We start from the raw sequence: 144,179 nt of genomic DNA, 5'->3' as shown, positions 1-144,179 counted from the left end.
GTTTGGTAGAATTCCCCAGGGAATCCGTCAGGTCCTGGGCTCTTGTTTTTTTGGGAGGTTTTTGATCACTGCTTCAATCTCGTTACTAGATATCAGTCTATTCAGGTTGTCAGTTTCTTCCTGGTTCAATTTTGGAAGTTTATAGTTTTCCAGGAATGCAACCATTTCTTCTAGGTTGCTTAACTTATTGGCACATAACTGTTGATAATAATTTTTTATAATTTATTTTCAGTGTAACAGTATTCATTGTTTTTGCACCACACCCAGTGCTCCATGCAATACATGCCCTCTCCAATACCCACCACCTGGTTCCCCCAACCTCCCACCCCCTGTCCCTTCAAAACCCTAGGTTGTTTTTCAGAATCCATAGTCTCTCATGGTTCACCTCCCCTTCCAATTTCCCTCAACTCCCTTCTCTCCATCTCCCCTTGTCTTCCATGCTATTTATTATGCTCCACAAATAAGTGAAACCATATGATAATTGACTCTCTCTGCTTGACTTATTTCACTCAGCATAATCTCTTCCAGTCCCCTCCATGTTGATAAAAAAGCTGGGTATTCATCCTTTCTGATGGAGGCATAATACTCCATACATAGTGTATATGGGCCACATCTTCCTTATCCATTCGTCCATTGAAGGGCATCTTGGTTCTTTCCACAGTTTGGCCACTGTGTTCATTGCTGCTATAAACATTGGGGTACAGATGGCCCTTCTTTTCATTACCTCTGTGTCCTTTGGGGTAAATACCCAGTAGTGCAATTGCAGGGTCATAGGGAAGCTCTATTTTTAATTTCTTAAGGAATCTCCACACTGTTTTCCAATGTGGCTGCACCAACTTGCATTCCCACCAACAGTGTAAGAGGGTTCCCCTTTCTCCACATCCTCTCCAACACATGTTGTTTCCTGTCTTGCTAATTTTGGCCATGTGTTGGATAATACTTTCTGATGATTGTTTCTATTTCCTTGGTGTAAGTTGTGATCTCTCCTTTTTCATTCATAATTTTATTAATTTGGGCCTTCTCTCTTTTCTTTTGGATTACTTTGGTCAATGGTTTACTGATCTTATTGATTCTTGAAAAAAACCAGCCTCTAGTTTCATTGATGCTTTCTACTGTTATCTCTAATTCTATCTCATTGATCTCTGCTCTAATCTTGATTATTTCCCTTAATATGTGTGGAGTTGGCTTAATTTATTGTTGATTCTCCAGTTCTTTAAGGTGTAAAGATAGCTGGTGTATTCTGGATTTTTCAATTTTTTTTGAGGGAGGCTTGGATGGTTATGTATTTCACCCTTAGGACCACCTTTGCTGTATCCCATAGATTTTGGACCAAAGTGTCTTCATCCTCATTGGTTTCCATGAATTGTTTAAGTTCTTCTTTGATTTCCTGGTTAATTCAAGCATTCTTAATCAAGATGGCCTTTAGCTTCCGGGTGTTTGAGTACCTTCCAAACTTTTCCTTGTGGTTGAAGTCCAGTTTCAAAGCATTGTGATCTGAGAATAAGCAGGGAATAATCTCAATATTTTGGTATCAGTTGAGCCCTGATTTGTGACCCAGTATGTGGTCTATTCTGGAGAAGGTTCCATGTGCACTCGAGAAGAATGAGAATTCTGTTGTTTCAGGGTGGAATGTTCTGTATATATCTATGAGGTCCATCTGGTCCAATGTGCCATTCAATCCTCTTGTTTCTTTATTGATTTTCTGCTTGGATGATCTGTCTATTACTGAGAGAGGTGTGTTAAGATCTTCTACTATTAATGTATTTATATCAATATGACTCTTTATCTTGATTACAGTTTTCTTATGTATTTGGCTGCTCCCATATTGGTGGCATAAATATTTACAGTTGTTAGATCTTCTTGGTGGATAGTCCCTTTAGTAGTGTCCTTCTGTATCTCTGACTACAGTCTTTAGTTTAAAATCTAACTTATCTGATATGAGCGTTGCTACCCCAGCCTTCTTTTGAGGCCCATTGGCATGAAAGATGCTTCTCCAACCCTTCACTTTCAGTCTGGATGTATCCTTAGGTTTGAAATAGGTCTCTTGTAGACAACATATTGATAGGTCCTATTGTTTTATCCAATCTGATACCCTGTGTTGTTTTACGGGTGCCTTTAGGCCATTCATGTTGAGAATGATTATTGAGAGATATGTTTTTACTGACATCATGTTGCCTGTGAAGTCTTTGTTTCTATAGATTGTCTCCGTATATTTCTGTTCAATGATATTCTTAGGATTTTTCCTCTTTTATAGCACCTCCCCGTTAATATTTCCTGCAGTGTTGGCTTGGTGGTCGCATGCTATTTTAAACCTTGCTGGTCTTGGAAGCTCTTTATCTCTCCATTCATTTTGAATGTCAGTCTTGCTGGATAAAGTATTCTTGTCTGCATGTTCCTCTCATTTAGTGCCCTGAATACATCTTTCCAGCCCTTTCTGGCTTTCCAGGTTTCTGTGGACAGGTCTGACGTTAATCTGATGTGCTTCCCTCTGTATGTAAGGGATTTCTTTGTCCTAGCTGCTTTCAAGAACTCCTGTCTACAATTATGATTCATCATTCTCACTATCAGGTGTCGAGGTGTTTCTAGATTCTATGATCTTGGGGGGAGACCTTTCTGCCTCTAGGACATGAACGCTGGTTCCATTCATGAGATTGGGAAAATTTGCATGGAGAATTTGTTCAACTATATCTTCTAGTCTTCTTTCTTTCTCCTCCCCCTCAGGGATTCCAATAATTCTGACTTTGGAATCTTTCATGGCATCACTTATTTCCCTAATTCTGTTCTCATGGCTTCTAAGCTGTTTGTTCCAGGTTTCCTCCTGATCCTTTTTCTCTATCTGTTTGTCCTCCAGATCACTAATTCTATCTTCTGCCTCAGCTACCCTAGCTTTTAGAGAATTTAGATTAGATTGGAACTCATTGAGAACATTGTGAACATCATCCCTGGTAGCTTTCACTTTTGCCCTAATCAATTTCATTTTGTCATCCATTATCTTTTTCCAACCTAGCTATCGCCTGGATAATTATTAGGTTGAATTCCCTTTCCAACATAGTGTCTATGTCCATATCCAATAGCTCTGATGCAGAAGGCCCAGTCTCTGAATTTTTCTTCTGTTGGGCATTCCTCCTCTTAGTCATTTTGGTGCGAGATGGCTGAGCGGATGTGCAGTTGAATGTATCGACCATGGTGCAGGCAAGGTGCACCCTGGAATTCTTCTGAGCAATCAAGAGTCCCCACCCAAAAGAAAGAAAAAAGAAAAATAAAAGAGAGAGAGAGAGACAGGAAAAAAAAAAGGTAAAATAAAAGAGAAGGCCCAGCCGAAATGGGCCCCAAGGTAAGATATATGAAGTATACAAACAAAAACAGACAAACAAAGACCGACAAAAGTAGATGACAAGAGAAAAAAAAATATATAAGAACAAACAAACAAAAAAGAACCTCATCACAAAGAACCCCAAGTATAAGATTTATATACTACCAGGACAAAAACAAATACACAGAACCACTGACAGAAGAAAAAGATTGGAGAGTGGTTATAAATTCTCAGTGTGGGTGAGGAAGGTTATTTTCATTTTTCCTGGATGTATCTTGATATCTTTGTTAAAGGACTCAACTTTCCCAAGATAAAGGGGGATCAAAAACTGGTTTATTACCCATAGGGTTAGCATTGACTGGGGAAAGGGGATTATCTTGAAGCTTATCTCTATATGAATATTAAGAAATAATAATAAAATAAAAAATTAAAAAATAGAAAAGCAAAAGAAAAACAAAGGTATATATATCAAAAAGTTCAGGTTAAAAGGTTATTATGGAATTTGATGTACCAGACATCTCATTGTGATGGTAAATAGGTTAAAAATTTATACATATAAAAAAATAATAACCAGGATAGTGGGAACGAATTAAAAGTGAAAGTTGTATCTATGAAGTAGTGGTGGTTTTCCTCTTTTTTTTTTTTTTGGTTGGCTTTTTGGGTGAGGGGCCTGCCATGTGGGTTTTCGGACAATGATGTTCCTAGAGTTAAGTCCTCCTGCCTTCATCAAGGGGGTGGGCTCTGAGAAAACCGGTTTTTCAGGCTTTTGTTCTCTGGAGGTTTTTTGTTTGTTTGTTCCTTTGTTTTCTCTCCCCTTGGTGGCTTTTGATGGTTTTTGGAGGTTTAGAGGAAAGCAAATTATAACCAGACCTCCCTCTCAGAGAGAAGCCTCAGTCTGTTCCCCTCTGGTTGCTCTAGAGCACATAAATTCCCCCTCTGCTGCTGGCAGAGCACATTCCTAGTCGTGGTCTCTGGGGTCAAAGGAACTCCCCCTTGTACCCAAAACCATAAGAAATACTAGCCTTGGCTGTCTGGGCGGGTCCAGACCACCAGAGAGGTTCCAAGCAGCGATAGCGCGCTGAGATTTTCATGCTGGCCAGGGCTGGAAGTGCTCAGACTCTCCAGTCTGAGAGAGCACGGACTGGTGCCTGCGCATGTTTCTCTTTCAGGGGAGGGTGTGGGGCACGATTTAGTCTCTGGTCACGCAGTGCACGCGTGGAGAGTGCAAAAGGCTGTGGTTCTGCTGGCTAGCAAGCCTCCAGCGGCCTCACCCTCATGGGCGCTGCCACCCAGAAGTTCTCAGGGACCAAGACCTGGCTCAGCGCCAGTGGTGGCTGTCCTGGGTCGGTGGACTTAAGCCCTGTCCCTAACCGCCCACAATTTCCCCCTAGATCGTTTGCTCTTTTTGAGTGCTTTCAACCAGACTCCATGTTATTGCTGGTCCCCAATCACAGGGCACTCTCGTATTGGGGTATTACTTTCCAATGGGTCGCTTCTGATGGCTCCCTCCCCCTTTTGTTTATCTTCCGATATCAGTCTGATGTTCCCACTCCACTTTACCTGTCCACTGGTATCTTTTGCCCCCGTAGAGATCCAGAAATGTATAATTCTAATTTCAGGCTGATTTCATGGGTGATCAGAGTTCTTTGGTAGGTAATCAGCTCACTTTAGGGGACAGGTTGAAACAGTGCCTCCTCCTACTTCTCTGCCATCTTGTCTCTCCCATAGATGTCTTTCTATTTATGTAGTTGTTTTTTCTATTTTGTCTTGAGTTTTTATTAATCAGTGGAAGAGATAGGTTTCATTGGGTTTACTTTAACTTCTTTAAAACCAGAAGACTTGGGAATTTTTCTTTGAATTTTCATGAATATTAATAGATGCAGGAATCTTGAAGCACAGCTGAGTCTTTGCAGAATGCCTAGTGATCCTTCTGGAACACTAGAGGATGGGAGACTTATGAAGTGCTGCTATGAGACCACCTCCTACTCACCTTATCTCCCTTGGGAGGCTGTCATGAAACAGTTTTTCATTGCTTACTGGAGTCTGATGAGATATGGGCTTTGCTGTTCTGCATTCCCCCTCAGAATAGAGCTGCAGAATGTAGAATCACTTAGCTGCAGTCAAGAATTAGCCCCTCAGCAATGGGGTATCTCACAACTTACCTTGCAGTCATCTGGTTCTTTTTATTTTGATGTCATCTTTTGGTGTGTGGAACAAGTACCACAGGGAGCTGGCACTTATGCCAACACTTCTTTTTGCTCTTTATGTAAGTAATAAATTATCTGAATCTAAAAGTGGCTCATTGTATCTTTATTGACTGAATTGTCAGGCCTTGATCTTTGCCTTGTCTTGTCTTGTTTGTGCTCGACACCAGTTGTTATTACAAATGGGATCAGATGCTTACTAAAACCCATAATTGAAGATTAAAAAAATTTTATTTATTTATTTGACACACAGAGAGAAATAGCGAGGGAGAGAGCACAAGCAGGGGTAGTGGCAGGCAGAAGGAAATGGAGAAGAAGCCTCTCCACTGAGCTAGGAGTCCAACCAATCCCAGGATCCAGGGATCATGACCTGAGCTGAATCAACTGAGCTTAACCAACTGAGCTACCCAGGTGCCCCAAGTTGGACAATTTTTTAAAAAACATTTTTTTTTATTGTGGGAAAATACATATAAAACAAAACTGATCATCTTAACCGTTTTTAGTGTGCAATTCAGTGACATTTATTATGCTTAAAATGTTAGGCTGTTATTACCACTATCCATTTCAAGAACTTTTTCAACATCCAAAACCGAAAATCTGTACCTATTAAGCAATAGCTCCATTCTGCCCTTCTTTTATCCTTTGGTAATCTCTACTCAACTTTCAGTCTCTGAATTTACTTCTTTTAGATGCCTCAATATAAGTGGAGTCATACAATATTTGTACATATATATGGCTTATTTTGGTTAGTATAATGCTTTCAACATTCACTTTCTTTGAACTTTTAATTTTGACATAATTTTGGGGTGCCTGGGTGGCTCAGTCTATTAAGTGTCTGCTTTTGGCTCAGGTCATGATCCCAGGGTCCTGGGATTGAGCCCCACATCAGACTCCTTACTCAGTATTAGGGACCTGCTTCTCCCTCTCCCTCTGCCCACTGCTACCCCTGCTTGTGCTCTCTCTCTTTCTGTCAAATAAATAAATAAAATCTTTAAAAAATAATTTTGACATAATTTTAAGCTTAAAAAAGTCGCAAGAATAGTACAAATAATTCTCACACACCATTTACCCAGATCTTCCAAATATAACATTTTATCACACTGGCTTTTAATTTTCTCACATTCTTTTTCCTCTCTCTCCATATATATGTATATGAGTGTGTATACACACACACACACAAACACACAAATAATTTTTTTTCTGGCCTGTTTGAGAATTAATTGTAGGCATGATACCTCTTTACCCCTAAATACTTCAGTGTGATTTTCTATTTTTTCTTTTAGAAAGGGAGAAGTGGGGGAGGTGCAGAGGGAGAGAAAGAATCTTAAGCAGGCTCCATGCCCAGTGTGGAGCCTGACATGGGGTTTGATCTCACAACCTTGAGATCATGACCTGAGCTGAAATCAAGAGCTGGATGCTTACCCAACTGAGCCACCCAGCTCCCCCTATGGTGTAATTTTCTAAAAGTAAGGACATTATTTTTACAAAACTACCACAAATCAGGGATTAACATTGATGTAATACTACTAATACTACTAATTTATAATTAAATTATAATTTAATTTATAAATATTAAAGTAGTAATACTACTAATTTACAGACATTACTCATATTTTGGCAAGCATCCCAAGTGAAAAGAAAAACCCAGATCATGTGTTGCATTCAGTTGTCACATCTCTTTTTCTTTCATCTTGAGTAGTTGCTTAGTCTTTGTATTGCATGATATTGCTATTTCTGAAGAGTAAAGACCAATTGTTTTGACCTGAGAGAGTTTTAAAAGCTACTCCTGGCCTTCCCTTCACAATTTTCTACTAAATTGGGTAGAGGTGAGACTTGCACACTGGTACATTAAAACTACAACAGATACAACTGAAATTTCCAGTTAGTTATAATATGGAGTCAGGCTGAGAAAGCCTGGGCTTTGGGACTTTAGAATAAGGGCAGAATCCTGCTGGGTGGGGTCAATTAGGTAAGGTAGGACTTTGACTGGGCCTTGAATGGTGGTTAGTTGGGCCAAAGGCACAGACTAAGATATAAATTCAGATGGCAGCTATGCCTCTTACTACCTGTGATTTGGGGCCATTTACTTCACATTTCTTCATCTGTGAAACCTGGTAATAAAACTTACCTTATAGGATTATTGCAAAAACTAAACTAACCAATATATTGAAAAATGAGGTTCGGGGAAGATGAACCATGAGAGATTGGACTCTGAGAAACAAACTGAGGGTTTTGGAGTGGAGACAGGTGGGGAGATGGGTGAGCCTGATGGTGGGTATTAAGGAGGGCACATATTGCATGAAGCACTGGGTGTGGTGCATAAACAATGAATCTTGGAACACTGAAAAAACAAAATAAAATGAAAAAAAATTAAGAGTGATCAAAAAGTGAAAAAAAATGACTAGCCTAGTGCCTAACACATAATTAGTAGCTGCCATAATATTAACATGGTAGGGTTAGTATTTTCTTTCATATTACTATTGGATGGAAGAGCATCTGAGCAGGAGTAAAGCTGTTGAGGAAGGAACAGTGAGTTATATAAGGAACATTTCTCCAGTAAGATGAGGGCTGTATATAGTTGACTCATCCTTGGTTTCCCCCAGCTGAACTATATGCAAAGTGTTGTTCAGGACAGGCTGGTGAGAATCAACAATGGGGTAGTTAAGGGAAGAGTGCTCTACCAGAGGAGTAGGGTCTAAAATCATTGGAAGTGGGCTTCATGAGTAGTAATCAGCTGGTGTTGTGAGGAGTGCTAGGAGGAGCATGGGACCCTTTTTTAGGAGTGAGGGCACAGCAAAATGTACCAGACTCTGAGAATTCTTTTGATGTGTTTCTCTTTTAAATACATACTGGGAGACTATGAGAAAGTTTATTTAAATACAAACCCACAAGATTATATGGTGGCCAAAGAGTTTCTTTTTCAACTCATGACTTTTTTTTTCCCCCAATTTATTTATTTTCAGAAAAACAGTATTCATTTTTTTTTCACCACACCCAGTGCTCCATGCAAGCTGTGCCCTCTATAATACCCACCACCTGGTACCCCAACCTCCCACCCCCCCCCGCCACTTCAAACCCCTCAGACTGTTTTTCAGAGTCCATAGTCTCTCATGGTTCACCTCCCCTTCCAATTCACCCAAATTCCCTACTCCTCTCTAACGCCCCTTGTCCTCCATGACTTTTCACAGGACTATGGGACGTGACTCTTCAGCATCTGGCTTGGCTGCCTCCTCCTGACTGGATCTGGTTTAAGACAGGTCTGTTAGCTGCTCATGGCTCCCCTGCCCCAGGAGGGTGAATAGTGGGTCCCAAGGATATTCACATTTGAATCCCCAGAACCTGTAAATGTTACTTTATATGTAATTTTGCAGATGTAATTAAGGATTGAGTTGGGGAGATTGTCCTGGGTTATCCCAATGAGCCCAGTGTCATCACAGGTATTCTCATAAGAGAGAGACAGAGGGAGACTTTTTTTTTTTTTTTAAGATTTTATTTATTTTTTTTCCAATTTATTTATTTTCAGAAAAACAGTATTCATTATTTTTTCACCACACCCAGTGCTCCATGCAAGCTGTGCCCTCTATAATACCCATCACCTGGTACCCCAACCTCCCACCCCCCCGCCACTTCAAACCCCTCAGATTGTTTTTCAGACTCAGAGGGAGACTTGATACAGAAGACGGCAATGTGGTCACTGCAGCAAGATGGTCAAACTTTTGGCTTTGAAGATGGGAAAAGGCACAATGAACTGCAAGTAGTGAAGTTCTAGAAGCCAGAAAAGGCAAACAAATTCCTCTGGAGAAATTGAAGTCCTGCTGATAGCTCGATTTCATTCCAGTGAAACTGATTTTAGACTTCAGACCTTAGGGTCAAAATTGTAAGAGAATAGATGTGTATGTTTTCATTTTCAAATATAACTAATAAAAGGAAAATTTTTTTTAAAAGATTTATTTATTTATTTATTTGACAGAGAGAGAGATCACAAATAGGCAGAGAGGCAGGCAGAGAGAGAGAGGAGGAAGCAGGCTCCCTGCTGAGCAGGGAGCCCGATGCAGGACTCGATCCCAGGACTCTGAGATCATGACCTGAGCCGAAGGCAGCGGCTTAACCCACTGAGCCACCCAGGCGCCCTAAAAGGAAAATTTTTATTAAAAAGTGCTGAGTAACAAAATCAGGGTACAAAATTTTATGTACGTAATTTGCTCCCCAAATTATAATTATGTATGCCTCTGTGTGTGTGTCTGTGTATGCATACAAGTTTGGGGGAAGTTATACGTGCATACAATAACATAAATAAAACCTGTAAGGAAAAGAGTAGAGTTTAACTTTGGATGTCGGATGATTTAAAAATACTTTTCAATAATCATATTCCATACCCTATGGAAATACTCAGCCACAGTTTGACAGTGGACATAGATGCAGCAGAGATGAGATCCACAGAATGAGAGATTTTTTTTTTTTAAAGAACAAGGGCGTCTTGATATCATTTAGCTTTCTGGATCCAGTCATGCATAAATCTAGCTCCCTTATTGCCCCTCCCATGATTTTGTTCAATATACAAATATGTTGCTTACACTTTGTTTTTTGCCTGTTTTGTTTTGCTTATATAGATTTAAACTGGGTTTTATCTCTTGAATCTAATCTCTGTGTTGTTTTAGGTTACCAGGTTTGTGGTAATTTGTTATAGCAGTTATAGGAAACTAATACATGTGCCCACTGCCATCTTCACGCCTTTTCCTTCTTGGAGCAGCTGGATAGTCAAGATGCCACTTTTGCATTTGTCAATCATAACATTGACTGTGGTTGAGATCTGGCCTATTACTTCTTCTCTAGGGCCACGTGCAATACTGAACCGGTTAATAAATGGAAAAGAATGAACCAAATATTTTGGGTTATATGATGCAAATAATTCAGATGGATTCAATGACTTTTTTTCCTAAATAGCTAATTTAATACTGAATTAAACTATAGTTAAGAATACTCTATTATATACTTGAGAGTTGCTTAGAAAATAGATCTTAAATCTACTTTTGTTCTCAGCATGGTACAAAATGGTAATTATGTGAGGTGATGGAGGTGTTAACTAACTTTATTATGTATGCCTCTGTGTGTGTCTGTATGCATACAAGTTGGGGGAAGTTATACGTGCATACAATAACATAAATAAAAACACATTTATTATGGTTATCATTTTGCAATATATACATGTATCAAACCATCACATTGTACACCTTAAATTTATACAATGTTATATGTCAGTCATATCTCAATAAAACTGGAAAAATACTGAATCAACAAACTTGACTAGTATTATATTAATAAGGACTTTCCCCTTCAAAATGATTGCTTTAAAATGTAATTTATTTGATTCTCATCAGATTAATCAAATTTATACTCACTGATGTTGCTTATTATTTTTTTAAAAGATTTTATTCATTTATTTGACTCAGAGAGAGAGATTACAAGTAGGCAGAGAGGGCAGGCAGAGAAAGAGAGAGAGAGGAGGAAGCAGGCCCCCCGCTGAGCAGGGAGCCGGATGTGGGGCTTGATCCCAGGACCCTGGGATCATGACCTGAGCTGAAGGCAGAGGCTTTAACTCACTGAGCCACCCAGGCACTCCTGATGTTGCTTATTTTTACCCTGAATTCAATGATTGCCCCTGTTCCGCTCCAGTGCTCTGTGAATAGACTCTGAGACCATGTAGCTCCCTGAAATATCTGGGCTCCTCACCTTAGCTGTGAAAGGAAAATTTCCTTTTCAAAAGGTGTGACAGTGCTCATAAGGTGATCAGTGTTTTTTCTTCAGAGACAGGTTTGACCTGTAGAGGGTGGTGCCAGCCTCTTAGGCCAAATTCTTCCTGAATTGAGCAGGTAAAAACATGCTCCTGCCTGACTCAGCTGGAGGAATGGAGGAGTGCTATCCCAAAGCTTGATGTTCCTTTCCAAATAAAGCATCATGGAACTGGGGGTACCCTCATGAATCATCTGAGCACAGTGAGCTCAGGGCAGAAGTGAGACTTTCCAAGATTATATGCCATGATTAAGAGAGAATCCCAGCTCTGCTCTTGACCCAGGCTGTCTCTTATATGGTAAATGCTTATTGAGCACCAGCTGTGTGCTCCAACTTGTCTCTATGCTCCTAGTCACAGCTGTACCTTCTTTCCCTCTAGCCCAGTTAGCTCCCGTCCCCTGGGTCATTATCACTGATCTTTTGTGACACTGCTTATATCACTCTTCTGGGGAGATTTTTCTAACTCCCTGGCTTCCAGGACACAGCCTTCATTCAGTGCCCTATCAGAAAGCTCTAGAGCACTGTGTGGGTGTCTTTGTCATAGCTCTGACTTATCAAACCTGCTGAAGGGTGAAATGGGCGCTAATATCAAGGTGATGGCGTGGGAGCGGAAGCCTTGAGTTCTGGTTCCAGGTAAACCAGGAGACCTCATTGGGCCTCAGTGTCCCAGTGGAGAAAGTTATGTCCTCTCTAGTGAACTTTCCAGGGATCACATTCAAGCTATGTAATTTCCAGGTCTTCAAGGAGCTTAGCAAGTTGTAACCAAGGAAAGCAGATTTATAAATGTAGACCAGTTGGCTTTCTGGGTGCAGTGAGCTGGTTTTCCCAAGACTTTAACTCTGGGCTCCTCAGTGAGGTAACTGAAGATCCATGATGGCTTTGTTACACATGTATAATCAGGGAGCTGTGATAATGGGTATTCAATTCTCTGCTCCAATTACACATTTTTGCAGTGGGGTATGTTGGCATGACTTAGATTATCACATAAATTGTGTACCCTCTGAGAGGGGAGTGTGTGGTTTATTGACCTCTAAAAGAACCAGACTCATTATGTGATAAGGCTCATGTTATGAGCCTTGCTAAAGGTCACAGGGAAGGAGCCAAGTGTTCTGAGCTGAGCAGAACTCCCTGGAATCTCCTCTCCAACCTTCCACCCACAGGCCACCAAGACTTTGGACCCACATCAGAATCTGAGTCTGGTGCAGCTGGAAATGTGGGAAAAGGTGTGGTAGCATGATGTTGGGATCTCCGAGAGGATGAAGGAGGCCAATGAATCAAGGAAGTAGGGAGATGCTGGTGGAGCTGTGTTGCTGAGAATTTGATGGTTTCACAGAGGACCAGTAGGTCAGAGAGGGGAAGAGATTTGTTGGAGTGACATGGTGAGTGAGGAGTGGAGCAGGCACTGGAAGCCAACATTCTGAGTTCTTGCCTGCGGTTGTTTTTTCCCCCCTTTCCCTGGATACCTTCTCTGGGCACATTTTTAATTTCCTACTCCCTGCCCCTTTAATTAGATATAGTTGACAAAAAAATTGTATATATTTAAAGTGTGCATTGCAATGATTTGATATTGTGGGCACATATTTTTAATGTGTGTTTAAGAGCAATGGGTTCAAATTCTAGTTCTGTCTTTTACGAGTTTCTTAATCTTTCCAAATCTCAGTGTTCTTATCTACAAATTGGGGATAATATTGCCTATCACATGGGGTGTTGTAAGAATTAAAGGGGGGTAATGTTTATAAAGCACTTGTTACAGTGGTCAATAAATGATAGCAAGCCATTGCTTAATGATAGTTCTTTTGTTGTTATTCTAACAATGGTCTCCAGAGAATCATCCCCTGGACCTAAAGGAGTGAAGGTTTGGTTCAAGGCCTTGAACTTCATCCTCTCTCTGGCTCTGCTCTCCTGCCCTGTATACTTTATCTCCTTTCTCCTACAGATTAGGACTTGTCCTGGTTGTGACCATCCTCTAACACACACACATGATGCCAGAAATCTGGAGGGCTCCAGGCCTTCTCAGGTCATATAAACATTTTTGAGGTGGTTTCCATAGACGGTTTCTTGTACTTTCTGAGTCCTGCACTCTGGCCTTGAGTGGGGGCTGCAAAGTGATTTTGGTGATATTTGTGCTACCTCTTCCTTCCAACTTTTAGGGTAATTGACTTCCTCATTTACCACGCCTTTTAAAAGAGAGATTTCTTCCAAATGTTGAGGACTCCTTGTTCTCCCAGCCCTTCTATGGGTGTCACAGTCATATCCTTTCCCTTTTTGAAGAGAACTGTGCCTGTTCTTTTTTTTTTCTTTTGGTTTTTATTTTTTATTTTATTTTTCCAATTTATTTATTTTCAGAAAAACAGTATTCATTATTTTTTCACCACACCAGTGCTCCATGCAAGCTGTGCCCTCTATAATACCCACCACCTGGTACCCCAACCTCCCAACCCCCGCCACTTCAAACCCCTCAGATTGTTTTTCAGAGTCCATAGTCTCTCATGGTTCACCTCCCCTTCCAATTTACCCAAAAGCCCATACCCTCCCCAATGTCCATAACCCTACCCCCCTTCTCCCAATCCCCCTCCCCCCAGCAACCCACAGTTTGTTTCGTGAGATTAAGAGTCACTTATGGTTTGTCTCCCTCCCTATCCCATCTGTTCTCAACGGTTCCACACACTCCACCTTCCTTTGAGACTCCCCTGAAGATGGAGAGTTGCTTGCATTTGACTCATGTGGAAACTGAATCTCAGAGAGTTGAAGTCACTAGCCCAAGGTTAAAAAGCAAGTTAGAAGCAGACTCAGGACTTGAATTCAGGAATCTTCATTCTTATTCCAAAGTTCTTGCCTTGTGTTAAAGTTCTGGAAGAATTCCTGCTACTGGATTAAGGGGCATCCAAGGTCTTTAATAACATAGTTTGGAGTCTGTCTCTCAAATCTTTATTCTCATTCTCTTCCTGTTCACCTCTCAGGGGGCTTGCATTTGCACTCTCTTTTTTTAAATTAACATATAACACATTATTTGTTTCAGGGGTACAGGTCTGTGATTCATCAGTCTTGCACAATTCACAGCACTCACCATAGCATGCACTCTCCCCAATCTCCATCACCCAGCCAACCCATCCCTCTGACCCTCTTGCCCTCCAGAAACCCTCAGTTTGTTTCCTGAGATTAAGAGTCTCTTATGGTTTGTCTCCCTCTCTGGTTTAATCTTACTCCATTTTCCCCTCTCTTCCCTATGGTCCTCTGTCTTGTTTCTCAAATTCCTAATATCAGTGAGATCACATGATATTTGTCTTTCTCTGATTGACTTTTTTTGCTAAGCATAATACCCTCTAGTTCCATCTGCATTGTTGTAAATGGCAAGATTTCATTAAAAAATTTTTTTTTCCCAATTTATTTATTTTCAGAAAAACAGTATTCATTATTTTTTCACCACACCCAGTGCTCCATGCAAGATGTGCCCTCTATAATACCCACCACCTGGTACCCCAACCTCCCACCCCCCCGCCACTTCAAATCCCTCAGACTGTTTTTCAGAGTCCATAGTCTCTCATGGTTCACCTCCCCTTCCAATTTACCCAAATTCCCTACTACTCTCTAACGCCCCTTGTCCTCCATGCTATTGGTTATGCTCCATAAATGAGTGAAACCATATGATAATTGACTCTCTCTGCTTGACTTATTTCACTCAGCATAATCTCTTCCAGTCCCGTCCATGTTGCTACAAAAGTTGGATATTCGTCCTTTCTGATGGAGGCATAATACTCCATAGTGTATATGGACCACATCTTCCTTATCCATTCATCCGTTGAAGGGCATCTTGGTTCTTTCCATAGTTTGGCGACTGTGGCCATTGCTGCTATAAACATTGGGGTACAGATGGCCCTTCTTTTCACGACATCTGTATCTTTGGGGTAAATACCCAGGAGTGCAATTGCAGGGTCGTAGGGAAGCTCTATTTTCAATTTCTTGAGGAATCTCCACACTGTTCTCCAAAGAGGCTGCACCAACTTGCATTCCCACCAACAGTGTAAGAGGGTTCCCCTTTCTCCACATCCTCTCCAACACATGTTGTTTCCTGTTTTGTTAATTTTGGCCATTCTAACTGGTGTAAGGTGATATCTCAATGTGGTTTTAATTTGAATCTCCCTGAGGGCTAATGATGATGAGCATTTTTTCATGTGTCTGATAGCCATTTGTATTTCTTGATTGGAGAAGTGTCTGTTCATAACTTCTGCCCATTTTTTGATGTGTTTGTCTGTTTCGTGTGGGTTGAGTTTGAGGAGTTCATTATAGATCCTGGATATCAACCTTTTGTCTGTACTGTCATTTGCAAATATCTTCTCCCATTCCGTGGGTTGCCTCTTTGTTTTTTTGACTGTTTCCTTTGCTGTGCAGAAGCTTTTGATTTTGATGAAGTCCCAGAAGTCTATTTTCGCTTTTGTTTCCTTTGCCTTTGGAGACGTATCTTGAAAGAAGTTGCTGTGGCTGATATCAAAGAGATTACTGCCTATGTTCTCCTCTAAGATTCTGATAGATTCCTGTCTCACGTTGAGGTCTTTTATCCATTTTGAGTTGATCTTTGTGTACGGTGTAAGAGAATGGTCGAGTTTCATTCTTCTACATGTAGCTGTCCAGTTTTCCCAGCACCATTTATTGAAGAGACTGTCTTTTTTCCACTGTCTATTTTTTCCTGTTTTGTCGAAGATTAATTGACCATAGAGTTGAGGGTCCATATCAGGGCTCTCTACTCTGTTCCACTGGTCTATGTGTCTGTTTTTATGCCAGTACCATGCTGTCTTGGTGATCACAGCTTTGTAATAAAGCTTGAAATCAGGTAAGGTGATGCCGCCAGCTTTATTTTTGTTTTTCAACATTTCCTTAGCGATTCGGGGTTTCTTCTGATTCCATACAAATTTTAGGATTATTTGCTCCAGCTCTTTGAAGAATGCCGGTGGAATTTTGATCGGAATGGCATTAAAAGTATAGATTGCTCTAGGCAGTATAGACATTTTAACAATGTTTATTCTTCCGATCCAAGAGCATGGAATGGTTTTCCATCTTTTTGTGTCTTCTTCAATTTCTTTCATGAGTGTTCTATAGTTCCTCAAGTATAAATCCTTTACCTCTTTAGTTAGGTTTATTCCCAGGTATCTTATGGTTCTTGGTGCTATAGTAAATGGAATCGATTCTCTAATTTCCCTTTCTGTATTTTCATTGTTAGTGTATAAGAAAGCCACTGATTTCTGCACATTGACTTTGTATCCTGCCACGCTGCTGAATTGCTGTATGAGTTCTAGTAGTTTGGGGGTGGAGTCTTTTGGGTTTTCCATATAAAGAATCATGTCATCTGCGAAGAGAGAGAGTTTGACTTCTTCATTACCAATTTGGATACCTTTTATTTCTCTCTGTTGTCTGATTGCTGTTGCTAGGACTTCTAATACTATGTTAAACAAGAGTGGTGAAAGTGGGCATCCTTGTCTTGTTCCTGATCTCAACGGGAAGGCTGCAAGCTTTTTCCCATTGAGGATGATATTTGCTGTGGGTCTTTCATAGATAGATTTGATGAGGTTCAGGAATGTTCCCTCTATCCCTATACTTTGAAGCGTTTTAATCAGGAACAGATGTTGGATTTTGTCAAATGCTTTTTCTGCATCAATTGAGAGGACCATGTGGTTCTTCTCCTTTCTCATATTAATTTGTTGTATCATATTGATTGATTTACGAATGTTGAACCATCCTTGTAGCCCAGGGATGAATCCCACCTGATCATGGTGGATAATCTTTTTAATGTGTTGTTGGATCCTGTTGGCTAGGATCTTGTTGAGAATCTTAGCATCCCAGATGGACCTCATAGATATATACAGAACATTCCACCCTAAAACAGCAGAATACTCATTCTTCTCAAGTGCACACGGAACCTTCTCCAGAATAGACCACATACTGGGTCACAAATCAGGACTCCGCCGATACCAAAAGACTGAGATTATTCCCTGCATATTCTCAGATCACAATGCTTTGAAACTGGAGCTCAATCACAAGGAAAAGTTCCGAAGGAACTCAAACACCTGGAAGCTAAAGACCACCTTGCTTAAGAATGCTTGGATCAACCAGGAGATCAAAGAAGAACTGAAACAATTCATGGAAACCAATGAGAATGAAGACACTTCGGTCCAAAACCTATGGGATACAGCAAAGGCGGTCCTAAGGGGAAAATATATAGCCATCCAAGCCTTGCTCAAAAAAATTGAAAAATCCAGAACACACCAGCTGTCTCTACACCTTAAAGAACTGGAGGATCAACAACAAATCAAACCAACTCCACACACAAGAAGGGAAATCATCAAGATTAGAGCTGAGATCAATGAGGGAGAAACCAGAGATACAGTAGAACGTATCAATGAAACTAGAAGCTGGTTTTTTGAAAGAATCAATAAGATCGATAAGCCACTGGCTACACTAATCCAAAAGAAAAGAGAGAAATCCCAAATTCATAAAATTATGAATGAAAAGGGAGAGATCACAACTAACACCAAGGAAGTAGAAACAATCATCAGAAGTTATTACGAACAGTTATATGCCAATAAGCTTAGCAACCTAGATGAAATGGATGCATTCCTGGAAAAATATAAACTACCAAAATTGAACCAGGAAGAAATTGACAACCTGAATAGACCGATATCTAATAACGAGATTGAAGCAGTGATCAAAAATCTCCCAAAAAACAAGAGCCCAGGACCTGACGGATTCCCTGGGGAATTCTACCAAACAAACCTTCAAAGAAGAAATAACACCCATTCTCCTGAAGCTGTTTCAAAAAATTGAAGCAGAAGGAAAACTTCCAGACTCTTTCTATGAAGCCAGCATTACCCTGATCCCCAAACCAGGCAAGGACCATACCAAAAAGGAGAATTTCAGACCAATATCACTGATGAATATGGATGCTAAAAAAATTTTTTTTGTTTGTTTTTAGCGTAACAGTATTCATTGTTTTTGCACCACACCCTGCTCCATGCAATCCATGCCCTCTCTAATACCCACCACCTGGTTCCCCCAACCTCCCACCCTCTGTCCCTTCAAAACCCTCAGATTGTTTTTCAGAGTCCATAGTCTCCCATGGTTCACCTCCCCTTCCAATTTACCCCAACTCCCTCTCCTCTCCATCTCCCCTTGTCCTCCATGTTATTTGTTATGCTCCACAAATAAGTGAAACCATATGATAATTGACTCTCTCTGCTTGACTTATTTCACTCAGCATAATCTCTTCCAGTCCCGTCCATGTTGCTACAAAAGTTGGGTATTCATCCTTTCTGATGGAGGCATAGTACTCCATAGTGTATATGGACCACATCTACCTTATCCATTCGTCCGTTGAAGGGCATCTTGGTTCTTTCCACAGTTTGGTGACCGTGGCCATTGCTGCTATAAACATTGGGGTACAGATGGCCCTTCTTTTCACTACAAGATTTCATTTTTGATGGCTGCATAGTATTCCTGTGTGTGTGTGTGTGTGTGTGTGTGTGTGTATTACATTCATCGGTTGATGGACATCTAGGCTCTTTCCCTAGTTTGGCTGTTGCGGACATTGTGGCTATGAACATTTGGGTGCACATGACCCTTTGGAACACTACATTTGTATCTTTATGGTAAATACCCAGTAGTGCAATTGCTGGTTATAGGGTAGCTCTATTTTCAACTTTTTGAGGATCCTCCATACTATATTCTAGAATGGTTGCACCAGCTTGCATTCTCACCAAAAATGTAGGAGGATTCCCCTTTATTTCTGCATCCTCGCCAACACCTGTCATTTCCTGACTGGTTAATTTTAGCCATTCTGACTGGTGTGAGGTGGTATCTCACTGTGGTTTTGATTTGTATTTCTCTGATTGCATTTGCTCTCTTACCTGGAAGGGCCTTCTCCCAGACATCACATGGCTCAATCCCTCATTCCTTCCATACCATTCATAAGGGGTCCCGCTTGATCACCACCCCGTTTTCTGGCCATCTTCCTCTCTGTATTCTGCTTTATTTTCCTTTCTAGGACCTATCATTGCCTAATATATTATATGCACTATTTGCTTATTTTTTTTCAAAATTTATCTTCTACAACTAGAACATGAATAAAGACCATATCTTCTTCACTGTGGTTCCTCTAATGCATAGAGCAGTGTGTGTGGCACATAGAAATTATTCAATAGCAGTTTATTCAATTATATAAACAGATACAGTAAGTTTCCATCCAAACTGGACTATTCATGTTTCCTGGCTTTTGCCCATGCAGTGCCTTACCTGTCATACCTGATGAGCTTTATACCTAAAATAGCTATTTTTAATTAGATAGGTTTCTTTCTTTCTTTCTTTTTTTTAAAATTGAGGTATAATTGGCATACAACATAATGTTAGTTTCAGGTGTACAATGTTCATGATTTTACATATATGTATATTGCAAAATGATCATCACAATAAGTCTAGTTAACATGTATCACCACATATAGTTACAGCTTTTTTCCCTTGTGATGAGAACTTAAAAAAAATACTCTCATACTCTCTTAGCAACTTTCAAATATATAATACAGCATTATTAACTATAGTCCCAATAATGTTTATTATATCCCCAGGGCTTATTTATTTTAAAACTGAATTTGTACCTTTTGACCACCTTTACCCATTTTGTCCACCCCCAAAGCTCCTGCCTCTGGCAACCACCAGTCTGTTCTCTGTGTCTATAAATTCTTCTTTTTGGATTCCATGTACAAGTGAGATCATATGGTATTTTTCTTTCTCTGTCTGACTTCTAAATGGGTATTTTTATGTTGCCTTCTCTGTAAAGCTTTTTTTGGTTCTCCCAAAATACTAATAAATCTGTGTTAAACTCAGAATAAAAAATCAGTCCCTGGGATCATCTTCTGCCTACACCTGTGTTTATATAGGTGTACACTTAGGTAAACTTTCCTCTATATAAGGCGTTATAAAAATCACAGCCTTGGACTCATGAGCCCAAATGTCAGGTTACTTTTTTATTGATTGCATCAGAACAAATCTTGCCAACAGAATCACCTCTTGTCTTACAGATAGCCCATTTGACATCCAGCAGTATAAGGACTGATTAGATGCGAGTCTTGTCTATATTCATTTTTTTTTCTAATTATGCCTGTAATACATAATTTTATTAGGAAAAAAAAGGCCATATAGACAAGTCAAAAGAAAAAAAAGTTATTCTTAAGCTCATATCCTATAAATTGTCACTGTTAACATTTGGTCCTTTCAGACTTTAAAATATGTATTAAATGCAATACGCCTACATGTTAAACATATTCATATTTATATTATCTACTTATAAATAAGCATCGCATGTGGACAAAATGAGATTGCACTATGAATAACATTTTGTAGATCTAAACATCCCTTTTATGACCACGAATTATTTTAGCATATTGATATATTTATATTTATTTAATAAACACCTTAGTTTTGGATGTTTAGGCCATTTTAAGTTATCATTGTAGATAATACTGAGATGAATGTCTTTCACACTTGTCTGATAACTTTTTTAAGGATGAATTCCTAAGACAAGATCTGTTAATCAAAGGGCTTGATTATTTTTAAGATTTTAAGATATTTTATTTATTTATTACAGAGAAAGCACAAGCAAAGGCAGGGGAGGCAGAAGGACAGAGGCAGAGGGAGAAGCAGGCTCTCCACTGAGCAGGGAGCCCCGACATGGGGAGTGATCCCAGAACCCTGGGGTCATGATCTGAGGGAATGCAGACACTTAACCAACTGGGCCACCCTGGTGCCCCTATTTTTAACATTTTTATATGTGACCCTAAGCTGTTCTGCAGATGACACTTCCCACCATAGAGTGTGAAATTGTGGGTTCTTCCATATTCTTACCCATAGTGGGATTTAGAGTTTTCTTTTTGTAGGAATTTTTCTTTTTTTATTGTGGTAGAGTATACATGATGTAAAATTTACCATTTTAACTATTTTAAGTTCAGTGGCATTAAGTACATTCACACTGTTGAGCAACCATGACTACAAACCATCTTCAGAACTTTTCCATCATCCCAAACTGAAATTTTGTATCCTTGAACCTAGCTCTCTATTTCCCCCTCCTTCTAGCTCCTGGAAACCTCAATTCTACTTTCAATTTCTATGAATTTGCCTATTCTAGGTACCCCATTTAAGTGGAATCATGCAATGTTTTTACTTGGTAGTTTTCCAGACCAGCAAGGAAGGCCCATGTTCCTCTCCCTCCCACTCTTATTGTGGCAAAATAGACATAACTCAAAATTTACAATTGTAACAATTTTCAAGTGCAAAATTCAATGGTTTTAACTACATTCATACTTTCTGCAACCATCACCACTCATCAACATAGGAATTTTGGGGAGACACATTCAGATCATGGCATATGCTTCGACTTCTCTTGAACAAATATTTAAAAGTGTTATAATATTTAAAAATATTATATTTGCTTTTGTTTCCTTTGCCTTTGGAGACATATCTTGAAAGAAGTAAACAATCTGAGGGGTTTGAAGTGGCGGGGGGGGGTGGGAGGTTGGGGTACCAGGTGGTGGGTATTATAGAGGGCACGGCTTGCATGGAGCACTGGGTGTGGTGAAAAAATAATGAATAATGTTTTTCTGAAAAAATAAATTAAAAAAAAAAAGAAGTTGCTGTGGCCGATGTCAAAGAGGTTACTGCCTATGTTCTCCTCTAGGATTCTGATGGATTCCTGCCTCACATTGAAGTCTTTTATCCATTTCGAGTTTATCTTTGTGTACGGTGTAAGTGAAGGTCGAGTTTCATTCTTCCACACATAGCTGTCCAATTTTCCCAGCACCATTTATTGAAGAGACTGTCTTTTTTCCACTGTGTATGTTTTCCTGCTTTGTTGAAGATTATTTGACCATAGAGTTGAGTGTCCATATCTGGGCTCTCTACTCTGTTCCACTGGTCTATGTCTGTTTTTATGCCAGTACCATGCTGTCTTGGTGATCACAGCTTTATAGTAAAGCTTGAAATCAGGCAACGTGATGCCCCCAGTTTTGTGTTTCTTTTTCAACATATCCTTAGCAATTCAGGGTCTCTTCTGATTCCATACAAATTTAGGATTGTTTGCTCCAGTTCATTGAAAAAAAAACTGGAATTTTGATTGGAATGGCATTGAAAACATAGATTGCTCTAGGCAGTATAGATATTTTAACAATATTTATTCTTCCTATCCATGAGCATGGAATGATCTTCCATCTTTTTGTGGCTTCTTCAATTTCCTTCATGAGTGTTCCTCAAGTACAGATCCTTTCCCTCTTTGGTTAGGTTTATTCCCAGGTATCTTATGGTTCTTGGTGCTATAGTAAATGGAATCGATTCTCTAATTTCCCTTTCTGTATTTTCATTGTTAGCGTATAAGAAAGCAACTGATTTCTGTACATTGATTTTGTTTCCTATCACATTACTGAATTTCTATATGAGTTCTAGTAGTTTTGGGGTGGGTCTTTTGGGTTTTCCATATAAAGTGGATAAAGAAGATGTGGTCCATATATACTATGGAGTATTATGCCTCCACCATAAAGGATGACTATCCAACTTTTGTATCAACATGGACGGGACTGGAAGAGATTATGCTGAGTGAAATAAGTTACGCAGAAAAACTCAATTATATGGCTTCACTTATTTGTGGAGCATAAGGAATAACACGGAGGATATGAGGAGATGGAGAGGAGAAGGGAGTTGGGGGGAATTGGTGAGGTAGACTAATCATGAGACTGTGGACTCTGAGGAACTAACTGAGGGTTTTGGAGGGGAGAGTGTGGGAGGTTGGGTGAGCCTAGTGGTGGGTATTGTGGAGGGCATGTATTGCATGGAACACTGGGTGTGGTGCATAAACAATGAATTCTGGAACACTGAAAAGAAGGAGAAGATATTTGCAAATGACAGGACAGACAAAGGTTGATATCCAGGATCTATAATGAACTCCTCAAACTCAACACACACAAAACAGACAATCATATCAAAAAATGGGCAGAAGATATGAACAGACACTTCTCCAATCAAGACATACAAATGGCTATCAGACACATGAAAAAATGTTCATCATCACTAGCCATCAGGGAGATTCAAATTAAAACTACATTGAGATATCACCTTACACAAGTGAGAATGGCCAAAATTAGCAAGACAGGAAACAATATGTGTTGGAGGGGATGTGGAGAAAGGGGAACCCTCTTACACTGTTGGTGGGAATGCAAGTTGGTGCAACCTCTTTGGAGAACAGTGTGGAGATTCCTCAAGAGATTAAAACTAGAACTTCCCTATGACCCTGCAGTTGCACTGGGTATTTACCCCAAAGATACAGATGTCGTGAGAAGAAGGGCCATTTGTACCCCAATGTTTATAGCAGCAATGGCCACGGTCGCCAAACTGTGGAAAGAACCAAGATGCCCTTCAACGGACGAATGGATAAGGAAGATGTAGTCCATATACACTATGGAGTATTATGCCTCCATCAGAAAGGATGAATACCCAACTTTTGTAGCAACATGGACGGGACTGGAAGAAATTATGCTGAGTGAAATAAGTCAAGCAGAGAGAGTCAATTATCATATGGTTTCACTTATTTGTGGAGCATAACAAATAGCATGGAGGACATAGGGAGTTAGAGAGGAGAAGGGAGTTGGGGTAAATTGGAAGAGGAGGTGAACCATGAGAGACTATGGACTCTGAAAAACAGTCTGAGGGTTTTGAAGGGGCGGGGGGTGGGAGGTTGGGGTACAAGGTGGTGGGCATGACAGAGGGCATGGATTGCATGGAGCACTGGGTGTGGTGCAAAAATAATGAATATTGTTATGCTGAAAATAAAAAATAAATTAAAAAAAGAAATTAAAATCTGAAAAACAGTCTGAGGGGTTTGAAGTGGCGGGGGGGTGGGAGGTAGGGGTACCAGGTGGTGGGTATTATAGAGGGCACGGCTTGCATGGAGCACTGGGTGTGGTGAAAAAAATAATGAATAATGTTTTTCTGAAAATAAATAAATTGGAAAAAAAACCAAGCTGTATACTTATTGGGGGAATATTTTTAATGCAAATTATATCTTAAAAAAAAGAAATTAAAAAAATAAAAATTAAAAAAATAAAAGTGTAATTATAAGTCATAGGAAAGGTATAGCTTTAACTTTATAAGAAATTATAAATTTGTTTTGAACAAAGTTTTTGGAGAAGACAGAGCACTAGATTAGGTGTTCAGAAACCATGCTATAGATTCGGACAAGTAGCTCTTCCTCTTTGGGTCTCAATTTCCACTACAGAATGAGAGGGTCAGTTGAATGCTTTTCAACCAAAAGAGTCTATTATTCTTAGAGGTTGTAGAAATGGAGAACCTGACCTATGCCCAATTCAGGCATTACAAAACTGGTTCTTAAGGCTACTCACTAGCAGCATCCTATGGTCAAGAAAGTACAAACAGTCCTCCCATATCAGGGCTATGTGGGTATAATCATGTTGTATTCAAAGAAGCCTTTGACCCAAAGAGCTCACAACTCATTCTCATGGGACTGTGACTTTGGTGAATACTGAAGGAAACCCTCCTAGCCCAGGTGCTTTCCCAAGGAGTGGAAGTGGGAAAAAAGTGGGTAGTGAGTCAAAGTGAGTCAAAATAAGACACTGAAACCAAGACCTGGAATGACTACTGCTGACTGGAAGGCAGAGCAAATGGGCTTTACAGTGACCCTCCATTGGATTAGGCCACTGCCTTCGGCTCGGGTCATGATCTCGGGGTCCTGGGATCGAGTCCCGCGTCGGGCTCTCTGCTCTGCAGGGAGCCTGCTTCCTCCTCTCCCTCTCTCTGCCTGCCTGTCTGTCTGCTTGTAATCTCTGTCAAATAAATAAATAAAATCTTTAAAAAAAATGAAGCCCTATGTTTGGGTCCATGGCAGAAGCCTGTATAACAATCCTGTCTTTTCCACTCTTCCCAAGCATAACCCCTAAACCAAATCCCTCCCCTAATATCAGTGACAGTTTTAGCAAGGACCAATTCCTTGTCCTGCCTTCCTCTCAGAGCTGAATCTGGAAGGTCAACCAACAGGCACTCCTCCAATTACGGAATCAGCCAAAGACAGAGATTTTAGGATTTTGCATTTTGAATCATCACAGAAGTGTAGAAAATCCAAAATCAATGGTTCTTTGTCTCAGATTTATATTCTGCGCTTTGGGGTTGACATTTGTGTATATGCCTATATGGGTATATATGTATTTCTGTAAGTACAGTTTCACTCTTAAACATGTTATATAATAATTTAATCAAAACCAACGACATCTTTGTCATTCAGGGTAGTGAAAATGACACTTTTCTTGATTCCTGGTAGGATTTCCCAAACTTGGAAAAAACCTATTGAGGAGTTTGCCCAAGACTTTTAGAAAATCCAAGAGATCAGGGACACTTGACTGTGGGTTAGGTTTTCCCCTCTTGCTCAGACAGATGATCATTTTTTACCTGGGTCTCTGCTTTATTGCTTTTCTTTAGTATTTTTCATGTCTCAGCAGGAGCAGATGAATCATTGTTTGGAATGGTGTGTGTGTGTGTGTGTGTGTGTGTGTATGAACAGTAATTATTTATAATCACTCATAAATAATTGTATGAGTATAGGATGAAGATAGTATTAAATAGCATTGAGAGATCTTTTCTTTGGCTGGCAATGACTATTAGCAAGTTTTCTATGGGGCGCCTGGGTGGCTCAGTGTGTTAAGCCACTGCCTTCGGCTCAGGTCATGATCTCAGGGTCCTGGGATCAAGTCCTGCATCAGGCTCTCTGCTTAGCAGGAAGCCTGCTTCCCTCTCTCTCTCTGCCTACTTGTGATCTCTCTCTGTCAAATAAATAAACAAAATCTTAAAAAAAAAGTTTTCTATGTGTAGGAAAGGAAAGCTCTTTCTGAGAAGCCAGTTTTGTGGTTATCTCCACACTCGTAAACATTGTGTAATCAAGTCCATTTCCCTTGCTTTATTTAAGCCCAGGGGAGATAATGAAACCAAACAGGAGCCAATAGACCTGGGTTTCAGCCCTGACTCTTCCACCAACGAATTGTTTGACCTTGGCCAGGGTCCATCCATTCTCTGGGTCTCAGTGACTCACTGGTAAGCTGTAAGGTCTTTCCCCATTAGATTGTGTATCTTTGTACCTTTGCATCTTGCTATCTATGGCAACTGGAAGAGTGCCAGACATGTACAGGACACTTAAGATAAATTTGTTGAGTGAGTGCATATATTACTGAGTCAAGTCTGAAGATCTCTGAGGTTCCTAACTGCTTGGATATTCAGTGATCCTAGTGTAGTATTTATTCTCCTTCTCTCTCTTGACTTTCTTCCCTACCTCCTTTCCTCCTGCTATCTATTGATCCAGTAACAATAAATTTCCATGATTCATAAAATACATAAATATATATAGAGAAAGCCTCCAAGTTATCCAACTTTTCTCCCTAAAGTCAATCAATTTTGCCAGTTTCCTGTGTATCCAAGAGATTTTTAATGTTCTTGTAAGCAAATCTGTACCTGTATTCTCCCCACCCTCTATTTTATACTGTTAGCATACTATATATATTGTTCTGCAAACTTTGTTTTTCTTAACCTAAAAAAATCATTTTGAGATCAATCCACATTCATACACAGAGTTTTCTTTTCCTTTTTTTAAAAAAAATGATTGCAATGTATCCACTAAGTGGATAAACCATAATATATTCAACCAGTTGTTTATGGTTGGGTGTTTACATTGCTTCTAATCTTTTTATATTACAAACAGTGATGCAATAAACAACTTTGAACACACATCATTTTATCTTTATGTAAGCCTATCTGTAGTATAAATTCTTTTTTTTTAAAAGATTTTATTTATTTATTTGACAGACAGAGATCACAAGTAGGCAGAGAGGCAGGCAGAGAGAGAGAGAGAAGCAGGCTCCCTGCTGAGCAGATAGCCCGACGTGGGGCTCGATCCCAGGACCCTGGGATCATGACCTGAGCCGAAGGCAGAGGCTTTAACCCACTGAGCCACCCAGGCGCCTCTGTAGTATAAATTCTTACAAGTAAATATCCATATATACAATGGAATATTATGCCTCCATCAGAAAGGATGAATATCCAACTTTTGTATCAACATGGATGGGACTGGAGGAGATTGTGCTGAGTGAAATAAGTCAAGCAGAGACAGTCAATTATCATATGATTTCACTTGCTTGTGGAGCATAAGGAATAACATAGAGGACATTAGGAGAAGGAAAGGAAAAGTGAACTTGGGGAAATCGGAGGGGGAGATGAACTATGAGAGACTGTGGACTCTGAGAAACAAACTGAGGGTTTTGGAGGGGAGGGGGAATGGGGGAGTTAGGTGAGCCTGGTGATGAGTATTAAGGAGGGCACATATTGCATGGGTCACTGGGTGTGGTACATAATAAATCTTGGAACACTGAAAAAATAAATAAAAAATGTTATCTCCTGATTCCTCAAGAAATTAAAACTAGAACTTCCCTATGACCCTGCAATTGCACTCCTGGGCATTTACCCCAAAGATACAGAGGTAGTGAAAAGAAGGGCCATCTGTACCCCAATGTTTATAGCAGCAATGGCCATGGTCGCCAAACTGTGGAAAGAACCAAGATGCCCTTCAACGGACGAATGGATAAGGAAGATGTGGTCCATATACACTATGGAGTATTATGCCTCCATCAGAAAGGATGAATACCCAACTTTTGTATCAACATGGATGGGACTGGAAGAGATTATGCTGAGTGAAATAAGTCAAGCAGAGAGAGTCAATTATCATATGGTTTCACTTATTTGTGGAGCATAACAAATAGCATGGAGGACATGGGGAGTTAGGAGAAGGGAGATGGGGGAAATTGGAAGGGGAGGTGAACCATGAGAGACTATGGACTCTGAAAAACAGTCTGAAGGTTTCGAAGGGGCGGGTGGTGGGAGGTCGGAGTACCAGGTGATGGGTACTATAGAGAGCACGGATTGCATGGAGTACTGGGTATGGTGGAAAAATAATGAATACTGTTATGCTGAAAATAAATAAAAAATAAATTAAAAAAAAAGAAGAAAAAATGTTATCTCCTGAAAAACATTCTTACAAGTAAAATTTTTCGGTCAAAGTTTTTATATATCTATAATTTTAAAAACAGGCTTTATATTTTGATCAGTGTTAGGTTATAGGAAAATTGAGTGAAAAGTATAGAGTTCCCATATTACCACCCCTTACACCATTCTCAGCCTGTGTCACCATCAATATCCTGTATCAGAGTCATACATTTGTTATAATTGATGAATATACATTAACACTTCATTATCACCCAAAGTCTATAGTTTACATTAGAGTTCACTCTTGGTGTTGTACATTCTATGAGTTTTTTTAAAATTATGTTCAGTTAGCCAACATATGGTACATCGCTAGTTTTTGATGTAGTTTTCAGTGATTCATTAGTTGCATATAACATTCAATGCTCTTTAATCTATGAGTTTTGACAAATGTATAATTACATGTATCCACCATTATAATAGCATACAGAGTAATTTTACTGCCCTAAAAATTCTCTGTGTTCCGGTATTCATCTGATTTTCCTCTCTAACTCCTGGCAACCATGGATCTTTTTACTACTTCCATAGTTCTGCCTTTTATGAGATTTTGTATAGTTAGAATTATACGACATATAACTTTTTTCAGATTGGATTTTTTTACTTATTAATATACTTTTAACATTCCTCCATATCTTTTCATGACTTGATAGCTCACTTTTTTTATCATTGAATAATATTCTGTTTTCTGCATGTACCACACTTTACTTATTAATTCACCTACTGAAAGACATCTTGATTGCTTCCAGGTTTTGGCAATTATGAAGAAAGGTGCTATAAACATCTGTGTGAAAGTTTTTGTGCAAACATATTTTCAGTTCCTTTGAGTAAATACCAAAGAGCACAACCACTGGATTGTATGATAGGAATATATTTAGTTTTGTAAAAAACTGCTTTTCTTTTCTTTCTTTTTTTTTTTGATTGATTGGTTGATTTTTATTATGTTCAATTAGCCAACATATAATATATCATTAGTTTTTGATGTAGTGTTCAATGATTCATTAGTTGTGTCACACACAAGCCCTCCTTAATACTCATCACCCTGTTAATCAGTCCCCCTACCCCCTCCCTTCTGTAACTCTCAGTTTGTTTCCCAGTGTCCAGGATCTTTCAAAACGGCTGTACAATTTTTCATATGTACCAGAAATGAATGAGATTTTCTGTTGTTCCACATCCTTGCCAGCATTTGTTATTGTCAGTGTGTTGGGTTTTGGTCATTCCAATAGGTGTGTAGTGGCATCTAGTTGTTTTAATTTGTAATTATCTGATGACATGATGCTAAGCATCTTTTCATATGCTTATTTGCATATCAAGGTATCTGTATATCTTCTTTGATGTGGTGTCTGTTCAGATCTTTTGCCTACTTTTTAGTTGGGTTATTCATTTTCTTATTGTTGAGTTTTAAGAGTTCTTTGATAGTTTGGTTTGCAGTCCTTTATCAGATATGTCCTTTGTAAATATTTTCTCCCAGTCTTCAAGTTCTCTTATCATTCTCTTGATATAATGTTGTTGGATATTCTCAAATTATCTGTTGGAGATGGTACAATTCATCCTGTATGTGTGCAAGTGTATGTTTTCTCTTATAACACAATGTATTATCAATTTGTTTGTGATTTTTTTCAGTCTGATAGGAAAAAATAGTATCTCACTGTAGTTTTGCATTTGTCATTTTGGAAAGAATTTGGTCATCTTTTAGTATGTTTATTTGTCATTTGTGTTCCTTTTTTTTTTTAAGAGAGAGAGTATGTAGTGGGGGGAGGAGGGGCAAAGGGAGAGGGAGAAAGAGGATCTTTTTAAAAAAGATTTTATTTATTTATTTTAGAGGGAGAGAGAGAGAGAGAATCTCAAGCAGACTCCACACTGAGTGTGGAGCCTGATGTGAGGCTCAATCCCATGACCCCAAGATCACGACCTGAGCTCTCAATTCCACAATGCTGAGATCAAGACCTGAGCTGAAATCAAGAGTTGGACACTCAACCAACTGAGTCATTCAGGTGCCCTGAGAAAGAGGATCTTTAAGAAGGCTCCATGCCCAGCACAGAGCCAGATGTGGGGCTTGATACTATGACCCTGAGACATGATCCAAGCAGAAATCAAGAGTTGTCTGCTCAATGGCCATGGTCGCCAAACTATGGAAAGAACCAAGATGCCCTTCAACGGACGAATGGATAAGGAAGATGTGGTCCATATACACTATGGAGTATTATGCCTCCATCAGAAAGGACGAATACCCAACTTTTGTAGCAACAGGGACGGGACTGGAAGAGAATATGCTGAGTGAAATAAGTCAAGCAGAGAGAGTCAATTATCATATGGTTTCACTTATTTGTGGAGCATAACAAATAGCATGGAGGACATGGGAAGTTAGAGAGGAGAAGGGAGTTGGGGTAAATTGGAAGGGGAGGTGAATTATGAGAGACTATGGACTCTGAAAAACAATCTGAGGGGTTTGAAGGGATGGGGGGTGGGAGGTTGTGGTACCAGGTGGTGGGTATTATAGAGGGCACGGCTTGCATGGAGCACTGGGTGTGGTGCAAAAATAATGAATACTGTTATGCTGAAAATAAATAAAAAATAAATTAAAAAATATGTATATCCATACAATGGAATTATTTAGCCTTAAAAAGGAAGGAAATTCTAACACATGCTACAACATGAATGAACTCTGAGGACATTATGCTAAGTGAAATAAGCTAGTCACAAAAGGATGAATACTATATGATTCTACTTTTTAAAACATTTTTTAAATTTTTTTGAAGATTTTATTTATTTATTTGACAGAGAGAGATCACAAGTAGACAGAGAGGCAGGCAGAGAGAGAGAGGGAAGCAGATGCGGGACTCGATCCCAGGACCCTGAGATCATGACCTGAGCTGAAGGCAGTGGCTTAACCCACTGAACCACCCAGGCGCCCTCTTTATCTTTTTATTTTTTTTTTAATTTTTTTCTCTTTTTCTTTTTAAATATGATTCCACTTCTGTGAGATATCTGGAGTAGTCATATAGACAGAAAATATAATGGTGGTTGCCAGAGGCTGGGGAGTTATTGTTTAACGGGTATAGAATTTCAGTTTTGCAAGGTAAAAGGAGTTCTGTGGATGGATGGTGGTGATGGCTGCACAACAATGTGAATGTATTTAATGTCAGTAAACCACACATTTAAAAGTGGTTAAGATGGTAAATTTTATATTATGTATGTTTTACCACAATTAAAAAACACACACAGTTAGATTCATTTAGCCAACAGATACTTATTGAGCTTTATATGTTCCAGGCCATGTGTAATAGGCACCAGAGATAGAACCTTGAACAAGACAAAGTCCTCTCAGGTGAAAATAGGCAGTAAGCAAGTAGCAAAGAAATCAGCAAGATACTTAAATTTTGTTATGAGTACTATGAAAGTCACTGAATTGGAATAGGGATGAGGCTGTTTTAGTTAGGGTGGTCAGGGAAGGTGCTGGTTCTTAATTTTTTTGGAGTCACTGATCTGAGAATCTGACAAAAAAAGGAAAACATAAGAAAACACAAATCTGACCATAATTGTACATGCAATTTTAGAATCCATGGAAGTTCAAAATCCATCTCTGATGGGCTTATGAGGTCAGAAACCCCTGCTTTACTGGCTTCCCAGTATTCTATGGGAGAATTCTAGGATGCTTAATATGCCACAAAAAAATCTCCTGAGGTCTAATTTCTGCCCACATCTCTGGCCTTATCTCCTGCTATTCTACCCAGTCATGCAGACCACAACTACTTACCATTCTCTGAATGTGCATACTGTGTGTTCTCACATCTCAAAACCTCAAATTAGCTGTGTTACCTCAGGAACTCCTCCTACTTAGCCCTAAAGATTCAATGCAAACATACCCTCTTAATGATTATTTCTCTTACCCCTCTCTCCATATCCCTTAGCAAGATAAAGTAAAGCATGTTCTGTCTCACCTTCCCTTACTGATAGAGCATCTATCACATTACAGTTGTTCATGTTCTTTGTTTTAATTCACATATGCACCCAACTAATATCTATTGAGCATCCACTATATGCCAACCCCAGTACTAGCACAGTGATGGCTAAGAGACCCTGGCACTTCCCTCATGATGCTAATAGTCTTGTGGGATTCATAGACAGTAAATACAGCTATGCAACTAAATGTGAATTATAAACTGAGACAGGAAGGATGAGAATAAGTCTTGGAAACTGAGTTCTCTGAGACTTTCAGGCTAAGGGAGGGATGCAGGTCAAGAAGCTTCTTGGAAAAAATTTAAGTTAACATGAAAGAATTATGACAGTTAGCCAGGTGAAGAGCAGGGAAGAAAGTGTCCTTGCATAGGGAACAGCATGTGCATATCAGATGTAAACTTTCTTTGATGAACTGGGAGGGCCCCAAGGCAGAGATTGTTTCTTTTTTTTTTCTTTTGGCTAGTGTGTATTTTCTTCTTTTATCTCCCCTTACTTTCTTGAGGTGTAATTGGTAAAACTGTATGCATTTAAGATGTACAATGTGATGTTTTATATATATATATATATATATATATATATATATATATATATAAAATGTATGTATGTACTAAGTGTGTATATATACTATATATACACATATTAAAATGTCTACTACAATTAAGTTAATTAATACATTCACCACCTCACATTATTTTTTATTTTTTATTTTATTTTTTAAATTAATTAATTTATTTTCAGCATAACAGTATTCATTATTTTTTCACCACACCCAGTGCTCCAAAATGATTTTATTTATTTATTTGAGAGAGAGAGAGAGAGAGAGAGCATGAGAGGAGAGGGGTCAGTGGGAGAAGCAGACTCCCTGCTTAGCAGGGAGTCTGATGTGGGACTTGATCCCAGGACTCCAGGATCAGGACCCGAGCCGAAGGCAGTCGCCCAACCAACTGAGCCACCCAGGCGCCCACCTCACATTTTTAATATCCAAAAAATGTAAGGGACTCTGAGAGGTCAACAAGTACATGAAGCGTGCTTGACATCACTAATCATTGGGGAAATCAAAACCACAATTAAATATTATCTCATGCTTTTTAAAATGGCTATTATCACAAAAACAAGAGATAATTGTTGGTGAGGATGTGGAGAAAAGTGAAGCTTGAGCACTACTGTAATGTAAATTGGTGTAGCCTCTATGGAAAACATTGAGTTTCCTCAAAAAATAAAGAATAGAATCCACATATGAGTAAAATAATATGGTATTTGTCTTTTTCAGTTTGACTTATTTCATTTAACATAATAATCTCTAGGTCCATCCATGTTGTTGCAAAGGCAAGATTGCATCCTTTTTTATTGTCTGTGTAATATTCCAGGGCGTGTGTGTGTGTGTGTGTGTGTGTGTGTGTGTGTGATGCACATCACATCCTTATCTGTTTGTCTATTGATGGATACCTGGGTCACATCCATATCTAAAATACAAAATAAGCGAGAATCAGACCTATAGATACAGAGAACAGACTGATGGTTGCCAGGGGGAAGGAGGGTCAAGGAATGAGCAAAATGGGTGAAGGGGAGTGGGAAGTACAGGTTTCAAGTTTTGGAATGAATAAGTCACAGGAATGAAAGTCATAGCATAGGGTGTATAGTCAGTGATACTGTCAAAGTATTGTACGGTGACAAATGGTAGCTACAATTGTAGCTAACATATAGAGAAACTGAATCACTATGTTAGAGGGAGAGAGAAGAGAGAATCCCAAGCAGATTTCACGCTGAGCATGGAGCCTGACTTGGGGCTTAGTCCCAGGACTCTGGGATCACAACCTGAGCCAAAGCTGAGAGTTGGATCCTTAACTGACTACACTACTCAGGCACCCCCACCCAAATAAAAATATTTTTAAAAAGATAAATATAATAAAAATAGAACTGCTATATGATCCAGCAGTTCCACTTCTGGGTATATATACCAAGAAAGTGAAATCAGTATCTTGAAGAGATAGCTGCACCTTTATATTCGTTGCTGAGACTGTCTTATTCAAGGTTGTAACCCCAATATCAGTTGTAGAATGGATACTGAAGGAATGCATGAATGAAGTTTCTTAATGTAGAATTATGAGGGCAAGCCATTAGATGGGAGAGGATATTCTTTTGATGGCAAGATAAATTCACCTTTTCATTCTCCTCAAATGACTAGTTGAATAAATGAATGAAACTCATGAAATTTTAGGACCAGTTAATAAGTTGGGAAGAAATTATCTGGGAGGGAATTGACTTTTTATTGTCTCCAGGCATAATGCCTTGTGCATGATTATGGGTTTTTATTTTTTATTTTTTTAATTGAGATGAAATTCACATAATATAAAATTACTCATTTGAAAGTGAATAATTATTCACTGTGGCATCAAGTGCATGCAACTGTTGCTTCTGCCTACTGTCATCATCCCAAAAGGAAACCCCATGCCCATTAAGCACATGCATAGATTTTAAGCTCCTGAAAGACAGGGGCTACATTGATTTTGCTTCCTTTGTACCTCTGATGTCTAGACAGATGTGCAACTAGTATTTGTTGAATGAATGAATGATTTGCCTTTCCCACTGTTACCTTTGTGAATTTTCCAATGCCCAAGAATTTTTGAGCCTGGTTTTCATGTTCCTGGAATCCTAGCCTCAGTGTGGATTGATGGATGGGTGGCAGTTAGCTGTGTGGGGATAAGGTTCACAGGTGAGAACACTGATGAGTTCCTCAGTCAGTACCTGCAGGCCTCTGGCTACCTGGGAGTTGCTGCTTCATTGTCTCATCTCTTAGAGGGAATTAGATAGAACACAGGGGGTGATGGTCATAATGAGGTGTGGCTGTCAGAAAGCTCTCAGAAAGCCTTCTCTGGGACTTGAGTGACAGTTAACTTTGCTACGTCACCTGCTCTCATTCTGGGCTGTGGATTTTCAAATACACCAGGGTGTTTGGCAGAAGATAGTGCCTGCAATACTGCTGGCTTTTGCCTGCATCTGTTATAACTAGTGACTCAGTGAAATGTCTCACACCTACAGGGAGTTGGGGCCAAATGCCAACCCTGGGATGAGGCAGGGGAAGAATAGAGGGATGCTACCTGGGGAGTAGGCTTGGAATCAGGGCTAAGGTTTCACTTTCTCTTCTTCTCCCCTTCTTTACCTACCTTCTTGTCCAGTAGTTAAAATATAAGCTTTGATATTACACTACAGGGGGTAAGCCCCAGCTTGGCCAAGTTACTTAACCACTTTTGAGTTTCAGTGCTTTATCCATAGAATGGGATAACAATAGGGTCATTGTAAAGTTTAAAGTTGTACCACTTGTCCCAACATAGAGTATAGGTTTTCATTTTTATTTAGATCTGTCTTCTCTCTTTGAGGGCAGGGCCCCAGCTCAAATTCCCATGACTCTGAGTCTAGATAAGTGATGAAGTCGGAGATTAAAGTTAACATTTGATTGAGCACCAAATATGTGCTTGGTAGTGTGCTGAAATATTTTCCATACAAGGCACAATTCCAGCCAGGTAGCCATCCCACACTGCTTTAGAGCTTTAGGATGAGGTGGGATTGACATGCTTCTGACATGCAACTATCCAGGGCTTACTATCCCCAGTTTATAAATGAAAGACGGAGGTACAGGGAAATTCAGGGCCCTGACAGGAGTCATAGAATTGGTACTAGGATCTTTCTTAAGAGACCAGTTGGTCAAATTCTTCCAATTTGATAGTTAAGAAAACAGTTTTAGAGGGTGAAGTGACTGTCTAAGGCCACTTGGCAGAGTAACCAGTGTCTGAACCCAGGTCTTCTGATTCTGGGCTATGTGCTATTCCCGCTGCCCTGGGCTAAGGACCAGGGCTGATTCAGTACCCTGTGAAAAGCTCTGGGGAAGGTAGGCTAAGACCTCTTGCAGCATCTAATCCTGCAACTTCTTCCTGAAGCTTTTCTGGGATTTAGAATATAGAGGAAAGGGCTACAGCCCACCACCAACCAACCTGGTTTTTGGTCCCAGCCCAAAGCTGACATGCATGGTGGGAACTCAGCAAACCTCTATTAGTTCAAATTGAATCCCCACGGTAGAGGTGATTCCCAACAAACGTTGGGGGCTTCCCAACATGACCCAGCATGGCAGAGGCCTCGCTAGGGCTCAGCTGATTGGATGGAGACCACCAGGGGTCAACTCCTTATTGATTTCAGCTCTAGAGGGAGGGCCAGGAGCATTTTGTCCTTCTCTTTACTCCCTTCATGCCCAGATACCAGGTTAGGGGGCTGGGGAGGAAGGGCAGGCAGCCTGGGGCCACCTCACTGATTCCCTCTCCTGGCCCTTCTCACTTATCCTCACTTCCTCTTTGCCTGACAGCTTTTTGGCTTTTACACTTCTGGACCTTGACTTATCCCCTCCAGCAGTGCCCTCCTCCTCACTCCACTCTTCCGAAAGCATCTCCAATTCTACTGCCTCCATCAAATCCTTCTACATTCATACTCTTTCACCATCACTGATTGCAGTAACTGAATAATGGCCATCCAAATATACCAGGTCCTAAATGTTGGAACCTGTAAATGCTACCTTATTTAGAAGAAGGTCTTTGCACATATGATTAACTTAAGGATCTTGAGATGAAGATAGATGATCCTGAATTATTGGTGGACTCTGAACACCATCACAAATGTCCTTAGTGACCAAGGGAGATTTGACAGATGAGGAAGAGAAGACAATGTGAAGATAGAGTAGATTGTATGATTCTTCTTGTATAAAGGTACCTAGAATAGTCAGATTCATAGAGACAGAAAGATGAACGGTGGTTTCCAGGGGAAGGCAAGAAGTTAGTGTTTAACTGATGTTTTTGTTTGGGATAATGAAAAAGTCGTGGGATATGGGTAGTAGTGATGGTAGCACAACATTGTGAATATATTAATGTCATTGAATTGTGCACTTACAAAGGGTTAAGATGGGCAATCTTATGCTATGTGTATTTTACACACACACACACACACACACACGAGACAGAAATTGAAGAGATGTGACCACAAGCCAAGGAACGCTGGTAGCTACTAGAAGAAGCAAGGAAGTATCTTCCCCTAAAACCTGAACAATACAGCCCTGTTGACACCTTGGTTTCACTGGTATAATCAGTTTTGGACTTCTGACTTCCAGAACCCCAAGAGGATACATTTCTATTGTTTTGAGCTGCCACATTTGTGATAAATTTTTAACAGCAGCCACAGGAAGATAAATCACTGATCAAACAGTCTGTCTGCTTCCCACAACTGAGCTTGCAACAAGGAAAAGGAAAAAGAGAAAATCATAGCAGCCCTCTCAGTCCCTCATTTTTGCCTTTTTTGTTGTCAATGAGGCCTCTTTGCACCTTCCTCTCATTTGGACCTCATACGTACAGAAAATAGTCTTTGTCTATGACATTTTACAGATGTTCAAATGGAAGATCATAGGTGTCAAATGAGCTATCCATGGTCTGCTGCTGGTTGATGACTGAGCTAAGATTCAAACCAGCCATGTGGTTTCCCCTCTTCAGATAACTTCCCAAACTCATAGCCTCTGTACATAGACTGTTCATTTCACAGTGTGGCAAGAGTTCAGAGGCTGGCCATCACACCATGGGATTTCTTGCCATGGAGAACAGTTGGTCAGTGAGAGGTGGGCACTGAACATTTGAGGCCTGCTGGGGAAGAGCTCCTGGGCTGATAAAAGTAGGTAGGGACCCCTGTGGGACCTGGACAGATGAGTAGTGTGGAAGTGAGGCCAAGAAGAGGAAAGAGAATTTCCACTCAGTGATGAGTCACTATGCTCCAAATCTGGGTTCCTCCCTTGCCATCTGTAGATGTTACCTTAGTGACCTCAGAGTCATTTGAATCATCTTCTTTCAACAGTCACGTTTAATTTTTAATCTGTGAGCACCTGGTTTTTCAAGCTTAGGACTCCAATCTGACTCAAATTTGTGAACCTGTGTGGACTCAGATGAGGTCAGCATCTTGTTTTTAAGTCTATCTTTCCTCATCACCTTCATCTTTCCCACAGCCTGTCTGTTTGGCCAGCTTTTTTCTTTCTCTTCAATGAACATGGGAGTGCTGATATCTCTTTGAGATACTGATTTCATTTCCTTTGGATATATACCCAGAAGTGGGATTCCTGGATCACATGGTAATTCTATTTTTAATTTTTTTGCAGAATCTCTGTGCTGTTTTCTTTCTTTTTTCTTTTTTTTCTTTGTGCTCTTTTCTTGAGTTAAATTGTCCTTTTAGAGGAGATCAGTGAGGAACAGAAATTGCAGAGGGACCTCCGACATTCTGGAGATCTCTTGCCCCGTCCTCCCCACCCACCAAATGGGGAGGTTACTTGCTGGTTACATGCTTATTTATTTATTTATTTATTTGGAGGGAGAGGGAGGGACAGAGGGAGTGGGAGACAGGGAATCTTACGCAAGCTCCACGGCCAGTGTGAAGCCTGACATGGGGCTCAATCACATAGCGCAGAGATCATAACCTGAGCCAAAATCAAGATTGGTGTGCTTAACCAACTGAGCCACTCAGGTGCCCCTATTTATTTTTTATTTTTACCCCCAGCTTGTCCTCTCCTGGTATCCCTCCTTCCCACCTTACCTGGCTCACTCCTCTTGCATGACCAGAAACTTCCAGGCCTTCTCCCAACTCCACCTCATTCCCAGGTCAAAATCCTTGCTACACATTTGGAACACATGTCTCTTTCAAAGCACATACCACAATACTAAGTTTATAGGTATTTGTCTCATTTTTGATGATGGTCTATCTCCCCCACTAGACTAGAAGACTTGTGAGGGTGAAAAACATATGAATTTTGTGCACAGTTGTATCCCCAGCATTGGCACACATGACCTGGTAACATAGAAGGTATTTTTCTGTTGCAAGGATGAATGAATGAAGGAATGAAGTGAATTACGTTTTCTGGTCTCTTCCAAGGTGCCCTTTCTTTCCTTCTTTGGCTGTGTTTTCCTGTCTGAAAAAGATTAGGTGATAGCTCTCTCTCTCCTTTGAAGTCTTTTAGTGCTTCAGGTCCTTCCTCCTGCTCCCTTTTCAGATTTGCTCATTGCCAGACTTCATTTTTGGAAGTTAGCACAGGCTGGCTGCCTGCAGCTGGGCATTCAGGGCTGGACTTTTGCTGTGGATGAGCTCACTTCCTGACCAGACTAGATGTTCCCTGAGGGCAAGGGCTTTGCTTGGTCAGAGCCAGGTGAAAATGCTCTGCCAACTTTGGGAACAGATGCACATGGATGAAAGACAAGTTTCTCTAAGCTGCGGCTGATGGCTAAGCTCAGAGTTTTGGAAGGCATCCATGTTGAAGAGTCTCTGCTTCCAGGTTCTCCAGAAGAGGAATTCCTTATCCTGTGGCCAAGCATTATGATGGGCCCTGGGCAATGGGTGGGGGGAAATGGGGAAGACCTACATGGATGCTGCATAAATAATGATTCTCTGACTGCAACCTCAATAGGAAGAACAAGTGCTGATGGGGGACAAGGGGAGTGGACCTCAGATTCAGTGAGGTATAAAGGAATGAGTTGCTGGTGTTTGGGCATTGGATGGTTGTCTAGAGGTGGGAAGGGAGGGCTTGAGGCAGAACAGAGTCCTAGCAGGGCTTATGTGGTCACATATCACACCAGCATGGTTCCCCTCTCCAAAGTGACTGCTCTATGACCTCCAGCGCCAGCTCCTGAGAGCATCTCCAACCCTTCTCTGAACTAGGCCTGCCATGGCCTAGACCATCGCTGTCCAGCTGTCCATGTCCTAGACCAGTGCTGTCACTGGCTTACTTACCTTGGGTGAGTCATGCCTCCTCTCTCAGCCATCTCTGTGTTGAGCCCTGACTTTCAGCTTAGACATGTGTCTCCAGATGGGCAGGTTGAGTTCCCCAAAAGGGTCAGCGTTTGATGAGCTCCATGGAAAGGATTCTCTAGCATCTTCCCTCAAACCTGGCTTATAAGGGTCCCAAATCACATTGCTGGGGGAGGGGGAGGCAAAGGGCAAGGAAATAGCTCCCAGCAGGATCCTCTTTCTTTATCCTTACCAGGGGTGGAGGCGGGGTGGATAACATTGCCTCTGGGGGCTGCAGGGGAGTCAGAAAGGTGGGTAGGGAGGTGGCTGTCCCTGTGGTCAAGAGACTGCAATTGTTCTGAATTTCTTTCCAGCAATATTTGACAACTGATCTTCCCCAGAATTTTCTCCATAGAGACCAATAACTTGGCTGATTCCTAGGAAGAGTCCTGCACCTATTTTACACATGAAGAAGCCTGTCCACAGAGGGCTTGGTGCTGATCCAGTGGCAGGTGACCTGAAGCCGTTAAGCCCCTGGCCTCAGGCAGCCTGGTTCTTCAATGAAGCCGCACCCTCTCTGCACCCCGCAGAGCAGGCGAAGCTGCCGAAGCTGCCGGGCCAGGTGCCCACTGCCGGAGCACAGCGGGCCTTTGTGTTAGGCGGGCACCGCCCCCTGGCCGGCCCCTCCCCACTCACCGAACAGCCTTTACCTGCCCGCCTGCCACCTTTCTGCCAACAGCTCCGTCTGCTCCTCCTTCAGCGTGGTTTGCGTCCAAGGCTGCTTCCCGACGGCGCGGTGCAGGAGATCCGGGGCAGGGACGTGACTTCGAGGGTGCCTTCTCCCCGCCTAGTAGAGGCTGATCATTAACCCAGAGGCAGTATAAAGAGCAAGGGGCCTGGGTTGGAGGAACGCATCGCTGCCGCCGCCGCCGCCATGGACAGTATCACCTGGAGCTCCATGACCAACGCCACTGCCGCACCCGTCGCGCCCCACGAGCGCATCCGCAATGCGGCCGACATCTCTGTCATCGTCATCTACTTTGTGGTGGTGATGGCTGTCGGGCTGTGGGTATGTGAGGGCCCTGAGACATGGGCTAAGGGGACAAGGGCCACCAGGAGGGACAAGGGACATCAGGAGGGACAAGGGGGGCGCACAGAGGAGCGATGGCACCGGTGAGCTGTGAGGAGGGGATGATGGGCGTAAGGGTCTGTGGAGCGGGTTGAAAATAACTTGGAAGCGTTTGAGAGGGGTTTAAGGGGGCACAGTGTGAGGTGAGGGGGCAAGCAAGGATGAGCAGAAAGAAGAGGGTTGCCCATGGGAGCTGGCGAGGAAGATCCAAGGAGGATACCCCTGGTCTGTGAGCAGAGGAGGTGGGGAGGAATTGGAGAGGCTGGGGGCCAGTGTGAGGGACAGCTTGAGGTGCAGGGAAGATATTTTGTCTTGGGAGATAAACCCCAAGCAGTCTAGGACTATTCTGCCTCTTCTTAGTCATACAGTTTTGATTGGAAAATAAACAATTCAGAGCAGGAAGGACACAAACCTCTGCCAACTGCAGAGGCTGCGGGGCAGCCCCTAATGGGGGCTGCTGTAGGGATCCTCCTGGGAAAGGCTGACCTGCCGGTGGAGGAGCTGGAATGAGTGAGAGTTGGCAAAGTTGGGTGGAGGAGGAATAGGAGGAAGACCGAAAGGTGGCCTGGTGCTGGGGAGAGGGAAGTGTCTGTGGCTCCCCTTGGGGACTGGGGACACACCAAACCAGAGAAACTTGTTCTTAGCAGCCTTGGAAATTGGAACTTAGAAATTTCACTATGACAGACTCTGGCACACCCAGCAACTAGAAGATGAGGTGTTTTAAATGTGCACATATTCCAGGGGCGCTTGGGTGGCTCAGGCAGTTGAGCCACCGTCTCTTGGTTTTGGCTAAGGTCATGTTTCATGGGTCATGGGATTGAGCCCTTCTTTGGACTCCAGGCTCCGGGCTCTACAATCCAGGAGTCTGCCCGAGAATTCACTCCATCTGCCCCTCCTCCCACTCCTGCATGCACTTGAGCTCTCTCTTAAATAAATTTTTAAAAAAGATTTTATTTGTCAGAGAGAGAGAGAGAGAGAGAGAGAGAGAGAGGAAACTAATGGGGGGGAGGGGCAGACAGAGGGAGAAGCAGGCTCCCCACTGAGGAGGCAGCGAGATGTGGGACTTGATCCCAGGATCCCAGGATCATGACCTGAGCCAAAGACAGACTCTTAACCGACTGAGCCACCCAGGCATCCTTGAATAAATAAATCATAAAAAAATATAAATGAGCACATATTGAGCACATATTCCAGACACTCTGAATGGCTTTGGTTGGGGTGTTGGGTCAGGAGGCTGCGAGGGCAGCAGGTAGTTGAACTCTGGATTTAGAGGGGAGGAGGGTGGACATTAGCCCTTCCATGGCCACAGAGTTTTGTTTCTTTTTCTTTTTTTTTTTTTTTTAGGGATAAAAGGAAGTTGGGTTTTTTTTTTTTTTTGGTTTGTTTGTTTTTTAAGTAATTATAAAAACCAGATGTGAGTAAAAACCTCTCCTAGTGTTCCAAGGGGTCAGTGTGACTGACTGTTCCCCAATAGTCTCACCTTCCCAGAAGTGTCCAAATAGGAACCAGGATTCTCAAGTTTTTTTTTTTTTAATTTTATTTTTTCAGTGTTTCAAGATTCATTGTTTATGCACCACACCCAGTGCTCCATACAATACATACCCTCCTTAATACCCACCACCACGCTCACCTATCTCAAGTTTACTACTGGCTTTGACATGGTTCTAGCTCTACGACCCTGGGAAACCCACCTCAACCTCAGTTTACTCTGGTGTAAATAGTTACAAGTTTACCTATTCTTATGATTCCCCAAGGTTGTTTTAAAGCTCTGCAGAGATGAACCTGAAAATTCTGTATGGAGAAGTCTTTTAAATACTATTAACCAGGGCACCTTGGTGGCTCAGTTGGTTGAGCAGCTGCCTTCAGCTTGGGTCAAGGTCCCAGGGTTCTGGGATAGAGTCCCACATGGGGAATCCTTGCTCAGTGGGGAGTCTGCTTCTCCCTCTTCCTCTGCCCCATTTTTGCTTGTGCTCTCTCTCTCTCTCTCTCTCAAATAAAATCTTAAAAGAATACTATTAATCATTTGACTTCCATGATATGAAGCAAGCCCTGAATTGTTTTTGTCCTTTTAAGTAAAATGGGCAAAAACGATCAACTGGGTAGTGCATCTTTACAGGAAGCCTCAAGAAAAGGAGGGCAGTAATGCTAATCCCCATTTAGAAGAAGGAAACTGAAGGCCTATGTGGTTGTGGTTTGTCCAAGTTTGCAGTACATGGAATTGTTCCTGGAACTCAGGTCTTTTGACTCTTGGTTTTCCACAGTACCAGGGGCTTTGCCACCTTGCCTGCCTTCCTCCTCACCCCTCCCCACCTTATAAGTGCTGTAGTGAAGATGCAAATCCATCATTTGCTAGCCCATACTGCCTGTTTCCCAGACAATCACTGATAATCTCTCTTTCCCTAACCAATCTTATTTTAGCCTCTGCCAATCCTGTTGATTATGGTGTTTGCACTTTTCAAATATCTGTGAATCAGTATCACTTGTTCTGTTAAATGCTACTTAATGAGTCTGCTGATATTTGTCTACATTTAGTCTTCCCCATTTGTCAGTGTTTCTGGGCCCCGATCATTTAACGTGCTGGATTTCTTCCAGTTTACAGTCCTCTTTTTTTCTACTGGATTATCAAAAGTGCCTTGGTTTAGGCACCTTGATTCCTGCATGATCTCTGGGCTGCCCAGATAGAGCAATCCTGGTCTGTTGTGCTTCTTCATCTTAGAAAAGACACTCACAGCTCAAGTCCCTGTCACCATCCTCATCTCTTCCAACATTATTTTGTTCTGTTTTACCCTCTTCCAGGGCTGCCTCATCCAACTATACAATACGGTATTATAAACTATGGTCACCATGATGTAAGTTAGATCTCCAGAATTTATTCATATTATAATTTTACCTTTCACCTTTTAAAAATTTTTTGTTTATTTATTTTTAGAGAGAAAGCGAGAGCACAAGCCTGAGTGCACGGAGTGGGGAGGGGCAGAAGGAGAGGGAGAGAGAGAATCTTGAGCAGACTCCCCACTGAGTGTGGAGCCTGACTTGGGGCTCCATCTCACCACCCTGAGATTATGACCTGAGCCAAAACCAAGAGTTGGCGGCTTAACTGACAGAGTCACTCAGGTACACTTACCTTTTACCTCTTGATCAAAATCTCTCTGTTTCCTCCACCGCCAGCCCCTGATGATGAATATGTATTTCAAAATATCACATTGTATGTGATAAATAAAAACAAATAATTTTTATTTGTCAATATGTATTAATAAAGCTGGAAAAATTGTAATATGGTAACACAGAGTAAAAAAAAAAAATGTAGGGTCTGTGAATGAGGTATGGAGGAAGTTCTCTAGATGTTTACAGAAGAGAGATTTTTTTTGTTTGGGAAGGGGAGGAGGCCATAGTAGAGGAGGAAATTTCTGTGAAGGAGTGTCCGGTAAAGTTTTATGGGGGAAGGTCACATTTGAGGGACCTTGCAGGATGGCTATGCAGGGTCTGGGCTTGTGGAGAGGAGGGGATGAACATTCTAGAGAAGAGAAGTCTTGGTTTAGAAACACCTCTCCTTGTCTTTTATCCATCCCCAACATCTTTCCTGAATTATCCAGTTCCCCACTCTAGTCTCTACTCTCACATTCTTCCTCTAAGTTCTTTATTTCTGAGACCAGATTGGAAATGTTGTGCCTGGGCCCCAAATCCACTTTTTGTGTCCCTTTGATACCACGTGGGGGCATATCCATATGCTTTGACTTCAGAGTGACTTTCAGAATGGCCTTTCCCTGGCAAACTTCCATAGCCTGAGTCCTTGGGACATGTTTGTTGAGCCCCTAGCTACCTTCTTTGCTCCTTGGGTCTGTTAGCCCTTTTGTTATTAGAGAAACCTCTACGGAAACCCTAAGAGTATGTCCTCTGGGAGGGAGGACCCTGCCAGGAATCCAGAAATATCTGAGCATGATCTCGCTGGCACTGCCTGGCACACAGGGGTGCTTACCAATCTATGTTGGTTGTTGGGAGTATGAATGACCCTGCTTCTAAAGGACTGAGTCCAGTCCATCTTTGGAGTCTGAGCACTCAGCAACATGCAATCTGTAGTAGACATGTTTGCTGAATAGATGGTGAGTTTCCAGTGTTAATTCCTTTGGACCAGTGATGCTCTTCGGCCTCAGGAGTCATGTGTGAAAATGCAAACACCTTTAAAAAGGCTAAGTTATTATCAGCCATTAACATTTTCAGGAAGATTAGCAGCTAAGGGAATGCCACAGACATAGATAGTGGGAGGGCTGTACTGGCTAATGGAATTCAAGTAAATAAATTAAAACAAAAAGAAAGAGGGAGGAGGAAGGAGCCCATGGACAGAGACACTGTCCCAGTTTTGAGCTGGAAGACTGGGGCTGGGCCTGAGCTGCACCAGAAATAAGCTGACGGTTGAGAAGGAACATCCCAAGGGTGCTGGTGGTCATTTATTGAAGATGCATGTCATTCTTCTCCTCATAAACCTTCAGTGGCTTCCACACTGCCTATGGAATAAAGGCTATATTTTTTAGCCTGGCATTTGAGGGTCTGTGATCTGCTTTCACTTCTCACCCTTCTCCTCATTCATATGCCTCAGCCAGGTTCACCAGGTAATACTGTTTACTCTTCCCTTCCTTCCCACACTGCTGCTGTTGTATCTCTGGGTTATTGCTCATGCTGTTCCCACCATCTAAAATGTTCTTTCCTGGGGCGCCTGGGTGGCTCAGTGAGTTAAGACGCTGCCTTCAGCTCAGGTCATGATCTCAGGGTCCTGGGATCGAGCCCCGTGTCGGGCTCTCTGCTCAGCAGCAAGCCTGCTTCCTCCTCTTTCTGCCTGCCTCTCTGCCTGCTTGTGATCTCTCTCTGTCAAATAAATAAATAAAATCTTTAAAAAAATGTTCTCTCCTTCTTTTCTCTAATAAATCCCATTCTATCTTCAAGGCTTGTTGAAGTGCTGTTCCTTCTGTGAAGGTTTCCTGACACCCCAATCAGAAGGAATCCCCTCCTTCTTCTGCATTTATAATAATCATCATTCTACAGTACTCACAGTATGTTGTAAAGTAATGTTTCCAGCAAGCTCCTACTGACATCATGGAGAGGAAAGTTTTGAATTGAGTTTGAATGTTCCATCTTTAGTGTATTTAGTACGAGCACCAAGCATTCCTATAGCATTTTTCTTTTTCTTTTTGTTTTGATAACTATATAGATATATAGTTCACATACTGTATAGTGCTTTAAAAAGAATGATATTTCATTAGGCACCTTGAGTATGCTTGTAAAAAATGCACAAAAAGTTCCATTTCCCTTTTTTTAACAAATAGGTCCGGGTTGGGTGATTTGCTTGGAGCTGTACTGTGAACTCATTTCAGAGCTAGCACAAGGGCAAGCTGTTTAAACCTTTTGAGCTCCAGTCTTCTTGTCTGTCAAATCTAGATCCCTGCTTCCTTCTTCTAAGTATAGAAGGGCTCCAAGGGAGTAAGGAATGTGGAAGTATTTCAGCACATGAAGTGGATAAAAGAGAGTGCAAGTATATGTGGATGGAGAGGTGGGTCATTTTGGCAGGCAAAGTCACTCTGTTCTAGTTTACTATTAAATTTTTGACCTTTCCTCCTCAGGCTATGTTTTCCACTAATCGTGGGACTGTTGGAGGCTTCTTCCTGGCAGGACGAAGTATGGTGTGGTGGCCGGTAAGTTTTCTCTGAAAAACCACTTGCTTAACTACAATATTCTTCATAGGATGCCCTTTTCTTCTTGGTTTTGGGAGGCACTGATTCTTCCTTCCTGCCTTAAGTCTCTGAAAATGGATCTTCTGATCACCAGGTCTCCTGGGTACCCTTAATCTCTTATGGTAAGGGTAAATAAATAATGCTTGGACTCTTTCACGGTTTACATAGAGGAAGAGACTGCACAAGGTGGACAGTGTGGAGAAGCAAAAAGAGCACACAGACTGAGATGATCTTGGGTACATTTGAGCTTCTATTTTTGTATGTATAAAAACATGATGGTAATAGTTGCCTTCTAGGAGTGTTATGAGAAATGGATAATTTTTGTGGGGTGAAAACTCAATAAATAGCTCTTTCACTACAGTAACATTTTTGTTACTTTATGTCTCATGATAGAGACACTTTATTTGTCCCAAGTTGGGAGCCTAATGCAATGCCTGATACACAAGGGAACCTCAAGAAGCACTCATAGAACAGATGGAGGAGGAGACCCCTACTGTTCTTACAGTTTTCTTCATCTCTTTGAGGATTTTGTGTTTTGTATATTTGAGAGGTATTTTTCTTGTACATGGGCAGAACTATCTCAGTCAAAGAACATGTACATGCATGGAAGAGAAACTGGGAAGCCCCTTCCATCCTATCAGCACAGAGCTCTGGCTAGCTTATCAGTTCAGTCCAATGACTAAATCAACTCAGAGTTCTCTCCAAAATGACTGGTTGACCAGATTGGCCAAGTTGTCCAGTTCCTTGGACATAAGATACAAGCAAGACTAGCTGGTGAAAGAGGTGGGTAATGAAGCATAGAAACAATTAGAAGAAAGTGAGTGTGAGTTGGCTGGAGGAAGAGAAGAAATTAAAAATTGTCACAGTCATATGCAGAGCATGAGAAGAGTTGCAAGGAAATCACACCACACCCTGCAGTTGGCCTTTGATCAGCTGTTTTGGGATGGACTTTAATAACTGAAATCTTCACAGTTGCTTGGATTATCCCTGAAGTCATTTCTGTCTTATCCCTAAGGTGGCCAAGAATACTGGGCAGATGCTGATTTATATCATGGGTCCCTCATGGTGCTCTCTCCTGATATATTTTATCTTCTCAAGCTTTGTACTTTGGTGCTTTCCTAAAAGTTGGTGTTGAATAGGCAACTCTGATCACAAAGTTCAAGACAAGTCTAGGGTAGTCCCTCTAGAACTGCGCTGTCCAATATGGTAGCCACTAATCTCATGGGCTCCTTAAGTTGAAATTAAAATTAAATAAAATTAAAAATGTCTTTACTCAATCCTACTCACCATATTCCAAGTGCTTAATAGCTACATGTTTAAACCTGGCGATTCACAGACCTGTACCCCTGGGGCTAATAGTACATTATATGTTAATAAAAAAATAAAAAATTAAAATCTTAAGTTTAATAGAGAAAAAAATAGCTACATGGGGGTAGTGTCTGCCATATTAGACAGTACAGATCTAGAATGTTTCTATCATCATAGAAATTTCTATTGGACAGGGTGTTGTACAGATTTCAGGGCCAAGGCTGGGTGAAATCTTAGTGGACTTGAGATTTGCTGAATTACAGAGTCGGATAGGAAGTTCATTTTTAGTTATTTCGAAAGCAGTGCACCCCCACTCCTTCTAATGCGTCAGTAAACCTGCCAAGTACTCAGCTGCCCTCAGTTTGATCCAGAATTGCTTAATCTCCCCTCCCCACACTGTGACAAGAAACTCTCATATCTCTTTCTATAAAATTTCTAGGGCTGATTTATTGGGGGTAAGACATCAACTTCTAATCTCTGGGTCATGGAGAAGCCAATCAGAGTGTATGTGTGGGGCTAAGAATGGGACAGAACCATCCTTAGGAAGTTTGCATTTTGGGCTTGGTCTGGCAGCACATCACATCTTAACTAGCAATGATGCTTTTCTTCCTGATAGCACCTGGGAGTGCGTCGGGCTCAGATTTGGTTGGTGAGAGGAATTAGTTCTTCCCAAAGCATGTAGGGTCAATGATTCATGTGGGCTTTCCCGTGGGTGTTGCTTTCATTGTTAGATTATGTTTCATTGTTAGAGTATTCTAACTAACAGAGAAACATGGCATCATTATTCTTTTGTACAGAAGTCACTACTTCCTTGATGGGGCTGAAATTCAACTTCTTCTTCCAATAATGGTTTCCATCTAAGTCTGTGAGATTGCATAAGTGGTTTGCAAACTTGTCCATGTATCAGAATTATCTGGGTGTGCTTACCAAAGGTACAGATTTCTAGGCCTTACTCCAGACCTATTTAAAAAAAAAAAAAAAAAAACCAAAACCAAAAACCAACCAAGCAAGCAAAAAAACCTTGGAAGAGAGGCCTAAGAATTTGCATTTTAAAAAAGCTTCCAGATGCTTTTCATTATCAGGCAGGTTTGATAATTACTGGTTTGGGTAGACTCTTATCTATCTGGTCAGATATACTGAAGACATCATCTGCTAGGGATGCTGGAGAGAGGAATTCTTGAATGGAGGATCAATGACGTCTAAGTCCTTCTCAATTTTGAGAATGATTTAATTCTAAAAAATTCTATAGAGAACATGTATGGGCTTTGAAGTCATCATATCTGATCTGCCACATTTATTAATTGTATGCTTTGGCTAAGTCACTGACCTTCCCTGAGCTTCAATTTCTACCTCTAAAAAGTAGGAGAATAGTGCCTACCAAATTTGGAGTGTTTTCGTCAGGATTAAATGATATAATCCATGTACTCCATTCCGCACTTGACAAGTACTCAGTAAATGAGACTATTAAGAAATGGAAGGAAGGTTAGGAGCATTAAGGCAGCCTTCCCGTTGGCATTTGTTTGGGGGCATAGCACTTAGTAATGCCCAATAAATGAAAACTGTCATTTATGTGAAGCTAGTGCTGCTGCTTCACTTAAATTTAGCTTTCAGATTGACTATGTCAATAAATGAGCATGATTTATATTTATATTTATTTATACTACTATAATCATCAATCCCAGCTACACACTGACCACATTTTGACATCTTTGAGATTGGCTTGTGTGTTATAATCCATTAGTGGCATGCCATAGCTTAAGTGGCAATGCTTTTTCTTTCTTGGTGCTACATGGTATGTCTTACAGTAGTTGGTATCTTAGATTCAATTAAGTATGGTTATATTCTAAAATAGTGTGTTTGCAAATATGTTCACTGCAGAAATATCTCAAACGCTGCCCTCTTCCTCTTTCCCAGCTAACTGACTTTTATTTATTTTATATAAGGGGAATCTGCAAAGATTTTGTTTGAGAACAAGGTTCTGCTAATTTATAAAATTTAAAAACTATTAATTTATAAGAAAAATAAGCATGATAATTTTTATTCTAAAATTTTAAATGGTTTTAAATTATATTGTAATACATGCTTGAAAGGAGGAGTTAAAAGAAGATGTGAATCTAAGGACTTTCCCTCTAAAATTGAAAAAGAATTGAAACTATATTAAACCTATACATCTATATTTCTCTTCATGTTAAAATACAAAGTCAATTCAATCCTGTCAGGCTTGGAAGTTAATACTTGTAATATAAATTCCCAAAAGTGCAAGCCCAAGGAGAACATTACAGAGATAACAGGCTTCCAGGAGCTCACATCTCTGTCAGTAACCTACTGGGACACTTTGTCCCCTCCATCTGCCTTTAGCCATGTTGCTTTGTGATGTAGTAGGAGTGAACAACCAGAGAAGTTTTGGGAAAAGAGTTCTTAGGTGATTTGAGGAAGGGAGGACCTGGGATTAATACACCAGAGGCCAGGAGGACTTGGGTACTAACCCACAAAAAAAGTAGGAGGAAATCGTACCTTGCAAAGTCTGAAAAGAGGTTGAAGAAAGAGGTCCACTGGGGACATTCTTAGGCGCTTAGGAGGCTGAAGGAGAAGTTATGACCTGTAACCAGTGAATATTTAGAAGCTCTGGAAAAAGACCCTATTCCTAAAAAGTTAATAAGCCTGAGAGAGAGAAATCATTTGTGTCTTGCCTTAAGAAAAGAAGGGCCATCCATTCCCCAATGCGTCAGCATGGCCACGGTCGCCAAACTGTGGAAAGAACCCAGATGCCCTTCAACAGAGGAATGGATAAGGAAGATGTGGTCCATATACACTATGGAGTACTATGCCTCCATCAGAAAGGATGAATACCCAACTTTTGTAGCAACATGGATGGGCATGGAAGAGATTATGCTGAGTGAAATAAGTCAAGCAGAGAGAGTCAGTTATCATATGGTTTCACTTATTTGTGGAGCATAACAAATAACATGGAGGATATGGGGAGATATGGGGAGATGGAGAGGAGAAAGGAGTTGAGGGAAATTGGAAGGGGGAGGTGAACCATGAGAGACTATGGACTCTGAAAAACAGTCTGAGGGGTTTGAAGTGGCGGGGGGGTGGGAGGTTGGGGTACCAGGTGGTGGGTATTATAGAGGGCACAGCTTGCATGGAGCACTGGGTGTGGTGAAAAAATAATGAATACTGTTTTTCTGAAAATAAATAAATTGGGAAAAAAAAACAATCTGAGGGTTTTGAAGGGGCGGGGGGTGGGAGGTTGGGGGAGACAGGTGGTGGGTATTAAGGAGGGCACGTATTGCATGGAGCACTGGGTGCAGTGCAAAAACATGAATTCTGTTACGCTGAAAAGAAAAAAAAAAGAATAGAAGTGAGGGACAATTGAAGAGGAAGAGCAAGCACTCCAAGGCTGGGTTACAAGAGGAGACAGCTTACACAGTGGGCCAGGCAGGGAGGCCTCCAGAAACCTGAGTCACACTTGAGCAAGCCAAGCCAACTGAGTAATATGAAACCATGAAGCTATACCTTTTGTAACTTTAGGCTGGTTGATGGCTCAGGATTCCCTTCTGTGGTTGGCAGTTTTTAACAAACAGTTGCCTGTATGCTATGTTGTAATGATTATTTGGGGATGTGGGAAATGGGGAAGCAGGAATGTGAGCATTGAAGGGGAAATTCCCTACTCCTTGTCTAGTGGTAGCAGAAATTAATCAGAGAGGCTGGGCCTCAGATACACCACCCAGTGGAGAATTCTTATTTTGGAGGAGGATTTGATTATACTTACCTGAGTCAGCTCCAAAGGAGAAGTGGGTTATAATGGGGTTGAATAAACCCTTTGACAACCTCCTTCAAAGCAGAAATAAGCACTCCAGAAGGAGTGGGAACCTCACAAAGAAACCAAAGGACTTGGCTTGTCCCAGCTTTGTGACATTGGGCCAATCATTAACTTCTCTGAGTCTCAGAGTTTCCTCTGTAATGGGGGACAGCCAGATTGAGGATCTCAAAGTCTCCTCCAGTACTAAAAGTTTACGAGTCCACACCACAGGGAAGGAGCCAAGAATGAGTGTGGGCATGTTAGCCAGTCTATTGCCAAAGAGGATCTAGAAAATTGAATGGCTGTGGATCTCTCAATAGCCACAGTTCCTTTCCTTCTTTTATTATTAGAGAATCATCAGAGAGGAGTATACCACAGTGATGTAGGGCGAGGGTTGAAAAACATTCTCTGTGGGGCGCCTGGGTGGCTCAGTGGGTTAAAGCCTCTGCCTTCAGCTCAGGTCATGATCTCAGGGTCCTGGGATCAAGTCCCGCATCGGGCTCTCTGCTTCCTCCTCTCTCTCTCTCTCTGTCTGCCTCTCTGCCTATTTGTGATTTCTCTCTGTCAAATAAATAAAAATAAAAGAAATCTTAAAAAAAAAGAAAAATAATCTCTGTAATGCGCCAGATAATAAATATTTTGGCTTTGTAGGCTATATGGTCTCTGTCACAACTATTCAACTCTGCTATTGTAGCATGAAATTAGCCATGGACAATACATAAATGGATGGCCATGACTATGTTCTAAAAAAACTTTATTTGCAAAAAGAGGCAGAGGGCCAGGTTTGGTCTATAAGCCCTAATTTGTCGATCCCTTGTTCAGGCCTAGGATCTGGAGTCAGGCTGCTAGAGTTCAAGCCTAGCTTCTGCCCATTAATTGTTGTGTGACCTTGCTTGAGTTACTAAGCATCTCTGTGTCTTACATTTGCTATCTCTACAGTGACAATAATGGTACTTACTTAAGATTGTTGCTGAAAACTTTTTAAGACTATCATCGTATCCCATATCTGAGTGATCCAGCAAGAATGAAGATTAACCCCATGGGTTGCCCAAGTTCATACAAGATAATTACAGAGCTAGGACTCTTTCTCTTTTTCTGGTTATTCAGCTCCTTTCTTCCTATTCTTTGGGTTGGAAATTTGTGAGATCAATAGGTATAGTCTAAAGGTTTATCTGAAAACCAAGAAATTCTTTTCTTTAGGATTGAGTAGAGACCATGATGAAAATTTTCCCTCATGAAAGAAGACAGACCCCCCACCTCCATTTTATTTATTTTATTTTTCAGTATTCCAGGATTCATTGTTTATACACCATACCCAGTGCTCCATGCAATATGTGCCCTCCATAATACCCACCACCAGACTCACCCAACCCCCCATCCCCCTCCCCTCCAAAACCCTCAGTTTGTTTCTCAGAGTCCACAGTCTCTCATGTTTTGTCTCTCCCTCCAATTCCCCCCAACTCACTTGTTGGCTCCATCTCCCAATGTCCTCTGGGTTATACTTTATGCTCCACAAATAAGTGAAACCATATGATAATTGACTCTCTCTGCTTGACTTATTTCACTCAGCATAATCTCCTCCAGTCCCATCCATGTTGAAACAAAAGTTGAGTATTCATCCTTTCTAAGGGAGGCATAATACTCCTTAGTATATATGGACCACATCTTCCTTATCCATTCATCCGTTGAAGGGCATCTTGGTTCTTTCCACAAGTTTGGCAACTGTGGCTATTGCTGCTATGAACATTGGGGTACAGATGGCCCTTCTTTTCATTATATCAGTATCTTTGGGGTAAATACCCAGTAGCACACTTACAAGATCATAGGGAAGCTCTATTTTTAATTTCTTAAGGAATCTTCACACTGTTTTCCAAAGTGGCTGCACCAACTTGCATTCCCACCACCAGTGTAAGAGGGTTCCCCTTTCTCCACATCCTCTCCAACAAATGTTGTTTACTGAGAAGACAGCTTTTTATACTCACTAAACTTTCTTGAGTAAAATGTATCTGATTTGATATTTAAGTCTTTAAATCCTAATGATCAAATATCTATTAAGATGCTACTGGAGTGGGTCTTGAAAGAGTCCAGCAGGCCCAAGACCTAGGTGGTAACTCATGAATGAGAGAAAAAGAGCATGAACTATGTGAATGGACACAGAAGAGGCAGAGAGTTCACCAAGGGAACAAAGTTCAGGAAGATGTGAGACCCAGGACAGACAAGTACTTGACCTTCATAAGATTTAATAGAAGTGACCAGTAAGTCCAGTTGACCCTTTCTTCCTGCTCTGATTATTTTCTACTTGCATGTAGCTCTGTGTGCTTTTGTTTATCCCAGGGCTGAGGCTATGTTTTTCTTAATCTTTTTTTTCTTCTTCTAATACCTAGTCTAGGACTCTGCATCTAGTAAGCATTTGAGAAATATGTGCTGAATTAAAGAAATAGGAGGGAGGTGAAGGACATGTCCTTAGACTCCTTAGACACTCCTTTTTTTGTTTTTTAAAGATTTTATTTATTTATTTATGTGTCAGAGAGAGAGAGAGAGAGAGAGCGTGATAGTGCACAAGCAGGCAGAGTGGCAGGCAGAGGAGAGAGAAGCAGGCTTCCTGCTGGGCAAGGAGCCCGACGCGGAACTCGATCCCAGGACCTGAGCCGAAAGCAGCGGCCCAACCAACTAAGCCACCCAGGCGTCCCGTCCTTAGACACTCTTGCTGTATCCCCTTGTTGATGTCACCTAAGACCTTAACCTGCATTCTGCTCTCTGGCCACTGGCCACAGAGTGTAGGCTGTAAGAATTTAGGAGGTTAAGAGGGCGCTGGGTCCAAGTCAAGCCTTCGTCCAGCAGTGCTCCACATTTCTGTTTCTGTGTACAGAGAAAAATATTTTTTCTTCAGACTTTGTCTTTTTAAGGCTCGTGGTAGTAAAATTGGAAAAGCAAACTGGCCCCATTCAGAGTGCCTGATTTCAGCCCTATTGGACCCCTTGGAAAAGTCTGGCATGACTATGCTTCCTTAATGTCTCAAACATTTGTTTTTTCTCAGGTTGAGTCAAGATTTTGTAAAACTTGACTGTTTATGTAGATATGTATCCCTTTTCTGATGAGGGTTTTTTGCTTAATGTGACAGTTGCTACATTGCTCTTGAATAGCCTGTTCCCTCTCTTCTTCTTCTTTTCATCTTCTACCACCAAGTCATTCTTCTCCTCTTTCTTTTCCTTCCCTCACTTTCTCTCCCTGCCTTTCTTCCTCTCTTTTTGATAGGGCCATTTATTTCCCTGTCGCTCTTCATGGCTTAATCCCCTCTGAGGAGTTTCTCTGATTAATGCACAGCCACTCACCACCCCATGTATTCTTTGTGTTTTTAGGCATCAGTTGATGGCTGTGTAGCCAATTTCCTGTCACCTAGTTGGTGCATAAACTCCTGGTTTCTCATTTCTCTCTGGATACCTTCCTAGCATTTTTTTTTTTTACACATCAGCACTTTCCCAGACAGAGAAAGGAAAAAGTAAATTATAATCAACATTTCTAGTCGTGTTCAAGTCAGAAGAGTGCTAAAACTATCAGCTAAGATGAAGGCTTTGGGTTATTCTTGTTAGATATATATCTGGGCTTTCCCATTCCACCATTGGCATGGCACATTTTAGGTCACCTATGTTTCTCTTTGTTTGGGTAAATTTTATATTAGTGAGGTGATTTAGAGTTTAGACTAAGACCGGGGGCCCTGGAGCCAGGCTGCTTTATTTTGAACCCTAGTTCCCCCATTTCTAGTTTAAATGTCATGAGGGCTGAAACTCATGACCCTAAGATCAAGAGTCATATACTCTACAGACTGAGCCAGACAGGTGCCCCCATCGTCATCATTATTATTTTATCTCATCTCCAGACCTTCCTTCTTAACTCACTGAGCCACCCAGGCGCCCTCCAGACCTTTCTTCTTAAACTTAATTCTTAAACTTCCTTCTTAAAGCAAATTCAATAATTTATCCATTTATGCATTGTTATTATTTCATTCTGTATTTACATGTTGATTACGTACTATGTGTTATGTTCTGTGTTAGGTGCTGGCATATATTTGTGTGTGCGTGACACACATTCTTACAAAATATATCCACAATTACAAATAGTGGTAAGTGTTAAGAAGGAAATGTATTTGAATCAAGGGTGAGAGGGAAGGAAAGTGGTCTTTCTCAACCTACATAAGAGGATCAGGAAAGGCCTTTCCGAGGACAGAGTATTTAGGTTGAGACATGAAGGATCAGGAGGCAGTCATAGAAAGATTGGGGAAAGAATAATCCAAGAAGAAGGAACAGAATGGTCAAAGGCCTGAGATGAAGGATCTTGGGATAGTTGAGGAACTGAAAGGGGGCCAGAGTAGGGGAGATAATGCATATCGATCAGACCCTTTGAGTGAGGGACCCCTAGTGTTGATGATTCCAAAGAATAGCCCATCTGAATTGGTGAGAGGGTTGATCTCTAGCCTCCTTGACCTATGAATGCCACCAGAAGACCTCACCTGCCTTTTGTGCCAATAACCTGTGGGAAAGTACCAGTCTTGGCAGTGGTTTCCTGATTTCCTGCCCTTTTGGTTCTTAGGGCAAGGAGAGAGATTTAAGAAGATAATGAGTGAATGGCCACCATTGTTCATGAAGGACATAAAGTAAACAGAGATTATGATGGCTCTGGAGCAATGTGTGTGTCTAAATATTTACCAGAATCTCAAATAAAACGGTCTGAATATATGAGCCTCACCCTCTTTTCTGTCCCAGTCCAGGAATTGTGATCCTGAAGAGATGGCAAGAGTCAAAGTTTAAATCTTTCCAAACCTCTCCTATGAAAAGATATAATGGAATCAAAATACTAATTCAGATTAAAGACCATTTCCCCAGAGGATGAGGGAAGAATCTGAAATACAAGCATGATGCAGATGTATACATGCTGTTTCTAAATTTACAGTGAGATGGGTAGGGGAGTCTGACCCGACTGTGCCCCTTCAGGCGTGTTCAGAAGCGAATGTCTGGGGAAGAAGGGGAAAGTCAGAGCTGTGGTATGGCCTTTTCTGTCTCTTGGATGTTGGTCAGTTTGGCTATGGAAACTTGGGCAAATCACTATTCTGGTTTTCAGTCTTCTCACCCGTAAAATGAAGATGAGAATCATTCTTATCTCACAGTCTATAGTGAGCATGATGTAAGTTAAAGTGAATGAGGTGCCTGGCTCCACACTTGGCCTAGAGGAGGCACTGCGAAATTTAGTCATTTCTCTCCCTTTCTTATTCTCCCAGGACAGGCGTCTCAAAGTGTGGTGCCCACAACAGCAGCAGCAGCAAGACCTGGGCTCTAGTTAGAAAGGCAAAATTTCCAGCTTTAACCCAGAGCTGCTGTATCAGAAAGTTGAAAGGATGGGATTCAACCGTCTGTGGTTTAACAAAATTTCCAAATGACTGTGCTTAGAGTTGCCAGATTTAACAAATAAAAAAATAGTGGCTCATTAAATCTGAATTTCAGAGAAACAATGAATACTTTTTTAGTGTAATGTGTCTCATGCAATATTTGAACATAATTTTATTAAAACTGATTTTGTTTATCTGAAATTCAGATATAACTGGGTGTTCCGTATTTTTACTTTAGATTCTGATGCATGCTCCAGTTTGAGAACAGTTGAAGGCAATCATCTAGCACAGCCCAAAGAAAGGGTGGAGAGGAAGCTCTGGGATATTTTGTTTCATTCCTTAAAGGGAATAGAAACTGGAGCAAAAAGCCATCTCCAGAGGTCTGGGCATTCTGGGTATTATATGGTCCCTTAACAAAGAAAAACAGTTTCGTGAAATTAAGTGAGTTTATTTTCCATTTGAGCCGTGAAGATCTTGCTCCCTCTAAGAGAAAGTGACCACTCTGTCTCTTCCAGGAAATTTGGGGGCACTCCATAAAAACATGGGCTGTGTAAAAGCTTCATCAGTATTTCTCCAGAATAACATAGCTTTGTGGAACAAAACTTTTTTTTTATAAATTAAATTTCAATTAGCCAACAATAATACATCATTAATTTTGGAAGTAGTGTTTGATTCATTAGTATATTAGTATATTACACTCAGTGCTCATCACATCACATGCCCCCCTTAACTTTCCTTTCTTTTCCTTCCTTCCTTTCTTTCTTCCCCCTTCCTTCCTCCCTCCCTCTCTCTCTCCCCCCTTTTTCTTTCTTCCTCCCTCTCTCCCTTCCTCCATTCCTCTCTCCCCCCTCCCTCCGTCCCTTCTTTCTTCCTCTATCACTTATCTATCATCTATCTTTCTTCTTTCTCCTTCTTTTTTTCTTCCTTTCTTTCTTTCCCTTTCTTTCTTTTCTTCTTCCTTTCTCTTTTTATCTTGCCTGACACTTCCCTCATACAGTGGGAAAACTTTCTTGAAGATGTATCTTATTGGGTGCCTGGGTGGCTCAGTGGGTTAAAGCCTCTGCCTTAGGCTCAGGTCATGATCCCAGGTCCTGGGATTGAGCCCTGCATCAGGCTCCCTGCTCAGCGGGGAGCCTGCTTCCTCCTCTCTCTCTGCCTCCTCTCTGCCTGTTTGTAATCTCTGTCTGTCAAATGAATAAATAAATAAAATCTTAAAAAAAAAAGATGTCTCTTATTTGTCATGTCATTTAAGCCTGACAACCTCCTTGTTGTCAGGATTCTTTTTTTTTTTTTTTTAAAGATTTTATTTATTCATTTGACAGACAAAGATCACAAGTAGGCAGAGAGGCAGGCAGAGAGAAGGGAGGAAGCAGGTTCCCCGCAGAGCAAACGCCCCCGGGCTCAATCCCAGGACTCTGGGATCATGACCTGAGCCAAAGGCAGAGGCTTTAACCCACTGAGCCACCCAGGCGCCCCAAGCTAAGGATTCTTTTTTTTTTTTTTTTCCAATTTATTTATTTTCAGAAAAACAGTATTCATTATTTTTTCACCACACCCAGTGCTCCATGCAAGCTGTGCCCTCTATAATACCCACCACCTGGTACCCCAACCTCCCTCCCCCCTGCCACTTCAAACCCCTCAGATTGTTTGAAAAACCAAGCTAAGGATTCTTATCCTTAGTTTATTGTGGAAGAAACTGAGGTTCAAGGCAAGGAAGTGACTGGCTCATGGTCATAAAATTTGTTTTGACAGAACCAAGATTAGAACCAGTTTGGAAGTCTCCCAGTGTTCTTGGATGGAAGGAAAGAAAGTGGGGTCCCTACCACTTATTTATATTTTCAGGCATGATTATTGATACAGGATACTTTTTGCAAATCCATTGGCTGCCTCTGATGGTGAAATAAGGAAGACAGCCATTGTCCTTTGCCATAAGCAATTCTTGACTCTTAGGTGGGTGGTTTGGAGTGTCATACTATCCTACTTTCCTAAAGGTGTGAAACTAATTGTAGCATTAATGGGTAAACTTGAATCACATTCTTCCTCAAGGCTATAATTTTGTTTTCATTTGAAAATAACAAGGTTGACCTTAATTATTTCCAAGGTAATTCCAGCTCTACCATCAGATGACTGGATGTTGGCAAGTAAATAGGCTATTCCATATAGTTCCCATTTTCTTTTTCTTGTCACACAAAACACAATTTTTAGGTATCATTTTATGACATTTTCATGTCTTTTCTTATATTACCCCCACCAAACACAACTTTCCTGCATGTTTTGTTCTCAGGTTCTGCAAATGAATCTGAGACAGCTCTGGAATGATTTCCCTTTATTGTTAAAGGTTTTACAAATTGTGGTCTGCTTATAAAATTACACAAACATGGATGGAATTAGAGCGTATCATGCTTAGCGAAATAAGTCAAGCGGAGAAAGACAACTATCATATGATCTCCCTGATATGAGGAAGTGGTGATGCAACATGGTGGCTTAAGTAGGTAGGAGAAGAATCCATGAAACAAGATGGGATAGGGAGGGAGACAAACCATAAGTGACTCTTAATCTCACGAAACAAACTGTGGATTACTGGGGGGAGGGCGGTTGGGAGAAGGAGGGTAGGGTTATGGACATTGGGGAGGGTATGTGCTTTTGGGTAAATTGGAAGGGGAGGTGAACCATGAGAGACTATGGACTCTGAAAAACAATCTGAGGGGTTTGAAGTGGCAGGGGGGTGGGAGGTTGGGGTACCAGGTGGTGAGTATTATAGAGGGCACAGCTTGCATGGAGCACTGGGTGTGGTGAAAAAATAATGAATACTGTTTTTCTGAAAATAAATAAATTGGAAAAAAAATAAATAAAATTACACAAACTGATTGTGGAAAGATTAGAAAAGTACAAAAAAAGTACAAAAACACATTCATTCTTTTCTCTTTCAAAGATAGCCACTGTTAAATGTGGAAATGTATCCCTATCTCTATCACTATCTCTCTCTTTAAAACTTTGTATATTATTTTTTATTTGACATTTTATCACTTTCATCTTCCCATCATAACAGATTCTTCAAAGCAATGATTTTAATGGCTGTGTAATAGTCTATCACAGGTATATACCTTCATCTATCTGGTTGTCTTCCTATTATGGGGACTTTATGTTATTTCCAAACTTTCCTGTATTATAAGTAACATGGCAATGAACATTACTAAGAAATACTTTTATATAAATGTTTGTCTGTATTTTTGATAACTTGCATAAGGTAGAGTACTAAAAGTAGTATCATATGGTGGAGGGAGATAAAGTTTTGATATGTACCAACAAACTACTTTCCAGAATTACATTTATGTCAGAAATATATGGGAGAACCTATTTACTTGGCTCTTTGAGGGACTAACTCAGAAGGTCAGATTCCACTTGAGGTCTTGTTTCTTGTTCTTACTAACACTGATCTTACAGGTCACTATATTAACATCTCAGAGTAGTGCATAGTCCTAGCATGGCCCATAGTTCTCCTGGGTACCATCTGGGCCTGGCAGGCCAAGTTTATTGCCTCTTCCTCAGGAGAGAGCCATCCTTGACATGTCCCTATGAAGAGTCCCAATTCTATGCAGACAGTGGGAATAAATACAACTCTAAGGCAATTTGTCGCCACCACCCTAGGAATTGATACACTCACTCACTCACTTACTCACTCAGCAGACTCTTACGGCATGCTTGTCATGTGCAAGAAAGGTTCTGTGCTGAGCAGATGCAGAAATGCTCTTTGAGGACTAGAAGATATGGGAGGGGGGCAACACTTGTGCGAAAGCAGTATGATGCCCAGGAGAGTGCAACAGATAAGGAGTGGGAGTTAGAGACTGGAGGAGGAAGAGATCAGCTCTGAATGGTGTCAGTGGAGAGATGGGATTGGGATTCCTTTTGAAGACTGGGTCAGTGTTTTGGGGACATCATAGTTTGATGGAGAGGAGGTTCACGTAGAGGGCAATGGCATAAATAAATAAAAACAGAAGGTAGGAAAGCCCAGAGTATATCTAGGAAACTGAGTCAGTGTAATTTAACTGGAGTGCAGGGGATATGAAATAGTATGGAGAGGCTTCTGGGGATGGAGAAGGAGGAGGGGGTTGGATTGCAGACAGCCCTGAAGGCCTGTAATTTCTGGTGAGATAGATTCAAGTCCATGGCCAGTGAGGAGCAGACATATGAGAAGGGGAAGCTTAGCTTTGAGAAGATTTGAGGGTAGGCACAACCCCTTTCCTTAGATATTGGAAGAGCTAGCTTATGGGAGAGAGATTTGACTTGTTCTGTATCGCTCCAGAAGGCAGAAATAGCCAGATGGGTAGACTTCAGCTCAAGGTAAAGGAGAACTTTTTAACTTATTAGAATTTTCCCCATATGGTTTTAGCTGCCTTGTAAAGTGGGGAGCTCTCTGTCACTAGAAGTATGCATTCAGAAACTGACCATCACTTGCAGGGTGTTGCAGAGGGAATTCAAGCCATGACATTTGTGGGTCCAATACAACTCTGGAAGACTTACAATTCTCTAATTTCTCCATATATTTCCTCTCCTGCCAACTTTCTAGGGTAGGAAGTTTAGGAAGTCAAATGTGATTATGAATTTCCCAAAATTCAAAGGAAAACATAGTGTTTCTGCCATTTTTGTTGTCACATTATGTTATTTCCCCAATTACCTTGCTATCAAACCTGTTGAGTGTGGTCAGACCCAGCTCAACTTGCACAGTGACAGCAAAGCCATCTAAATACTTGTAATAGCTTCTTGAACCCCATCAGGGGATGAGAAAGTCTTGGAAAGAAGTTAGTCAGAAGCAAGGTCAAGCTGGGGGAAATTTTAGATGAAGTCTAAAGTCCTGAACTCAGAGGACTGTGGGAGGAAATTATAGAGAAGACCCATATCACTGGGTCACCCCCTGGATGGGACATGTTTCCCAAATGGGCATGAATGTGAGTGAGGAGTGGACAGAGAGTGTTTGGGAAATCAGAGTGATGAAAGCATTGTTAATGAACTTTAGTGAGAGGAAGGGCAGAGTAAAAATCTGGCAGGGGAGTGGAAGTGATGAAGCAGTGGTGTCTGTTACTACAAGCCTGCTTGTACTGCCCTGACAAAATACCATACACTGGGAGCTTTAAACAATAGGAATTTATTTATCCACATTTCTGGATGTTTTCCACATTTCTGGGGGGTTGGTTTCTGGTGAGACCTCTTTTTCTGGCTTGTAGATGATTGCCTTCCATCCATGCATTCACATGGCCTTTTTTCTGAGCAGAGAATGAAAGAGAGGAAGAGAGGAATGGTGGGAGGGAGGGACGCAGGGAGAGGAAGAGGGAGAGGGAGGGAGACAGGGATAGTGAGAGAGAGAGAGAGAGAATGATGTCTCTTTCTTATAAGGATCAGTCCTATCATATTAGGGCCTCACCCTTATGACTTAATTTAACCTTAATTACCTCCCTAAATGACCTATCTCCTAATAAAGTCACATTAGAAGGTTAAATTTTGGGGGAACACATACATTTTGGGGAACACAATCAGTCTATAACAGTGTCCATTGTAGGTCTTATGAATTGTTTTTGTCCTCTTGGAGGAGAGAAAGGACTCTGATTGAGTGCTGGCTAAATGTCAGTCATTATTGACTGATAATCTCATTTGACTCCTGAATAACCCTTTCATGAAAGAAGATTGAAGCTCACAGATATTATGATCACCCAGATAGTAAGAGGTCAAGAAAGTATTCAAACTGTAATTTTTAATTTCAAAATTCTCCCTGGAGGGGACTTTAACTTGAAATCTTGTTGAATTCCTAAGACTACATCCTTTTTTAAAATAGATTTTTAAAAGATGCTATTTATATATGTATTTAAGAGAGAGAGAAAGAAAGAGAGAGAGAACATGAGTGGGGGAGGGAGGGCGGGAGAGGGAGAAGCAGCCTCCCCAGTGAGCAGGGAGCCAGACATGCGACACTGGATCCCAGGACCTGGGGATTATGACCTGAGCCAAAGGCAGATGTTAACCGGCTGAGCCACCCAGGCACCCTGAGGACTACCTGGAACTTCCAGGAAGACTGCCTTGGCAGGCCCATCTGGGGATTGGGGAGGGTCTCTAAATATGGAAATGTGGTTTGATCAGAGCTGTACTTTGTGGAACCAGCCATGTGGGTAGGGGAGAGTGGAGATCATCTACAAGCCTACTGAGAGATAACCACAGCCTTTACAGGGGCAGTATAAGAAGTGCTAGATGCCTTTAACATTGTGAAGACAGAGTCAGGGTTTTGGTAAATGATTGAGTGAAGGCCAAGGGGTGAAGGGAGGAAGTCCAGAATGAAGACAGGGTAAGTGACTGGGAAAATAGTAGTGACCATGACAGAAATTAACTGACTCTGAGCAGGACATGTGGTACCCCCAAAGCTCTCCTGATCCCCATTCTATCAGATGGTGAGGGGGTACCTCAGGAAAGTCTGCAACTGCTTAAAGTCCAATGTTCCTCTTTGGGGGGATGTTGGAGAGGACTTCTTGAACTTAAGGTTAATCTAATGCAGTTAATCATTACTGGTAATTATGCCCTTAATAGTACAACATTATGCTTAATAATTTATCAGGTGAGAGATGATAAATAAAAGGATAATGGGCCAGGACAGGCAGAAGGGAATTCTTTTTTTCTTTTAATTTATTTTCAGCGTAACAGTATTCATTGTTTTTGCACCACACCCAGTGCTCCATGCAATACGTGCCCTCCTTAATACCCACCATCTGGTTTCCCCAACCTCCCACCCCCCGCCCCTTTAGACCCCTCAGATTGTTTTTCAGAGTCCATAGTCTCTCATGGTTCACCTCCCCTTCCAATTTCCCTCAACTCCTTTCTCCTCTCCATCTTCCCTTGTCATCCATGCTATTTGTTATGCTCCACAAATAAGTGAAACCATACGATAATTGACTCTCTCTGCTTGACTTATTTCACTCAGCATAATCTCTTCCAGTCCCATCCATGTTGCTACAAAAGTTGGGTATTCATCCTTTCTGATGGAGGCATAATACTCCATAGTGTATATGGACCATATCTTCCTTATCCATTTGTCTGTTGAAGGGCATCTTGGTTCTTTCCACAGTTTGGTGACCGTGGCCATTGCTGCTATAAACATTGGGGTACAGATGGCCCTTCTTTTCACGACATCTGTATCTTTGGGGTAAATACTCAGTAGTGCAATGACAGGGTCATAGGGAAGCTCTATTTTTAATTTCTTAAGGACTCTCCACACTGTTCTCCAAAGAGGCTGCACCAACTTGCATTCCCACCAACAGTGTAAGAAGGTTCCCCTTTCTCCACAACACCTCCAACACATGTTGTTTCCTGTCTTGCTAATTTTGGCCATTCTAACTGGTGTAAGGTGGTATCTCAATGTGGCTTTAATTTGAATCTCCCTGATGGCTAGTGATGATGAACATTTTTTCATGTGTCTAATAGCCATTTGTATGTCTTCATTGGAGAAGTGTCTGTTCATATAGGCAAAAGGGAATTCTGACTGAAAGTGGACTGTTAACTGTTAACAAATTTCAGTTGACTCCCTCCCAATCCCATCTTGTTTCATTTATTCTTCTCCTACCCCCTTAACCCCCCATGTTGCGTCTCCACTTCCCCCCATGTTGCATCTCCACTTCCTCATATCAGGGAGAACCATAAGTGACTTTTAATCTCACAAAACAAACTGAGGGTTGCTGGGGGGAGGGGGATAGGAGAGGGGGGTGGGGTTATGGGCATTGGGGAGGGTATGTGCTATGGTGAGTGCTGTGAAGTGTGTAAACCTGGCGATTTACAGACCTGTACCCCTGGGGATAAAAATATATTATATTTTTATAAAATATTTTAAAAAATATTTATATTTTTATATTATATTTTTATATGTTTATAAAAAATAAAAAATAAAAAAGTAATAAAAAACTAAACAAAAATCAAGAAAAAAACTGTTTTTCAAGTTTTATGAGCAATGATTTCTTTACATTTTCATTAAATAATATGTTTACTAAAGATCCTTAAAATCTGAAAGGTATCAATGAATAAATATGTGATTTTTATTTCTAATTAAATAAACTGATTCTAAATGGCATAACTTTTTGACCATACAAGTAGGTTTCAAGTTTCCAGAGAATTAAAAAGAAGTTTTTTAGGTTGCTCTGTTTCTTTATTTTTTAATTTTCATTTTATTTTATTTTTTAAAATTTATTTTCAGCATAACAGTATTCATTGTTTTTGTACCATACCCAGTGCTCCATGCAATCCGTGCCCTCTATAATACCCACCACTTGGTACCCCAACCTCCCACCCCCCACCCCTTCAAAACCCGCAGATTATTTTTCAGAGTCTGTTTTTAATGTGTGTTGTGTTCACTGGATGAAGTAGTTCCCATTGAAATCTCCAGAGGAGAAAGAATAGAAAAATGGAAGTAGCATGTATATCTCCTGGAATCTCATTCTCTGATGCATCTGCTTTTCTTCATCCATGTGGTAGAGCTTTCTTTGAACTTAGTGAGTGTTCTTTGCTATACAGTGATAAAGGGGAGTATTGAAGTGATCATAGTTCAGTGCATGGAGTGAAGAACAAGAGTATTTGACTTCAAAAGAAGTCAGTTTTCAAAGTTTTATCTCCCTTTAATGACACACTCTTACCAAAGGGCAGACTGTCACAGAAAAGACCAATGAAGTAAATGAGCAACTGAAATTCTCACATTAGAAACAGAAAAAAAAATTCAATTGATGGCAGGATCTCTTCTTTGTTCCTTAAATTGCAATTAAAATATTAGTACATACTAACAAATATTAACCTCCAAAAATAAAAAGTAAAAGTGGAATGTTATCCCCACCAAGCTTTGACAAGAAAGAGGTGAATGTCTCTGAACAGTCTGTTTTCCTCCCATTTCCCCTTCTTCTTTTTAAAAATTCGAGTATAATTAACATACAGTGTTATATTAATTTTAGGTGTACAATATAATGATTCAACAATTCTATACAATTCTCAGTGCTCATAAAGATAAGTGTACTTTTAATCCCTTTTATCTATTTTACCCATCCCCTCCAACCTTCCCTCTGGCAATCCCCAATTAGTTCTCTGTATTTAAGAGTCTGTTTTTTTCCCCCTTCTTTTTTCTTTGTTTTGTTTCTTAAGTTCCACATATGAATGAAATCATATGGTATTTGTCTTTCTCTGAATGACTTATTTTACTTGGTATCATACTCTCTAGGTCCATTCAAGTTGTCACAAATGGAAAGATTTCATTCTTTTTATGGCTCAGTAATATTCCATTATATATATCTCATATATACATATGGTTATACATATAATAGAATATGTATATATACATATGTATGTATATATATACATATACACATACATATAATAGAATATAATTAATATATAATATATACACACACACACACACATATATATATGTATTCCATTATATGTATAATCAAATCTTCTTTATCCACTCATCTATGGATCCATTTTTCCCCTTAATAAATGGTATTCACCTACCAAGTCCTGAATCTAGGAGTTACCTTTGATTACTCTCTCACTCATTTCCCACATCTGATCCATTAAGAGTAATTCCGAGAGTCAGGACTCCTGTCAACTTTATTTCTAAAACACACTCCAATCTCTATACTTGCCTTTGTCTTGACTGCTATTACCAGAGACCAAGCCACTGTCCTCTCATGCATATAGAGCATTAGCCTACATACAGTTTCTCTGCTTTCTCCCTTGCCCCAGCGCTACATTATCCACATGCCTGAGAACAATCTTTAAAAGGAAATTAAGTCCTGTCTCCACTGATTAAAACCCTCTAGTGGTGGGGAACCTAGGTGGTTCAGTTGGTTAGGCATCTGACTTGATTTTGGCTCAGGTCATGATCTCAGGGTTGTGCTGGATGTGGAGGGAGCCTGCTTAAGATTCTCTCTCACCCTCTCCCTCAGCCTTCCCTATCTCCTTAAAAAACTCTAGTAGCTTCTCACACTTAGAATAAAATCCAAACCATTGCCTGCTAGGAGCTACATGATGTATGCCTGCCTAACTTCCCAGCCACATCTCACAACACCTTCCTCCTTGCCAACAATACTCCTTTTGGCCTTCTTTTTGCTTCTCAACAATGACAACCTTCCTTCTGATTTTGGGATTATGGACTTCTTTTATCACTTCAGTCTTAACTTAGAGGTCATCCACATAGAGGGTTCTTTCCTGACTCTCCAGTTGTAAATAGTTACTCTATCACATGCTCTCTACTTGCCTTTTTCTGATCTCTCTTTTTAAAAAAACTATATATATTTCCTCTGTTAGAATTCAAGCTTCTGGAGAGTAGAGATTTTGTCTGTGCTACTCACAGCAGAATCTCCAGGGTCTAGAATAGTGCTTGATACATTGAGTCAATACCAAATTAATATTCATTGAGTGAATTAATGAATGTGCTTTTATACAATTATCTTATCATTCCAGAGACCTTCTGGCCTGGCCTTCAGTGAACTTCTTTTTCTCTGACTAAACTATTTGGTACTAAGCAACAATTGCCTCATATTGGGGATAGGGGCTAATATATTTAGGAGTAATCTGTCTTTTGGGAAATGGCATTCTGTGTTTTGTTCCAGATTTGTTATATGTTAGGGATATTAGACAAATAATTACCAACTTTCTCTCACTGCTCAGCAAGAATGGGGATAATTATGCTAGTTTGGTACTTATCAAATGGTGCTATGCTTCTCCTCCTGGGAATGGAAGAACTCTTGAACTTTCTAGAGTTCTCTTGGACTTTAGATGCATTTGAGTTGAGCACACAGTATCATCACTGGTTAGTGCAAGATCCCTCTCTTGTTCTACTGGATGTTTTCTCCTTCATCTCCCATTCAGAGTTTCATTCTCCTTTTTCCTTCTAGGCTTTTAATCTTGGGTCTTTAATATATATCCTTCCTGTCTTCTAACCTATGTATTTAAATATATATATATATCCTTGAAAAATGCAGTGTTTTGGGAGACAAACCATAAGTGATTCTTAATCTCACAAAACAAACTGAGGGTTGCTGGGGGGAGGGGGGTTGGAAGAAGGGAGGTGGGGTTATGGACATTGGGGAGGGTACGTGCTTTGGTGAGTGCTGTGAAGTGTGTAAACCTGGAGAGTCACAGACCTGTACCCCTGGGGATAAAATTATATTATATGTTTATAAAAAATAAAAAATTAAAAAAATGCAGTGTTTTGTGCATGTGTCCATAGGGTCTAGGAGTCTTTTATAAAAAATAAAAAATAAAAATACTATATTGTTTTAGAGAGTTATTTTTAGTAGCATCTCATGTTACTTGGGGGCATGTGGGATCATAGAATTAAAAAAAATTTTTTATTTAAATTCCATTAACATATAATGTAATATTGGTTTCACAGGTAGAGGCCAGTGATTCATCAGTCTTATATAATATCCAGTGGGGATCATAGAATTTAATAATTAGGGATCATTCGTTCTACCCCTTGCCTTCTCTAATAAGTAAGAGGACTAAGGCCCAGAGACTTCCTTTTAATGAGTCCTTTTATCAAAACTGTCCACATTTACTGAAAGTCAGTTTGGTCAGGGTCATATGTCAGAAGTGTTGAGGACAGAGATGAATGGCACGGGGCCTGCTTATGAGCAAACAGCCTCTTGGAAGTCTTATAAGGAAAGCTCAGTGGGCTGTGGGTCTTCTTTGTTATTGACCATTGGGTTGACAAAGGATCCACAGATGATCTACTTTGGGGATACACACTGCTTCTTCCCCAATCCTCTCTTTTTCATCTTCACTATTACCCAAGACCGCACATCCACCTTGTGCATCAGTGGTCTCTACAGACATACAGTCAAGTTTCCAGCCTGCCTCTGTTCTTTCTTGTCCTTCTTGTGGGTGATATGCCTCTTCTCTGTTTAGTCTACCTTTGAGTGTCCTGGTGGAGCACAGAGTCCTTACCAGACTTTCTCTTTGTGTTTCCAGATTGGAGCATCTCTCTTTGCCAGTAACATTGGAAGCGGCCACTTTGTGGGGCTGGCTGGGACGGGAGCTGCTGCAGGCATTGCCATGGGAGGCTTTGAATGGAATGTGAGTAACATCAGAGACACTGGGTCTTGGAGCTAGAAGGAAGTTTAGCAGTCAGCCAGTTCAGTCTGTTCTTAGAGATGCTCTAAGTGTTAGGGAATCAACCAGGGCCTCCCTCTGATGTAGATGGAAAAGGGGCACAGCTTCAGGAGCTCCATGGTCCCATTCCACTTCCACCAGAGTAGCGTGAGAAAACTATATAATGATATAATGGCAATAGTATTTTTTTCTTCTCTTAAAAATCCAAGTCCTCTTGTACCCTTTTGGCCATATTGGAGGTTTTGAAATTCTTACCACCAGATTTCCATTATCATTATTATTATTATTTAAAAGTTCTCTAAGTAGTATTTTACTCCTTGTAAGCCTGAGAAGAGGCCAAAGGGGCTATGTTGTCAATGGCGGCCCCCTGGGGTCCCTCTGCTATTGCCCAACTACCATTCCTGTGGGCCAATCAGGCAGCAAAGTCCTCTTTCATTTTCTGTTGGCCACCTGGGGAGTTGTCCCCAGAGCCCCAAGAGAATATGCTTGGTGATTTTCCTATAGTAATTGAGGGCAGATAGCAGAATGGGCTAAGGGTCCTCCTGGTTTGATTCTACCTACTGTTTTGTTTGTTTCAGGCACTGATTTGGGTGGTTGTCTTGGGCTGGGTGTTTGTTCCCATTTACATTAAGGCTGGGGTAAGTATCTCCTCTGTTATTCCATTTCATGCAGTGTATATACATATATATATATACACATACATACATACACACACACCCCTACACCCACATATATATAATACAAATATATTATATTATTATAATATATAATATATTACATATTATTATGTATTATATATAATACAAATATTATATATAATATGTATCTCACACACACACATACACACACACATATAGTATGAGCTCCATCCTCCTGAAAGACGAAGGAGACTTTATAGCATAAATGTCAGAGAACACCTGTGGCTTGGTTCTCTTTTCCAGGTTATAAAATTTTTGACCACTTTTAGGGACATTCAACAGATCCACTCAGCCATGACTTGACTGTCTAAGAAGTCATATGGTTTCACTTATTTGTGGAGCATAACAAATAGCATGGAGGACAAGGGGCGTTAGAGAGGAGTAGGGAATTTGGGTAAATTGGAAGGGGAGGTGAACCATGGGAGACTATGGACTCTGAAAAGCAGTCTGAGGTGTTTGAAGTGGCGGGGGGGTGGGAGGTTGGGGTACCAGGTGGTGGGTATTATAGAGGGCACAGCTTGCATGGAGCACTGGGTGTGGTGAAAAAATAATGAATACCGTTTTTCTAAAAATAAATAAATTGGAAAAAAAAAAGAAGTGCCCTAAACAACCTCATTCTTTTTTTTTTTTTTAACAACCTCATTCTATGCAGAGCCCTCTTAAGCATCACATCCCTTCACATTGGGTGTACACTTGCAAGGCACTGCCATGTATTTGCTCATGTGTGCCTCTGCTCCTGGAAGGGAAGCAGCATGTGAAAAGAACTGTATTTCCCTTTCAGTAGCTCTCGCAGCTGCTACTCAACTATTGAATGCATGTTAAGTCTCTTGACTACTAAATATCTCTGACATTTTACACAAGACAGCTTTGGTGGTATCTGTTTAGTGAGATATAATGAATACCTACATTAGGAGCTGAAAGCAATACAGAAAGAACACAGGACAGACTCTACATCTTCTGGAGGCTCATGGAGTATTGGTGACACGTGTGTGATCCCAGAAGACAGCAGGCTCAGGGTTGAGTGAGTGAGACAGAAGTATAGTCAGAATTTGCAGAAAGGAACTGGGAGAACAGTTGAGCAGGACTGCAGTGACAATCTTTGGCAAAGCATGTGTGCAGAGCAGAAGAGCCATACACCCAGCCTGATTACTTGTTCACAGTAGGCACTCTGTGTAAGAATGTATATTTATTTCCTATTCCTTCAGGGTGAAGATCTGCTTTCTTGGTTATGTGTTCATGTGTCCATTTAAAAAAGTGTCTTTTGAGCATCTTCAGTGTCCTGGGATAATACCCTACCCTTGCAGTGGTAGGGCATAAGGGATCGAGTTTGGATTGAAGAATGGGGCCATCTGGCTACCTTACAGATTTCTCTGACCCTTCTTCTCTGAGTCTTCTGGTCAATTTGGCTGACGATGACCTTTCTTACATCCCATGCAGGTGGTGACAATGCCAGAGTACCTGAAGAAACGATTTGGAGGCAAGCGGATCCAGATCTACCTCTCTATTCTGTCCCTGTTACTCTACATTTTCACCAAAATCTCAGTGAGTCTACTGCCCTGGGGACAAGCATTAGCTGTCTAAGAACCTGCCCACTCTTGTTCCTCAGCACATACTGGACCACCAAGGCACAGCAGTATTTGTTTTATTAACTTGGTCCCTTAGGTCTTCTTGCTTCTTAAGGTAAAGTCCCATTTCATGCATCAAGAAGTCAACATAGGAACTCCTTACACTCCATCATGTGGAAGGTTAAAAACATAAACAGGCTCGAGTTTCAGTGAAAACTGTTCTTAATAGAACATTGAAAGGGAATTAGCAGTATCTAAGGGCTGGTTCCAACCTTGTAGTTAGCTGTGAGTCTTTGTGCTTGAAGGGATCAGAATCTGGCTTTGGTGATGTTTCTAATACACTTAAACAAGGCCAGTCAGTGACAACTCTTGAAGGGACTTCAGAAATTCTGCCTCTTCTTTTTGGGACAGGGAAATGAAAACTGGGAACTGAAAATACTTGCACAGGATCCTGAATCAAGAGTAGAACCCAAACTTCTGGCTCCACCTCACTGTCCTTTTCATTGCACGAGGCTTTTCTTGTTTTTTTAATCTTTTTTTTTTTCCTGACGTTGTTCATGCTTTTTGTGTCATTTCTAAGAATCCATTGCCAAATCCAAGGGTTGAGCATTTTCTGAGACCACATAGGGTGTTACAAAGCACTTACTGCTCTATCAGAGGAGTTTTCTCATTGACTATGATCAGTTTTACTGTTTTCTTGTCCTTCCCTATTCCTTGTCCTTCCAAAGGTAAGACTGGATCAATCTCAGCATCTTTGGAAAGATCTTTCCTGGATGAAATTTGAATCAGGTTGGATCTGAAATTAGCCTTCTGCTCTAGCTATGTAGCGTGCTGAAAAAATAGCTTCTAGTGCTTTTATTTTTGTGGTCACTTAAAGCCAAGACAAGAGCAATATTAAGTAACATTTGCAATTTTATTTATTTTGGAAAATTTCAAACATATACACCCAGAGATAGAATAGTATAATGAACACTAATGGACCAATACTTATCACTCAGCTTTTTAAAAAAAATTTTTTTTTATTTATTTGACAGAGAGAGATCACAAGTAGGCAGAGAGGCAGGCAGAGAGAGAGGAGAAAGCAGGCTCCCCGCCGAGCAGAGAGCCCGATGCGGGACCCGATCCCAGGACCCTGAGTCATGACCCGAGCCGAAGGAAGAGGCTTAACCCACTGAGCCTCCCAGGCACCCCTATCACTCAGCTTTAACAATGATTATCATTTTGTCATTCTTGTTCATCTATTTCTTCTACATTTTTCCTCCCAGCAGTACTTTTTTTTCTTAATTTTTTTCCAATTTATTTATTTTCAGAAAAACAGTATTCATTATTTTTTCACCACACCCAGTACTCCATGCAAGCTGTGCCCTCTATAATACCCACCACCTGGTACCCCAACCTCCCACCCCCCCGCCACTTCAGACCCCTCAGATTGCTTTTCAGAGTCCATAGTCTCTCGTGGTTCACCTCCCCTTCCAATTTACCCAAATTCCCTACTCCTCTCTAACGCCCCTTGTCCTCCATGCTATTTGTTATGCTCCACAAATAAGTGAAACCATATGATAATTGACTCTCTCTGCTTGACTTATTTCACTCAGCATAATCTCTTCCAGTCCCGTCCATGTTGCTACAAAAGTTGGGTATTCATCCTTTCTGATGGAGGCATAATACTCCATAGTGTATATGGACCACATCTTCCTTATCCATTCATCCGTTGAAGGGCATCTTGGTTCTTTCCATAGTTTGGCGACTGTGGCCATTGCTGCTATAAACATTGGGGTACAGATGGCCCTTCTTTTCATGACATCTGTATCTTTGGGGTAAATACCCAGGTTTTTTGAAAGAATCAATAAGATCGATAAGCCACTGGCTACACTAATCCGAAAGAAAAGAGAGAAATCCCAAATTCATAAAATTATGAATGAAAAGGGAGAGATCACAACTAACGCCAAGGAAGTAGAAACAATCATCAGAAGTTATTATGAACAGTTATATGCCAATAAGCTTAGCAACCTAGATGAAATGGATGCATTCCTGGAAAAATATAAACTACCAAAATTGAACCAGGAAGAAATCGACAACCTGAATAGACCGATATCTAATAACGAGATTGAATCAGTGATCAAAAACCTCCCAAAAAACAAGAGCCCAGGACCTGACGGATTCCCTGGGGAATTCTACCAAACCTTCCAAGAAGAAATAACACCTATTCTCCTGAAGCTGTTTCAAAAAATTGAAGCAGAAGGAAAACTTCCAGACTCTTTCTATGAAGCCAGCATTACCCTGATCCCCAAACCAGGCAAGGACCCTACCAAAAAGGAGAATTTCAGACCAATATCACTGATGAATATGGATGCTAAGATTCTCAACAAGATCCTAGCCAACAGGATCCAACAGCACATTAAAAAGATTATCCACCATGATCAGGTGGGATTCATCCCTGGGCTATAAGGATGGTTCAACATTCGCAAATCAATCAATGTGATACAACAAATTAATATGAGAAGAGAGAAGAACCACATGGTCCTCTCAATTGATGCAGAAAAAGCATTTGACAAAATCCAACATCCGTTCCTGATTAAAACGCTCCAAAGTATAGGGATAGAGGGAACATTCCTGAACCTCATCAAATCTATCTATGAAAGACCCACAGCAAATATCATCCTCAATGGGAAAAAGCTTGCAGCCTTCCCATTGAGATCAGGAACAAGACAAGGATGCCCACTTTCACCACTCTTGTTCAACATAGTATTAGAAGTCCTAGCAACAGCAATCAGACAACAGAGAGAAATAAAAGGTATCCAAATTGGTAATGAAGAAGTCAAACTCCCAGCAGTACTTTAAGTCAAATCCCAGACATTATGTCATTTTGCTATGAATTTTTCAGAATACAGCTTTGCCTTTTAAAAAACATAACCATTGTGCTATTATCACATAGCAAAATCCAAGGGAATTTTCTAATTTAGGTGGTTTAATACCTGGTCCATATCCAGATTTTCCTGATTATATAAAAAATGTCTTCTTACAGTTGATTTGTTTGAACCAGAATCTAAATGAAGTACATACATTGTATTTGACTATACTTTCTTTAAAGGAAATATCTATATCTTCAACTTAACATAATTTTATTTTCTTCTATGCCATTACCTCCCAGCCCTAGTCTGGACCTACAGGCACATACTTTTTTTTTTTAATTGGGTTGGTTTTCTTTTTTTGTTGTTGAGTTGAAAGAATTCTTTTTTTTTAAATATAATTTTTAATTTTTCAATTAACATATAATGTGTTTTTTGCCCCAGGGTTACAGGTCTGTGAATCGCCAGGTTTACATACTTCACAGCACTCACCATAGCACATACCTTTCCCAATGTCCATAACCCTCTCCCTACCTGCCCCCCTGAAGCAACCCTCAGTTTGTTTTGTGAGACTAAGAGTCTTTTATGGTTTGTCTCCCTCCCGATCCCATCTTGTTTCATTTATTCTTTTCCTAGCCCCCAACCCCCCCATGTTGCCTCTCAACTTCCTCATATCAGGGAGATCATATGATAATTGTCTTTCTCTGATTGACTTATTTTGCTAAGCATAATACCCTCTAGTTCCATCCATGTCGTCGCAAACGGCAAGATTTCATTTCTTTTGATGGCTGCATAGTATTCCATTGTATACATATACCACATCTTCTTTATCCATTCCTCTGTTGATGGACATCTAGGTTCTTTCCATAGTTTGGCTATTGTGGACATTCCTGCTATAAACATCCAGGTGCATGTGCCCCCTCGGATCACTACATTTGGATCTTTAGGGTAAACACCCAGTAGTGCGATTGGTGGGTTGTAGGGTAGATCTATCTTCAACTTCTTGAGGAACTTCCATGCTGTTTTCCAGAGTGGTTGCACCAGCTTGCATTCCCACCAACAGTGTAGGAGGGTTCCCCTTTCTCCGCATCCTTGGCAGCATCTGTCATTCCCTGACTTGTTAATATTAGTCATTCTGACTGGTGTGAGGTGGTATCTTGTTGTGGTTTTGATTTGTGTTTCCCTGATGCCGAGTGATGTGGAGCACTTTTTCACGTGTCTGTTGGCCATCTGGATGTCGTCTTTGCAGAAATGTCTGTTCATGTCCTCTGCCCATTTCTCGATTGATTATTTGTTCTTTGGGTGTTGAGTTTGATAAGTTCTTTATAGATTTTGGATATTAGCCCTTTATCTGATATGTCCTTTGCAAATATCTTCTCCCATTCTGTCAGTTGTCTTTTGGTTTTGTTAACTGTTTGCTTTGCTGTGCAAAAGCTTTTGATCTTGATGAAGTCCCAATAGTTCATTTTTGCCCTTGCTTCCCTTGCCTTTGGCGATGGTCCTAGGGAGATGTTGCCGTGGCTGAGGTCGAAGAGGATTTAGATGGATTCATTTCTCACATTGAGGTCAAGGATTTAGATGGATTCATTTCTCACATTGAGGTCCTTCATCTGTTTTGAGTCTGTTTTCATGTGTGGTGTAAGGAAATAGTCCAGTTTCATTTTTCTGCATGTGGCTGTCCAATTTTCCCAACACCATTTGTTGAAGAGACTGTCTTTTTTCCATTGGACTTCTTTCCTGCTTTGTCGAAGATTAGGTGACCATAGAGTTGAGGGTCTATTTATGGGCTCTCTATTCTGTTCCATTGATCTATGAATCTGTTTTTATGCCAGCACCATACTTTCTTGATGATGATAGCTTTGTAATAGAGCTTGAAGTCTGGGATTGTGATGCCACCAACCTGGCTTTCTTTATCAATACTCCTCTGGCTATTCGAGGTCTTTTCTGGTTCCATATAAATTTTAGGATTATTTGTTCCATTTCTTTGAAAAAAAATGGATGGGATTTTGATAGGGATTGCATTAAAAGTATTTTCTATATGTTCTAGGTACTAGACCCTTATCAGATAAAGGATTTGCAAATATTCCACTCCCCTCCATGCCCCACATGCTGTGGGTTTTCTTTTCATTTTCTTTTTAAAATTTATTTATTTAATTAATTATTTTTAATTTAATTTAATTTTTTCAGTGTTCTAAGATTCATTGTTTATGTACCACACCCCGTCCTCCATGCAATTCTATAATGTCCTTTGAGGCACAAAAGCTTTAAATCTTGATGAAGTTCATATCTACTTTTATTTTTGTTGTTTATGCTTTTAGTGTCATTTCTAGGAATCCATTGCCAAATCCAAGATCATGAAGATTGACTCCTCTATTTTTTCTGAAGAGTTTTATACTTTTAGCTCTTACATTTAGATCTTTGATCCATTTTGAGTTAATTTTTGTATATGATATGAGGCAGGGGTTCAACTTCACACATGTCCAGTTCTTTCAACACCATTTGTTGAAGAGACTATTTCTTTTTCTTTTCTTTTCTTTTTTTTTTTTAGTTTTCAGCATAACAGTATTCCTTGTTTTTGCACCACACCCAGTGCTCCATGCAATCTGTGCCCTCTCTAATACCCACCACCTGGTTCCCCCAACCTCCCACCCCCGACACTTCAAAACCCTCAGATTGTTTTTCAGAGTCCATAGTCTCTCATGGTTCACCTCCCCTTCCAATTTCCCCCAACTCCCTTCTCCTCTCCATCTCCCCTTTTCCTCCGTGCTATTTGTTATGCTCCACAAATCAGTGAAACCATATGATAATTGCCTCACTGAATGGTCTTGCACATACATTTCTATACAACTCAATGTAAACATGCTCTTGCCTATAAGGCTGATAGAACTTTGTCTTGGAGTTGGGACTGATTCCCAGAGTACTACTTCCTCCCTGCCCAGCTTTTTGACTCAAACCGCTACTGCTCTTGACTGGTGTCTATGTGTTTTGTCAGCAATGTGATGATTTTACCACCTTCAGTTTTTTTCTCCCCTCCTTCAGGGTTAGTCTTTAGTTATAAGATGAAGATGCTGGGCTTTTTAGTGCTATGTCATTAGATATCAATGTACAGAGCCTAGACTCAGAAATGCTGTGAGGGGTGGAGAAATCAGGCTTCCTGAGGTAGAGAAGAGCAGATGTAAGAGGAGAAAAAGGAATGTAAGCGGGGAGGAAGAGGAGGTTACTCTGGAGCCAGGTGGGGATTGGCAAGGGAACTGCTCCTTGGTTCAGCTTGTAAGGTGGCACCTGTCTAATGAGGGTGTAGAGGAGGCTACTGGGATTCCCCTTCTTTGAATCAAGTCTTCTCCAGGTCCACAGTTCAAGCGGGTAAAATCTGTTGACTGTAGTTGCCATGTAAGGGTACTCTTTATCCTTGGAGCTGGTGTGGGGTAGTCATATAAATAAACTAAATACCCAATCTCTCTCCTTGCCTTCCAATCACCTCATCTATTGTTCAGGTTACTGATTAAACCTTCTGTGACTTGGGAACCCCCAGATAGCTGAGGGGCAGTCTTGCTTAGCTCACATTCTGATGGAGCTCATTCCCCACCAGTCAGCCTTTTCTGAATTTTGGTTTTGAAAAGTACTTGGTACAGGTTGCTCCTTCTCTGCATGATTTCTGGGCCTTCTTGCTGGAAGCTTTGCCCAGAATCTTATGTGCTCCACCTGCTACCCAGAGGCAGCAATCTTATGAATAATGTGTAAGAAGGATGATAGCTGCCTTTTATTTAATGTAGGTCTCTTTGCTTAGATTCTGATAGAGGTTTTACTTATTTCATCTCCAGTTTACATGAGCATTGCCTGTTAAGGATTTCTATTTTATTTTCCACTTCATGGATGAGATAACAGAGCCTCAGAGAAGTTAGGTAATTTATCTCAAATCACATAGCAAGTGTGTGGCAAAACCAGGATTGGAACCCATGTCTCTCTAGTCCCAGAGTCTGTGTTCTTCTCACAGTTCTGCTCTATGTTTGGATGCATTGAAAGCACAGCATGATGGATTGGGATTGATCATCTAGTGCTATGTCCTATGCTCTCATTTTATAGCTGGAGAAACAGGTCCCAAGAAGGGAAGGGACTCTGTGGCGTTAAAGAGTAGCAGAACTATGAACAGCAGGGTAACTGTTATTGACACAAAACTTTTGGCATTATGTGGCCCCTGACTTCTAAATTTTTTGTTTCTTTACTACAGGGTCTGTTAAAATTCAAGACCTTGGGAAAAATTAAGATAGCCTGTTAAATGACCTTACAATATGAACAAGTTTCTAAGAGTATGGATTTGAGAGGACTGTGAGGAGAGAACATTGACTGCACACTGGTATATGAAGGATCCGAAGGAGGGACATTTAGGCAGGGGGAGAAGGAGGGAAGGGTTGACACATGAGACTTTATCTTTATAAGTTTGGCTTACTTCAGGTTCATCATGAGTCATAGAGCATGAAATCATTAAAATAATTACACTGATGTTGAATTTACCTCCTAGGAACTCACATTAAGATACACATGAAATCAAAGTTCATGGACAAAAGAAAATAATCGTTAGGGAACAAAGTAAGATACATATTTATATTGCACATAAAGATTAATCAATCTTGTTGGGTGTATGTAGAGGCATGGACAATTTGTGATGGGCAAGAGAGAAGAAGGGTGGCCCTGTGAGATCCAAGTCTCCCAGGAAGTCTTCAGGGAGGATATAGGGATTCAATGTATGTGTAATTGATAGGAGAGAAAAGTCATTTCAGTTGGAGAGCCCAGATATAACCCAGCCACTGAGCAGCAGTGGTGTGGAATCTTGACTATGGCCACCATCTTGTGGCTAGGTTTTGGACTCTGAGACTCAGATTTGATTATTTCTCCATGTACTCCTCTGAATTTTATTGGCTCTCTGCTGTCCCCTTCCTGGAACCCTGCCTTATCAAGTTCTGGATGCATTTTGCTCTATAGAATTTCCCAGTATCATGTATCTTATTTAAGTGTGCGCAATCACTTGAGATAAGCCTCAGATTTTATGAATTACATGTGATGACTGAATGTCTCTGTTTATATTTCCTGGGGCTGTTAACATGACTGCAATAAACTTTTACAGCAACTCCACTGTCCATTTTGGATCCTTGAGTGAAAATAAGAGCTTTGGCTTTTACTTAAGGTTTGAATACTCATTACCTGAGCCATTTGCTTTCACAAATGAAAAGAGAAATTTGAGCAATGTGGCTCTCCATCTCAAATGTCGTTGCCAGGCAGGATTTATTGGGTGCTCAGATATAACTCGGACCAGAATGGGCTGCAAAGCAAACATATAAAATCATAGGATCTCAAAGCGTCAGACAAGTATTCTATGCAAGTCTCATGGTCAGAGACTCAATTACTCTTAAGAGGTTTCCCAACTGAATCTGTAATTTTATTATTCCCCATGAGTCTCATGGACATTGTTCAGCCAACTTTTCACCAAAGGGATGGGAATAAAGCCTTTGAGCTAAATCCAACTGCCTGTTTTTGTAGATATAGTTTTTTTTTTTTTAAAAAAACAGTTTATTTGAGAGAGTGTAAGTGAGTGAGTGCAGAAGCAGCAGGGAGAGTCGGAGAGAGAAGGATAAGCAGACTCTCCACTGAACAGGAAACCTTACTTGGGGCTCAATCCCAGGACCCTGGTATCATGCCTTGAGCCAAACGCTGACCAACTATGTTGGTCAACTGACCGAGCCAACCAGGTGCCCCTGTAGATATAGTTTTATTGGAACATGGCCACACTTATTTGATGTATTATCTATGGCTGCTTTCATGCATCAACTTCTTCAGAACTGTGCAGGTTGGACAGAGACTATATGGTATATAAATCCTAAAACGTTTATTACCTGAAACTTTATAGAAAATGCTTGCTGAACTTTGGTCTAGAATATGATAATTTCTATTTCAAGTTGGTTTTGCTTAGCAGCATTGGGGAAATTTGCTTATTTCCTTCCTTCCTCCTTTCTTTTTTCTTTATTAAGGACTAAGAGAAATTTAGAGACTGAGCAATCTGGGAAGAGCTGTGAGACAAATGGTCTCATAGGATTATAGGAGAGTTCTTTACTATCATGCTGGTGGTATATGTCCTTAATCATTCCCCTACTTGTATAAATAAAAAAATAACAAAATGCTTCAAACATACAGAAAAGTACAAAGACTAATGTAGCAAATACCACCACCCTGATTCTATAGATCTTAAAAAACTCTTCATTTTTAAAAAAGGAAACAAATAAAATATTACAGATATGATGGAAGACTTATTTCTACCCTTCTTTTTATAAAAAGATTTTATTTTTAAAATTTCTTTTCAGTGTTCCAGAATTCACTGTTTATGCACCACACCCAGTGCTCCATGCAATATGTGCCCTCCAGCCTTACCCAACCTCTCATCCCCCTCCTCTCCAAAACCCTCAGTTTGTTTCTCAGATTTTATTTATTTATTGGAGAGAGAGAGAGAGAGAGAGAGCTCAAGAGGGGGAGGGGCAGAGGGAGAAGGAGAAGCAGACTCCCTGTTGAGCAGGGAGCCTGATGTGGGGCTCAATCCCAGGACCCTGGGATCTTGACTTGAGCCAAAGGCATACACTTAATTGACTGAGCCACCCAGGCTCCCCTGTATCTACCCATCTTGATCCTGTTTCCTTCTTTCTTAAAAGTTATACATGTCTTAAACTTACTGTGTTTTCCTCTGGTCTGCTTTTATATTTTTACTACCTATATATGTATATTTATATACCCATAAGGAATATAATGCGTGTTAAAATTTTTGCTCTCCCCACTTTTGAAACTATAAGAAAGATGGGACAGGAGTATTTAAGAAAGTCTAGAGTGGAAAAGCCTCCATAATCCCATGACTCTAATACAGATATTTCATATTGTTTCTTTGCCCATATGCGTGATTTCTTTTATAGAATTGCAGTCAGAATGTGCATACCATTTGTCATCTTTCTTCCCCATCTTAGCATCAAACTGTATACATTTTTCCATGTTTCCATCTTCAAAATTATTATTTTGGGGGGATGTGAAACTTAATGATTGATATATAATTTTCAGCAAGACATTTAGAAAATCTTCTGGTGGACCAAAAGCTCTCAACAGTGGTCACTGTTGGTCCAAGTGATGGAAGTAAGGACACTTTTACTTTTCAGTGTATAACTTTCTGGGCTGTTCCCCCCAACCCCGACTATACTCATAAGTTATTTTATTTTAAAAGTAAGTAAAAATGTTTTTTTTAAACGATAAAAGATCTTGCTCTCTGCAGAAAATATTCCAGAAAAGAGAAATTTTACCTTTTAGTGTTATGGGAAAGTCACTGGATTTGGACACAAAGAGCTGGATTTTAGCTATTGAGTTTGTCATTAATTTTGTGTCTCTCATCTGTAGAGTGGAGCCAATATATTTGTCTTATTACCTTGTCTTAGGGATCAAAACAATGAATGTACCTGAAAACATTTGGTAAACTATAAAATTCCCTGGTTATGGGGGAAAAAAACCTAGTGAAGCAGATAAAGCTGGGGCACCTAGGATTCAAAGACTAGTATCAGAGCACCTGGGTTAATGTGAGCATAGGTATGGCCCAGTATCCTGAGGCACTCCTCCTGGCTTTTAGAGTTCTAAGGGAAGAATTTACTCCTGAGGTTAGATGTGTAATCAATAAGTGGGCCCCCCCCTTTAAAAAATTTTTTTTAATTTATTTTCAGCATAACGGTATTCATTGTTTTTGCACCACACCCAGTGCTCCATGCAATATGTGCCCTCTCCAATACCTATCACCTGGTTCCCCCAACCTCCCACCCCCTGCCCCTTCAAAATTCTCAGATTATTTTTCAGAGTCCATAGTCTCTCATGGTTCACCTCCCCTTCCAATTTCCCTCAACTCCCTTCTCCTCTCCATCTCCCCTTGTCCTCCATGCTATTTGTTATGCTCCACAAATAAGTGAAACCATATGATAATTGACTCTCTCTGCTTGACTTATTTCACTCAGCATAATCTCTTCCAGTCCTGTCCATGCTGATACAAAAGTTAGGTATTCATCCTTTCTGATGGAGGCATAATACTCCATAGTGTATATGGACCACATCTTCCTTATCCTTTCGTCCATTGAAGGGCATCTTGGTTCTTTCCACAGTTTGGCGACAGTGGCCACTGCTGCTATAAACATTGGGGTACAGATGGCCCTTCTTTTCATGACATCTGTATCTTTGGGGTAAATACCCAGGAGTGCAATTGCAGGGTCATAGGGAAGTTCTAGTTTTAATTTCTTGAGGAATCTCCACATTGTTCTCCAAAGTGGCTGCACCAACCTGCATTCCCACCAACAGTGTAAGAGAGTTCCCCTTTCTCCACATTCCCTCCAACACATGTTGTTTCCTGTCTTGCTAATTTTGGCCATTCTAACTGGTGTAAGGTGGTATCTCAATGTGGTTTTAATTTGAATCTCCCTGATGGCTAGTGATGAGGAACATTTTTTCATGTGTCTGATAGTCATTTGTATGTCTTCATTGGAGAAGTGTCTGCTCATATTTTCTGCCCATTTTTTTATATGATTGTCTGTTTTGTGTGTGTTGAGTTTGAGGAGTTCATTATAGATCCTGGATATCAGCCTTTTGTCTGTACTGTCATTTGCAAATATCTTCTCCCATTCCATGGGTTGCCTCTTTGTTTTGTTGACCGTTTCCTTTGTTGTGCAGAAGCTTTTGATTTTGATGAAGTCCCAAAAGTTCATTTTCACGTTTGTTTCCTTTGCTTTTGGAGACATATCTTGAAAAAAGTTGCTGTGGCTGATATCAAAGAGGTTACTGCCTATGTTCTCCTCTAGGATTCTGATGGATTCCTGTCTCACGCTGAGGTCTTTTATAATAAATGGGGCCCTTTTAAATGAAATAACTTTTTGTGATTTTAAAGAGGCATGGAGGGGAGGGTTCAGCATTATGAATACTCATTTCAATTCCTATGGCTCAGTGTGCAGACTCAGGACAGAGTAGCCATTTCACCTTTAGCAAAGCTGATGTGCAGCTGGAGGTCCTTTCTTCCTCTCTGGCTGTAGAGGATAGGATGGAACAGACCCAGGACCTGGGAGGGGAATGCTTTCTTTGGCTACAGGGCTTTCCCACTTCCAGCCACTGAGTATCATAAGCACTCAGAGTCAGAGCTTCTTACTTTAAAGATGAGAACACAGAGACATGGGAAGGTGAAATGTTTTATCTAAGGTCAGGCCTATAATGGCAGCACTGGTGTTACAACCCAGGTCCTCTGACCACTAGCCTTTGTGTGTATGTGTGTTTTCTCTTTCTAAGTCACCATTCTCTCCTTACCTTCTGACTCTGCATCTCCTCCTCCACCAAGAAAGACAATGATATTAGGTCTCCTGGGGCTAGAGAATCTGCAGGGGAGCTAAGACACCAGTCCTCAGAAGACCTGTCTTGGGAGAGAGAGTTGTGCATTAGCATATAAGCTTGGAGTTGATGTGAGGCAGTCTCTCTGCCAACTAATAGAGTCAGGGAATAGGAGATGTGATTGGTGGGGAGCTGAGCCATTGGAGGACCCCAAGGAGCTTAAGGAGGCTAAGATTGGAGAGGAGATGCAAGGGCATCATTCCCAGGGTTGTGACCTGGTGGCCCTTTACACACCCTGAAACGTATTAGGTTTTATGCAACAAAACAACTTGTTCATTGCATCTAGGGGATGTCTATCTTCTTTCATACTTAGCAATTTGGAAATAAAAGATTTACCATGATCATCCCTTAATACTACCTGTCCTGGTAGTATTTTGGAGCTGCTATGAAAATTCATTTTGGGTGATTCTGTTACTCTCTGTTTGGTTTAAATTAGCAGCTCACCATCCTGTCAGGTAGAAGGTTTTTTTATGGGATTATATGAGGCAGGGAGGAGAAAGAGAACTGCATCAAGAACATAACTGGTAAAAAAAAAAAAAGAACATAACTGGTGAATTTGGGGGTGAAGAGGAAACAATTCTTTCTAAAGTTTCATGAGATAATCTAAATAAAAGCACCTAGAATCAAGCCTGCCATATAAGAGATTCTTGGTGATGTTCTTGTTGTTTTTGAGTCAAGGTGGACTCCATTTGGGCTGAGAAGATAAAACTGATGTTGCTGAAGTTTCTCTCCATTCCAGAGTATGGGTGGGTTTTCCTTCTCATGGACTCTTTAGTGCCTGTTTTTGGGAATAGATCTAATAAACCTTTGCACACAGAGGTGTAAATGATGGAGAATAGCTTAGATCAGCAGTCTACAAGTGGGTTAGGAGGAACCTCAAGGTGTTAATAGTTATTCCTTGGCAAACAAAGTTCTATAGTTAAATAAGTTTGTGAAGGGTCATTTACCATGTTACCCTCCTGGGGATTCATAGTACATAGTACATACTGCATATTAAAGGCCCAGAGAGTTGTGTGGTGAGGAAACTGTCTTAACGTTGCTTAATCCAGCATTTTACAGATCTCTGACTAGGGAATCCTTTTTTCCCCCCATGGGATATCTATTATCATCTTGAATAAAGCCTGTTGAGAAACTTAGGAATAGAACATGGCTCTGAGGTGTTTCTGTGTTTTTTTTTAATTAAAAATTTTTTTTTCTGGTAAGAACACTTAACATGCTATCTGTCCTTTTGACAAATTTTAAGTATAAAATACATTGTTGTTGACTACAGACACAATGTTGTGTGGCAGATCTCTAGAGCTTATTCATTGTACTTAACTGAAACTTTATGCCTGTTAATTAATAATTCCCCATTTCCTTCTCCCCTCAGCCTCTGATATTCACTATTCTAGTCTTTGATTACACAAATTTGAGTGTTTTAGGTATCTTATATATGTGGAATTGTGTAGTATTTGTATCTCATATTCTTATCCAGAGATAAAAATATGGACATTTAATTGGGGGATTTAACCAAAGGGCAAGAGAGGTGTGAACCAACATTGGGCCCAGAAATCACAGGCATTGACAATACTCAGGAGACATCTTCTGCTACTCCCTTCAAGTTTGCCTCTTTGTCTTTGCAGCTGAAGTGCCTCAACCAGGCTCTGGGTGCAGCCTGCAGCCAGCTGGCCTCCTTCACCCCTAACTCTGCCTCTTTTCTTCTTCTAGGCAGACATCTTTTCTGGGGCCATATTTATCAACATGGCCTTGGGTCTGGATCTGTACCTGGCCATCTTTCTCTTATTGGCAATCACTGGCCTTTACACAATCACAGGTGAGTCCATACAAATGACTCAGCCAAAGCCCAGGAAAGGAGAAGAAAGTAGGAGACATAGATTTTCCTCTTGAGGAAGAGAGATACACCCAGGAAACAGTTTTAGGATGGAGTGTTTGTTTAGTCTCAATGCTCAGACCCTAACAAGTTATATAGGGACCCCAGAAAACTCTAGTGTTGGCTGGAATAGTCAGTGTAACTTCTTCTAGGAAGTGTGGTTGGGACTGGCCTTCCAGGTTGTGGCTAGAAGTTGGCTGAGTTGGGAGAATCAGAGAGGGAGTTCCAGGTGCAGGGATAGGGAGAGCAAAGGAATGGAGTCAGGAATGGGCATGGTATGGCTCTGGGGCAGGGTGAGCAAGCAGGTGCATTTAGTTGGAGAAGGGTGGTCAATGGGAGGTAGCTGAGGTGTGTGTGGAATGATAAGTCCAGGTAGTTCAGAAAAGGTCACAGTGCAGGGAGTTTGGAAGCCAGAAGAAGGCCTTGGGTTTGATGAGATAGGCACTGGGAGGCACTGTAGGCGGGAAGGGAGGGAGTGACGCACAAAAAAAGAGATTTTAGAGGAAGACTTGAGAGGTGACTAGAGAAGCTGGTGACAGGAATAGCAGTTGGGGTGTTACTCTGCTCCTGATAGTGGGCCAGGGTCAGCAATGGAATTTACTGCCCAACTGCAGCCCCACAGCTTTGGGGACAAGAAGTTACTTAAATGGTCTGAGTAAAGAGAGAGCAGACATGCATGGAAGTAGCCCTTCAAAAAGTGCTGATTCATTAACACCCTAACACCCTGTAGAGATAGATACTCTTTGCTCTTCCTTGCCTTTGTGGGAGAAAGTTCTTACCAGAGCCATCTCCTTTACGCCGCCTTCTGCCTTCAGTCACATCAAACTCTTTTTCCTCAAATAGGGAGAAACATTCTCCTTTTTCAAGGTGTTCCCAGCATTTCTGTGAAAAGTAAAGGTATAGAAACATGTTGGGTAGTAGATTGCTATAACAAGACAAGGGAGGAAAGGAAAGAAAGGCAGACAGGTGACTGAGAGGTGTGCTCAGAGGATGTGCAGAGGGAGAGGGGCAGGGAGTTGGCAAAAGACAGACACAGGTGTTCCTCCTATGTGAGGTCACATGTATTATTTCCTTTGCCTGTTTAGGGGGCTTGGCAGCTGTGATTTACACGGACACTTTGCAGACGGCGATCATGCTGGTGGGGTCTTTTATCCTCACTGGGTTTGGTAAGTGGGGCTGGGGCAGACTGAGGAGGCAGGGAGGCAGAAACAGAGGCCTAGGGAGAAAAAAAGCAAGTGTAGCATCCCTGCTTGCAGCTGGCCCAGGCAGTGAACTGGGTATCCTCTGCCCTCCCCAGGGGGATGGTCAAGCCTGGATTGCCTACCATAGTGAATGTCTGGGGCAACTTCCTCAGCCCTGGGGAGCTCAGTCTGGGCCAGGCTCAGGCAATACCTGGTCCCTGATGCCCTCTCTAAATGAACTGAGCCAGAAGTCCCCAATGTGGACCTCTGATGTTGTGGTCTGCTCTCCGTGGAGAAAGTGGACAAAAAAGGGATATGTTTAAATATGCATCAGGCTAAATATTCAATGTTGTATCTTAAACCTTAGATTACATCTTGTCTATATTTGATGTTAAATGTCCTTTATTTTATGAATTGATGATAGTAAGTGATCATTTTCTTGTTTATGTCCTTACTTGACAAAATTTAAATAATTAGTCAGTCTATATTGACCCCTGACCCCAACTTTGAAATTTTATTTGTCTATAAAAATCCTAAAGACAAGACTGGAGACTCTAGATCTAGAGATACTAATTATGGGAGAAACGAAAATGCATTTTTTAAAAAATAGGGCTTATACTCTCTGTGGGTCCTGTGAAGCCTCTTATCTACTCTCTATTCCCTGTTTCCAAGAGCTTCCATTTGGTTTTCCCCTGTGACGATGGTGGTGGTAGTGGGGTCTGCAGGACAGAGGCTAGAATGACTTATTCAAGGGCACACAGCAAAGAGGTGGTAGGGTTCTAGACTCCTCCCCCTTTCTCTGTCTATCCTACCACGCTTCTGTGACCAGGGATGGTATGGCTGAGTCTGTGGATCTCCAGGTTGCTGTGCAGGATTTCAAAGGCTGCTGCTGACAGTGAAGTGTGAGGGGAAAAACATCTTTTAGTCTTCAAAACCAAAGCCTCTCTTTTAATAAATTCAAATACTTTCCCTTTTTGAAAAGGTCTGTGGTTGGAATACTTTCACACATTACTGCTTTAGACCCTCACAGTCAACCCCCACCCCAGGAAGCTGGGTAGGATTAATAATCCCATTCTATGGATGAGAGAGCTGAGGCCCAGAATAAGAAAGCGACTTGCCCAAGATCACACAGGGAGGATGGTTTCTCAGGCATTTATAGGAAGAAACCTGCATGAAGAGCTGAGAGTTTTAGGTTGCTTGTTGCTGATGTTTTCCAGCTTTTCACGAAGTGGGAGGGTATGATGCCTTCATGAAAAAGTATATGAAAGCCATTCCAACTGTCGTTACTGCGGAAAACATCACCATCAAAGAAGAATGTTATACACCAAGAGCTGACTCCTTCCACATCTTCCGAGATCCCATCACAGGAGACCTGCCGTGGCCTGGGCTCATCTTTGGGTTGTCCATCCTTGCCCTGTGGTATTGGTGTACAGATCAGGTACCCATGCTGGATATGTGGGGTGGATAGGGTGTTCCCAGGTCTCTACAGGGACTCTTAGCTAAGGCTTGTGGTGTTGGATACAGTAGGGCAGGGCTCATATGGTCTGGGGTCACTGAACCTTGCGACAAGGGAATTCCAAGGACATGTGGGTGGGGAGCTGAAGGTAGCCAGAGAGCAATGAGAGGTCTCTGGCCTGTACCCCTCTCTTACGGGCTTTCCCTGGCAGGTTATTGTGCAACGCTGCCTCTCAGCCAAAAACATGTCTCATGTGAAGGCCGGTTGTATCTTATGTGGGTACATGAAGCTGCTGCCCATGTTTCTCATGGTGATGCCGGGAATGATCAGCCGCATCCTATACACAGGTGATGCCTCTTGCTGGACTCAGCAGCCACTCTCTCCCACTTTCCTCTCTCTGTGTCACTTCTAAAGCTACTTCTGTAGCTCCCTGTTCTTTCTCTTCTGCCCTCTTCTTTTTTTCTTGCCACAATTACCAAACATTATTGTTTCCCCTTTATATAGCAAAAACTTGAGGTCACAGGACCTGTGGGGTTGTCCTCCCTGGTTCCTAGCATTGACAATTACTTTAGACCCTTTTGCAAATTTTCTGAAGTTATGATACACCTCCAGCTGCAGTTTCTTCCAATAATATTTGCTAACTTTTTGCTCAGTCTTCCTCAGGCTCTGGAAGTGTGTACGATGTCTTTAATGTCAAAGGACCCTGGCCAGTCTCTAATTGCTTATGCTCAGAACCCCGTTTCTTGGGCCATTTCTTTGAAGAGTCCTGAGCCTTGTACTTTACTATCTAGGGTATTAGAGTCTTTTTGACCATTTTGTGGCTTCTTCAGCTTTGCCAGTTGCATTTTTTTGGTCAACCATCATAGGTCCAAACTGTTTCTTAGAATATGAAATAATGGCAAAAAAAGAGAGTGCCAGGGAGTAAAACTTTGGTGAGCTCCCAAAATGAAGACAAGACAGTCTGGGGCACTTGCTGCCATTGGCTCCTTTTAGGTATACTCCTATACTGGCTCACCTGTCATGAGAAAAATATTTGTAACTGAATAATTTATATTTGTAACTGAATAATTTATATTGTAATAATAATATATAATTAAATTGTAAATTATATATTATATAATTTATATTGTACAACACACACAAAAATATTTGAGATAGTGCTATAATGAATCGGCAGTCTCTATGGAGCAGCACTAAATGATATAACTGTAGTAGGTACCTAATAAATGTTTGTTGATTTAATTATAAAGAAGTTACTGGAATTTTCTCCAAGTCTCTAGATCATTTTCCCTTCCCATATCAGGCTACATTTTATCTTTCTCTAACCCAAATTTTTCACATTTTGGAAGTACTGCCCAACATCCCCCCCACTGAGGAATTCCCTCAGTCATCTGGGTGTTTAATCCTACTTGTAAAAATGCTGCTGCAAATAAACCTCAAATTAGGAGCCATGGGTCACTATGATCATCAGGAGAAACAAGAAAATAGTCACTGCTATTTTGTAGGGAGGCCTAGCTAAAGTCTGAAGACTGTGCCCCCTCTCTATCCACCCTGAGCATTGCTTTATTTTCTCCCTCCTCTACCTAAGAACTCTTTTCCCCCAGTCAGATCTTGGATATGGTCATACCAGTAGGGCAGGGGCATGGTGTTGTAGGGCTCAACTTGAAGTTGCATTCTCTGTGGAACCAATTCAGGGCCTTGGGCAGGAATGTCCTGTTTGAAGTCTTATTTTAAGAAAGTGAATCTTGGAAATACTTCCTTGATTTCTGCTTGCTGACATGGCTCTTCATCTTTTCCCAGAAAAAGTTGCCTGCACCGTCCCCTCGGAATGTAAGAAATATTGTGGTACTGAGGTTGGCTGTACAAATGTTGCTTACCCGACGTTGGTGGTGGAGCTCATGCCCGATGGTGAGAGTCATTTTTCTGGCAAAGTCTTTCTTTGGAGGCTGATTTGGCTTCCTCTTTACGTAGATTTCTGTGGCCCTCTGGGGAAAAGCCGTTTCTGAGCTTGGGAGCCCAGTAGGGAAGGCTTTCCTCTGGGTGTCCTCAGCTTTTGAACACATCTTCCCTCATTGGAAAAGAGACATATGTTTAGGTTGAGCTCTATGAGGTCTAGCATGTGTTCATCAGTCAGGTGTTGGAAAAGAGGTGATCTGAGAATGCGCTAGTGAAAAACACAACTTTTCCATGCTCATCTAGAAGATCTTTCAGAACTCTCCAACAGACATACATGAAAGCTTGAACTAAGTGGAATTTTCCCTTGGAAATGCATTAATATTCCAAGGAAAAACATGGAGGGAAAGGCAAAGCAGTTTTAACTATAGAATGAAGAAGTTTTACAAACTTCCCAAAGAGGCAACTTATGGAATGGGTGAAGATTTTATTTGCAAATGACACTACATATAAGGGGCTGGTATTCAAGATCTATAAAGAACTTCTCCAACTCAAGACACAAAAAACAAAGAAGTCAAAAAATGGGCAGAAGACATGAACAGACACTTCTCCAAATAAGACATACAAATGGCTAACAGACACATGAAAAAGATGTTTGGCATCATTAACCATCAGGAAAATTCAAATCAAAACCACATTGAGATACTATATTATAACATTTAGAATGGCAAAAAATGAACAAGGCAAGAAAAAGCAAATGTTGGAGAGGTTGTAGAGAAAGGGGAACCCTCTTACACTGTTGGTGGAATGCAAGTTGGTGCAGCCACTTTGGAAAACAGTGTGGAGGTTCCTCAAAAAGTTAAAAAGAGAGCTATCCTTTGACCCAGCAATTGCACTATATGGCATTTACCCCAAAGATGCAGATGTAGTGAAAAGAAGTGAAAAGACATGCACCCAATGTTCATAGCAGCAATGTCCAGAATAGCCAAACTGTGAAAGGAGACTAGATGCCCTTCAACAGGTGAATGGATAAAGAAGATGTGGTCCATATAAACACTGGAATATTACTCAGCCATCAGAAAGGAAGAATACCCAACATTTGCATCAACATGGATGGAACTGGAGGAGAATACACTAAGTGAAATAAGCAGAAGAAGAATATTATTATATGGTTTCACTTATTTGTGGAAAATAAGGAATAGCACGGAGGACATTAGGAGAAGGAAGGAAAAAATAAAGGGGAGGGTAACCAGAGGGGTAGATGAACCAAGAGAGACTATGGACTCCGGGAAACAAACTGAGGGTTTTAGAGGGGAAGGGGGTGGGAAATGGGTTATCCCGGTGATGGATATTAAGGAGGACACATATTGCAATGAGCACTGGGTGTTATACACAAACAGTGAATCACAGAACACTACATCAAAAAATAATGATGTACTGTATGGTGACTTACATAACATAATAAAAAAATTAATAAAGAAATAAAATAAACAACAACAACAACAACAACAACAACAACAAAGGATGAGGAAGTTTGAGGCAGTAGATGGATGGGCCACAAGGGGGCTACAGAGAATGTGTTATCCTTGGAGTCCAGAATAATTAGAGTTTTGGGGTAGGCCTGTAGGGTTACTGTTCATATTTCATGTCGAAGAAAAAATCTAATTCTGGATCAAGGGATGTAAACCTAATTAGGTTAAGGGACCTCAGGAGACTAAAAATTCAAAGGTACTGAATAGGAAAATTTGCAATAAACTTACAAATTTATCATTGAGAAGAAACCTAGAGACTAGTCAAACCTCTCCATTTCATAGGGGAAACTGAGACCTACAAAAGGAAAATGATTTTTTCCAAGGCCACACAGCAACTCAGTATCTGGCTTGCTTAACTGTGCTCAAGGCTGGAATTGAAGATTTTTTTTTTTAAACTGCAAACTGGATGTGTGACCTTGTACAAACCATTTGCATTCAAATTCTATAAAAATGGGGGTAATCGTTAACAATTCCACTGAACCAGGCTGCTTATTAATTAAGGTTGCAATAAGAAGAGTCACATGGCTGGTTCTTTTAGAGTTCTGGTTTGGATTACACTGTAATTTATTTATGTTATTTTTCTTTCTCTCCCCCTTTTTTTTTTTGGGTTTTTATTTATTTTTTATTTTTTCCAATTTATTTATTTTCAGAAAAACAGTATTCATTATTTTTTCACCACACCCAGTGCTCCATGCAAGCTGTGCCCTCTATAATACCCACCACCTGGTACCCCAACCTCCCACCCCCCCGCCACTTCAAACCCCTCAGATTGTTTTTCAGAGTCCATAGTCTCTCATGGTTCATCTCCCCTTCCAATTTACCCAAAAGCACATACCCTCCCCAATGTCCATAACCCTACCCCCCTTCTCCCAACCCCCCTCCCCCCAGCAACCCACAGTTTGTTTCGTGAGATTAAGAGTCACTTATGGTTTGTCTCCCTCCCTATCCCATCTTGTTTCATGGATTCTTCTCCTACCCACTTAAGCCCCCATGTTGCATCACCACTTCCTCATATCAGGGAGATCATATGATATTTGTCTTTCTCCGCTTGACTTATTTCGCTAAGCATGATACGCTCTAGTTCCATCCATGTTGTTGCAAATGGCTATGGAAAGAACCTAGATGTCCATCAACAGATGAATGGATCAAGAAGATGTGGTATATATACACAATGGAATACTATGCAGCCATCAAAAGAAACGAAATCTTTCTCTCCTTTTTTTAAGATTTAAATCATTTACTTATATTTATTTATTTTAAAAAGATTTTATTTGTTTATTTGTCAGAGAGAGAAAGCACAAGCAGGGGGAATGGCAGGCAGAGGGAGAAACAGGTTCCCTGCTGAGGGACCCTGATGTGTGGGACTCAGTACCAAGACCCCAGGATCATGTTCTGAGTCAAAGTCAGGTGCTTAAGGGACTGAGCCACCCAACCGTCTCTACTTAGTTATTTTAGAGAGAGAGCATGAGTGAATGGGGGAGGGGCAGTAGGAGAGAGAGAGAGACCCTTGCAGCAAACTCTGCTCAGCGCAGAGCCCCACATGGTGGTCAATCCTAGGACCCTGAGATCATGATATGAGGCAAAACCAAGGAATCAAATGACAGAGCCACCCAAGTTCCCCTAAAAATTTTTTTTAAAGTAGTGGTGCCTGGGTAGCTCAGTGGGTTAAATCCTCTGCCTTCTGCTCAGGTCATGATCTCAGGGTCCTGGGATGGAGCCGCACATCGGGCTCTCTGCTCAGCAGGAGCTGAACTGTGGGCCTTTAGTGATGAATCATATGTATGTGAATTATAGCTCAGTAAAGATTTCAATGGAGAAAAAAAAAAGACAAGGCTGTATTCCCAGCTCTGACCCTAAGCAAGTTATGCCAACCTGGGCCTCACTTCTTGGCGTGTTGAATGGGGATAATACTACCCTTCCCAAATCAGAATAAGGGATTGTTCTTTTAAAATTTCTCCCAGTCATGGCCAACATGGTTTGCTATAATCTCTATTACTACTTCCATACCAAGGAGAACATAAAGTTGTCCCTGCTAGGGAATTTTTGTTAGTATATTCAGAGGTGTGCAACCATCACCATAATTTTAGAAAACTTTTATCACCTCTAAAAAATCCTGCACCTATTATCACCCCATATTTTATCCCATCCCCTAGGCAACCATTGATCTACTCCCTCTCTCTATGGATTTGCTTATTTTGAGCACTTAACATAAACAGGGTTATACGATAGTTGTTCTTTGTGTCTGGCTTATTTCACTTAGAAGAATGCAAGGTTTATCTACATTATAGCATGCATTAGTACTTCACCCTTTTTTATTGATAAATAATATTCCATTGCATGGATATATCACACTTTGTTTATCATCAGTTGATGAACATTGTCTTGTTTCTACTTTTTAGCTATTATAAATAATACTACTATGAACATTCATATTTGAGTTTTTAAAAAGATTTATTTATTTATTTTAGAGGGAGAGAGAGTGGGGGGCACAGAGGAAGAAGGAGAGAGAAAATCCTAAGCAGACTGCCCACTAAGCACGGAGCCCAATGAGGGCTCAGTTTCATGACTCTGAGATCATGACCTGAGCCAAAATCAAGAGTCAGACACTCAACCGACTGAGTCATGTTCACGTCCAAGTTTTTATGTGAACATGTGTTTTTATTTCTTTTGAACAGATACCTAGGAGTGAAATTAATGGGTCATATGGTAACTGCATGTTTGATTTGAGAAACTGCTAGAGTATTTGCAACAGTGGCTGTGTCCTTTTACATTACTGCCATCAATATATGAGGGTTCCTATTTCTCTACATCTTCATCCACACTTGTTGTTATTTGTCTTTCTTTCTTTCTTTTTTTTTAAATTATAGCCACCCTAATGGGTACAGAGTAGTATTTTATTGTGGTTTTTGGTTTGAATTTCCTTAATGTTGAGCATCTTTTCATGTGATTATTAGCCACTTGTTTATCTTCTTTGGAGAAGCTTCTATTCAAGTTCTTTGTCTATTTTTAATTGGATTATTTGTCTTTTTTATTATTCAGTTATACATGTCCTTTTTATATTCTGCACACTAGACCCTTATTAGACATATGAATTGCTAGTATTTCTTTCCATTCTATGAAGATTTCACTTTATTGAAAACATCATCTTTTGAATCATAGTTTGAATCTTTCTGCTATACCATGAATTTTTAAAATAAAAGACCTTATAAAGCTCCTCTTAGATGGAATCACACATACCATCAGCACCATCACCATTAACCATTATCACCCCATCACCACCATCACCACCATCATCATCATCAATCAGTTGCAAAGTATTTACTCATATATATTTTGTCCTTATCTCTTTGTTGACTGCTTTGGGCTTACAGTATAATTTAAAGCCACAATTCATTCCTTGAAATACCTAGTCTTTCTGGAGAGACAAGTTGGAGAACATGGCATGGTATTGGAAGGCAAACAAACCTTGAGTTCTCACAATTTCCAAGTACAAAAGAGCTGAGTTGCTGTGTGTGCCACTCAGATCCTCCTTCTCTTTCAGGACTGAGAGGCCTGATGCTGTCAGTCATGTTGGCCTCTCTCATGAGCTCCTTAACCTCCATCTTCAATAGTGCCAGCACCCTCTTCACCATGGACATCTACACCAAGATCCGGAAGGGAGCATCTGAGAAAGAGCTCATGATTGCAGGAAGGTAAGTGCAGCATCTTCTTGCCACCCACCATGAAAGTTTGAATGATCTGTACTATCCTTCAAGGTAGAGAAGACTGGTACATGCTTGGGTAGAATGGCAGTAACCTCTGTCATTAGTTATATTTACACTTTAGTGCCATTTAACTTTAAATTGAGGATCATCAGGGTGCCTGGGTGGCAGATGGTTAAGCCTCTGCCCTTGGCTCATGTCATTATCTCCAGGTCTTAGGATCGAGCCCCATGTTGGGCTCCCAGCTTGGTGGGGACTCTGCTTCTCCCTCTCCCTCTGCTTCTCCCCCTGCTTGTGCTCTCTCTGTCTCTGCTTGTATCTCTCTCAAATGAATGAATAAATTAAAAAAAGAAAAATATAAATTGAAGATCATCAAACAATGCCTGTCTGGAGTAAGATATGACATCAGAAATCATCCAATCTAACCCTCAGTTTATCAACAAACAAAAGGAGGCTTGTCTTGCCTAAATCCATGTAGTCTGGACAGTGGCAGAAACAGGACTGGAATTCAGGCCAACTGAGTCCTTGTTCAAGTCCCTTTAGGCTACCCCATGTGGCCCTCCTCAGCCCTCTACACTGTAGGCCTTCACATGGGCCATCTTCAAGGCCCAGATGCCTCTGATGCCTTGACCATTTGCTGCAACATTTTTGCATTTGACTGAGAGGGTCAAGTGATACTGTGCTTGGGAACATGCTCTGTAAAGTCTAAAACACCACACTATATGTACATTTGTTATTGCAAATGAGATAGTGGACACAACAGAATACTGAAAGACAGAAGAGTTGATACATGGGTCAGAGGTACTCAAAATCTTGACTATCCATCGAGCAGATACTTGGAGAGAGGACTAACTAAAGCTCTGCTGTGTCTCTTTCTGGGGCTCTGGCAGGTCAGCTTCCTCGGAGCAGAGGAATCAAGTCCCTGTGAGGTCAGTCAAGGAAGAGTTCCATAGTGAGTGTGGGAGGGGTATGGGCTGCCACCTCATAGGCCCCATCAATAAGATTAGGGCAAAGGAAGGAAAGGGGACAGGCCACTGTCAGGTGTTGAGACACCTAGCACTCAGGGAATATCTAACCAGGCCTAAGTCTACTCCTTTGCTTCACAGAAATCAGAACCATCATCCTGACTGGTTTTCCCTTAGAAAGGACTTTAGTTTTTCCTGTTTCTCCCCTCCTCCCTTACATCTATAAGATGCAACATGAGAAGAGAACAATTTTGTTGCTTTGCTCGGGGATGGCCCCCTTGGCTCTGAGATTGTTGGGGCCCACACTTTTGTACATCCCATGACTGCTGCCCTGGATTTTATCCCTGCCCTAGATGAGCTTATAGAAAATAATTCCAGACTTTGCTATGGTCACTGTAAGAGCAATCAAGGAAGGGCTCAAAGAAGGAAGAGGTGAACATGGCATGCAGTAGTTGGGGAAAGCTACTGGAAGAGGGAGGCCTGACCTGAGACCAAAATGGTAGGTAGGATTTGGGTATATGGGGGCAGTGGAAGGGGATTCCAGGAGAAACATATGAGTGAAAACACTGCTTTGTAAAGGTTAGTGTAAGATTCTTTTGCCTAAGTTCATGTAAGATAAAGGAATCATAGCCATCTTTCTAATTAAATCAAAAGCACAAGTAAGGGGAGCTTGTAAGGGAACCCTCCAATCTCTTCATGACTTGAAGTGAAATTCAAGAGGAGAGCTGGAAATACTTGGTAGTGTCCCTTTCTTTCTAGACTGTTTCTTTATAAACTCTTTTTCATTGTGGTCTTCACTTTATTATGAAGAAGAGGAGGAGAAGGGGAAGGAGGAGAAGGAGAAGAAAATAAAAATTATGGCCTTTACTATTTATTGAGTACCTACTGTTTGCTAGGTGTTTTACTATAGCTGATCCTTATTCTAGAATTGCAAGGTCAGTCTTATTGTCCCCAATTCACAGACAGAGAAATTGAGATTCAGAGAGGTTAAGCAACGTATCCTATGTCACACATAGAAAAGAAAAAATTGAGTCCAGGACCCTTGTTCCTACATTCTACTACTTGTCAAAGTGTGATTCTCTTATGGCAGTTACTGGTTTAGGTTTGTCAAGTGCATTTCATTTATTCACAGGCACAGATGACTTTCTCATAGAGGCAGAATACAGATGGAAAAAAAGCCTCAAGAATGAATTTGCTAATTATTTTTCCTTGCCTATGGTAATATTACACACACACACATAATATGTATATATAATATACAATAAATAAAATGATACACACATAAATATCTATATTTATGTGTATATATATTTGCTATATATAATATATATATACACACATCTGACATATAGTAATCATATACATATGATACATATATATATCATACATCTGACACATAGTAATATGTATTTATTCATATAGAGCCATTTATTGACATTGTATTGGGGGATTTTGATTTCAGGTTGTTCATCCTGGTGCTGATAGGTATCAGCATTGCCTGGGTACCCATTGTGCAGTCAGCACAAAGTGGGCAGCTCTTCGATTACATCCAGTCTATTACCAGTTACTTGGGACCACCCATTGCAGCTGTCTTCTTGCTTGCTATTTTCTGGAAGAGAGCCAATGAGCCGGTAGGTTTCATTTTTGCATGTCCTGAAAAGCCACTCTGACACAGAAGTGTCACGGCTCCACCTGGAGCACCATATTCTGTATGGGAGGGATTCTATTTCCCACAGATCTCAAGCAGAAATAGATGTGCTGCTGAAGGTTTTTATGGCAAAGCCTTCAGGGACTCTCCTGGGTATACATCCTTTTGGATTCACCTCTCCTCTTTGCTGCAGGTTCCAAACTCATTCCCAACTAATGATATACATGTTCCATCCAACCTGAGTGACTTTGGCCTGTTAACATGGCACTAGCCGGGAAGTTTGTATCCCGGGCGAGCACCTCCAGAGGAAGTCCTAGCACAGGCTCCCTCTAGTGGTTCCTTTAAAAAAATTTTCCTTTTTAAAAAAAGTTACATTCAGCTACTGTATGGTACATCATTAGTTTTTGATGTAGTGTTCCGTGATTCATTAGTTGCATGTAACACCCAGTGCTCATCACAACACGTGCTCTCCTTAATACTCATCACCCCGTTACCCCACCCTTTCACCCCCTTCTCCTTTGTAACTGTCATTTTGTTTCCCAGGGTTTGTAGTCCCTCATGGTTCATCTCCCTCTCTGATTTCTCTCCCTTCTGATTTCCCTCCCTTCCCTAATGATCCTTTGTGCTATTGTTTACATTCCACATATGAACAAAGCTATATGTTAATTGTCTTTCTCTGCTTGACTTATTTCACTTGACATAATCCCCTCCAGTTCCTCCCATGTTGATGCAAATGGTGAGTATTCATCCTTTCTGATGGCTGAGTAATATTCCATTGTATATATGTACCTCTAGTGGTTCTGCAGTCAGCTTGGCTTTCCGGCCAGTACCTCTCAAGGCCCAGTGAAAAACGATGTCCTGGTGCTCAAGCAATTTATATGCAAAACAACATAAGGTAGATAATAATTAAGGGATAAAACATAGCATAGAATATGAGAAGGATTCACAGAAAGACTATATTAGCATGGGCTGAGCTAGAGGGAAGAGAGGGTGTGCAAAGCAGAGAGAGAACAGCACCAGAACTTGGAGGCAGAAGTGCAAGGAAGTTTGAGAAGTTTGAAAGGCATTTCACATGACTTGAGAAGGAGTTTGTGTGTATGGGTTAATGGAAGAAATGCTAGACAAGAATGTTGAAGTTAAATTAGGAATGGCTCCTTTGAAAAAGCCAGGCCGGAGAGTTTGGATTTTCATTGGGGTGCTGTTACAGGTTTTGAAGCACCATGAAAAGGATGCCTTTGGATATGGCTTCTGACTGGGGTGTTGCTCACCTGTCTCTGTATTAAACCATCTGCACACTCAGGGAAGGCTGGGATCGAGTGGGGGTAATAACTGTGTAGCCTATTTTCTGAAGCAGTATCAATGGTGACATATTTTTGGTTAGAGACAACCCCTTTCTCCCAATAGGACAGAAACAAATATACACTTGGGAAATACCTCACTGGAATGACCCACCTTTGAAGTGTAAAATTATGTGTGTTTCTCTTCACTCAACATTTGACATTAGGAACATAGTCCAGATTTGCTGGCAACACAAAGCTGCATGCACAGATAAATACCCTTGAGAGATCAGAATTAAACCTGCAAGTGATCATGACTGGTTTGAGAAATAGGCACACTCTTAAGATTTATTTCAACAGGGATTGGCAGAGGCTGAGAGATTTCTAAAATACAAGTTAGTATAGTGTGGCTAGAAGCCCAACTGGGTATTGCTGTGGACTAAAAACAGATTCAGTTCAACAAAGGACTGTGGCAACCAAAAAATAAGGCTAAAAATTGGGATAGAGTGTAGTGGTTCTCAACTGGGGGAGATTTTGCCCTTCCCCAAGGGAACTTCTGGAAAAGTCTGGCAATATCTTTTTTTCCAATTTATTTATTTTCAGAAAAACATTATTCATTATTTTTTCACCACACCCAGTGCTCCATGCAAGCCGTGCCCTCTATAATACATTTTTGATAGGCTTTGATTCAGAAAATGCTACTAGTATCTATTGTGTGGAAGCCGATACACAGGACAGCTCCCCTCGTGCTCATCCCCCAGTCACAAAAGAATTATACAGCCGAAATGTCACAGGTCTGAGGGTGAGAAGCCATTGCTAGAGTCTCTGGAGAGCAGCACATAGAGACTACAAAATGATTCTCAGGACTGGTCAGGGGTTGTGTTTAATGAGGGGTGACTCATTAAAGTCTTGAGGAAAATGTCAAAATTTCCCAGATTTTTCAAGAGCCTCTTGAGAATAAAATGAAAGGAACAGGAAGATACTAATTGCCAAAAGAGAAAGACTATATGTTGGCTAATTCAATTAAATAATTAATTGAAATTAAATGAAAATTGAAATTAAATTTAAAAAGTTTTATTTATTTATTTGTCAGAGAGAGAGAGAGCGCACGCACAAGCAGGGGGAGAGCCAGGTAGAGAAGGCAAAGGGAAAAGCAGGATTCTGGTGAGCAAGGGACCCAATGTGGGACTCAATTCAAGGACCCTAGGATCATGACCTGAGCCAAAGGTAGACACTAACCAACTGACCCAGGCATCCTGCTAATTGAATTTAAATAAAAAGAAAAAAAAGCAAAAAATCAAAAGAGAAGAAAAGCTTTATAGCAGATTTTATCAATACTATTCACACAAACTAAAGTAAAAAAATAATTTTTGAATGAATATGTGTGTGGGGAATGAATGGGGGACATCCTTTTCCTCATCTATCTATCATCTATCTATCTGTCTATCTATCTATCTATCTATCTATCTATCATCTATCCTTTACCATCTACCATCATCTATCTATCTAGCAGATACTTCCAGATGTCAGACAGAGAGCTGACAACACAAAGGGAATAAATCTTGGTTCCTTCCCTGGGCAAATTCCCAGTTCAGATGGGGAGAGAGAGAAGTGATTGAGTGATTCCACAGAAGGGGAATTGGTGCTGGAATTGGAGGTGTGTCTATAGTGCAGTCACAGCACGGAGGATGGGTCCATCCAATTCTGTCTTAGGAGAAGAGGGGACATTTAAGCTAGAACAAGGTTACTAGGAAGGGAGGAGCTTGTGTTCTCCCAGATAAAGAGTGACCTGTACAAAGACATAGGACATGAATACACTGATAATTGAACACACCTGGGATATAAAGTGCAGGGGTACCCATGGCGAGGAAAGTTCAAGGATCAACATTTGACATGAAAGCTCTTTTTTACTACCCTTCTATGAGCTCACTGTACTTTGTCACTGATCCTTTTAAAATGTGGCCTCTAGGTTCAGACCTGGTTCTCTAAGTGAGGCCTGACTGAAAAGGAAGCAAGAAGGAAATAAGGAAGGAAGGAAAGGAGGGAAGGGGTTTAAAAAAAACCCTGAAAAATTGTACCCCTGTATTTTTAGTCTCTTAAAGGATTTCCATATTTTTAATATGCAAACCCAAAACTTAATGTAAAGACACATAATATAATCTTGTGTTTTCAAATTAAAAACAGTGACTTTGGATCTATAAAAGGGGCTAATGAAGAAAGTAGTATTTATATTTTGATGGAAACATTCTTTTCTCTTCCATCCCTCAAAGACCCAATTTGTTTTTCAAAGGCTTCAAGGAAAACAAATTATTTCATAAGTAATTACATTACCTTTGAATGTGCTTAAATCTGGAGGCTGATGGTGATAGCAGCTACAGGAACCAGAGTCAAATTATTTATTTATTTAAAAAATTTTTTTAAATTTTTTATAAACATATAATATATTTTTATCTCCAGGGGTACAGGTCTGTGAATTGCCAGGTTTACACACTTCACAGCACTCACCATAGCACATACCCTCCCCAATGTCCATAACCCCACCCCCCTTCTCCCAACCCCTCTCCCCCCAGCAACCCTCAGTTTGTTTTGTGAGATTAAGAGTCACTTAAGGTTTGTCTCCCTCCCAATCCCATCTTGTTTCATTCATTCTTCTCTTACCCCCTTAACCCCTCATGCTGCATCTTCACTTCCTCATATCAGGGAGATCATATGATAGTTGTCTTTCTCCGATCAGAGTCAAATTATTATTATAGAGGGCATGGATTGCATGGAGCACTGGGTGTGGTGCAAAAATAATGAATACTGTTTTTCTGAAAATACATAAATTAATTAAAAAAATAAAATTAAGAATTAATTTTTGGAATTAAGGCTTTGAGTTGACACTAGACATGAGTTATTAGACACTGTTACCCCATTATATTATGAATCTTGTTTTATGACCCAGGTAAAATCATCTCTGAAACATGATAAACACACCTTCAGGCTTGGCCTGACATCACACTCTTAACCATATTCTGAACGCCAGCATTCTGGCTTCAGAAGGCCTGAAGCTATCATTTGTCTCATTTTTGTTCCTTTTTCTCTGTCTCCCAGGAATGCCCTGATGTTTTGTGTGTTTGGTGTTAATTAACCCGAGGTTTTCTTTCACAGGGAGCCTTTTGGGGACTGGTCATAGGATTTCTGGTTGGGGTGTCCCGTATGGTGGCTGAATTTGCCTATGGAACTGGGAGCTGCATGCAGCCCAGCAACTGTCCCACGATTATCTGTGGTGTGCACTACCTGTACTTTGCCATCATCCTCTTTGTCATATCTGTCATCGTCATCGTGGTTGTCTCTCTCTTCACCAAACCAATTCCAGATGTGCATGTGAGTATCCATGTTGGGGAATGTGTCCTTCCCTTGTTCCATGCTCATGCTACAACACCCACCTTGTTGCCCTTTCCTCAATTAAACACCTCACACTCAAATGACTAAAACAGTCCTTGCTTACCGTTGGTTTTACATAGAAAGACACAAGCCAGAAAACACGATGTGCTAGCAAGGTGGTGTCAAGTGTGTGTCTTCTGTAGGAGTCCTCACCACAGTTATTTCAGTCCAGGGGTTAATCTCTGGATCCTGCTCACCAAGTAACAGCACAGGTGCAAGGGAATGAGATCACATGGGTGAGTACAGGGGCTAGCCTGGTTTAGATGCTCAAGTCTCAAATAGAAACTTAGATTTCTTCTAGTAGACCCATGGCATAACTTTCAGGGGTCTCAGCAAGGGACATAGTTACAAAAAAACCATGCTCAGGGAAATCTGAAGTATGATATACCCTTAATTTTTTCCCCTATTAACCCTCCAAACAATTATCCATATAATTTGAGGAATTTCAAACAATATCAAAGTCCAATTGATTCAAGACTCCAAAATGGCAAATAGCCTTCTTTAATTCTAGATGTCACCCTTGGTTTAGGATTTATTCATAGCTCTCCCAATGCAGATGAAAATTTCTAATTATAGGTCACTTTTACCATAAACAATATAATTTGGGCATCCAAACACAGCTAATACTTAACCTTTTTCAGGTTTATAAGAACAGAGCTAGAGTTAACCCAAGATCATGTTAGTCCATAGAGAAAGAGAAGGTTTTTTTTTTTTTTTAACTTTTTACTCATGCATATACAAATACAGGGACTTATGGAATCCTGAAGAGACCTTCGACCTCCTTGCCAAATTTTCAAAACTGTACCTAATCTTAATGTCAAACAAAGACTGCTTTTATAAAAGAAGAATCACCATTATGTTTATTGGCTGAATCTGTCAATAGGCTTTCTTTGTGCTATATTAACTGCTTCCTGATGTCTCAGTGTTTGCAAGTATTGCAGCCCTAAACACATTTAGTCCCAGGATTCCTCTTTTTTTTTTTTCCTTAAAGATGTTATTTATTTATTTGACAGAGAGAGAGACACAAAAGGAGGGGGAGTGGGAGAGGGAGAAGCAGGGTTCCTGCTGAGCAGGGAGCCTGATGCAAGAAGGTTCCAAACTAGGACACTGGGATCATGATCTGAGCTGAAGGCAGATAGCCAGGCACCCCATTCATGATTCCCCTTGAAGTAGAGAAAGCAATGTAGTCATCGAAGAGGGCATAGCTGGAATGAATACATTTCATTGACTTTCAGGCTTCTTCAAGTTTCTGGTTTCATGTTCATAGAAACTGTCTCCAGTGCTACTCAATTCTAATATGGTTCATGATTCTACAGATTATCTTCTTATAATGTGACAAACACACGGTGCAAACTCTGCTCTACACTTCTGGTCTGGAGAAATGGGTTTTTGGTCTTCTTTCTTAGCACCAATGCTAAAAGGAACAAATTTAGTCATCATATATAAGAAGAGTTCATTCATTCAAGACAGACATTTCTTTATTCAAGGCAATCTCTTAGTCTTTGAATATTATAATAAGGTTTTGTATATTCATGTGTGTAATTTACATCGAAGTGCTCAACTTATTTAGAGATAATGTGGATAGAAACTGTTATCTATGTTTTGGTCAGTACTGAGAGACCACAGTACCTTTTAGTTGTTGTTTGCATTTTTTAATGAGTTTCATTCAGCAAACACTGACCAAATCAATGTTTTAAAAGGGGCATCTCCAATATCCTCTGTGTTCTAGAGCAATAACTAATCATCCACTGACACCTTTAGGAAATGATGCACTTTTTCTTTTCTTGAGCACATCTCTTTTTTTCCTCTCAACTTCTTGGCACCAGACACTGTTTGGATCTTTCTGCCAACCTGTTTTGCTTTTTCCACAGCTCTACCGCCTGTGTTGGAGCCTGCGCAACAGCAAAGAGGAGCGTATTGACTTGGATGCAGGAGAGGAGGACTTTCAAGAAACCCCAGAAGAGACCATTGAAATAGGTAATTTGTGATTTAGAGCCTATCCCAAGCCCTAAAATGTTACTCCTCCAACAGAAAGACTACCTTACTGAAGTCTTTACAAAATGCCTACATCAAAGCTCAGATCTCTCTTTATAAGTGAGTGAGGTGGGGGATGAGATAGATAAATGGATTTTGGGAAGTTCAATCTGAGGCCTGGTCAAGAGGAATAGAGAAGTGCAGAATATCCTCAGCCTCCTTATACCTCATAATTCAGAATGCTAAGTATGAGTGGTGTATTTTCTACCCTGACTTGACTGGGGCATGACATGGGAGAAGGAAAGAGTCAGAGCCTGTGAACTGAAAGCAGATGGAATCTAAGCTATGGTCAGTCTAGTGACACCAGGAGGATGGTGAGAGGCTCATTGGTGTCTTATATCCACATAAGATTTAGAAAATTAAATTTCTCTGAAGTCCAGTAAGATAATGCTTAGTCAGTATTCAGATTTATCCTGATCATGGAGAAAAGTTTTCCTCAGCTTATGTATTGGAACTTTTTCTTTTACTTGGGACTGGTGCTCACATAGAGGATGGTTGTGGAGATGTATGATGTGCCAAGGTGTGGGAGCACAAGGTCATAGGTGCTTTATCTGAAGGACTAGAGGTCTCATCACTCCATCTGAAGGAAAGTACAGGTACAGCAGAATAAATTCTGAATATGGCCATCAGAAATATCAGAGGATCCTAGCTTTGGAAAGGGCCCTAAAGATCATTTATTCTTATGGCCCTATTTTACAGATATGTAAATTGAGGTCAAAGCCTATTATCCCAGCTATGATATAATCTGCTCTTGACCAAGACATTTTAGTTCTGAAACCTGCAACTCTGCATGTACTGGAAGGAACCTGGAGCCATAGGCAGTTGACCAGGTTGTTGAAAAAGATAGACGTTTTCTGCTTCCTTGGAGCAGGGAGGCATCAATATGCTGCCTGCTTCTCCCACCTCCAAAAGTGTCTACACACTGAAGGAGAATATAACAGATTTGAAAGATTGACTTATTTCATTTAGCATTATACACCATCCATGTTATGGCAAATGACAAAATTTTATTCTTTTTTATGGCTGAGTAATATTCCATGGCATCTATCATCTATCCAATTTATATATATCCATATATATCCATATATATAGATATATACATGTATATATATCTATATATCTCACATCTTCTTTATCCATTCATCTATCAGTGGACTTGGGCTGCTTCCATAAATTGGCTATTGTAAATAATGCTTCAATAAACATATGGATAAGTTCTTCATATGTTTGGGATACTAACCTTTTATCAGATATGTCATTTACAAATGTCTTCTCACATTCAGTAGGCTGTCTTTTAGTTTTGTTGATTGTTTGCTGTGAAGAAGCTTTTTATTTTGATGTACTCCCAATAGTTTATTTTTGCTTTTGTTTCCCTTGCATCAGGAGACATATCTAGAAAAATATTGCTATGGCTGATATCAGAGAAATAATTGCCTGTGCTCTCCTCAAGCATTTTTAGAGTTAAGGTCTCACAGTTAGGTCCTTCAGAGTCCATAGTCTCTCATGGTTCACCTCCCCTTCCAATTTATCCAAATTCCCTACTCCTCTCTAACGCCCCTTGTCCTCCATGCTATTTGTTATGCTCCACAAATAAGTGAAACCATATGATAATTGACTCTCTCTGCTTGACTTATTTCACTCAGCATAATCTCTTCCAGTCCCGTCCATGTTGCTACAAAAGTTGGGTATTCATCCTTTCTGATGGAGGCATAATACTCCATAGTGTATATGGACCACATCTTCCTTATCCATTCATCCGTTGAAGGGCATCTTGGTTCTTTCCATAGTTTGGCGACTGTGGCCATTGCTGCTATAAACATTGGGGTACAGATGGCCCTTCTTTTCACGACATCTGTGTCTTTGGGGTAAATACCCAGGAGTGCAATTGCAGGGTCGTAGGGAAGCTCTATTTTTAATTTCTTGAGGAATCTCCACACTGTTCTCCAAAGAGGCTGCACCAACTTGCATTCCCACCAACAGTGTAAGAGGGTTCCTCTTTCTCCACATCCCCTCGAACACATGTTGTTTCCTGTTTTGTTAATTTTGGCCATTCTAACTGGTGCAAGGTGATATCTCAATGTGGTTTTAATTTGAATCTCCCTGAGGGCTAATGATGATGAGCATTTTTTCATGTGTCTGATAGCCATTTGTATTTCTTGATTGGAGAAGTGTCTGTTCATATCTTCTGCCCATTTTTTTTGATGTGTTTGTCTGTTTCGTGTGGGTTCAGTTTGAGGAGTTCATTATAGATCCTGGATATCAACCTTTTGTCTGTACTGTCATTTGCAAATATCTTCTCCCATTCCGTGGGTTGCCTCTTTGTTTTGTTGACTGTTTCCTTTGCTGTGCAGAAGCTTTTGATTTTGATGAAGTCCCAGAAGTTTATTTTCGCTTTTGTTTCCTTTGCCTTTGGAGACGTATCTTGAAAGAAGTTGCTGTGGCTGATATCGAAGAGATTACTGCCTATGTTCTCCTCTAAGATTCTGATAGATTCCTGTCTCACGTTGAGGTCTTTTATCCATTTTGAGTTGATCTTTGTGTACGGTGTAAGAGAATGGTCGAGTTTCATTCTTCTACATATATCTGTCCAGTTTTCCCAGCACCATTTATTGAAGAGACTGTCTTTTTTCCACTGTATATTTTTTCCTGTTTTGTTGAAGATTAATTGACCATAGAGTTGAGGGTCCATATCAGGGCTCTCTACTCTGTTCCACTGGTCTATGTGTCTGTTTTTATGCCAGTACCATGCTGTCTTGGTGATCACAGCTTTGTAATAAAGCTTGAAATCAGGTAAGGTGATGCCGCCAGCTTTATTTTTGTTTTTCAACAATTCCTTAGCGATTCGGGGTCTCTTCTGATTCCATACAAATTTTAGGATTATTTGCTCCAGCTCTTTGAAGAATGCCGGTGGAATTTTGATCGGAATGGCATTAAAAGTATAGATTGCTCTAGGCAGTATAGACATTTTAATAATGTTTATTCTTCTGATCCAAGAGCATGGAATGGTCTTCCATCTATTTGTGTCTTCTTCAATTTCTTTCATGAGTGTTCTGTAGTTCCTCAAGTACAGATCCTTTACCTCTTTAGTTAGGTTTATTCCCAGGTATCTTATGGTTCTTGGTGCTATAGTAAATGTAATCGATTCTCTAATTTCCCTTTCTGTATTTTCATTGGTAGTGTATAAGAAAGCCACTGATTTCTGCACATTGACTTTGTATCCTGCCACGTTGCTGAATTGCTGTATGAGTTCTAGTAGTTTGGGGGTGGAGTCTTTTGGGTTTTCCATATAAAGAATCATGTCATCTGCGAAGAGAGAGAGTTTGACTTCTTCATTACCAATCTGGATACCTTTTATTTCTCTCTGTTGTCTGATTGCTGTTGCTAGGACTTCTAATACTATGTTGAACAAGAGTGGTGAAAGTGGGCATCCTTGTCTTGTTCCTGATCTCAATGGGAAGGCTGCAAGCTTTTTCCCATTGAGGATGATATTTGCTGTGGGTCTTTCATAGATAGATTTGATGAGGTTCAGGAATGTTCCCTCTATCCCTATACTTTGAAGCGTTTTAATCAGGAACGGATGTTGGATTTTGTCAAATGCTTTTTCTGCATCAATTGAGAGGACCATGTGTTTCTTCTCTCTTCTCATATTAATTTGTTGTATCACATGGATTGATTTGCGAATGTTGAACCATCCTTGTAGCCCAGGGATGAATCCCACCTGATCATGGTGGATAATTCTTTTTTTTAAAGATTCTATTTATTTATTTGACAGAGAGAGATTACAAGTAGGCAGAGAGGCAGGCAGAGAGAAAGAGGAGGAAGCAGGCTCCCTGCTGAGCAGAGAGCCCGATGCGGGACTCGATCCCAGGACCCTGAGATCATGACCTGAGCCAAAGGCAGCGGCTTAACCCACTGAGCCACCCAGGTGCCCCGGTGGATTATCTTTTTAATGTGCTGTTGGATCCTGTTGGCTAGGATCTTGTTGAGAATCTTAGCATCCATATTCATCAGTGATATTGGTCTGAAATTCTTCTTTTTAGTAGGGTCCTTGCCTGGTTTGGGGATCAGGGTAATGCTGGCTTCATAGAAAGAGTCTGGAAGTTTTCCTTCTGCTTCAATTTTTTGAAACAGCTTCAGGAGAATAGGTGTTATTTCTTCTTTCAAGGTTTGGTAGAATTCCCCAGCGAATCTGTCAGGTCCTGGGCTCTTGTTTTTTGGGAGGTTTTTGATCACTGATTCAATCTCGTTATTAGATATTGGTCTATTCAGGTTGTCAATTTCTTCCTGGTTCAATTTTGGAAGTTTATATTTTTCCAGGAATGCATCCATTTCATCTAGGTTGCTAAGCTTATTGGCATATAACTGTTCGTAATAACTTCTGATGATTGTTTCTACTTCCTTGGCGTTAGTTGTGATCTCTCCCTTTTCATTCATAATTTTATGAATTTGGGATTTCTCTCTTTTCTTTTGGATTAGTGTAGCCAGTGGCTTATCGATCTTATTGATTCTTTCAAAAAACCAGCTTCTAGTTTCATTGATACGTTCTACTGTATCTCTGGTTTCTCCCTCATTGATCTCAGCTCTAATCTTGATGATTTCCCTTCTTATGTGTGGAGTTGGTTTGATTTGTTGTTGATCCTCCAGTTCTTTAAGGTGTAGAGACAGCTGGTGTGTTCTGGATTTTTCAATTTTTTTGAGCGAGGCTTGGATGGCTATATATTTTCCCCTTAGGACCGCCTTTGCTGTATCCCATAGGTTTTGGACCGAAGTGTCTTCATTCTCATTGGTTTCCATGAATTGTTTCAGTTCTTCTTTGATCTCCTGGTTGATCCAAGCATTCTTAAGCAAGGTGGTCTTTAGCTTCCAGGTGTTTGAGTTCCTTTGGAACTTTTCCTTGTGATTGAGCTCCAGTTTCAAAGCATTGTGATCTGAGAATATGCAGGGAATAATCTCAGTCTTTTGGTATAGGCTGAGTCCTGATTTGTGACCCAGTATGTGGTCTATTCTGGAGAAGGTTCTGTGTGTACTTGAGAAGAATGAATATTCTATTGTTTTAGGGTGGATGTTCTGTATATATCTATGATGTCCATCTGGTCCAATGTGTCATTCAATGCTCTTATTTCTTTATTGATTTTCTGCTTCGATGATCTGTCTAGTTCTGAAAGAGGCGTGTTAAGATCTCCTACGATTAGTGTATTCATATCAATATGACTCTTTATCTTGATTAACAGTTTTCTTAAGTAATTGGCTGCTCCCATATTGGGAGCATAGATATTTACAATTGTTAGATCATCTTGGTGGATAGTCCCTTTAAGGATTATGTAGTGTCCTTCTGTATCTCTGACTACAGTCTTTAGTTTGAAGTCTAATTTATCTGATATGAGAATCGCTACCCCAGCCTTCTTTTGAGTCCCATTGGCATGAAAGATGCTTCTCCACCCCTTCACTTTCAGTCTGCGTGTATCTTTAGGTTCAAAATGGGTCTCTTGTAGATAGCATATGGATGGGTCCTGTCGTTTTATCCAATCTGCAACCCTGTGCCATTTTATGGGTGCATTGAGGCCATTCACATTGAGAGTGATTATTGATAGATACGTTTTTATTGACATCGAGTTACCTTTGAAGTCTTTCTTTCTGTAGACTGTCTCTATATTTCTGTTCAATGCTATTCTTGGGATTTTTCTTCTTTTATAGAACCCCCCTTAATATTTGCTGCAGTGTCGGCTTGGTGGTTGCATAGTCTTTTAAGCCTTGCCGGTCTTGGAAACTCTTTATCTCTCCATCCATTTTGAATGTCAGTCTTGCTGGATAAAGTATTCTTGGCTGCATGTTCTTCTCATTTAGTGCCCTGAATATATCTTGCCAGCCTCTTCTGGCTTGCCAGGTCTCTGTGGACAGGTCTGACGTTATTCTGATGGGCTTCCCTCTGTAAGTAAGGAGCCTCTTTGCCCTGGCGGCTTTCAAGAGATTATACCTACAATTATAATTTCTCAATTTGACTATCAGGTGTCGTGATGTTTTTTTGGAGTGTCTAATCTTGGGTGGAGACCGTTCAGCCTCTAGTACATGAACGCTGGTTTCATTCGCGAGATTCGGAAAATTTTCATGAAGGACTTGTTCCACGATATCTTCTAGACTTCTTTCTTTCTCCTCCCCTTCAGGGATTCCAATAATTCTGACGTTGGAACGCTTCATGGCATCATTTATTTCCCTGATTCTGCTTTCGTGGCATCTAAGCTGTTTGTTCCAGGCTTCCTCCTGATCCTTTCTCTCTATCTGTTTGTCTTCCAGATCACTAATTCTATCTTCTGTCTCAGTTACCCTAGCTTTGAGAGAGTTTAGATTAGATTGGAACTCATTGAGAGCATTGTGAACCTCCTCCCTGGTAGCTTTAAGCTCCGCCCTAACATTGTGAACATCCTGTCTGGTCGCTTTCAGTTCGGCCCTAATCAATTCTGTTGGTCATCCATGGCTTTCTCCAACCTAGCTATTGCCTGGATAATTGTTAGCCTGAATTCTCTTTCCGACATATTGTCTATGTTGATAGCCGTTAGCTCTGTTGCAGAAGATCCATCCTCTGTATTTTTCTTCTGTTGGGCATTTCTCCTCCTAGTCCTTTTGGTGGGAGAAGACTGAACAGATGTAGCTGGATGTATCAACTCTGGTGCAGTCAAGGTGCACCCTGGAACACTTCTGAGCAATCAGGATTCCCCACCCAAACGACAGACAAAAGAAAAGAAAAAGGAAAAGAAGAAATAGAAAAAGAAAAAGAAAAAAAAAGAATAAAAAAGAGAGAGAGAGAGAGAGACAGTAAAGAAAGGGAAGATGAAAGAGAAGGTTCAGCCCAGATGGGCCCCAAGGTAAGATTTATGAGGTAGACAAACAAAAAGAGATAAAAAGACTGATACAATTATATGGCAAGAGAAAGAAAAATAATACATATGCAAATAAAGAAAGAACCTTGTCAAAAAGAACCACAAGTGTAAAATTTATATGCTATCAGGACAAACTCAAGAAACACAGAAACACTGGTGGAAGAAGATGAGAGAGTTCTTATCAATTCTCAGTGTGTGTGAGGAAGGTTGTTTTGATTCTTCCTGGATGTATCTTGATATCTTTGTTAAAGGACTCAACTTTCCTAAGATAAAGGGGATTAAAAATTGGTTTACCTATAGGGGTAGTATTGATTGGGGAAAGGGGATTATATTGAAGTTAACTCTATATGAATATTAGAGGATAAAAATAAAAAGGAATATACTAGACTAAACTAAACTAAAATTAAAAAAAAAGGAATTAAAAAAAAGGAATTAAAAAAAGGAATTCAAAAAATAAAAATTCAAAAGAAAAACATAGGTATATGTATCAAAAAGTTCAGGTTAGAAAGGTATTATGGAATTTGATGTACTGTACAGCTCGCTGTGATGGTAAATAGGTTAAAAAATTACCTATGTGTAAATATATATATATATATATATATATATATGAACCGGAATAGTGGAAACGAGTGAATAATACAAGTTTTCCTATGAAGTAGTGGTGGTTCTCTTATAGTCCTTTTTTTTTCTTTCTTGGTTTGTTTTCTGGGGGAGGGGCCTGCCACGTGGGTTGTCAGTCAATGATGTTTCCTGAGTTGAGTCCCCCCGCCCCCCTCAAGGGGGTGGGCTCTGGGAAAACTGGTTTTTTTCAGGCTTTTGTTCTCTGGCGGTTTTTTTTTGCTTGTTCACTTTTTTCCCTCTCACCTTGACCGCCTTTGATGGTTTTTGTAGTATTAGAAGAAATCAAACTGCACCCTGATCTCCATCTCAGAGAGAAGCCTCAGTCTGGGTGCAGAAGCTGAATAAATTCCCCCTTGGCCGCTGGCAGCGCAGGTTCCAAGTTGCAGACCCTGGGGGCGCAGGATCTTCTGCTCGACCCCAAAGCCAAGGCAGTTGCGGCTGTCCGGGAGCTCCCGACCGCCAGAGAGGTTCCAAGCAGCGATCGCACACTGAGATTTTGCCACCGGCCTGGGCTGGGAGTGCCCGGATTGCGCGCACCTCTTTTCAGAGGCGGCTGTGGGTCGGGCGTGCATCTGGGGCACTGAGAACGGGGCGCTGGTCCGTAAGCCGCAGGCTGGGCTTTTGCGCACCTCTGTCCAGGGAAGAGTTTCGCACGCGCGCAGCTTAGGCTTTGAAACAATGGCGCGGGTCAAGGATCGCCCGCCGGGCCTCAGTAACCCTGGGGAGCTCGAGGGACGTGCGCGCGCATCTCAAGCTTTGTGGTAGGGCTAGCGCGCGTTCTGCAGACTGGCGCAGCTCCCATCCCCTCACAGGAGCTGGAACCCACGCGCTCTGGGGCGCGCTGGCGGCTTAGGGACCAGGAGCTGGTTTCTCCGCCGCACTCTCTCTGCCTCTGCGCCGGGGAGGCCGTCTGGTTCCGGGGACTTAAGCCCTTGTCCCTAGCCGCCCCGATTCCTACAATTTCCCCCCACGATCCTTTGCTCTTTTGGAGTGCTTTCAACCAGTCTCCAAGTTAATGCTGGTCCCCAGACGCAGGGCACTCTCGCTCGTATTGGGGTATTACTTTCCCACCGGTCGCCACTGGTGGCTCCCTCCCCCTTTGGTTTATCTTCTGATAGCAGTCCGCCGTTCCCATTCCGCTTTACCTGCTCACTGGCATCTTCTGCCCCTGTAGAGATCCAGACGTGTATAATTCTGATCTCAGGCTGATTTCATGGGTGATCAGAGTTCTTTGGTAGGTAATCAGCTCACTTTGGGGTACCAGCTGCAAAGACGCCTCTTCCTACTATCCCGCCATCTTGTCCCCCCTCAGGTAGAGTTCTCTTAAACATTATTTGTTTGTAGAATAATTTCTTTTTCCATCTTGAGCTTCTCAGAGCTCTTGGGAGAGCCAAAAAATGGAGAGGAAACAACCTGGGAACTGTTGACCTAGCTCTTGACTGATTTTTATAAATATACTTATTTTTATTGTTTTTTGTGTTTCTTATTTTTCTTACTCCTACTTTTTTTTTCCACTCGAAGAGTGCCCTTTAACATTTCTGGTTTTGTGGTCATGAATTCCTTTAACTTTTGATTATCTCGGAAACCCTTTATCAATTCTGAATCATGGTCTTGCTGAATAGAATAGTCTTATCTGTAAGTTTTTTTTTTCCCTCTCAGCACTTTGGGTATATCATGTTACTCCCTTTCAGCCTGAAAGTTTCTGCTGAAAAATTAGCTGATAACCTTATGGGGTTTCCCTTGTACATAGCTGTTTTGTTTTATTAATTATTACTATTATTATTATTTTGCTGCTTTAAAAATTATCTCTTGACCATGGACTCTGAGAAACAAACTGAGGGTTTGGAGAGTAGGGGTTTGGGGGGTTAGGTGAGCCTGATGCTAGGAACTAAGGAGGGCATGTATTGCATGGAGCACTGGGTGTGGTGTATAAACAATGAATCTTGGAACACTGAAAAAATAAAATTAAATTAAAAAAATAAAAATTCTCTCTTTACCTCTACTTTTTTGCCATTTTATTTATTTTTATTTTCAATTGTATTTATTTTTTAGATTTAATTTTATTTTTTCAGTGTTCCAAGATTCACTGGTTATGCACCACACCCAGTGCTCCATGCAATACGTGTGCTTCTTAATACCCACCACCAGGCTCACCCATCACTCCACGCCCACCCTTCCAAAACCCTCAATTTGTTTCTCAGAGTACACTGTCTCTCACCAAACTGTGGAAAGAGCCAAGATGCCCTTCAACAGATGAATGGATAAAGAGGATATGGTTCATATATACAAGGGAATATTATGCCTCCATCAGAAAGGATGAATATTCAACTTTATATGAACATGGACAGGATTGGAGAAGATTATGCTGAGTGAAATAAGTCAAGCAGAGAAAGTCAATTATTTATTTTTAAATTTCTTGTTTAAATTTAATTTAGTTAACATACATGTATTCCTATGTATTATTAGTTTCAGGGGTATAATTTAGTATCATTTGCATATAACACTCAGTGCTCATTATATCATTACCCAGTTTCCCCATCCGCCCCACCTCCTCTCCAGCAACCCTCAGTTTGTTTCCCATGATTAAGAGTCTCTTATGGTTTGTATGTCTTTGGAGAAATGTCTGTTTATGTCTTCTGCCCATTTCTTGACTGGATTTTTTTTGCGGGGGAGGGGTGTTGAGTTTGTTAAGTAATTTACAGATTTTAGATACCAATTCTTTTTTTTTAAAAATATTTTATTTATTTATCTGACAGAGACCACAAGTAGGCAGAGAGGCAGGCAGAGAGTGGAGGAAGCAGGCTCCCTGCAGAGCCTGATGTGGGGCTTGATCCCAGGACACCGGGCCCATGACCTGAGCTGAAGGCAGAGGCTTTAACCCACTGAGCCACCCAGGCACCCCTAGATACCAATTCTTAATCTGATAAATCGCTTGCAAATATCTTCTCCCATTCTCTGGGTTACCTTTTAGTTTTTTTCACTGTTTCCTTTGCTGTGCAAAAGATTTTCATCCGGATGAAGTCCTAATAGTTCTCTTTGCTCAAAAGACCGCCTTTAATATTTCTTGCAGGATTGGCTTTAGCCAAGCCTGGCTTGCAGGCTTCCTTTAGTTTTGTTTGTCCTGGAAACTCTTTATTTCTAACTTTAACTCTTTATATCTATTCTGAGTGACAGCCTTGCTGGATAAAGTATTCTTGGCTGTGTATTTTTCCTATTTAGCACACTGGATATATCATGCCAGTCCTTCTTGGCCTGCCAGATCTCTATGGACACAAATGCTGCCAACTTTATGTGCCTTCCCTTGTAGGTTAAGGACCTTTTGTCCTGAGCTTCTTTCAGGATATTCTCTTTATCTTTGTAATTTGCAAACTTGACTATAATATGTTGAGGTGTTGATATATTTTTGTTGATTTTGGGGGTGATCTCTGTGCCTCTTGGACTTGAATGCCTCTTTCCTTCTCCAGATTAAGAAAGTTTTCAGCTGTAGTTTGTTCAAATAAACCTTCTGCCCCTTTCCTTTGCCCCTTATCTTCTGGGACTCCTATAATATGAATAATATTTCACTTTATGGAATCGTTGAGTTCCCTCAGTCTGCCTTTGTGCTCCAGCAGGTTTCTTACCCTCTTCTTTTCAGCTTCCTTATTTTCTATCATTTTATCTTCTGTATCACTGATTCTCTCTTCTGCTTCTTTCATCTTCATTTTTATGGCTTCCACTTCGGACTGCATCTTGGTAATAGCATTTTAAATTTTGGCCTGACTAGATTTTAGTTCTCTTGATCTCTACAATAAGTGATTCTCTAGTGTCTTTTATGCCTTTTTCAAGACCAGTTAATATTTTTATAATCATTGTTTTAAATTCTAGTTCAGAATTTACTTATATATGTATTGATTAAATCTCTGGCAGTGAGTACTCCCTCCTCTTCTCTCTTTTGGGGTGATTTTTCTCCATTTTATCATTTTTTCCAGAAAAGAAAGGAAGAAAGAAAGAGAAAACAACCAAAACAATAGTAGCAGTAGAACAACAACAACAACACTCCACTAGATTCTGGGTGTGTTTTGGTCTGCTTGTTAAAAGAAATTAGGTCTCAAAAAAGAAAGAAACACACACACACACACACACACACAATACAATGTAAGAAAAAAATTTTAAAAATATAATGTATATATAAAAATAAAAATTAAAAAAGAATAAAAAAGAACTGAAAAGAGAAAATAACCAAAAAATAATACTAAAAAGACTAAAGAATAAGAATACAAAGAATGCTATGTACTATTTTCCCCAAGAGCTGAAGCTTTGCAGACCTCAATGATCAGTAAACTTGGTGAGAGTGTTTGTGCTGGTCTTTTTTTTTTTTTAAATTTTATTTGTTTATTTGACAGACAGAGATCACAAGTAGACAGAGAGGCAGGCAGAGAGAGAGAGAGAGGGAAGCAGGCTCTCTGCTGAGCAGAGAGCCCGATGCGGGACTCGATCCCAGGACCCTGAGATCATGACCTGAGCCGAAGGCAGCGGCTTAACCCACTGAGCCACCCAGGCGCCCCTGTGCTGGTCTTTTGTGGGAGTGGTCTGTTGCCTGAATTCTCAGGTGGACTTCCCTAGTGGAAAAGAGGCTGCAGTGAGCAGAGGCAGAGCCCGGAGTAAGTGGTCCCAGACTCTACTAGGTGGTGCTGTTTTGTTCCCTGAAGGCTTTCAGCACTGATGGGTGGGATGAATATGCCTGTGTTCTGTTCTCTAACCCTGGAGCTGAAAATTTGCACCCGCCCTCTTCAGTGAGCCCTCACAGAAAAGCAACCAACTCACCTTGTCTTCCTGGTTTCTGTCAGAACTCTGTTCACCTGGTCTGTGACCAAGCTTAGGCATGTGAATGAGTTTCAAAACTCCAAATTTTATGGACTCAGGCAGTATGGACCCACACTGTTCCTTCCAGGGGAATGGGGGGCATCTCATGAGACTTCTGCCTTTTGCTCGACCCCTCCCAAGAATGTGGTCACATGACCATTCAGTGGTTCATAGTTTATGACAACATAGCAGAAAGCCAGCACCTGGAGTTGTTCTCAGCCGGCTTCCCCACTCCTGTGCCAGGGAAGTAAGCCACACAGGAACCACCTGTTTTTCTTAAGACCCCAGGGATCCTCTGGCCTCACTGTCACACCTAGGATTCTGCCCTGCTTCACCACCTGAGCACCTTTAAGCCAGGCACATCCCCCACCATAGAAGATTTATAAAAGTTTTGTTGCTTATAATGCTTTTTGGTAGCCTCCCTAAGCAGGGTCCCTCCTCTCTGCTATATCCTCAGCTATATCACAGCAGATTCAAGTCTCCACACCTCCTGTCTTCCAAACTGTGTTTCACTGGTAGACTTGAAGCATTAGTTTTCTCAGATCTCTGATTTCTCAAGTGTTCAGAATGATTTGATAACTATCTGGTTGTACTATGTGGTTGTATCTGAGGGACAAGGCAAACAGGGTCCCCTTACTCCTATCTCAACTCCTCTACATTTTGCCATTTTTATTACTATGTGTCTTGGTGTGGACCTCCTTGGGTTGATTTTGTTGGAGGTTCACAGTGTCTCCTGGGTCTGGATTTCTGCTTCCTTCCTCAGATTCAGGAATTTTTCAGCCATTTTTTCTTCAAATAAAATTTCTGGCCCCTTTTTTCTTTCTTTTCATTCTGGGATCTCTATAATCCAAATGTTATTACACTTGATGGTGTCACTGATTTCCCTAAGCATATTTTTATTTATTGTTATTATTATTCATTACTATTATTATTTTTTTTTCTTGCTCTTATTCAGTTTGATTGCTTTTCATTACTCTGTCCTCCTGGTCACTGGTCTGTTCTGCTTCCTCCAGTCTACTATTCATTCCCTCTAGTGTATTTTTAATTTCAGCTATTGAGTTCTTCATCTATGATTGGTTCTTTTTTGTTTTCTGTGTCTTTGTTAAGGGTCTCACTGAGGACCTCCACTCTTTCTCAAGTCCAATGAGTATTTTTATGACCATTACTTTAAATTCTCTATCAGGCATATTACTTATCTTCATTTTGCTTAGGTCTCTTGCTGTGGTGTCCTGCTCTTTCATTTGGGACATATTCCTCTGTCTCCTCATTTTGTCTAATTCTCTGTGTCTGTTTTTATGTATTGGAAAATCAGCTATGTCTCCTGCTCTTGAAAGTAGTGACATTATGAAGAAGAGGTCCTGTTGTGCTTTGCAGTTCAATGTCCTCTGTTCACCAGAATGGAAGTCATCCAATCTTAACTCAATGTGAGGAGGCAGGATAGTGCAAACACGTAGTGTGGGATTTGGATTCAAGAAGAGCTGGGATTGACTCCTCACTTCTCTACTCACTCCTTGTGCAAGTGATTCCATTTTTTTCTAAAGCTTAGGTTCTTAATATAAAAGCATTCTAAATGATAGCCTATACCTTATAGTGCTGTTGGGAATATTGAAGGAGATAATGCTCCTTTATAAGAATTGACTATAATTATTACCATTATGATTGCTACTAAGGAAGAATTTTCCGAGTTGATTTGAAAAGGGTGAGCAGCAAGTTTACATCTATCAGAGATTCTGTAAAGGAGATTCCCGCTGGCTAGAAAATTGGCTTAGTGACTTCTGAGGTTCATGGCAACACTTGAATTCTGTTGTTTCTTGGTCAATTCATGGTGAAAACAGATGGAAGGGCCTGGCTCATTAAAGTAAAATAAATTAAGATCTCTTGAAGGCTTTTATAGATAATGGATGTCACCATCTCCATTATCTGAGAAACAGGAGCATGAAGCTGTATCTTCAACCCCATATTGTTATCATCACTGTCATTGTCATCATGATTGATTATGATATGATCATGTCATATTTTAATTATGAATACCTTAATCTAGTGATTAATTTAAGCACCATATCTTACTTGTAAGGTAGATAACACAAATATAATTCTTTCAACTTTACAGATGGGGAAAGTGAGATATAAAGACTCTCTCAAGGCCACTCAGATAACCACCCATTTCTCCCTTGGGCTGGTCAGTGAGTCCAACTATTGTTATTCCTTCTCCATGATTCTATTTTGGTGGGATGGCCAAAGTGGAGGGGTACATGGAGACTTACCTCTCTTTTTTATGTGCATGAGAGAAAAGAAAATAGGACACTATTACTTCTTGACATCTATTACACACTGGGCATTCTCTCATAAAATCTTTTAATGAAGAAGGTATTATTTATCCACGTTTTACCTGAACTTGAAAATAAGACAGGTGAATTAGCAAAACCATAAACCCGAGTTTTGGTTCTGGTATATGTATGTGCTTAATTACCAAGGTTATTTGCAATTCTAAAAGTCTGTGACTCTTAAAAATGGGAGAGTATAGATCAGTCATCTCTGACTACAGTGTTGAAAACACAGTGGGCTTGATTTCATATCTAGTGAGCTGTAGACCTGGGATTCTATTAATGCCACACCTTGGCTCAGAGTAGAGAATAAGTTCCCTTGGTGGGCACCCACTTTGAATGGCAGGACCATTTAGGTGTTTTGATTCAGCAATATTGTTATGCAACATCAGATCTTAAGCTCTGGAAGTGTTCATTGTTGCTAGCCTGTATCAGGGAGTATTCAGACCAATCATTACCACATGGATGGATCTGTTGTAAAGATTTGGAACTTTCAGGTGTAGCTAATATGCTCCTGAGTCATGCAAATCTCACTGCTTTCCAGAGATGTGGTAAACAGACATATTTTTATGTGATTCAGAGGTAGATTTTCCATGTTGTTCTATGTCATAGTTTCCCAGCCCATTGTTAACATTTCTTTCTCATAGACTATTATTTCCTGGTCGATTCTGACTTTTTAAAATCAAAATGTATTTGCACCAGGTGGTGGGTATTATAGAGGGCATGGCTTGCATGGAGCACTGGGTGTGGTGAAAAAATAATGAATAATGTTTTTCTGAAAATAAATAAATTGGAAAAAAATAAAAAAAATGTATTTGCATTGGTCTGGTAGAGATAGGCTTAATTTAGTTGATCATAAAGATGTAGAATCCATCTATTACCATCGTCTTATAATTAAGTTCATTCAAATATTTTGTACCATTTCCATCCTTGCAAATAAGAAAATTGGGAAATATCTGCAGACTGCAGATGTTTCCCTTTTGTGGTGTCTTTCCTGAAACCTTTCCTTGTACCTCCTTCTTCTGTATCTAACCATCTTTTTTTACCTTTTCCCTGACACAGAAGTTCCTGAGGAGAAAAAAGGATGCTTCAGGCGGGCCTATGACCTATTTTGTGGCTTGGACCAGCAGAAGGGCCCCAAGATGACAAAGGAAGAGGAGGAAGCTATGAAGCTAAAGATGACAGACACCTCTGAGAAGCCTTTGTGGCGAACAGTAGTGAACATCAATGGCATCATCTTGCTGTCTGTGGCTGTTTTCTGCCATGCATTTTTTGCCTGAGCCCTGCCTTCTGTGGCAGGTTGTATTCAGGAAGGCCAGACTTTTTACTCTGCCTCCTTTAGTTCTATTCTGTGGTGTTAAGCTGGTGATAAAACAGTCAGTTGTAAATTTTGCCTTGTTGATAAGTGTGTACTGCTGTAATTACTGGGCTAACTAAAGAAAATCATTAATTTGCTGTTAACTTATGTTTTTGAGGCCAGTGTGATATCATCAGCTGTTCATATTAGAGCAGCAGAAGGAAAGCCCAACTCAGTCATGTCCAGGAAAATGAGCACCAAGAAAGAAGCCCTGCCATGTGTGATGCAAGTTTTTCTCAGGTAGATTCAGAATGTCAGTGTTGTTTGTGATTATTGAATATTATTTTAAGATTGTGATCTCCCTGGCTCATGCTCTTTCCCCTTCATGACCCTCTGCCCATCTTTTCTTAAGAAAAATATTTATCCTCTCATTATATCCTTGCCAAGTTTTTCCTGGCACAAGAAAAATCAATCTGATAAACAGATGAAATGCATTGAAGCTGAAGATGGGAACTTGATAGGGTCCCTGTCCTGGGTGCTTTGCTCTTTGAAGGGAAAGCTTGAGGATGGCAGGACTTACCCCAAATGGAGGAACCCAGGCACCAGCCTTAGGCCAGTATGGAAAGTGGATAGTCTTGAGTCAAGGGGATTTTCTGGCTTTCTTTAAAATGTCTGTTGTGAGTTCTTTATGTTTGCGATTTCACTTGTCATTTGCTTTGTCTAGAATGTCTTGGACACTCAGCAATGCTTATGGCCCAAAGGAATGATTTGGGCACTTACTTATAAATACTTGCTTTATTTTTATGTAAGCCTGGCCCTTGGTTAATCTATGTGTGTATGTGTGTATGTGTGTGTGTGTGAGTGTGTGTGTGTGTCTGCACAAAGTACCCAGTACACATTCTGATGACTTTCATCATTTTCTAGAGGCCACTCTTCCCCACAGCATGGATGTTGACAAATGAGCTTACTGATCTATCTCACATAATAGAACAAATGTACCTCTTAGGGCATCTGTCTTCTCAAAGCAGCCACATTCTCCTGTAACATGGTAACAATTATCCCAAGACTCTCCTCTCCATGAGTTCATGTGACCACAGCCTTTCCTTTTTGGGTGTCTTAAATGGTGATCATCTATTGACCAAAGTTAGGGTAGGTGGTCTCTGTTCTGAGTGGTAACATTGAACACTTTCTGTTGACAGAAGTATATTTGTTCAACCTAGGGAGACGTTTTAAAATATAATTGTAATTAATTAATTAAATTCTTTTAGTCCCACCTATGAAATCTCAATTATGTTGTAATATAAACGTTGAAATTAAGAAAAATTTACATTAGTATTGACAGACTTCAAGCTAGTTTAGGAAAGAGCTGCAATATGAGATTCTGTGTTGCTGAGAGTGCTTTCTAGGCATATAAATGGTTCAACAGACAAAGGGATGGCTTGTTCTTTTAGAAGGTAGGACACTATTTGATACACCCTCCATATTGCCCTTAAGTGAGGCACAGAGGAGGCAAACGTGGAGAATTTCATGTGGCTGGCATTACTTAGCAGACTCAGTTTCATGTGAAGTTTGTGGTATTTTTGAGCTTTGAGAAGATAAAGGGAAAGGATTGAAAGCAGGTGGATGAAATGAACACAAAGTAGATTGTCCTGGATTAAATTTCTGGCATTGCCAATGATTCATGTGTATATTGTGGTAAATTATTTTACCTCAACTGTGTATTTTTCTCTTTGAAAAATGGGGACCTTGGTGCTTATAGTATCTACCTACCTCCTCTGGATGTGACTAGATCACTTTATAAATGGTATGAAAGATACATACCTGAAAGATGCAAAACAGATGTTATATTAAGCTTCATTTAGTCCCATAAATTAAAATGCATTACTTTAATACTAATAAAAAACATTAAAAAATGTAACATCCGGGTTTCCTGTTTTCTAGATATTCTAAGTACCGACCATGCATGTGGTAAGCTTTAGTTGGCACAAGATGTAGATTAGGAAATAGGAGCCAAAAAAGGTGAGAATGGAGTCTGGCAAATTGAATAAAAGGTAGCAAAGGAGATGATGTCAACCTCAAGATCTCTAGTAAATATGAGGTAATTCTACTTTCAACGCATAATGTCTTTTTAGGACAGACTAAGTTGTTTGGGTGACCAGGGGCCAGTAAGGAGTACAGAGGAAGTATAAAGGAGTACAAAGAAGAGCTACATTTTCCCCCTGAAATGGAAGATGGGTATAGAACTGAAAAATCAACAAATCCAACAGGAAATCAAAGAGAAGAAGAGCAGCAATTCTAGAAACCAAAAATCAACCACTTTCTGAAAGGTAGAATGTGCAGAGAAGTGAATCCAAAGCAACAGGAAGATAGACCATGGAGGGAGGGGCTGGCTGTCAGCGAGTAGTGGGACAAAGGAGCACAAAATCAGAAGTTTTAAAAGTCTGCTCCACTGAGGGACATTGCTCTAGAGGCTAAGCAGGGGTGGAGCTCTTGTGGGGACAGCGTGGTCTCAGGTCCTGTGGGGTCACAGAAGGATTGGGCATGTCTTAGTGTAGCAGAACTCACAGGTATTAGAGAGGGGAAGCTGACTACAGAGATGGAACTAAGGAGTGAGCTCTCAGCTTGGAGTTACCTTAAACTGTGATCCGTGGCACAGTCAGTCCACTGCTCTTTGTGGCAGATCTGGGGAGACCTCCCTGGAAGAGCAGAGCAGCAGAAATCTCCAGGGCTTGGGGACTCCAAACAGGCTGTGTGCCAGAGACAGAAACGCTTGGTCACAGGCTGGGTGAGTTTGGAGTGTGGTCAGAGACTAGAGACAGGGGTGTGATTGAGTGCTTTTCTCTGAGAGTGTGCTGGAGTGTGGCCAGAGACCAGGGAGAGGGGTGTGATTGAGTGCTTTTCTCTGAGACTGTGCTGAGGAGTGAGACCCTAGCTCTTGGTTCCTCTCGGCCAGAGATCAGGAGGCCGTCATTTTCATTCCTGTCCTCCAGAGCTCTACAGAAAATGTTCAGGGAACAAAAGCTCCCGAGAGTGAACCCAAGCAGATTACTTAGCCCAGTCAATGGCAGGGCGGTACAATTCTGCCTTGGGCAAAGACACTTGATAATCACTACAACAGGCCTCTCCCCCAGAAGATCAGCAAGAACATCCAGCCAAGACCAAGCTCACTGTTCAAGGACAAGAGTGGAATTCCAGAGGAGCAAAGCATGGAATGCATGGCTTTTCCCCCATGATTCTTTAGTATTGCAAAGTAAATTTAATTTTTTAATTTTTTTATTCTTTTAATTTTTATTTAAAAAAATTAAAAAAATTTTTTAATTAAATTTCTTTTGAACTTCTACTCTATCCTCTTTTAAGTTTTTAAAACTAGCTTATCTTAAGAATAACTTTCTTCCAGTCCCATCCATGTTGCTACAAAAGTTGGGTATTCATCCATTCTGATGGAGGCATAATACTCCATAGTGTATATGGACTGGAAGAGATTATGCTGAGTGAAAAAAGTCAAGCAGAGAAAGTCAATTATCATATGGTTTCACTAATTTGTGAAGCATAACAAATAGCATGGAGGACAAGGGGAGTTAGAGAGGAGAAGGGAGTTGGGGTAAATTGGAAGGGGAGGTGAACCATGAGAGACTATGGACTCTGAAAAACAATCTGAGGGGTTAGAAGTGGCAGGGGGGTGAAAGGTTGGGGTACCAGGTGGTAGATATTATAGAGGGCATGGTTTGCATGGAGCACTGGGTGTGGTGAAAAAATAATGAATAATGTTTTTCTGAAAATGAATAAATTGGGAGAAAAAAATCATGGAAAGGAAAAAAAACAGAGCTTCCCTACGACCCTGCAATTGCACTCCTGGGTATTTACCCCAAAGATACAGATGTCATGAAAAGAAGGGCCATCTGTACCCCAATGTTTATAGCAGCAATGGCCACAGTCGCCAAACTATGGAAAGAACCAAGATGCCCTTCAACGGATGAATGGATAAGGAAGATGTGGTCCATATACACTATGGAGTATTATGCCTCCATCAGAAAGGACGAATATCCAACTTTTGTAGCAACATGGGCGGGACTGGAAGAGATTATGCTGAGTGAAATAAGTCAAGCAGAGAGAGTCAATTATCATATGGTTTCACTCATTTGTGGAGCACAACAAATAGCATGGAGGACAAGGGGCATTAGAGAGTAGTAGGGAATTTGGGTAAATTGGAAGGGGAGGTGAACCATGAGAGACTATGGACTCTGAAAAACAGTCTGAGGGGTTTGAAGTGGCGGGGGGGGTGGGAGGTTGGGGTACCAGGTGGTGGGTATTATAGAGGGCACAGCTTGCATGGAGCACTGGGTGTGGTGAAAAAATAATGAATACTGTTTTTCTGAAAATAAATAAATTGGGGAAAAAAAAAGAAACATTCAGAATCAAATGGCTTCTCGGGTGAATTCTACCAAACATTTAAAGAAGAGTTAATGGCGCTGGTAAAACTGGGCAGCTATATATAGAAGAATGAAACTCGACCATTCTCTTACACCATACACAAAGATAAACTCAAAATGGATAAAAGACCTCAATGTGAGACAGGAATCCATCAGAATCCTAGAGGAGAACATAGACAGTAATCTCTTCGATATCAGCCACAGCAACTTCTTTCAAGATACGTCTCCAAAGGCATAAGAAACAAAAGCGAGATGAACTTTTGGGACTTCATCAAAATCAAAAGCTTCCTGGGTGGCTCAGTTGGTTGGGCAGCTGCCTTCGGCTCAGGTCGTGATCCCAGCGTCCTGGGATCGAGTCCCACATTGGGCTCCTTGCTCAGCGGGGAGCCTGCTTCTCCCTCTGCCTCTGCCAGCCATTCTGTCTGCCTGTGCTCTCTCTCTCTCTCCCTCTCTCTCTCTGATAAATAAATAAAATCTTTAAAAAAAAAGAAAAAAAAATCAAAAGCTTCTGCACAGTAAAGGAAACGGTCAACAAAACAAAGAGGCAACCCACGGAATGGAAGAAGATATTTGCAAATGACAGTACAGACAAAAGGTTGATATCCAGGATCTATAATGAACTCCTCAAACTCAACCCACACAAAACAGACAATCATATCAAAAAATGGGCAGAAGATATGGACAGACACTTCTCCAATAAAGACATACAAATGGCTATCAGACACATGAAAAAATGTTCATCATCACTAGCCCTCAGGGAGATTCAAATTAAAACTACATTGAGATATCACCTTGCACCAGTTAGAATGGCCAAAATTAACAAAACAGGAAACAACATGTGTTGGAGAGGATGTGGAGAAAGGGGAACCCTCTTACACTGTTGGTGGGAATGCAGGTTGGTGCAGCCTCTTTGGAGAACAGTGTGGAGATTCCTCAAGAAATTAAAAATAGAGCTTCCCTATGACCCTGCAATTGCACTCCTGGGTATTTACCCCAAAGACACAGATGTCGTGAAAGGAAAGGCCATCTGTACCCCAATGTTTATAGCAGCAATGGCCACAGTCGCCAAACTATGGAAAGAACCAAGATGCCCTTCAACGGACGAATGGATAAGGAAGATGTGGTCCATATACACTATGGAGTATTATGCCTCCATCAGAAAGGATGAATACCCAACTTTTGTAGCAACATGGACGGGACTGGAAGAGATTATGCTGAGTGAAATAAGTCAAGCAGAGAGAGTCAATTAATATATGATTTCACTTATTTGTGGAGCATAACAAATAGCATGGAGGACAAGGGGTGTTAGAGAGGAGAAGGGAGTTGGGGTAAATTGGATAGGGAGGTGAACCATGAGAGACTATGGACTCTGAAAAACAATCTGAGGGGTTTGAAGTGGTGGGGGGGTGGGAGGTTGGGGTACCAGGTGGTGGGTATTATAGAGGGCACGGATTGCATGGAGCACTGGGTGTGGTGAAAAAATAATGAATACTGTTTTTCTAAAAATAAATAAATTGAAAAAAAAAACTACATTGAGATATCACCTTGCACCAGTTAGAATGGCCAAAATTAGCAAGACAGGAAACAACATGTGTTGGAGAGGATGTGGAGAAAGGGGAACCCTCTTACACTGTTGGTGGGAATGCAAGTTGGTGCAGCCTCTTTGGAGAACAGTGTAGAGATTCCTCAAGAAATTAAAAATAGAACTTCCTTATGACCCTGCCATTGCACTCCTGGGTATTTACCGCAAAGATACAGATGTAGTCAAAAGAATGGCCATCTGTACCCCAATGTTTATAGAAGCAATGGCCACGGTCGCCAAACTGTGGAAAGAACCAAGATGACCTTCAACGGATGAATGGATAAGGAAGATGTGGTCCATATACACTATGGAGTATTATGCCTCCATCAGAAAGGACAAATACCCAACTATTGTAGCAACATGGACGGGACTGGGAGAGATTATGCTGAGTTAAATAAGTCTAGCAGAGAGAGTCAATTATCATATGGTTTCACTTATTTGTGGAGCATAACAAAAAGCATGGAGGACATGGGGAGTTAGAGAGGGGGGTTGGGGTAAATTGGAAGGGGAGGTGAATCATGAGAGACTATGGACTCTGAAAAGCAATTTGAGGGGTTTGAAGTGGCGGGGGCGTGGGAGGTTGGGGTACGAGGTGGTGGGTATTATAGAGGGCACGGATTGCATGGAGCACTGGATGTGGTGAAAAAATAATGATACTGTTATGCTGAAAATAAATAAAAAAAGAAGAGTTAATGCCAATTCTCAAACTCTTACAAGAAATTGAAAAGGAGGGAATACTCCTACTTATAAAGCCAGCATTACCCTGTTGCCAAAGCTAAATGAAGATACCATGAGAAATGAAGACTACAGGCCAACATCCCTGATGAATATAGGTTCAAATATTGTCAGCAACATACTAGTAAGCTGAATTCAATAGTACATTAAAAGGATGGTGTCCATGGTCTAGTTGGATTTATCCCTGGGTGCTAGGATAGTTCAACATACATGACAAAAAATGTGATATATTACATTAATGGGATGAAGAGAAAATCATATGATCATCTCTCTCTCTATATAAAATGCATTTAACAACATTCAACATTTCTTCATGACAAAATATCTCAGTAAATTAGGTATAAAGGACCTATATGTCAAACTCACAGGTAACATCATACTACTCAGTGGTGAAAGTCTGAAGCTTTTCCTTTAAGATCAGGAAGAAAATAAGTGTTCCTATTCTCACCACTCACATAGTACTGGAAGTCATAGGCAGAGCTTTTAGGTGAGAAAAAGAAATAAAAGTCATCCAGATTGGAAAGGAAGAGATAAATATATATTTGTTACTGATAATATGATTTTTGTATATAGAAAACTTGAAAGAATATGAAACGCTCTTAGACCTAATTAAAAAATCTAGTAACATTTTAAAGATAGAACAATCAAGATACAAAAATCAGTTGTATTTGTACATACTAACAATAAAGTATCTGAAAAAGAAAAAGAAAATAATATCATTTATAATAACATCAAAACAATAAAATACTTAGGAAAAAATTTAACCAAGGTAATGAAATATCTATACACTAAAAACTGTAAGACACTGATGAAAGAAACTGAAGAAGACACAAATAAATGGAAATATAGTTTATGCTCATGGATCAGTAGAATTAATATTTTACTAAAAATTTTACCCAAAGTAGGTAGGAGAAGAATCCATGAAACAAGATGGGATAGGGAGGGAGACAAATCATAAGTGACTCTTAATCTCACGAAACAAACTGTGGGTTGCTGGGGGGAGGGGGGTTGGGAGAAGGGGGGTAGGGTTATGGACATTGGGGAGGGTATGTGCTTTTGGGTAAATTGGAAGGGGAGATGAACCATGAGAGACTATGGACTCTGAAAAACAATCTGAGGGGTTTGAAGTGGCGGGGGGGTGGGAGGTTGGGGTACCAGGTGGTGGGTATTATAGAGGGCACGGCTTGCATGGAGCACTGGGTGTGGTGAAAAAATAATGAATACTGTTTTTCTGAAAATAAATAAATTGAAGAAAAAAAAATTTTACCCAAAGTATTATACTCCCCAAAGTAATTGACAGTTTCACTGCATTTCTATCAAAGTTCCAATGACATTTTTCACATAAATAAAATAAATAATGCTAAAATTTATATGGAGGGCGCCTGGGTGGCTCAGTGGATTAAGCCGCTGCCTTCGGCTCAGGTCATGATCTCAGGGTCCTGGGATCGAGTCCCGCATCGGGCTCTCTGCTCAGCGGGGAGCCTGCTTCCTCCTCTCTCTGCCTGCCTCTCTGCCTACTTGTGATCTCTCTCTGTCAAATAAATAAATAAAATCTTAAAAAAATTTATATGGAAACAGAAAAGACCCTGAATTGGCAAAAAAATCTTGAGCATGAAGAACAAAGTTAGTGGCATCACACTTTTTGATTTCAAGCTATTATAAAGCTACAATAGTGAGAACAGTATGGCATTAGTATAAACACAGACATAGAAATCAATAGAACCTGGCTTGAGAGTCCAGAGAGTCAAGAAGGAGCCAAGAATATTCAATTGGGGAAAAATAGTCTTTTCAATAAAAGATGTGGGGAAAATTGGATATCCACATGCCAAAAAGTGAAATTTGATCTGTATCTTACACCATTCACAAAAATTAACTCAAAACGGATTATGGACTTAAATATAAGGCCTGAAACATAAAATCCAGATGAATACAGGGCAAGCCTTCTTGACACTGGTCTTGGCAACAATTTTTTTATATGACATAAGTGACAAAAGCAAAACCCAAGTGGGACCACATTAAACTAAAACTGTTTTAGTTTTGCACAGCATAAGAAACAATAAACAAAATGAGAAGATAGCCTATGGAATGAGAGAAAATTTTGTAAATCATTTATTTGATTAGGGGTTAATACCCAAAATATAAGAAGAACTTATACCACTCACTAGCAAAAAAACAAACAATCCAATTTAAAAAATGGCAGACTACTTGAGGACACTTTTGAAAGGAGATAGACACATGACCAACAAGTACATGAAAAGGTGCTTAACACAGTAATCATGAAGGAAATGCAAGTCAAAATCACAACAGCCTGGTGGTGGGTATTAAGGAGGGTATCTATTGCATGCAGCACTGCATATGGTGCATAAACAGTGAATCTTGGAACACTGTAAAAAATAAAATAAATGCAAAAAAATAACAATGAGATATTGCTCAAGCATGTTAGAATGGCTATTATAAAAGAGACAAGATATAAATTCTGGTGAGGATGTGGGGCAAACGGAACCCTTGTGTACTCTTGGTGGGAATATAAATTGGTATGGCCACAGCAGAAAATATATGGAGGTTCCCCAAAAAATTGAAAATAGAATTACCGTATGACCTAACAATCCCACTTCTGAGTATGCTCAAAGGAGATGAAATCACTATCTTGAAGAAATATCTGCACTCCTATTTTCATTGCACATTTTTTATGGTTGACGTGGAAACAAACTAAGTGTCCACTGATAGATGAATGGATAAAGAAAATGTTACACACCCACAGAGGAATATTATTCAATCCTGTAAAGAAGTAAATCTTATCTTTTGTGACAACATAGATAGATCTTGAGGGCACTATGCTAAGTGAAAAATGTCAGACAGAAAAAGATGACCTTACTTATATGTGGAATCCGAAAACATCAAACTCATAGAAACAATGAGTTGATTGGTGATTGCCCAGGGAAATGCATGAAAGTGGGGATATAGTTGTCCAAGGGTACAAACTTCCAGTTATAAGACAAATAAGTTCCAGAAAATCTAATTTACAGAATGGTGATTGTAATTAACAATATTATATTATACACTTGAATTTGTTATGAGACTAGAGCTTTAATGTTCTTGTCATAACAACAGATCCAAAATGGTAATTATCTGAGGTGAAGAAAGTGTTAATTAATGTTATTGTGGTAAACATTTCTGAAAGTGTGTGTGTATAAAATGAAAACACTTTACACCTTAAACTTACACAGTATTGCATGTAATTTTTATCTTAATAAAACTGGAAATATAGTTTCCAATTTTGATGTTGTCTGAGGTATCATTTTTTCTCTTATTCTTAGTATTTTTAATGTTCTTTCTACAAAGACATTGTCTATTCCAAGGACATAAAGATAATCTTTCATAATTTTTCTAGATTTCTTATGATTTTAGCTTTTATAGTTAGGAGTGTGATTTGAATGAAATATCTTTTTTTCCGATTTTTTTATTTTCAGAAAAAAAGTATTCATTATTTTTTCACCACACCCAGTACTCCATGCAAGCCGTGCCCTCTATAATACCCACCACCTGGTACCCCAACCTCCCACCCCCCCCGCCACTTCAAACCCCTCAGACTGTTTTTCAGAGTCCATAGTCTCTCATGGTTCACCTCCCCTTCCAATTTACCCAAATTCCCTACTCCTCTCTAACGCCCCTTGTCCTCCATGCTATTTGTTATGCTCCACAAATAAGTGAAACCATATGATAATTGAAATATCTTTTTGCATGTAATGTGAAGCAGTGGTCAAGGTTCTTATTTCCAGACAGTAATTCAATGACTCTTTTAAAGAAAGAAAACACATTGTTAACTCAATAAAATTTTTGATGAAGGGGGGGACAAGATGGCGGGGTACTAGGAAGAGGCGTCTTTTCAGCTGGTACCCCAAAGTGAGCTGATTACCAGCCAAAGAACTCCGATCACCCATGAAATCAGCCTGAGATCAGAATTATACACGTCTGGATCTCTACAGGGGCAGAAGACGCCAGTGAGCAGGTAAAGTGGAATGGGAACAGCGGACTGATATCGGAAGATAAACAAAAGGGGGAGGGAGCCACCAGAGGCGACCGGGGCAAAAGTAATACCCCGATACGAGTGAGAGTGCCCTGCGTCTGGGGACCAGCATTAACTTGGAGACTGGTTGAAAGCACTCCAAAAGAGCAAAGGATCGCGGGGGGAAACTGTGGGAATCGGGGCGGCTAGGGACAGGGGCTTAAGTCCCCGGTCCCAGACGGCCTCCCCGGCGCGGAGGCAGAGAGAGTGCGGCGGAGAAACCAGCTCCTGGTCCCTAAGCCGCCAGCGCGCCCCAGAGCGCAGGGGTTCCGGCTCCTGTGAGGGGATGGGAGCTGTGCCGGTCTGCAGAACGCGCACTAGCCCTACCACAAAGCTTGAGATGCGCGTGCACGTCCCTCCAGCTCTCCTGGGTTTCTAAGGCCCGGGGGCGCTTCTTGACCTGCGCCATTGTTTCAAAGTCTAAGCCGCGTGCGCGTGAAACTCTTCTCCGGACAGAGGCGCGCAAAAGCCCAGCCTGCAGCTTAAGGACCAGCGCCCCGTTCTCAGTGCCCCAGATGCGCGCCCGACCCACAGCCGCCTCTGAAAAGAGGTGCGCGCAAGCCGGGCACTCCCAGCCCGGGCCGGCGGCAAAATCTCAGTGTGCGATCGCTGCTTGGAACCTCTCTGGCGGTCAGGAGCTCCCAGACAGCCGCCACTGCCTTGGCTTTGGGGACGAGCAAAAGATCCTGCGCCCCCAGGGTCTTTAACTTGGAACCTGCACTGCCAGCATCCAAGGGGGAATTTATTCAGCTTCTGCACCCAGATTGAGGCTTCTCTCTGAGACGGAGATCAGGAAGTGTTCCAGGGTGCACCTTGACTGCACCAGAGTTGATACATCCAACTACATCTGTTCAGTCTTCTCCCACCAAAATGACTAGGAGGAGGAATGCCCAACATAAGAAAAATACAGAGGATGGACCTTCTGCAATAGAGCTAACGGCTATCAACATAGACAATATGTCGGAAAGAGAATTCAGGCTAACAATTATCCAGGCAATAGCTAGGTTGGAGAAAGCCATGGATGACCAAACAGAATTGATTAGGGCCGAACTGAAAGCGACCAGACAGGATGATCACAATGTTAGGGCGGAGCTCAAAGCTACCAGGGAGGAGGTCCACAATGCTCTCAATGAGTTCCAATCTAATCTAAACTCTCTCAAAGCTAGGGTAACTGAGACAGAAGATAGAATTAGTGATCTGGAAGACAAACAGATAGAGAGAAAGGATCAGGAGGAAGCCTGGAACAAACAGCTTAGATCCCATGAAAGCAGAATTAGGGAAATAAATGATGCCATGAAGCATTCCAACGTCAGAATTATTGGAATTCCTGAAGGGGAGGAGAAAGAAAGAAGTCTAGAAGATATCGTGGAACAAGTCCTTCATGAAAATTTTCCAAATCTCGCGAATGAAACCAGCGTTCATGTACTAGAGGCTGAACGGTCTCCACCCAAGATTAGACACTCCAAAAAAACATCACGACACCTGATAGTCAAATTGAGAAATTATAATTGTAGGTATAATCTCTTGAAAGCCGCCAGGGCAAAGAGGCTCCTTACTTACAGAGGGAAGCCCATCAGAATAACGTCAGACCTATCCACAGAGACCTGGCAAGCCAGAAGAGGCTGGCAAGATATATTCAGGGCACTAAATGAGAAGAACATGCAGCCAAGAATACTTTATCCAGCAAGACTGACATTCAAAATGGATGGAGAGATAAAGAGTTTCCAAGACCGGCAAGGCTTAAAAGACTATGCAACCACCAAGCCGACACTGCAGCAAATATTAAGGGGGGTTCTATAAAAGAGGAAAAATCCCAAGAATAGCATTAAACAGAAATATAGAGACATTCTAAAGAAACAAAGACTTCAAAGGTAACTCGATGTCAATAAAAACGTACCTATCAATAATCACTCTCAATGTGAATGGCCTAAATGCACCCATAAAACGGCACAGGGTTGCAGATTGGATTAAACAAAGGACCCATCCATATGCTGTCTACAAGAGACCCATTTTGAACCTAAAGATACACGCAGACTGAAAGTGAAGGGGTGGAGAAGCATCTTTCATGCCAATGGGACTCAAAAGAAGGCTGGGGTAGTGATTCTCATATCAGATAAATTAGACTTCAAACTAAAGACTGTAGTCAGAGATACAGAAGGACACTACATAATCCTTAGATGATCTAACAATTGTAAATATCTATGCTCCCAATATGGGAGCAGCCAATTACTTAAGAAAACTGTTAATCAAGATAAAGAGTCATATTGGGGCGCCTGGGTGGCTCAGTGGGTTAAGCCGCTGCCTTCGGCTCAGGTCATGATCTCAGGATCCTGTGATCGAGTCCCGTATCGGGCTCTCTGCTCAGCGGGGAGCCTGCTTCCCTCTCTCTCTCTCTCTCTGCCTGCCTCTCTGCCTACTTGTGATTTCTCTCTGTCAAATAAATAAATAAAATCTTTAAAAAAAATAAAAATAAAAATAAAAAAGATAAAGAGTCATATTGATATGAATACACTAATCGTAGGAGATCTTAACACACCTCTTTCAGAACTAGACAGATCATCGAAGCAGAAAATCAATAAAGAAACAAGAGCATTGAATGACAAATTGGACCAGATGGACCTCATAGATATATACAGAACATTCCACCCTAAAACAGCAGAATACTCATTCTTCTCAAGTGCACACGGAACCTTTTCCAGAATAGACCACATACTGGGTCACAAATCAGGACTCAGCCTATACCAAAAGACTGAGATTATTCCCTGCATATTCTCAGATCACAATGCTTTGAAACTGGAGCTCAATCACAAGGAAAAGTTCCAAAGGAACTCAAACACCTGGAAGCTAAAGACCACCTTGCTTAAGAATGCTTGGATCAACCAGGAGATCAAAGAAGAACTGAAACAATTCATGGAAACCAATGAGAATGAAGACACTTCGGTCCAAAACCTATGGGATACAGCAAAGGCGGTCCTAAGGGGAAAATATATAGCCATCCAAGCCTCGCTCAAAAAAATTGAAAAATCCAGAACACACCAGCTGTCTCTACACCTTAAAGAACTGGAGGATCAACAACAAATCAAACCAACTCCACACATAAGAAGGGAAATCATCAAGATTAGAGCTGAGATCAATGAGGGAGAAACCAGAGATACAGTAGAACGTATCAATGAAACTAGAAGCTGGTTTTTTGAAAGAATCAATAAGATCGATAAGCCACTGGCTACACTAATCCAAAAGAAAAGAGAGAAAGCCCAAATTCATAAAATTATGAATGAAAAGGGAGAGATCACAACTAACGCCAAGGAAGTAGAAACAATCATCAGAAGTTATTACGAACAGTTATATGCCAATAAGCTTAGCAACCTAGATGAAATGGATGCATTCCTGGAAATATATAAACTACCAAAACTGAACCAGGAAGAAATCGACAACCTGAATAGACCGATATCTAATAATGAGATTGAAGCAGTGATCAAAAACCTCCCAAAAAACAAGAGCCCAGGACCTGACGGATTCCATGGGGAATTCTACCAAACCTTCCAAGAAGAAATAACACCTATTCTCCTGAAGCTGTTTCAAAAAATTGAAGCAGAAGGAAAACTTCCAGACTCTTTCAATGAAGCCAGCATTACCCTGATCCCAAACCAGGCAAGGACCATACCAAAAAGGAGAATTTCAGACCAATATCACTGATGAATATGGATGCTAAGATTCTCAACAAGATCCTAGCCAACAGGATCCAACAACACATTAAAAAGATTATCCACCATGATCAGGTGGGATTCATCCCTGGGCTACAAGGATGGTTCAACATTCGTAAATCAATCAATGTGATACAACAAATTAATATGAGAAGAGAGAAGAACCACATGGTCCTCTCAATTGATGCAGAAAAAGCATTTGACAAAATCCAACATCCGTTCCTGATTAAAACGCTTCAAAGTATAGGGATAGAGGGAACATTCCTGAACCTCATCAAATCTATCTATGAAAGACCCACAGCAAATATCATCCTCAATGGGAAAAAGCTTGCAGCCTTCCCTTTGAGATCAGGAACATGACAAGGATGCCCACTTTCACCACTCTTGTTCAACATAGTATTAGAAGTCCTAGCAACAGCAATCAGACAACAGAGAGAAATAAAAGGTATCCAAATTGGTAATGAAGAAGTCAAACTCTCTCTCTTCGCAGATGACATGATTCTTTATATGGAAAACCCAAAAGACTCCACCCCCAAACTACTAGAACTCATACAGTAATTCAGCAGCGTGGCAGGATACAAAGTCAATGTGCAGAAATCAGTGGCTTTCTTATACACTAACAATGAAAATACAGAAAGGGAAATTAGAGAATCGATTCCATTTACTATAGCACCAAGAACCATAAGATACCTGGGAATAAACCTAACTAAAGAGGTAAAGGATCTATACTTGAGGAACTATAGAACACTCATGAAAGAAATTGAAGAAGACACAAAAAGATGGAAGACCATTCCATGCTCTTGGATCGGAAGAATAAACATTGTTAAAATGTCTATACTGCCTAGAGCAATCTATACTTTTAATGCCATTCCGATCAAAATTCCACCGGCATTCTTCAAAGAGCTGGAGCAAATAATCCTAAAATTTGTATGGAATCAGAAGAGACCCCAAATCGCTAAGGAAATGTTGAAAAACAAAAATAAAGCTGGGGGCATCACCTTACCTGGTTTCAAGCTTTATTACAAAGCTGTGATCACCAAGACAGTATGGTACTGGCATAAAAACAGACACATAGACCAGTGGAACAGAGTAGAGAGCCCTGATATGGACCCTCAACTCTATGGTCAATTAATCTTCGACAAAACAGGAAAAAATATACAGTGGAAAAAAGAGAGTCTCTTCAATAAATGGTGCTGTGAAAACTGGACAGCTATATGTAGAAGAATGAAACTCGACCATTCTCTTACACCGTACACAAAGATCAACTCAAAATGGATAAAAGACCTCAACGTGAGACAGGAATCTATCAGAATCTTAGAGGAGAACATAAGCAGTAATCTCTTTGATATCAGCCACAGCAACTTCTTTCAAGATACGTCTCCAAAGGCAAAGGAAACAAAAGCGAAAATAAACTTCTGGGACTTCATCAAAATCAAAAGCTTCTGCACAGCAAAGGAAACAGTCAGAAAAACAAAGAGGCAACCCACGGAATGGGAGAAGATATTTTCAAATGACAGTACAGACAAAAGGTTGATATCCAGGATCTATAATGAACTCCTTAAACTCAACCCACACGAAACAGACTAACACATCAAAAAATGGGCAGAAGATATGAACAGACACTTCTCCAATCAAGACATACAAATGGCTATCAGACACATGAAAAAATGCTCATCATCATTAGCCCTCAGGGAGATTCAAATTAAAACCACATTGAGATATCACCTTACACCAGTTAGAATGGCCAAAATCAACAAAACAGGAAACAACATGTGTTGGAGAGGATGTGGAGAAAGAGGAACCTTCTTCCACTGTTGGTGGGAATGCAAGTTGGTGCAGCCTCTTTGGAGAACAGTGTGGAGATTCCTCAAGAAATTAAAAATAGAGCTTCCCTACGACCCTGCAATTGCACTCCTGGGTATTTACCCCAAAGATACAGATGTCGTGAAAAGAAGGGCCTTCTGTACCCCAATGTTTATAGCAGCAATGGCCACAGTCGCCAAACTATGGAAAGAACCAAGATGCCCTTCAACGGATGAATGGATAAGGAAGATGTGGTCCATATACACTATGGAGTATTATGCCTCCATCAGAAAGGACGAATATCCAACTTTTGTAGCAACATGGGCGGGACTGGAAGAGATTATGCTGAGTGAAATAAGTCAAGCAGAGAGAGTCAATTATCATATGGTTTCACTCATTTGTCGAGCATAACCAATAGCATGGAGGACAAGGGGCGTTAGAGAGGAGTAGGGAATTTGGGTAAATTGGAAGGGTAGGTGAACCATGAGAAACTATGGACTCTGAAAAACAGTCTGAGGTGTTTGAAGTGGCGGGGGGGTGGGTGGTGTGGTACCAGGTGGTGGGTATTATAGAGGGCACGGCTTGCATGGAGCACTGGGTGTGGTGAAAAAATAATGAATACTGTTTTTCTGAAAATAATTTAATTCGAAAATAATACAAAAAAATTTTTGATGAAGCTCAAGATTTGTTTATAATTTTAAAACAACCTCTTAGTATATTGGGAATTAAAAGAAACTTCCTTAACATAATAAGATAAACTTTTTAAAGATAAAATTTTAATAAATCTAAATAATTTTTGTTGGTTTCACTTAGAAGTGCTCCTTTTAAATCAAGGTTTAACATCATGCAACAAAGGAAGGAATCTTTTGTAATAACTTGTGAAAATAACTTCCTTGGATATGTGCTTATTGATTCTAGACCATTTTCTAGATTACAAGAATTACATCACCTGCAGAGAAGCCCAAGTCTGTGTCTTTCCTTCCAGTTACAATGTGCCATGATTGGCTTATTTTATGTTTTCTCATTTATTTATGGAATCACTTTCTTTTTCTTTTGCTGCAATAGTTTTTAGCTCCATATTTTGACTTCTGTTTGTACTATTTTTAAAACACTTATTTATTTATTTATTTGACAGAGAGTGAGACTACAAGAGATGGAACACAAGCCAGGGAGTGGGAGAGGGAGAAGCAGGCTTTGCACTCAGGAGGGTGCCCAATGTGGGGCTTGATCCAAGGATCTGAGCCAAAGTCAGATCATGACCTGAGCCAAAATCAGTTGCTTAATGACTGAGCCACCCAGGTGTCAAAAAAACAATGATTTGTTTAGATAAATATATATTTTCATCTCTTGTGGTTTCTAGGTTTTCTTGTTTTGTTTTAGAATGTTTCTCATCATAAGCCACCAGATGGAAGACTAAAAAAAGATTATAAATAGTCAACTCACTGAAATGAAAATAGATAATTAGAGCACCTATAATTTTTTTTTTAATCAGGCAGACTGGTCAGCAATTTCTGAAATAGCAGCAACTTTTTGTGCTACTAAGTCTAATCATTCTCTGTTGCTGGTAGGAATGGGAACTGCTTCCACTTTTTGGAAGTTATTTGCTAGTATATACTAAAAGTATAAATAAATGTATTCATTGCTCAGTTATACTGTTTTGAGGACTCTATCTTATAAAACCATCATAATTATTTCAACATTATTCTGGTAAGAAAAGATATTTAGAATATTTAATATATCCATCCAAAGGGGACATTGTTAAGGAAATCAAATGTATTTCATGTTATAAATTATTAGGCAGAAGTAAAAATAAATTCATGTGATTTACATTACTTGGGCTTGATGATGTCCACAACATACTATAAAGAGAGAAAAATAAATTGCAAAATAATGTAAAAAGATGTTAAAAAAACACATTCTTTTTAAAAAGATTTATTTATTTTAGAAAAAGAGACAGATTTCGAGCAGGGAGAGGGGCAGATGAAGAGGGAGAGAATCTCAGTCAGAATCTCCACTGAGTGCAGAGCCTGATGCAAGACTGGATCTCATGACTATGAGATCATGACTTGAGCCAAGATTGAGTCAGAGGCTTAACTGACTGAGCCACCCAGGTGTTCAAGAGCATTCTTTAAAACAAAACAAAACAAAGCAGTGACAACAAAATCCTCAAAGGACAAAGTAAGCTACTGAAAGTAAGCCAAAAGATCCAGAAACTATAAGGAAAAAAATAAATCTGACTAAATAAAAATGAAAACTTTTGTATAATAAAGGGCAACATAAAATTAAAAGGCAAGTTACAGATTTCAAGAAAAATATTTGCAATTCATATGCAAATGAAGTATAGGCTAAAGAATATAAATGAATGAAAAATTGGTAAAATATATCAAGAAATTAAGAACTCATACAGCAATTCAGCAACGTGGCAGGATACAAAGTCAATGTGCAGAAATCAGTGGCTTTCTTATACACTAACAATGAAAATACAGAAAGGGAAATTAGAGAATCGATTCCATTTACTATAGCACCAAGAACCATAAGATACCTGGGAATAAACCTAACTAAAGAGGTAAAGGATCTATACCTGAGGAACTATAGAACACTCATGAAAGAAATTGAAGAAGACACAAAAAGATGGAAGACCATTCCATGCTCTTGGATCGGAAGAATAAACATTGTTAAAATGTCTATACTGCCTAGAGCAATCTATACTTTTAATGCCATTCCGATCAAAATTCCACCGGCATTCTTCAAAGAGCTGGAGCAAATAATCCTAAAATTTGTATGGAATCAGAAGAGACCCCAAATCGCTAAGGAAATGTTGAAAAACAAAAATAAAGCTGGCGGCATCACCTTACCTGATTTCAAGCTTTATTACAAAGCTGTGATCACCAAGACAGTATGGTACTGGCATAAAAACAGACACATAGACCAGTGGAACAGAGTAGAGAGCCCAGATATGGACCCTCAACTCTATGGTCAATTAATCTTTGACAAAACAGAAAAAAATATACAGTGGAAAAAAGACAGTCTCTTCAATAAATGGTGCTGTGAAAACTGGACAGCTATATGTAGAAGAATGAAACTCGACCATTCTCTTACACCGTACACAAAGATCAACTCAAAATGGATAAAAGACCTAAACGTGAGACAGGAATCCATCAGAATCTTAGAGGAGAACATAGGCAGAAATCCCTTTGATATCAGCCACAGCAACTTCTTTCAAGATACGTCTCCAAAGGCAAAGGAAACAAAAGCGAAAATAAACTTCTGGGACTTCATCAAAATCAAAAGCTTCTGCACAGCAAAGGAAACAGTCAGAAAAACAAAGAGGCAACCCACGGTATGGGAGAAGATATTTGCAAATGACAGTACCGACAAAAGGTTGATATCCAGGATCTATAATGAACTCCTCAAACTCAACCCACATGAAACAGACAAACACATCAAAAAATGGGCAGAAGATATGAACAGACACTTCTCCAATCAAGACATACAAATGGCTATCAGTCACATGAAAAAATGCTCATCATCATTAGCCCTCAGGGAGATTCAAATTAAAACCACATTGAGATATCACCTTACACCAGTTAGAATGGCCAAAATTAACAAAACAGGAAACAACATGTGTTGGAGAGGATGTGGAGAAAGGGGAACCCTCTTACACTGTTGGTGGGAATGCAAGTTGGTGCAGCCTCTTTGGAGAACAGTGTGGAGATTCCTCAAGAAATTAAAAATAGAGCTTCCCTACGACCCTGCAATTGCACTCCTGGGTATTTACCCCAAAGATACAGATGTCGTGAAAAGAAGGGCCATCTGTACCCCAATGTTTATAGCAGCAATGGCCACAGTCGCCAAACTATGGAAAGAACCAAGATGCCCTTCAACGGATGAATGGATAAGGAAGATGTGGTCCATATACACTATGGAGTATTATGCCTCCATCAGAAAGGACGAATATCCAACTTTTGTAGCAACATGGGCGGGACTGGAAGAGATTATGCTGAGTGAAATAAGTCAAGCAGAGAGAGTCAATTATCCTATGGTTTCACTCATTTGTTGAGCATAACCAATAGCATGGAGGACAAGGGGCGTTAGAGAGGAGTAGGGAATTTGGGTAAATTGGAAGGGGAGGTGAACCATGAGAGACTATGGACTCTGAAAAACAGTCTGAGGTGTTTGAAGTGGCGGGGGGGTGGGAGGTTGGGGTACCAGGTGGTGGGTATTATAGAGGGCACGGCTTGCATGGAGCACTGGGTGTGGTGAAAAAATAATGAATACTGTTTTTCTGAAAATAAATAAATTGGAAAAAAATTTTTTTATTGAAATATTAAATGTTTATACTCTTAGCCCCAGTATTCCATTCCTAAAAATCAATAATTAAAGAAAGCAGAAGTGGTTAATGTGCCAAAAGATGGACACACAGGTACATGTAGTCAAGTATCATTGATAATAGCAATTGAAATTGCTATTGAATAGCAATTGAATAGCTATTGACTAGCAATTGAAATTAAGATGAATGTTTTTCAGTAGAAAAGTGTTCAAATGCGGGCAAATTATTTCATAGAATAATGTGCAATCATTGAAAAGAAGGAGATTTTCCTATATGTACTAACAGGCAAAAATTCCAAGGATTTTTTACATGTGATGCATAGTTTAAAAATTATGTGTACAACTTAATAAAAAATTACATAACATAGGCTTTAAACTGGTAACAGTCATTCTTTGTAAAATTAATGGGAATAGATGGGAGAGATGGATTGTCAATGGAGAGTATTTTATTTATTTATATAGACCAAAGCATTGTTTGAATTTTGCAACATTATGACAGGTGTTTCTTCTCTTTTTTTTTACACTTTCAAAAATGTTTATTTTTTATTGTTATATTAATCATCATTAGTTTTTGATGTAGTGTTCCATGATTCATTATTTGCATGTAACACCCAGTGCTCATTACAACATATACCCTCCTTAATATCCATCACCGAGCTACCTATCCCCCACCACCCCAAAACCCTCAGATTATTTCCCAGAGTCCATAATATCTCCTGATTCATCTTCCTCTTGAGTACCCCCTCTTAAATTGTCCTTTCCTTCCCCTAATGTCCTCCTCGCTATACTTTATGTTCCACATATGAGTGAAATCATATGATAATTGTCCTTCTCTGCTTGACTTATTTCACTTAGCATAATCTCCTCCAGTTCCATCCATGTTGATGTAAATGGTGGGTATTCATATTTTTAAAAAATATTATATATTTTTTTAATTAATTTCTTTTCAGCATAACAGAATTCATTGTTTATGTACCACACCCAGTGCTTCATGTCATATGTACTCTCCATAATACCCACCACCAGGCTCACCCAGCCTCCCACCTGCCGCCCCTTCAAAACCCTCAGATTGTTTTTCAGAGTCCATAGTCCCACGTGGTTCATCTCCTCCTCCAATTTCCCTCAACTCCCTTCTCCTCTCCATCTCCCCATGTCCTCCGTGTTATTTCTTATGCTCCACAAATAAGTGAAACCATATGATAATTGACTCTCTCTGCTTGACTTATTTCACTCAGCATAATCTCTTCCAGTCCCATTCATGTTGATACAAAAGCTGGGTATTCATCCTTTCTGATGGAGGCATAATACTCCATAGTGCATATGGACCACATATTCCTTATCCATTCATCCGTTGATGGGCATCTTGGTTCTTTCCACAGTTTGGTGACCGTGGCCACTGCTACTATGAACATTGGGGTACAGATGGCCCTTCTTTTCACTACCTCTGTATCTTTGGGATAAATACCCAGTAGTGCAATGGCAGGGTCATAGGGAAGCTCTATTTTTAATTTCTTGAGGAATCTCCACACTGTTCTCCAAAGTGGCTGCACCAACTTGCATTCCCACCAACAGTGTAGGAGGGTTCCCCTTTCTCCACATCCTCTCCAACACATGTTGTTGCCTGTCTTGTTAATTTTCTGCCCATTTTTGACATGGCTATCTGTTTTGTGTGTGTTGAGTTTGAGAAGTTCTTTATAGATCCTGGATATCAGCCTTTGTACTGTCATTTGCAAATATCTTCTCCCATTCTGTGGGTTGCCTCTTTGTTTTGTGGACTGTTTCCTTTGTTGTGCAGAAGGTTTTGATCTTGATGAAGTCCCAAAAGTTCATTTTGCTTTTGTTTCCTTTAACTTTGGAGACATATTTTGAAAGAAGGTGCTGTGGCTGATATCGAAGAGGTTACTGCCTATGTTCTCCTCTAGGATTCTGATGGATTCCTGTCTCATGTTTAAGTCTTTTATCCATTTCGAGTTTCTTTGTCAGAGTCTGAGTCACACCCCACACCCTCCCTTGAGAGAGGTGCGTGCAGGCACCAGTTCGCGCTCTCTCAGACTGGAGAGTCTGAGCACTCCCAGCCCCAGCCAGCGTGAAAATCTCAGTGTGCTATTGCTGCTTGGGACCTCTCTGATGGTCTGGACCTGCCCAGACAGCCGAGGCTAGTATTTCTCATGGTTTTGGGTACATGCAGGAGTTCCTGTGACCCCAGAGACCGTGACTGGGAATGTGCTCTGCCAGCAGCAGAGGGGGAATTTATGTGCTCTGGAGCACCCAGAGGGGAACAGACTGAGGCTTCTTTCTGAGGGGGAGGTCTCGGTACAGTTTGCTTTCCTCAAAACGTCCAAAAACCATCAAAAGTCACCAAGGGGAGAGAAAACAAAGGAACGAACAAAT

The 144,179-nt window shown here is 40.6% G+C and overlaps 1 protein-coding gene across 1 annotated transcript; it reads left to right on the top strand.

Annotated features, from left to right (window-relative positions):
- The first annotated feature begins 41,110 nt into the window (after positions 1-41,110).
- Positions 41,111-123,057, top strand: LOC122903232 (sodium/glucose cotransporter 1). Its single transcript, XM_044243837.1, has 15 exons — positions 41,111-41,245; positions 46,918-46,989; positions 69,510-69,614; positions 70,229-70,288; positions 71,786-71,890; positions 85,905-86,010; positions 87,153-87,233; positions 88,466-88,686; positions 88,916-89,051; positions 90,505-90,612; positions 95,671-95,821; positions 98,258-98,426; positions 102,871-103,086; positions 105,018-105,123; positions 120,905-123,057. Exons 1-15 carry the CDS (start codon positions 41,111-41,113, stop codon positions 121,120-121,122), a joined length of 1,989 nt encoding a protein of 662 aa, XP_044099772.1. The 3' UTR covers positions 121,123-123,057.
- The last annotated feature ends 21,122 nt before the right edge of the window (positions 123,058-144,179 follow it).

This window comes from Neovison vison, chromosome 3, assembly GCF_020171115.1.
Source record: "Neovison vison isolate M4711 chromosome 3, ASM_NN_V1, whole genome shotgun sequence".
NCBI lineage: Eukaryota > Metazoa > Chordata > Mammalia > Carnivora > Mustelidae > Neogale > Neogale vison.
This window is presented reverse-complemented; position numbering and strand designations above follow the sequence as displayed.

Coding starts and splice junctions, on each gene's coding strand:
- LOC122903232 (XM_044243837.1), top strand. CDS start 41,111: ATGGACAGTATCACCTGGAGCTCCATGACCAACGCCACTGCCGCACCC. Junction 98,427..102,870: donor GGAAGAGAGCCAATGAGCCG/GTAGGTTTCATT, acceptor TTTCTTTCACAG/GGAGCCTTTTGGGGACTGGT. Junction 103,087..105,017: donor AACCAATTCCAGATGTGCAT/GTGAGTATCCAT, acceptor CTTTTTCCACAG/CTCTACCGCCTGTGTTGGAG.